Here is a 144,179-nt window from a genome sequence, read left to right as displayed (position 1 = left end):
AGGTAAAGAGTACAGAACATGTAATACCTTCCTGTACTGTAGGGGGCGCTACCAGACACCAGTCAGTGCATACACTTCAGTAATACAGGTAAAGAGTACAGAACATGTAATACCTCCCTGTACTGTAGGGGGGCGCTACCAAACTCCGTCAGTGCATACACTTCAGTATTACAGGTACAGAGTACAGAACATGTAATACCTCCCTGTACTGTAGGGGGCGCTACCAGACACCAGTCAGTGCATACACTTCAGTAATACAGGTAAAGAGTACAGAACATGTAATACCTCCCCGTACTGTAGGGGGTGCTACCAGACTCCAGTCAGTGCATACACTTCAGTAATACAGGTAAAGAGTGCAGAACATGTAATACCTCCCTGTACTGTAGGGGGCGCTACCAGACACCAGTCAGTGCATACACTTCAGTAATACAGGTAAAGAGTACAGAACATGTAATACCTCCCTGTACTGTAGGGGCGCTACCAGACACCAGTCAGTGCATGCACTTCAGTAATACAGGTAAAGAGTACAGAACATGTAATACCTCCCTGTACTGTAGGTGGCGCTACCAGACACCAGTCAGTGCATACACTTCAGTAATACAGGTAAAGAGTACAGAACATGTAATACCTCCCTGTACTGTAGGGGGCGCTACCAGACTTCGTCAGTGCATACACTTCAGTATTACAGGTGTTTTACCAGTAAGATGCCCATTCTGATTGCTCACTTCTTCTGGCCATTGACACGTGTCACAGATCTGGACTGTCTGTGCATTGTATGTTGAGTCTGGTTTCAAGTTACAATGTCCAGAAAAGACCATTGTATGTTGAAACTATTGTATGTTGAGGCCATTGTAAGTTGAGGGATCACTGTATATTATTGGACTTGATGCATCTTCCCTGATCTATATGGAGGAGTCTTCAATGAGCACAACGGAGCATTACAATTTACTAAGAAATTATACTTGATAGGAAATCTATTGCTGTTATGAGGGGCGGCTGAGCCGCCATCTGTGTCCAATCTTATCGGCTAATGATGGGATCGGAGATGTATATTTAAAAGCAGAGCGGCCCCAAGTCCAAGCTCAATTATAGTTCTCATTTGTGGATCTACGACCTTGGTCCTCAGAGCCATTACGTGACCCGCTCAGTACTGTAAGCTGCAGGTATTAGTGGATAATAAGATGTATTCCATATATAAGGGCTCGAGGACAGTCAGAGCGAGCAGCACAGTCTTTTCTCTCTATTAGACCTAATGAGAACACCTTGTACCGGTCTATGGTATGCATGTCTATTATTATCCATACACAGAATGCTCCGGAAAATGTCTTTTCCTTCTCTTTGGTACTTCAGGCTCCTACTTATTCCTGATGTCTGTGATTATCTCTGTCCGTCTTGTTGCTGGTCATCCTCCTCTTTCTGTCTTTTATAGTATAACTGACTATTGCAATTGACTGGGTTTCGTATAGAACATTAACCAATACAATGGCCATAGTGGAGGCAACAATGGGGGTGGGTGGGGATGAAATGGCCTAAAGGGGTACTCTGCTGGAAAACATATATATTTTTTTTAAATCAACTAGTGCCAGAAAGTTATACAGATTTGTAAATTACTTCTATTCAAAAATCTTAATCCTTCCAGTACTTATCAGCTGCTGTATGCTCCACAGGAAGTTGTGTTGTTCTTTCCAGTCTGACCACAGGGCTCTCTGCTGCCACCTCTGTCCATGTCAGGAAGTGTTCATAACAGGAGCAAATCCCCATAGCAAACCTCTCCTACTCTGGATGGTTCCTGATGTGGACAGAGGTGTCAGCAGAGAGCACTGTGGTCAGAATGGAAAGAACTACACAACTTCCTGTGTATTATACAGCAGCTGATAAGTAATGGAATGATTACGATTTTTATATAGAAGTAATTTACAAATCTGTTTAACTTTCTGGCACCAGTTGATGTAAAAAAAAAAAAAAAAAAAAAGTTTTCCAGCGGAGTACCCCTTTAATAAAGTAATAGGAGTATTGGGGCATAAAAGGAAAAAAATATAGGGGGCTACCTGAGAAATTGCTGATAGGATAAAATGAAGTTATAGGTAGGGGAAAGTTAAATGCACAATACGAAAATATATAATGGCAGCTCTGAGCAGGTTTAATAAGCAAAGCATATAAGAGAAAGTCGTCAGGAGGCGATGGAACCCGTTGGGTTTCCTGCGTGAAGCTTATCCAGCACGTATTGTATAGACTCCGCCATCTGGTTCTTATCCCTCTTGTATCCTCACACCCTGATGTTTGTAACTACACATTATCATATTACCATTATTATTTTTGTGGTGCACTTGTTAGGAATTGTAATTGTTTGTAATGTTTGGATACATTATACATATATTTCTATAGGACCAGAGGTGGATTGCGTAGGATGACTTTTGGATGGGCCTCATTATGGAGGTGTTTTTGTATTTGTTTGAATATGTTTACTGTGCACCTATTTTGGGGGTTTTTCTTTTATATTTTGTTCATTGGTCTTATTTGAACACCAGGACTGCACCTACATTGGAATTCAGGTTGAGCCCCTTACCCTTTACTGTGGTATTTGTCTGGGCAAGTTTAACCCCTTAAGGACTCAGCGTTTTTCCGTTTTTGCATTTTCATTTTTTCCTTATCACCTTCTAAAAATCATAACGCTTTCAATTTTGCAACTAAAAATCCATATGATGGCTTAATTCTTGCGCCACCAATTCTACTTTGCAGTGACATCATTTTACCATAAAATCCACGGCAAAACGGAAAAAAAAATCATTGTGCGACAAAATTGAAGAAAAAATTTCATTTTGTAAATTTTGGGGGCTTTCGTTTCTACGCAGTGCATTTTTTGGTCAAATTGACCCCTTCTCTTTATTCTGTAGGTCCATACGGTTAAAATGATCCCCTACTTATATAGGTGATTTTGTCGCACTTCTGAAAAAAATCATAACTACATGCAGGAAAATGTATATGTTTAAAATTGTCATCTTCTGACCCCTATAACTTTTTTATTTTTCTGTGTACAGGGCGGTATGAGGACTAATTTTTTGCGCCGTGTTCTGAAGTTTTTATCGGTACCAATAATGTGTTGATCGGACTTTTTAATCGCTTTTTAATAATTTTTTTTTATATAAAAAGTGACCAAAAATACGCTATTTTGGACTTTGGAATTTTTTTGTGCATACGCCATTGACCGTGCAGTTTAATTAATGATTTATTTCTATAGTTTGGACAGTTACGCACGCGGCGATACCACATATGTTAATTTTTATTTACACAGTTTTTTTTTTTTTATGGGAAAAGGGGGGTGATTCAAACTTTTATTAGGGAAGGGGTTAAATGACCTTTGTTAACTTTTTTTTTTTCCACTTTTTTTTGCAGTGTTATAGCTCCCATAGGGACCTATAACACTGCACACACTGATCTCTTATACTGATCATTGTTATCCCATAGGGACCTATAACACTGCACACACTGATCTCTTATACTGATCATTGTTATCCCATAGGGAGCTATAACACTGCACACACTGATCTCTTATACTGATCATTGTTATCCCATAGGGACCTATAACACTGCACACACTGATCTCTTATACTGATCATTGTTATCCCATAGGGAGCTATAACACTGCACACACTGATCTCTTATACTGATCATTATTATCCCATAGGAGACTATAACACTGCACACACTGATCTCCTATACTGCTCATTGTTATCCCATAGGGACCTATAACACTGCACACACTGATCTCTTATACTGATCATTGTTATCCCATAGGGAGCTATAACACTGCACACACTGATCTCTTATACTGATCATTGTTATCCCATAGGGAGCTATAACACTGCACACACTGATCTCTTATACTGATCATTGTTATCCCATAGGGAGCTGTAACACTGCACACACTGATCTCTTATACTGATCATTATTGTCCCATAGGGAGCTATAACACTGCACACACTGATCTCTTATACTGATCATTATTATCCCATAGGAGACTATAACACTGCACACACTGATCTCTTATACTGATCATTGTTATCCCATAGGGACCTATAACACTGCACACACTGATCTCTTATACTGATCATTGTTATCCCATAGGGAGCTGTAACACTGCACACACTGATCTCTTATACTGATGATTATTGTCCCATAGGGACCTATAACACTGCACACACTGATCTCTTATACTGATCATTATTGTCCCATAGGGACCTATAGCACTGCACACACTGATCTCTTATACTGATCATTGTTATCCCATAGGGACCTATAACACTGCATACACTGATCTCTTTTACTGATCATTGTTATCCCATAGGGAGCTATAGCACTGTGCACACTGATCTCCTATGCTGATCCCTGCAAAGCCATAGCTTTGCACGGATCAGTCAGATAGGGGCTTGATTGCTCAAGCCTGTAGCTCAGGCTTGGTGCAATCATTCGACAATCAGACGCCGCGGAGTCAGGTAAGGAGACCTCCGCTTGCATCCCAGCTGATCGGAACATCTCGATTTTATTGCGATGTACCGATCAGCCCAACTGAGCTGCCGGTAGGAATTTACTTTTGTTTTCAGACGCGGCGGTCAACTTTGATCTCCGCATCTGAGGGCTTAACAGCGCGCAGCATAACGATCGGTGCCGCACGCTGTTATCCCAGGGTCCCGGCTATCGTAGCAGCCGGGACCGACCCAGTGTGATGCGGGGTCACGGAGTCCTTAAGAGGTTAAAGGGGTACTCCGCCCCTAGACATCTTATCCCCTATCCAAAGAATAGGGGATAAGATGTCTGATCGCGGGGGTCCCGTCGCTGGGGACCCCTGCGATCTTGGCTGCGGCACCCCAGACATGCGGTGCATGGAGCGAACTTCGCTCTGTGCCGGATGACTGGAGATGCGGGACTGATGCTAGTGACATCACGGCCATGCCCCCTCAATGCAAGTCTATGGGAGGGGGCGTGACAGTCGTCACGCCCCCTCTCGTAGACTTGCATTGAGGGTGTGTGGCTGTGACATCACGAGTGGGAGGGTGGCCGTGACGTCAAGAGCCTCCGGCGCTGTACCCGACGATCTAAACGAACGCTGGGTGCAGCGGGGGACCCCCGCAATCAGACCTCTCATCTCCTATTCTTTGGATAGTGGATAAGATGTCTAGGTAAGAGCCAGATTCGGCTCAAAACGCGTCGGTTACCTTCACATCATCATTTTATTCATTATGGATATCCTTGGTTTTTAAAGTATGGATTAAAAGTTAAGTTTTATTTAAGCAAAAGACCTCACTGGCATCAGCAGATAAAACAGTATAACAGGTAAGTGGTGCGGGTTGCTGCCCAGTATATCACCGGTTCATGCCCCTCCTAACCATACTAGATATATTACCATTACTTTATGTTGGCGAAGTGGGCGAACCAAAATTTTTAAAACCTCCTCTCAAGTCTAGGAAAAACCTTAGGGATTTAGACAATAAGGGGGGTATTTATCAAAGGATTGATGTGCTTTTTTTCCCGTAACTTTGGCGCAATACTTTGGCGCAGTGTCTTTTCGTGCCAAAGTTTGGTGCATTCTCCCCACTGTCATTTTTTAAACTTTCTCAAAATCACACGGTCCTGTGTGTGATTTTTTTACTTTTTTCAGTAATTCATCATTTGCGCCAATCGATCTTTGCGCCTCTAGGGTTTTTTTTTTTTTTTCACAATTCACCGCCAAGAAATTTTGCACATGGAAAACACACATAGCAATGTCAGAAAATGTAAATGTGTCAAAATACATTAAAAAAAAAAAGTTTGTGAAAGCTGCGACGCCTCCGGGGCTGCGCAATACTGTCCTGCGACATAGTTGTCTCTGAGGAACCTTCACCCTCCGTTGAGCCAGGATTGGACATGGCCGCACAGGGTCAGGAAAGGTAAGCACTAAAGCAGTGGTCTCCAACCTGCGGACCTCCAGATGTTGCAAAACTACAACTCCCAGCATGCCCGGACAGCCGTTGGCTGTCCGGGCATGCTGGGAATTGTAGTTTTGCAACATCTGGAGGTCCACAGGTTGAAGACCACTGCACTAAAGTAACCAAAAAAACACAAAAAAAAAAACGACTCAAGTTGAAAATAAAATCCATTTCACATGGCGCCTATAAACCCCATAAAAGAAAATAACTCATGTCGCTTGCTGATATACTGCAGGAGGGACCCCGAAATGGCTGCTCTACAGGGTAAAATACGCGTCCTCTGCGGTGGTACGTTCTGTGTAAAAGGTGCTGTGAATGGCTGATTTCAACATTTGCGCCAAAATTACTAACAATGTGGGTCAAATGATAAATTTGGTGCATGTCCACGAAAACCAAAGTGAAAAAAAAAAAAATGATAAAAAAAAAACTGTCAACAGGCAAAATTGATAAATACCCCCCCCCCCCCAAGTCTTTTAACCCCTTAAGGACCAGACCAATTTTATTTTTGCATTTTCGTTTTTTCCTCCTCGCCTTCTAAATATCATAACTCTCTTATATTTCCATCCACAGACCCATATGAGGGCTTGTTTTTTGCGTCACCAATTGTACTTTGTAATGACATCACTTATTTTACCATAAAATGTGCGGCACAACCAAACAAATATTATTTATATGGGAAAATTGAAAAGAAAACTGCAATTTAGCAAATTTTGGAAGGTTTTGTTTTCACGCTGTACACTTTCCGGTAAAAATGACATGTTTTCTTTATTCTGTGGGTCAATACGATTAAAATGATACCCATGTTATATGCTTTTCAATAATTGAACTGCTTAAAAAAATAAATCTCAAACCATTTTAACTAAATTTGTATGTTTGAAATTGCCCTATTTTGACCACCTATAACTTTCAAATTTTTCCGTATATGAGGCAATTTGAGGGCTCAATTTTTGCGCCATGATCTGTCGTTTTCATTAGTACCGATTTTGCTTAGGTTTTACTTTTTATACATTTTTTAGACAAAAAAGCAGCAATTTTGAACTTCTTTTATTTTTTTACATTTACGCCGTTCACCGTACGGGATACTTAACAATATATTTTAATAGTTCAGACTTTTACGCATGCGGCAATACCAAATATGTGTATTAATCATTTTTTCCACGTCTTTTGGGGGTAAAATGAGAAAAACGGACGTTTTACTTTTTTATTGGGGGAGGGGATTTTTCTAATTTTTTTTACTTTTTTATTTAAAATGTTTTTACTTTTCTTTTTACACTTTTTATGTCCTCATAGGGGACTATTCACAGCAATCATTTGATTGCTAATACTGTTCAGTGTTATGTATAGGACACAGCACTGATCAGTATTATTGGTCATCTTCTGCTCTGGTCTGCTCGATCTCAGATCAGAGCAGAAGACCCCGGGAAACGACCGGAGCCAGGTGAGGGCGATCTGATCATCCATTCAAAGTACCGCACTGCTGCAGATACCGTGATCTGTATTGATCATGGCATCTGAGGGGTTAATGGCGGACATCCTCGCGATCACGGATGTCCACCATTACCTGCGGGTCCCTGGCTGCTGATAGCAGCCGGGACCTGCTGGGCATGACGCGAGCACCGCTCCAGTGCTCGCGATCATGGTGGAGCGTAAATGTACGTCATGGTGCGCTAAGTACCACGTCACCATGATGTACATTTCCGTCCATTGTCGTTAAGGGGTTAAATCCCCTAAAAGTTCTGATCCAATTCCCAGCCACGTCTCCTCTTCATCACTCTCAGTTTTTGAGCCTGTAATGGAGGGTGAGGTTTCCAGGCTCCTCTCCTCCGCCCGCCCCACTACCTGCTCTAGTGACCCCATGCCTTCACACCTCATCCAGTCTCTCTCTCCTGCTATCAGCTGTCACCTAACTAAAATCTTTAACCTCTCCCTCTCTTCTGGGGTCTTTTCCTCCTCCTTCAAACACTCTATCATAACCCCACTATTGAAAAAACATCTCTGGACCCGTCCTGTGCAGCCAACTATCGACCCGTCTCAAATCTCCCCTTTATCTCCAAACTCCTGGAACGCTTGGTCTACTCCCGCCTTATCCACTGTCTCTCCGAGAACTCTCTTCTTGACCCCTTACAGTCTGGTTTCCGCTCCCTTCACTCCACAGAAACGGCCCTAACCAAAGTCACTAACGATCTTCTGACAGCCAAATCAAATGGCAATTTCTCTTTACTGATTCTCTTGAACCTCTCTGCGGCTTTTGACACTGTGGATCACCAACTCCTCCTCAGTAGTCTCCGCTCCATCGGTCTCAAGGACTCTGCTCTTGCCTGGTTTTCCTCCTATCTCTCTGCCCACTCCTTTAGCATCTCGTTTTCTGGCTCTACTTCTTCTCCTCTGCCCCTTGCTGTCGGGGTTCCCCAGGGATCGGTCCTGGGTCCTCTACTCTTTTCACTCTACACATCCCACATTAGAAAAACAATCAGTAGATTTGGTTTCCAGTACCACCTCTACGCTGATGACACCCAACTCTATACCTCTTCCTCCAACATCACCCCTGCACTCCTACAGAATACCAGAGACTGTCTCTCTGCTGTCTCAGACATCATGTCCTCTTTATATCTGAAACTAAATCTTTCGAAAACAGAACTTCTTGTCTTTTCTCCATCAACTGATACTGTACCTAACCCTGACATTTCCATCTCGGTATGTGGTACTACCATAACTCCCGGGCAGCACGCTCGCTGTCTTGGCGTTATATTTGACTCTGATCTGTCTTTCACTCCCCATATTCAGTCCCTTTCACGTTCTTGTCACCTGCATCTCAAAAACATTTCCAGAATCCCCCCGTTTCTCACTACAGAAACTGCTAAAACTCTCATTATTGCTCTGATTCACTCCCGCCTGGACTACTGTAACTCTTTACTAATAGGCCTTCCTTTCTCCAAACTCTCTCCTCTCCAGTTCATCCTTAATGCCGCAGCCAGACTCATCTCCTCTCCAGCCGCTACACCGACGCCTCCTCCCTGTGCCAGTCACTACACTGGTTACCAATTCAGTCCAGAATACAGTACAAAATCCTCAGTCTCACACACAAAGCTCTCCACAATGCTGCACCTCCCTACATCTCCTCTCTCATCTCTGTCTACCATCCTACATGTTCTCTCCGATCTGCTAATGACCTCACACTAACATCTTCTATAATCCGAACTTCTCACTCCCGTCTCCAAGACTTCACTCGTGCTGCACCGGTTCTCTGGAATGCTATCCCTCAATCCCTCAGACTCAACAACAACATCCATAGTTTCAAACATGGCATGAAAACACATCTCTTCAGACAGGCCTATAACAGTCTCTAATTGGCCTCAACATATCCCCAACATATCCTCAACATATCCCCAACATATCCCCAACATATCCCCAACATATCCCCAACATATCCCCAACATATCCCCAACATATCCCCAACATATCCCCAACATATCCCCAACATATCCCCAACATATCCCCAACATATCCCCAACATATCCCCAACATATCCCCAACATATCCCCAACATATCCCCAACATATCCTCAATATATCCCCAACATATCCCCAACATATCCCCAACATATCCCCAACATATCCCCAACATATCCTCTACATATCCCCAACATATCCCCAACATATCCTCAACATATCCCCAACATATCCTCAACATATCCCCAACACATCCCCAACATATCCTCAACATATCCCCAACATATCCCCAACATATCCTCAACATATCCCCAACATATCCCCAACATATTCTCAACATATCCTCAACATATCCAAACAAACATATGCCCAACATATCCTCAACATATCCCCAACATATCCTCAACATATCCCCAACATATTCCCAACATATCCTCAACATATCCTCAACATATCCAAACAAACATATCCCCAACATATCCCGAACATATCCCCAACATATCCCCAACATATCCCCAACATATCCCCAACATATCCCCAACATATCCCCAACATATCCCCAACATATCCTCAATATATCCTCATACCTCTTGTTTGAATAGTTATTGTGTAATATTATGTCTGATACTTGTCTTTGTTTGTCCCCCATAATTGTAAGCGCTGCGGAATCTGTAGGCGCTATATAAATAAAATTATTATTAAATCTTGTGATGTTCCTCTGGTTCTCAATCCATACAATTGTGCAAAACCGACTTTATATCATGATTTATTGTGCAATAAATCTTGTCCCAGTTTTTGTGCTTTATGTTAAATATTGATGCTGTTATTTTTTACTTTGATAATTAATCAACCTATGATTTGCGGATACAATAAATCACTGTATAAATATTTGGCTTTAGCTTGAGGAACCTTCTAAGCCAATGGTGCAATGAATGAGTTTCTCCTAGTTGTAGCCTTTGTCCACCCTGATAGGAAAACATTTGTGATTGATGTTTTGTTTATACAGGTATATTGTTACTTTTGTCTAATATCTTGCAATAATAAATAGAAAAAAAAAAAAGTACAGAAATGTCCAATCCTCCAAATAACGTACACGAAGCATGTTCCACTTCCTAGAATCTTTTCCACCTAATACACAATTTCTGATAAAGATGCCCTGGTGAATAGCTCAATCATTGCTGCAAATAAGCAGCACAGCATCCGGCCCAGCGACTTTCAATTTCCTTATCAGATGAAAGATAAATATTCGTAAGAATTCAATTGAACACACTCCAGCCTTTCAGGGTATATGAGAAATCTATGAAATAGTATGAAAAAGGTGATATTTTATATTTCCTATTAACACACACAACATATAGGAGCCCAAACCCCACTTTATTCTCTGAAAGTGAAACCAAACATCCGTAGAAGATTGTAATATAAAATAATGTATTGTTAGGAAAACAATAATCCAAGTCCCCCTCAAGTACCTATACATGCATCCACTAGGTGCAACTGATATACATACATCCTATAAACCCTATACACCCTATACATACACCCACTAGGTACAATTGATAAACATACATCCACTACACGCTATACATATACTCACTACACCCTATACATATACCCACTACACCCTATACACCCTGTACATACATCCACTACACCCTATACACCCCATACATACACCCACTAGGTACAATTGATAAACATACACCCACTACACCCTATACATATACCCACTACACCCTATACACCCTGTACATACATCCACTACACCCTATACACCCCATACATACACCCACTAGGTACAATTGATAAACATACATCCACTACACTCTATACATACACCCACTACACCCTATACACCCTATACATACATCCACTACACCCTATACATATATCCACTACACCCTATACATATACCCACTACACCCTATACACCCTATACATACACCCACTAGGTACAATTGATAAACATACACCCACTACACCCTATACATATTTTTTTTTAAAAAACAAGCAGCAATCTATCGTTTTTTCTTTTTTTTTCTTTTTTTTTTTTACGTTCACGCCATTCACCGTACAGGACTAATAACATTATATTTTACGGACCGCTCGCAAATCGCATCCCAAGTTACTCACCTGTCGCGGTCCCCGGCTGTCACTTCCTGGCGCGCGCGGCTCCGCTCCTTAGGGCGCGCGCGTGCCAGCTCTCTGAGATTTAAAGGGCCAGTGCACCAATGATTGGTGCCTGGCCCAATCAGCCTAATTAGCTTCCACCTGCTCCCTGGCTATATGAACTCACTTCCCCTGCACTTCCTCGCCGGATCTTGTTGCCTTGTGCCAGTGAAAGCGTTTCCTTGTGTGTTCCTAGCCTGTGTTCCAGATCTCCTGCCGTTGCCCCTGACTACGATCCTTGCTGCCTGCCCTGACCTTCTGCTACGTCCGACCTTGCTCTTGTCTACTCCCTTGTACCGCGCTTATCTCAGCAGTCAGAGAGGTTGAGCCGTTGCCGGTGGATACGACCTGGTTGCTACCGCCGCAGCAAGACCATCCCGCTTTGCGGCGGGCTCTGGTGAAAACCAGTAGCAACTTAGAACCGGTCCACCGACACGGTCCACGCCAATCCCTCTCTGACACAGAGGATCCACCCCCAGCTAGCCGAATCATAACAATAAGTGAGCTGTAGCATCCTGTTCACACTGGTGTGGTGCTGTGCGGCGTCTGTTGCTGCCGTGGCGCCGTGTCTGCAGGGAGGTGCGACCCATAGACTGGTTTGAGTATCATTGGGGTTGCTCTGCCAGTGGGTCGTTCCCCCCCGTGGGTACTGGTGTCGCGGCGGTGGTGGTCGTCGCCCAGTGCTACGCCATTTTATGCTAGGGACGTTAGGGACCCACTCTAAATAGGTGGCCTTGACGTGGCGAGTGGGCTTGTACTTTTTGATCAAAATGTATACTAACAACCTGTTAGTTTTTGAAATTATGCTGAGAAGCAATCAGATCATTGTGCAAAATTGTAGATGTGCGATCATATCTGTCTTCTACCTGAATTCACACTGTGTTTTCTATCCCCTCTTTTTTTTTTTTTGTTTGAACATGTGTCTGCACTCTTCCCCACCCCCTCAGCCCAACCCTATATAAGTAGTAGTTAGCTACACATGGGCCATTTCTTTCCTAGCAGCCTCCCAGTCTGACTTGGAGAGCATGGTAAGTGAGCTGTAGCACCCTGTTCACACTGGTGTGGTGCTGTGCGGCGTCCGTAGCGCCGTGTCTGCGGGGAGGTGCGACCCATGGACTGGTTTGAGTGGCATTGGGGCCGCTCTGCCAGTGGGTCGTTCCCCCTGTGGGCACTGGTGTCGCGGCGGTGGTGGTCGCCACCCAGTGCTACAAGATTTTATGCTAGGGACGTTAGGGACCCACTCTAAATAGGTGGCCTTGACGTGGCGAGTGGGCTTGTACTTTTTGATCAAAACGTATGTACTAACAACCTGTTTTTGAAATTATGCTGAGAAGCAATTAGATCATTGTACAAGATTGTAGATGTGTGACCATGTCTGTCTTCTACCTGAATTCCCATTATATTTTAATAGTTCGGACATTTACACACGCCGCGATACACCATTTGTTACATACTGCGCTCCGGCCACAGACACCGGCCGTGAGCGCAGCGTCCCCGACCGCCGGCGGGGACGGGATTCACATGGCGAGACGCACCCACATGCGAATCCAGGCCCGTCTCTTACCTCACTTCACTCCTTCAGCTGCTTCCTCTCAGCCCCGGCATGCACGTCTCCGTCCCTTAGGGAGTGCGCGTGCGTCGGAGCTTTGAAATTTAAAGGGCCAGTACGCCAATATCCAACACACCCTATACACCCTATACAAACACCATATACATACATCCACTAAACCCTATACACCCTGTACATACATCCACTACACCCTATACTCCCTATACATACATCCACTACCCCCTATACATATACTCACTACACCCTATACTCCCTGTACATACATCCACTATCCCCTATACATACACCCACTACACCCTATACATACATCCACTACACCCTATACACCCTGTACATACATCCACTACACCCTATATATACACCCACTACACCCTATACACCCTGTACATACATCCACTACACCCTATACAACCTATACATACATCCACTACACCGTATACTTCCTATACATACATCCACTACACCCTATACTCCCTGTACATACATCCACTACACCCTATACATATACTCACTACACCCTATAGACCATATACATACATCCACTACACCCTATACTCCCTGTACATACATCCACTACCCCCTATACATACATCCACTACACACTATACATATACTCACCACACCCTATACTCCCTGTACATACATCCACTACCCCCTATACATACACCCACTACACACTATACATATACTCACCACACCCTATACTCCCTGTACATACATCCACTACACCCTATATATACACCCACTACACCCTATACACCCTGTACATACATCCACTATACCCTATACACCCTATACATACATCCACTACACCCTATACTCCCTATACATACATCCACTACACACTATACATATACTCACCACACCCTATACTCCCTGTACATACATCCACTACCCCCTATACATACACCCACTACACACTATACATATACTCACCACACCCTATACTCCCTGTACATACATCCACTACACCCTATACATACACCCACTACACCCTATACATACACCCACTACACCATATGCACCCTATACATCCTGTACATACATCCACTACACCCTATACAACCTATATATACATCCACTACACCGTATACTTCCTATACATACATCCACTACACCCTATACTCCCTGTACATACATCCACTACACCCTATACATATACTCACTGCACCCTATAGACCATATACATACATCCACTACCCCCTATACATATACCCACTACACCTTATATACCCTGTACATACACCCACAACACCCTATACATATACCCACTACACCCTATACTCCCTGTACATACACCCACTACACCCTATACACCCTATACATATACATACATCCACTACCCCCTATACATATACCCACTTCACCCTATACTCCCTGTACATACACCCACTACACCCTATACATATACACACTACACCCTAAACACCCTATACATACATCCACTACCCCCTATACATATACCCACTTCACCCTATACTCCCTGTACATACACCCACTACACCCTATACTCTCTATACTCCCTGTACATACATCCACTACCCCCTATACATATACCCACTACACCCTATACTCCCTGTACATACATCCACTACACCCTATACTCTCTATACTCCCTGTACATACATCCACTACACCCTATACATATACCCACTACACCCTATACATACACCCACTGCACCCTATACATATACCCACTACACCCTATACACCCTGTACATACATCCACTACACCCTATAAATACACCCACTACACCCTATACATACATCCACTACACCCTATATATACACCCACTACACCCCATACACCCTGTACATCCATCCATTATACCCTATACATACATCCACTACGCCTTATACACCCTGTACATACATCCACTACACCCTATATATACATCCACTATACCCTATACTCCCTGTACATACATCCACTGCCCCCTATACATACACCCACTACACACTATACATATACTCACCACACCCTATACTCCCTGTACATACATCCACTGCCCCCTGTACATACACCCACTACACACTATACATATACTCACCACACCCTATACTCCCTGTACATACATCCACTACACCCTATATATACACCCACTACACCCTATACACCCTGTACATACATCCACTATACCCTATACACCCTATACATACATCCACTACACCCTATACATATACCCACTACACCCTATACACCCTGTACATACACCCACAACACCCTATACATACACCCACTACACCCTATACACCCTGTACATACATCCACTACACCCTATACAACCTATACATACATCCACTACACCGTATACTTCCTATACATACATCCACTACACCGTATACTCCCTGTACATACATCCACTACACCCTATACATATACTCACTGCACCCTATAGACCATATACATACATCCACTACCCCCTATACATATACCCACTACACCTTATACACCCTGTACATACACCCACAACACCCTATACATATACCCACTACACCCTATACACACACCCTATACATACACCCACTACACCCTATACACCCTATACATATACCCACTACACCCTATACTCCCTGTACATACACCCACTACACCCTATACACCCTATACATATACATACATCCACTACCCCCTATACATATACCCACTTCACCCTATACTCCCTGTACATACACCCACTACACCCTATAGACCAGGGGTTAAGTACTGGGAAAAAAGTGTGGGAACTCACCCAAGATTTCCACTTAAAAGGGTACTCCGCCCCTAGACATCTTATCCCCTATCCAAAGGATAGGGAATAAGATGTCTGATTGCAGTGGTCCCACTGCTGGGGACCACCGCGTTCTCCCTGCTGCACCTGGTTTTTGTTTAGAGCGTTGGGTGCAGCGCTGGAGGCTCATGATGTCACGGTCACAGCCCCTCAATGCAAGTCTACACGCCGTCACGCCCACTCCCATAGACTTACATTGAGGGGGCATGGCCGTGATGTCACAAGCTTCTGCCCCCCATCGCCAGTCATTCTGCATGGAGCGAAGTTCACTCCGTGCACCGGATGTCTGGGGTGCCACAGCCAAGATCGCTGGGGTCCCCAGCGGCGGGACCCCCGGGATAAGATATCTAGGGGCGGAGTACCCCTTTAAGGGCTGGACCTGCAGAACTCCTGCTAATGGGAACTGTGTTACTGCTGTGGAAAAAGTGCAGGAACTCAGTTCCCATGAGTTCCTGCAGGTCTTGAGCCCTGCTATAGACCCTATACATACATCCACTACACCCTATACATATACCCACTACACCCTATAGACCCTGTACATACATCCAATACATCCTATAGACCCTGTACATACATAAACTACACCCTATAGACCCTGTACATACATCCAATACATCCTATAGACCCTGTACATACATAAACTACACCCTATAGACCTTGTACATACATCCACTACACCCTATACACCCTATACATACACCCACTACACCCTATACACCCTATACATACATCCACTACACCATATACATATACCCACAACACCCTATAGACCCTGTACATACATCCAATACATCCTATAGACCCTGTACATACATAAACTACACCCTATAGACCATGTACATACATAAACTACACCCTATAGACCCTATACATACATCCACTACACCCTATACACCCTATACATACACCCACTACACCCTATACACCTTATATATATACCCACTACACCCTATAGACCCTGTACATACATCCAATACATCCTATAGACCCTGTACATACATAAACTACACCCTATACATACATCCACTACACCCTATGCACCCTATACATATACCCACTACACCCTATACATACACCCACTACACCCTATACACCCTATACATACACCCACTACACCCTATACACCTTATACATACACCCACTACACCCTATACTCCCTATTTATACATCCAATACTCCCTATACATATACCCACTATACCCTATACATATACCCACTACACCCTATAGACCCTGTACATACATCCACTACACCCTATACATACATCCACTACCCCCTATACATACACCCACTACACACTATACATATACTCACCACACCCTATACTCCCTGTACATACATCCACTACACCCTATATATACACCCACTACACCCTATACACCCTGTACATACATCCACTATACCCTATACATACATCCACTACGCCCTATACACCCTGTACATACATCCACTACACCCTATATATACACCCACTACACCCTATACACCCTGTACATACATCCACTACACCCTATACACCCTATACATACATCCACTACACCCTATATATACACCCACTACACCCTATACACCCTGTACATACATCCATTACACCCTACACTCCCTATACATACATCCACTACACACTATACATATACTCACCACACCCTATACTCCCTGTACATACACCCACTACACACTATACATATACTCACCACACCCTATACTCCCTGTACATACGTACACTATACCCTATACATACATCCCCTACGCCCTATACACCCTGTACATACATCCACTACACCCTATATATACATCCACTACACCCTATATATACACCCACTACACCCTATACACCCTGTACATACATACACTATACCCTATACATACATCCCCTACACCCTATACACCCTGTACATACATCCACTACACCCTATACACCCTATACATACATCCACTACACACTATACATATACTCACCACACCCTATACTCCCTGTACATACATCCACTACACCCTATACATATACCCACCACACCCTATACATACACCCACTACACCCTATACATATACCCACTACACCCTATACTCCCTGTACATACATCCACTACACCCTATAAATACACCCACTACACCCTATACATACATCCACTACACCCTATATATACACCCACTATACCCTATACACCCTGTACATACATCCATTATACCCTATACATACATCCACTACGCCCTATACACCCTGTACATACATCCACTACACCCTATATATACACCCACTACACCCTATACACCCTGTACATACATCCACTATACCCTATACACCCTATACATACGTCCACTACACACTATTTATATACTCACCACACCCTATACTCCCTGTACATACATCCACTGCCCCCTATACATACACCCACTACACACATACTCACCACACCCTATACTCCCTGTACATACATCCACTACACCCTATATATACACCCACTACACCCTATACACCCTGTACATACATCCACTATACCCTATACACCCTATACATACATCCACTACCCCCTATACATATACCCACTACACCCTATACTCCCTGTACATGCACCCTATACATATACCCACTACACCCTATACACCCTGTACATACATCCACTACACCCTATACAACCTATACATACATCCACTACACCGTATACTTCCTATACATACATCCACTACACCGTATACTCCCTGTACATACATCCACTACCCCCTATACATATACCCACTACACCTTATACACCCTGTACATACACCCACAACACCCTATACACCCTATACATATACATACATCCACTACCCCCTATACATATACCCACTTCACCCTATACTCCCTGTACATACACCCACTACACCCTATACATATACACACTACACCCTAAACACCCTATACATACATCCACTACCCCCTATACATATACCCACTTCACCCTATACTCCCTGTACATACACCCACTACACCCTATAGACCAGGGGTTAAGTCCTAGAAAAAAGGTGTGGGAACTCACCCAAGATTTCCACTTAAAAGGGTACTCCGCCCCTAGACATCTTATCCCCTATCCAAAGGATAGGGAATAAGATGTCTGATTGCAGTGGTCCCACTGCTGGGGACCACCGCGTTCTCCCTGCTGCACCAGGTTTTTGTTTAGAGCGTTGGGTGCAGCGCTGGAGGCTCATGATGTCACGGTCACAGCCCCTCAATGCAAGTCTACACGCCGTCACGCCCACTCCCATAGACTTACATTGAGGGGGCATGGCCGTGATGTCACAAGCTTCTGCCCCCCATCGCCAGTCATTCTGCATGGAGCGAAGTTCACTCCGTGCACCGGATGTCTGGGGTGCCACAGCCAAGATCGCTGGGGTCCCCAGCGGCGGGACCCCCGGGATAAGATATCTAGGGGCGGAGTACCCCTTTAAGGGCTGGACCTGCAGAACTCCTGCTAATGGGAACTGTGTTACTGCTGTGGAAAAAGTGCAGGAACTCAGTTCCCATGAGTTCCTGCAGGTCTTGAGCCCTGCTATAGACCCTATACAATCATCCACTACGCCCTATACATATACCCACTACACCCTATAGACCCTGTACATACATCCTATAGACCCTGTACATACATCCACTACACCCTATAGACCTTGTACATACATCCACTACACCCTATACACCCTATACATACACCCACTACACCCTATATATACATCCACTACACCCTATACTCCCTATGCATACATCCACAACACCCTATACTCCCTATGCATACATCCACTACACCCTATACACCCTATACATACACCCACTACACCCTATACACCCTATACATACATCCACTACACCATATACATATACCCACTACACCCTATAGACCCTGTACATACATTCAATACATCCTATGGACCCTGTACATACATAAACTACACCCTATAGACCATGTACATACATAAACTACACCCTATAGACCCTATACATACATCCACTACACCCTATACACCCACTACACCCTATACACCTTATACATATACCCACTACACCCTATAGACCCTGTACATACATCCAATACATCCTATAGACCCTGTACATACATCCAATACATCCTATAGACCCTGTACATACATAAACTACACCCTATACATACATCCACTACACCCTATACATATACCCACTACACCCTATACATACACCCACTACACCCTATACACCCTATACATACACCCACTACACCCTATACTCCCTATATATACATCCAATACTCCCTATACATATACCCACTACACCCTATACATATACCCACTACACCCTATAGACCCTGTATATACATCCACTACACTCTATACATACACCCACTACCCCCTATACATACACCCACTACACACTATACATATACTCACCACACCCTATACTCCCTGTACATACATCCACTACACCCTATATATACACCCACTACACCCTATACACCCTGTACATACATCCACTATACCCTATACATACATCCACTACGCCCTATACACCTTGTACATACATCCACTACACCCTATATATACACCCACTACACCCTATACACCCTGTACATACATCCACTATACCCTATACATACATCCACTACGCCCTATACACCTTGTACATACATCCACTACACCCTATATATACACCCACTACACCCTATACACCCTGTACATACATCCACTATACCCTATACATACATCCATTACACCCTACACTCCCTATACATACATCCACTACACACTATACATATACTCACCACACCCTATACTCCCTGTACATACATCCACTATACCCTATACATACATCCACTACACCCTATACACCCTGTACATACATCCACTACACCCTATATATACATCCACTATACCCTATACACCCTATACATACATCCACTACACCCTACACTCCCTGTACATACATCCATTACACCGTATACTCCCTGTACATACATCCACTACCCCCTATACATATACACACTACATCCTATAGACCCTATACCGGTGCTTCTCAAATAGTGGGGCGCGAGGCTCCGTAAAGGGGGGCCCGACTCACTCGCAAGCGGCGTCCCACACGGTGTTGGTTGCCTAGTCTCATTTCAAGACTCATAGGATATTATCAGAGAATAATGTGGTATATGCCTTGCACTTACCTATTTTAGCTGATGTGGCATGACTGGGGTTTTTTATCCATCCTGATGGCCATTCCATCCCTGAAATGATTTCCTAATGCTGTCTACACTTGCCATTATTCCTCTGACTGCAGAGAGTGGGGGTGGAGTCTGATCACTGCACCTGGTCATCTAATTAGCCTGCTGGAGCTGGAGTTCAGCCAGGTGAAATGATTAGACTCCTAAGTGAGTTGGGGTCAGTTCACATTATGTGCTGTATTGATGCACCTTCTTATTCAAAGGGCTTCTTTTTTTTTTTTTAAAGAAAATTTGGCTTTAGGAGAAAGGGATTTTACCAATTTTTATAGCCGAATGGATTAATGAAGATTTGTTCACACATTTATTATTTTTTTTTATATTTTTAAACATTTTACTGCATTCTGGCTGTTTTGTTGGGATCTTTTTATTTACCATGATTTGCACAACTGCAGTAAAATAGCCCCCTGAAAAACTGCTGCAGCAGTATACAGACCAAGCTGAAGGGGAGGTGTATACCTACTATATATATCATGATCCCATAGAGATAGCAGCAGTACACAGATCAAGCTGAAGTAGAGGTAGTATACCTACTATATATCATGATCCCATAGAGATAGCAGCAGCAGTATACAGATAGAGCTGGAAGGGAGGTAAATGCCTACTATATATCCTGATTCCATAGACATATGGGGTAGCGGGATGTGATGAGGGCAGATGTTGTTACCCTAGGGGCAGATGGCATTAACCCCTTGTATTTGTGACACCAGGGCATGGTTTAGCCTATAACCACCCGATGGTATACCGCTGGATCCTGGGCTAGGCACAGGGGCAATAAAGACTCCGATTCCAAATTACGGACAATGGTAGCTTTACTGAGGGTAGACAGATGGTAAAGTCTATACAGTTCAGCCAGGGCCCAAGGAGGTGACCAGTGACACAGAGACATTGAGGGGTTGCAGGGACTTGTAGTAGGACTGGACAAATGAATGCAGACCACACTGACTTGACAGATGACAGGGACTGACTTGACTTGACTCATAAAGCTGTGACTTTATCTTACTTGACTTGATGGCGGCTGCAGGACTGGACTTTGAGGTCTCCAACACTCTGGACACACACACTAGACAAGACTGCACTGGACCTCAGCAGAAGAGAGAGAAGCTACATCCAGGGCTTATATGGGGGAGACTAGCAGGGAGCCCATAGGTCACTCTTGGGGTCACCTGGTCACTGGTACCTACTGGGTAACAATCACATGACATATCACATGGTATAACTCTTAAAGATACAACACACTTTATAATACAATACACTGCAGAACATATGTACAGGGGGTCAACAGGTAAAGGGGCCCTGGAGACACTGAAGGAGGCTGCCTGACAGGACAGCAAGGGTACGGGGCAACATCTCCCGTATTGGGCCACCACAGATAGCAGCAGCAGTATACAGATAGATCTGGAGGGGAGATGTATAACTGCTATATATCCTGATCTCAAATAGATAGCAGCAGTATACAGATATAGTGGAAGGGGAGGTGTATAACTACTATATATCCTGAACTCAGAGATAGCAGCAGTATACAGATAGAGCTGGAGGAGAGGTGTATAACTACTATATATCCTGATCCTATAGAGATGACAGCAGTATACAGATAGTGCTGGAGGGGGTATATAACCTAATCCCTTAGAGATAGCAGCAGCATTGTACAGATAATGCTGGGAGGGGTCTGTAAACTCCCATGCTCAATTTAAAACGTGATGATGTCATCTTGTAGTTTACAGGAAGTCAGCTGACCCAAGACTTAAGTTCCTTTTGACACATCAATCCATGTTATTCCAGGGTCATAGGGGTGATCATATGACTCAGTTACAGTAATGAAACACATACATGGAGCTGTGCTGGAATCAAACAAATAGTGCTGTATGACTAGTGATAGTGAGTGTGCATGATATGGGGAAGAAAAGAGTGCTTCTTCATACCACACATTAAACTGCATAACAATTATACAAAAAGCAGAACTGTGTTTAAAAAGTCTTTCTATATCAGTGTTTTCCACACAATGTGTCTCGAACTTCTGCAAAACTATAACTTCCAGCATATCCAGACAACCAACAGCTGTCCGGGCATGCTGAGAGTTATAGTTTTGTAACAGCTGGAGGCACCCTGTTTGGGAAACACTGCTCTATACATTACCTAATACATCTGTGGAACCAATACAAATGCTCTTGCCCTCATATTGTCACAGTGTGTCAATGGAGAATAACATATTGTATTGTTCTTGGAGGGAAAAGATGCAAACTGTGACGGGAAAGGGTTAAAGAGAAATTACATCATAAATAACTAAAGCAAATCACTACAAACAGCTGAACTTCTTATCTTCCTGTTTAAAGTGTAATATACATTAACATCACTTTATACAGAAATTGATTTATAAACAAACAAAAATCTTCTAAACAATATAATAAAAACAAAATCTTATTAATTGTAATCAGCGTCCGAGCTCTGCGGGGAACGACTCGTCTGCCTCCAAGATGGATGAAGTCCAAAACCCTTCTGTGTTCAGAATACAAACGAGCCGCGACGGAGGAAGTTATTACCCGTACAGTGGGGACCTCCCACACAATCTACATTCACCGCATCGCAAAGTGACGGTCATGGTCACTGAGCCGTGTCCCATCAATGGTGGGAATTAGCCGGTGACGGCGCTCGGCTTAGATATGGTGTCACCAATGATTCATTGGACCCAGCTCTGGTAATTAGAGGGAGCGATACATTAATCCGAAATCAATGTCTCCACTTTAGAAAACAACTCGGAGACTTCAGCCCTGGTGTGCGAATCCTTCGTCACATGAAATGACTGAATATCGGAGGCGATGTCCAGATATTCTGTATCATTAATGAACTGACAGAATCAATAGAAAACCATGCGTGTCATTTTACTACCACCAGAACCCAACATCTATGGCCGGACAATATATCATAGAAGAAATTGATGGAGCACACACCAACCGTTTCTCACCACACAGGTGTTTCTTCCGGTGTCCTAGGATCAATAGAAAACAATCCGTGTCCTTTTACTACCACCAGATCCCAACATCTATGGCCGGACAATATATCATAGAAGAAATTGATGGAGCACTCACCAACCATTTCTCACCATACTGGTGTTTCTTCCAGCCTCTGAGGATCAATAGAAAACAATGCGTGTCATTTTACTACCACCAGAACCCAACATCTATGGCCGGACAATATATCAAAGAAGAAATCGATGGAACACTCACCGACCATTTCTCACCACACTGGTGTTTCTTCCGTCCTCAGCAGATCAATAGAAAACAATGTGGGTCATTTTACTACAGTAAGAACCCAATATCTATGATCGGACAATATATAATAGAAGAAATTGATGTAGCACTCACCAACCGTTTCTCACCATACAGGTGTTTCTTCCGGCCTCCGAGGATCAATGGAAAACATTGCATGTCATTTTACTACCACAAGAACCCAACATCTAGGGCTGGACAATATATAATAGAAGAAATTGATGGAGCACTCACCGACCGTTTCTTACCACACAGGTGTTTCTTCTGGCCTCTGCGGATGAATGGAAAACAATGCGTTTCCTTTTACTACCACCAGAACCCAACATCTATGGCCGGACAATATATCATAGAAGAAATTGAGGGAGCACTCACCAGGTGCTTCTTCCGGCCTCTGCAATTCCCTGCAGAATGATCTCTTTCCCACCCAGTGGTCGCTTCACACATTGAAGCAGGCAGACTCCTTTCATAACCTGACTAGTGATGTAATGTCTTGGGACGCACTGCAACCTGGGAAAACCTGAGACAACACTCATTTTGCATTCTGTTAAAAATGAACATTGGGGCAAAGATCACATAAGAATTGTGAGACCGGCGATGAAACACAGGTACAGACACTATATTATGAATTACACTAACTTTACAGCCCCTGTAGCACAGTAAAAAAAAAAAATAATAATAATAATAATTAAACAATAGTATTATACGGTGAGTGCTTCATCAATTTCATCTTTGATATATTGTTTTTGTATATATTGCTATGTCACTACTGTTGGACATCCCTATATTACCGACACACCAATTCTCGGCTCTCTATCTAAAGCTCAGGGCCGATCTGTGCCTGGTGATACACCTTACCTTTATTCGCCAACATTTATGGCCGCTTATGACTCCACAAAACCTCTAATGCTATACAAAGGCTTAATATTGCAATGAAAATCTTTGGGGACCCGGTATACCTCTTTATTTTTCAGACCTCAGGGATCCAATCGGTCAATACATGGAATGTCTGAGCCACCATAAAGTCTAATACACAAAGTTCTGCAGAATTTTGGTAGCACAACTATCCAATTGTAGTCACAAATACAATATAAATAAATAATTGTAGTAATGTGCATCTCTGTGGACTTCACCTATCACTTGATGCATAATTACAAAATCGAAGATATCTAGCATTAACATCGAGGTTTACTTAGTTTTTCTCCTTGCACTGTGGATGTTATGTATGTATTATAGTGTATGTATTATAAGTTTTGTTACATTGTGTTTGTCTATAGTTGTGACTTAGAGAACATTCAGATCACATTTTAGCAGTAATCAATGTTGAAATCCAAAGAAGGCCAAAGGGTTCACTTACCTGTTCTCCCTGCTCTGTGGATGTTTACTGAATGTGCTAAACAATTACATTTTCTGTTTATTATTGGTTAAATTACATTGGGGGAAATTTATCAAGACTGGCATATGCATGTGCTGGTGTAAGGAGAAGCGGTGCCTCTCTAACCCAATCCGGATTTACTAAGTGGCGTACAAGGCTGCCTGTGTGAAAGTCTCAGTAATCTATGCCGGCATATATTTTTACTAAAAAAAAGAAATAAATGTAGTAAATTGTAGCCAATTAGGTACAGGGGAAGGTCACGCCTCCTTTTTGCTATGCTGTGGCCCTTTACCCACCCAGTTGGTGAGCGTGGCGCAGAACACACTGCTTGACTTGTGCAGCCTTGATAGTTCTTCCTCGTTGTGTTTATCTATAATTGTGATTTAAAGAACAGTAAATGCAGAATTGCAGGGAATTCCAAAGAGTTCAATTACTTTTGTGCAACTGTAGCCCCAGCCTTATAACCAGGCCCGTCGCTAAAGGACAGGCAAACCAAGCAATTGCTTAGGGCCCCGAGCTGGCTGGGGGCCCCCCGAGCACAGCCAGTGCTTGCCCGTCCTGTAGCGATTAACAATCCTGCTCTTGAAGTTTGTACTCCGGGCCCCAGGCACCCAAACAAGAGGGCCCCCGAATGTCTGACATGTTTTTAAAATAAACTAATTTGCAGCTTTGGAGTTCTCACCTCACCAAATTCACCACAATCACGTTTCCCCCACACCCGCACTTGGTATCTTCCCTCAGCCCGGACTCTTCTCTCAGCCTTCAGCTGTCTGAGCAGGAGGAGGAGGGGGAGGAGGGAGGGGAGCACAGAGCTGTGAGGAAAGGAGATCGCAGAGGCTGTACAACATGGGGCCTGACTATAGTAGGTGTCCCTGCATGTATTTGTGTATAAGCATGTGTGTGTGTGGATATATATTATATTATATATATATATATATATATATATATATATATATATATATATATATATATATATATATATGTATGTGTGTGTGTGCATATGTGTATGTCTATGTACTGGGCCTGTGTGTGTTACTACTGGGGATGACTATATGCAAAGTGCATGTGTGTATCTATACCAGAGTTTCCCAACCAGGGTGCCTCCAGTTGTTGCAAAACTACAACTCCCAGCATGCCAAGACAGCCAAAGGCTGTCTGGGCATGCTGGGAGTTGTAGTTTTGCAAGCTCTGTAGGCATCCTGGTTGGGAAACACTGATCTATTCTATCTGTGTGTGTATGAAGCATGTACAGTATGTATTGTGTACAGTATGTGTGTGTGTATGATGCATGTACAGTATGTAATGTGTACAGTATGTGTGTGTATGATGCATGTACAGTATGTAATGTGTACAGTATGTGTGTATGATGCATGTACAGTATGTAATGTGTACAGTATGTGTGTGTATGATGCATGTACAGTATGTAATGTGTACAGTATGTGAGTGTATGATGCATGTACAGTATGTAATGTGTACAGTATGTGAGTGTATGATGCATGTACACTATGTAATGTGTACAGTATGAGTGTATGATGCATGTACAGTATGTAATGTGTACAGTATGTGAGTGTATGATGCATGTACAGTATGTAATGTGTACAGTATGTGAGTGTATGATGCATGTACAGTATGTAATGTGTAGTGTGTATGATGCATGTACATTATGTACTGTGTACAGTGTGTGTGTGTATGATGCATGTACAGTATGTAATGTGTACAGTATGTGTGTATGATGCATGTACAGTATGTAATGCGTACAGTGTGTGTGTGTATGATGTATGTAATGTGTACAGTGTGTGTGATGCATGTACAGTATTTAATGTGTACAGTATGTGTGTATGATGCATGTACAGTATGTAATGTGTACAGTATGTGTGTTGTGTGTATGATGCATGTACAGTATGTAATGTGTACAAAATGTGAGTGTATGATACATGTACAGTATGTAGTGTACAGTGTGTGTGTATGATGCATGTACAGTATGTAATGTGTACAGTATGTTGTGTGTGTATGATGCATGTACAGTATGTAATGTGTACAAGTGTGTGTGTGTATGATTCATGTACAGTATGTACTGTGTACAGTGTGTGTGTATGATGCATGTACAGTATGTAATGTGTACTGTGTACAGTGTATATATATGATGCATGTACAGTATGTAATGTGTACAGTATGTGTGTATGATGCATGTACAGTATGTAATGTGTACATTGTGTGTATGAAGCATGTATAGTATGTAATGTGTACAGTGTGTGTGTATGATGCATGTACAGTATGTAATGTGTACTGTGTACAGTGTATGTATATGATGCATGTACAGTATGTAATGTGTACAGTATGTTGTGTGTGTATGATGCATGTACAGTATGTAATGTGTACAAGTGTGTGTGTATGATTCATGTACAGTATGTACTGTGTACAGTGTATGTATATGATGCATGTACAGTATGTAATGTGTACAGTATGTGTGTATGATGCATGTACAGTATGTAATGTGTACAGTGTGTGTATGAAGCATGTATAGTATGTAATGTGTACAGTGTGTGTGTATGAAGCATGTACAGTATGTAATGTGTACAGTGTGTGTGTATGATGCATGTACAGTATGTAATGTGTACAGTGTGTGTATGATGCATGTACACTATGTAATGTGTACAATATTTATGTGTATGAAGCATGCATGTATAGTATGTAATGTGTACAGTATGTGTGTGTATGAAGCATGCATGTACAGTATGTAATGTGTACAGTATCTGTGTGTATGAAGCATGTATAATATGTAATGTGTACAGTATGTGTGTATGATGCATGTACAGTATGTAATGTGTACAGTATGTGAGTGTATGATGCATGTACAGTATGTAGTGTACAGTGTGTGTATGATGCATGTTCAGTATGTAATGTGAACAGTATGTGTGTGTATGATGCATGTACAGTATGTAATGTGTACAGTGTGTGTATGATGCATGTACAGTATGTAATGTGTACAGTGTGTGTGTATGATGCATGTACAGTATGCAATGTGTACAGTGTGTGTGTGTATATATGAAGCATGTACAGTATGTAATGCGTACAGTGTGTGTATGTATGATGCATGTACAGTATGTAATGTGTACAGTGTGTATGATGCAGGTACAGTATGTAATGTGTACAATGTGTGTGTATGAAGCATGTACAGTATGTAATGTGTACAGTGTGTGTGTGTATAATGCATGTACAGTATGTAATGTGTACAGTATGTGTGTATGATGCATGTACAGTATGTAATGTGTACAGTATGTGTGTGTATGATGCATGTACAGTATGTAATGTGTACAGTATGTGTGTGTGTGTATGAAGCATGTACAATATGTAATGTGTACAGTATGTGTGTGTATGATGCGTGTACAGTATGTAATGTGTACAGTGTGTGTGTGTGTATATGATGCATGTACAGTGTGTAATGTGTAAAGTGTGTGTGTGTGTGATGCATGTACAGTATGTAAGGTGTACAGTGTGTGTATGATGTATGTAATGTGTACAGTGTGTGTGTGTATGATGCATGTACAGTATGTAATGTGTACAGTATGTGTGTATGATGCATTTACGGTATGTAATGTGTACAGTGTGTGTGTGTGTGTGATGCATGTACAGTATGTAATGTGTACAGTATGTTGTGTGTGTATGAAGCATAAATGCACGGTATGTAATGTATACAGTATGTGTGTATGATGCATGTACAGTATGTAATGCGTACAGTGTATGTGTATGATGCATTTACAGTATGTAATGTGTACAGTGTGTGTATTATGCATGTACGGTATGTAATGTGTACAGTATGTTGTGTGTGTATGAAGCATGCATGCACAGTATGTAATGCGTACAGTGTGTGTGTATGAAGCATGTATAGTATGTAATGTGTACAGTGTGTGTATGTGTATAAAGCATGTATAGTACGTAATGTGTACAGTGTGTGTATTATGCATGTACAGTATGTAATGTGTACAGTATGTGTGTATGATGTATGTAGAGTATGTAATGTGTACAGTGTGTGTGTGTGTGATGCATGTACAGTATTTAATGTGTACAGTATGTGTGTATGATGCATGTACAGTATGTAATGTGTACAGTATGTGTGTTGTGTGTATGATGCATGTACAGTATGTAATGTGTACAAAATGTGAGTGTATGATGCATGTACAGTATGTAGTGTACAGTGTGTGTATGATGAATGTACAGTATGTAATGTGTACAGTATGTTGTGTGTGTATGATGCATGTGCAGTATGTAATGTGTACAAGTGTGTGCGTGTATGATGCATGTACAGTATGTAATGTGTACAGTGTGTGTGTATGAAGCATGTATAGTATGTAATGTGTACAGTGTGTGTATGAAGCATGTATAGTATGTAATGTGTACAGTGTGTGTATGATGCATGTACAGTATGTAATGTGTACAGTGTGTGTGTGATGCATGTACAGTATGTAGTGTGTACAGTATGTGTGTATGAAGCATGCATGTACAGAATGTAATGTGTACAGTATCTGTGTGTATGATGCATGTACAGTATAATGTGTACAGTATGTGAGTGTATGATGCATGTACAGTATGTAGTGTACAGTGTGTGTATGATGCATGTACAGTATGTAATGTGAACAGTATGTTGTGTGTATGAAGCATGTACAGTATGTAAAGTGTACAGTATGCGTGTGTATGATGCATGTTCAGTATGTAATGTGAACAGTGTGTGTGTATGATGCATGTACAGTATGTAATGTGTACAGTGTGTGTATGATGCATGTACAGTATGTAATGTGTACAGTGTGTGTGTATGATGCATGTACAGTATGCAATGTGTACAGTGTGTGTGTATATGAAGCACGTACAGTATGTAATGCGTACAGTGTGTGTATGTATGATGCATGTACAGTATGTAATGTGTACAGTGTGTATGATGCAGGTACAGTATGTAATGTGTACAGTATGTGTGTATGATGCATGTACAGTATGTAATGTGTACAGTATGTGTATATGATGCATGTACAGTATGTAATGTGCACAGTATGTGTGTGTGTGATGCATGTACAGTATGTAATGTGTACAGTATGTTGTGTGTGTATGAAGCATGTACAATATGTAATGTGTACAGTATGTGTGTGTATGATGCGTGTACAGTATGTAATGTGTACAGTGTGTGTGTGTGTGTGTATATATGATGCATGTACAGTATGTAATGTGTACAGTGTGTGTGTGTGTGTGTGTGTGTGATGCATGTACAGTATGTAAGGTGTACAGTGTGTGTATGATGTATGTAATGTGTACAGTGTGTGTGTGTGTGTGTATGATACATGTACAGTATGTAATGTGTACAGTATGTGTGTATGATGCATTTACAGTATGTAATGTGTACAGTGTGTGTGTATGATGCATGTACGATATGTAATGTGTACAGTATGTTGTGTGTGTATGAAGCATGCATGCACAGTATGTAATGTGTACAGTATGTGTGTGTATGATGCATGTACAGTATGTAATGTGTGCAGTATGTGTGTGTGTGATGTATGTACAGTATGTAATGTGTACAGTATGTGTGTGTGTATGATGCATGTACAATATGTAATGTGTACAGTATGTGTATGATGCATGTACAGTATGTAATGTGTACAGTGTGTGTGTGTATGAAGCATGCATGTACAGTATGTAATGTGTACAGTGTGGTGTGTGTGTATGAAGCATGCATGTGCAGCATGTAATGTGTACAGTATCTGTGTGTATGAAGCATGTACAGTATGTAATGTGTACAGTATCTGTGTGTATGAAGCATGCATGTACAGTATGTAATGTGTACAGTATATCTGTGTGTATGAAGCATGCGTGTACAGTATGTAATGTGTACAGTGTGTTGTGTGTGTATATAATGCATGCAGTGGCAGATCGGGGGGGGGGGGGAACGAAGGGCAATTGCACCATTCAGTGCGTGCCCCCATTGGAAAGCAACGCGGAGCAGCGAACAGGACATGCGCTGGCCAGCATGATAAGTGAACAGCGGCACATCAGCTTCAGTGCTCTGACCACCGCTCCTCCAGTCCCGGGACCTACTGCTATGTTGGTTGGACAAAAGGAGCAGTGGTCAGAACACTGAAGTAGGGCAGTAAACAGGCATACAGCCTCCAGCCATACACTGTATGGCTGGAGGCTGTATGTCTGTGGGGGAACATACTACACCTAATGTGGGGGGACTATACTGCACCTAATGTGGGGGCCTCGTATAGACGTTCGCTCACGTCGCGCTCCCAGCATTCAAGTGCCGGCGTTACTACGTCCTGATGCCGGCCCTAGAGCGTGACGTGCGTGAACATCAAGGGGGGGGGGGGGGGCTTCCATGTCCATTTTGCTTGGGGCCCCCAAATTCCTTCAAACGGCCCTGCTTATAACTGTAAGATGTGAGTGGAATGACATCCAGGACTGATGGCACCATGTACGCTATAGTAACGTGATATATCTGCATCTAGAGCTCTAGTGCGTTGCGCTTTCGCATCAGACACATTTTATCAGGCAGCTTCATGAAATTGATGCAGAAAATTGAAGAAAAAAAAACAACCTGGGAATATAAACAAGTGACTGGAATCTTACTTTGGATGATCAGGTCAAAATGTTACAAAATAGCATTTCTTACAGTATGATACAAACAGCAAAACTGTCCTCTCTGTGAATATTACTGTATAGTACTGTATAAATGTATGAATATTACTGAATAATACTGTATTAATGTATGAATATTACTGAATAGTACTGTATGAATATTACTGAATAATACTGTATAAATGTATGAATATTACTGAATAATACTGTATAAATGTATGAATATTACTGTATAGTACTGTATAAATGTATGAATATTACTGAATAATACTGTATAAATGTATGAATATTACTGAATAATACTGTATAAATGTATGAATATTACTGTATAGTACTGTATAAATGAATGAATATTACTGTATAGTACTGTATAAATGTATGAATATTACTGAATAATACTGTATTAATGTATGAATACTACTGAATAATACTGTATTAATGTATGAATATTACTGTATAGTACTGTATGAATATTACTGAATAATACTGTATAAATGTATGAATATTACTGAATAATACTGTAAATGTATGAATATTACTGTATAGTACTGTATAAATGTATGAATATTACTGAATAATACTGTATAAATGTATGAATATTACTGAATAATACTGTATAAATGTATGAATATTACTGTATAGTACTGTATAAATGAATGAATATTACTGTATAGTACTGTATAAATGTATGAATATTACTGAATAATACTGTATTAATGTATGAATACTACTGAATAATACTGTATTAATGTATGAATATTACTGAATAATACTGTATAAATGTATGAATATGACTGAATAGTACTGTATTAATGTATGAATATTACTGAATAGTACTGTATTAATGTATGAATATTACTGAATAATACTGTATTAATGTATGAATATTATTGAATAGTACTTTATAAATGTATGAATATTACTGAATAGTACTGTATAAATGTATGAATATTACTGAATAATACTGTATAAATGTATGAATATTACTGAATAATACTGTATTAATGTATGAATATTACTGAATAATACTGTATAAATGTATGAATATTACTGTATAGTACTGTATAAATGTATGAATATTACTGAATAATACTGTTTAAATGTATGATTACTGTATAGTACTGTATAAATGTATGAATATTACTGAATAATACTGTATAAATGTATGAATATTACTGTATTGTACTGTATAAATGTATGAATATTATTGAATAGTACTGTATAAATGTATGAATATTACTGAATAGTACTGTATTAATGTATGAATATTACTGTATAGTACTGTATAAATGTATGAATATTACTGAATAATACTGTATAAATGTATGAATATTACTGAATAATACTGTATTAATGTATGAATATTACTGAATAATACTGTATAAATGTATGAATATTACTGTATAGTACTGTATAAATGTATGAATATTACTGAATAATACTGTTTAAATGTATGATTACTGTATAAATGTATGAATATTACTGAATAATACTGTATAAATGTATGAATATTACTGTATAGTACTGTATAAATGTATGAATATTACTGTATAGTACTGTATAAATGTATGAATATTACTGAATAATACTGTATAAATGTATGAATATTACTGAATAATACTGTATAAATGTGTGAATATTACTGTATAGTTCTGTATTACTGTAGGAATATTACTGAATAGTACTGTATTACTGTAGGAATATTACTGAATAGTACTGTATTAATGTGTGATTGAACATTACTGTATACGGACATCAAATATATAACCAGTGATTGGGGGATGAGTTTATTATATCCATGGCGTCAGTCTGCCCTGCGGGATGATGCCCTGTTCAGCACTGATTGTTTTTATACTGGTGCCCCTCCCAAAAAAAGTCACATACATTGGCCAAATTATACATCTATACAGTTGCCTAAGTTACAGTGATAACATTGCTACCATCAATGCATACTGCAAAAATAATGCATCGTACAATGTCTAAGGCTGCATGCACACCACGTTTTTGCTATACAGTTCCCTTATACGGTTTAAAGTAAAAAAAAATAAAAAAACACGCACGGAACTGTATAGAAAACCGTATGTATTGACTCAATATTGTAAACCGTATGTAAAGCGCATCATCCGATTTAGGCTGCATTCACACCATATTTTTGCAGTACAGTTCCCGTATCAGATTTTTGATGAAAAACGGATTCCTCAAAACCGGACTAAACTGTATCAAAACGTGTGTACAAATTTCAACCCATTTACGGTTTGAAAAATGATGTCCGGTTGCATCCGTTTTTTAAGAAAAAAAATGTATACGTTTTTAACTTTTCACTCCATTTTGAATAAAGTTTCACTTGTTTGATTGAAATTCCAAGAAACTAAACTGTGCAAAGTCAAAAACCGTACGGTGAAAACCGAATTGAACCGTACGCACATTTTTTTTACATTTACACCATTCACCGTACAGGATCATTAACATTATATTTTGATAGTCCAGATATTTACGCACGCGATGATCCTAAATATGTATATAAAAAAATTACGCTTTTGGGGGGTAAAATGGGAAAAACAAACAATTTTTATTTTTATTGGGGGAGGAGATTTTTTATTTTTTATTACTTTTTATTTTTACAATTTTCAACTTTTTTAATTACACTTTTTATGTCCCCATAGGGAACTATCTATAGCAATCTTTTGATTGCTAATACTGTTCAGTGCTATGTATAGGACATAGCACTGATCAGTATTATCGGCTATCTCCTGCTCTGGTCTGCTCGATCTCAGACCAGAGCAGTAGACGCCGGGAGACGGACAGAGCCAGGTGAGGGGACCTCCGGCTGCCATTACAGATGATCGGATCCCTGCGGCAGCGCTGCAGGCAATCTGATCATCTATTTTATTATGTGCATTGCCGCAGATGCCGTGATCTATACTGATCAAGGCTTCTGAGAGGTTAATGGTGAACATCCGCACAATCGCGGATGTCGGTCATTACCGGCGGGTCCCCGGCTGCTGATAGCAGCCGGAACCTGCCGTGTATGACGCGAGCACAGCTCCAAAGCTCGCGGCCATACACAGGACATAAATGTATGTCCCAGTGCAAGAAGTACCACCAAACCAGGACATTAATTTGCGTCCGTGGTCGTTAAGAGGTTAAACCAACTGGTGCCAGAAAGATTTGTAAATGACTTCTTTAAAAAAATATATATAAATCCTTCCGGTACTTATCAGCTGCTGTATGCTCCACAGGAAGTTGTGTAGTTCTTTCCAGTCTGACCACAGTGCTCTCTGCTGACACCTCTGTCCATGGCAGGAACTGTCCAGAGCAGCAAATCCCCATAGCAAACCTCTTCTGCTTTGGACAGTTCCTGACATGGACAGAAGTGTCAGCAGAGAGCACTGTGGTCAGACTGGAAATAACTACACAACTTCCTGTGGAGCATACAGCAGCTGATAAGTACTGGAAGGGTTAAGATTTTTAAATAGAAGCAATTTACAAATTATATTATTACAGCCATTATTTTATTCTGTCACCATTTAGTACCTGCCCTCTCTAAAGCCAAGGGACAGGGAGGAAGTGGAGGGACAAGAAAAGGTCACATGTTTTCACAAATTTTGGTGGTTTCAGAAATGGGGCAGATAGGTGAGCGGTTCTATACACTTCTGCAGTATTTTTATTCATTTTACCGTATTTATGGGCACCCCTAAGCCATGACTGTGGCCCACCAAAGTGTATGGCAGGGCAGGAAGCAGATTTAACCCCTCCTTGTGCCACCACATGCCTTCAAATGGGCCTGAAGTAGCTTCACCCCCCCCCCCCCCGCCCCCCAATAGCTGGGTATAGGGTACAGGTATGTGAGGATTGGAAGGGATATCCATAGACATGACAAGTGTATAACCATCTATTGTTATCCTTGTTATACTGTATAAGGCAGTCTTTCCCAACCATGGTGCCTTCAGCTGCAGTTTTGCAACAGCTGGAGGCACCCTGGTTGGGAAACAATGGTATAAGGACTTTATATACATCTATAGACCATTCTTTAGGTTACTGCCTATATCTGTAGCTGCTTTTTGCTGGAGTAAGTGTGAGGTCACTTTTCTCCCTCTCACACATCAGCCACGCCACCCATTGAAGCACAGCCGAGCTCCCTTCCATGCAATAGACCAGTGTTTTCTAACCAGGGTGCCTCCAGCTGTTGAAAAACTGCAATTCCCTGCAGAATAATCTCCTACCCACCCAGCTTTCACTCCGCACATTGAATCAGGCAGACTCCTTTTATAACCTGACTAGTGATGTAATGTCTTGGGACGCACTGCAACCTGGGAAAACCTGAGACGACACTCATTTTGTATGCTGTTAAAAGTAAACCTTGGGACTAAAATCACATAAGAATTGTGAGACCACCAGTGTTTTCCAACCAGTGTGCCTCCAGGTATTGCAAAACTACAACTCCCAGCATGCCCAGACAGCCGAAGGCTGTCTGGGCATGCGGGGGGTTGTAGTTTTGCAACAGCTGGAGGCACCGTGGTTGGGAAACACTGGTGGTCTCACAATTCTTATGTGACTTTATATACATCTATAGACCTTTCTTTAGGTTAGTACCTACATCCGAGCAGCTGTTTGTTGCTGGTGCCTTTTCTCTTCCCGTACATATTCCTTTAGATTCTGGCGTCACGTACGGGATCTGTGCGGGGAATTCTCTGCATTCATTGCTATTTCGATAGCATTTTATTTTAATGAGTGTAATGGAAGCTTCAGCTGCTCTCCCCCCCATCACTGTCACACTGTGCCGGTCCCCGCCTCGGCTCTGCTATTCTAGCGGCCGGCCGACAGTCCACAAGTAATTAAAAAGCCTAATTAATCTTGATTAATGCACAAAACAAGGGAAAGGCTAAAAATGTGCGAGTCCTGTGATTAATGACAAACAAAAGCCAAGTCCTTCCCCGATGTGCGGCTGCAGAAGTGACCGGCGCGGACCGTAATTAGAGGCTGTGCACACTCCTCCATCATGATCTGTGTTCTAATGGATAATGGAACGAGACCCGGTGAGGTGATCGCCCGCGCTGATCGCTCTCCACATATTGGTCCTTATTTATTAAGTACTTTTCTGTAAAACTCAACGAAAATTGTTGCAAGCGATCGGATACACCAAATAAACGTGCAGGGATGTAAATGTACATGGTCCCAATGGACGGGAGAGGTCTTACAGTAGGGTCACATCAAATATTTTGGGCTGCGAAGCGTGAAGTACACTGCATATTTTTCTATGAGCAGACATACATGGCTACCCGCGGCAGCCCGATGCGCGCAGTGAGGTTTGGAGGCAGTCCTGCCCATCACAGTAACATCGGCTCGCTGGGCCCACCTCCAAACCTCACTGCGCGCACCGGACTGCCGCTGGTAACCTGTGTTTCTTCTCATTGGGGAATACAGTGGTCCCTCAACATATGATGGTAATCCATTCCAAACGGACCATCGTTTGTTGAAACCATCGTATGTTGAGGGATCCGTGCAATGTAAAGTATAGGACAGTGGTCTACAACCTGCGGACCTCCGTTGGCTGTCCGGGCATGCTGGGTGTTGTAGTTTTGCAACATCTGGAGGTCCGCAGGTTGAAGACCACTGTTAGAGGAAGTTGTACTCACCTGTCCCCGCCGCTCCGGACCGCCACCGCTCGTCACTGCTGTCCGGGATGTCGCCATCCATCGCTGTCGCCGCGTCCCCTGGGGTGTCCCCGACGCTCCGGCAAAGCCTCTGCTTCCCCGGAATCCTCGCTCTCCGTCGCCGCCATCACGTCGCTACGCACGCCGCTCCTATTGGATGACTGGACAGCGTGCGCAGCGACGTGAGGATGACGATGGAGAGCGCCGACGATGCAGGGGATCCCGAAGAGGACGCACCGAAGCCCCGAGGACAGGTAAGTGATCGTCAGCGGACCACACGGGGCACCGTAAACGGCTATCCGGGGGCAGCTGAAGCAGTCTGCGCTGCAGGATAGACGTTTATGCGATGGCCCCGACATACAAAAGCATCGTATGTTGATGCTGCCTTCACCATGTGATGGTCTCTGAGAGTGATCGTATGCTGAAATGATCGTATGTCGGGGCCATCGTAGGTCGGGGGGTCACTGTATGAAGCGCACACTACTTGCCTGTACCAACTAGTGCGGTTGACATTGATGACATCTACCTTTTATTTTTCCGGTGGAAAACAAATGTTTTCTACTCAACTGGTGTCAGAAAGTTCTACAGATTTGTAAATTACTTCTATTTAAAAAAATCTTAATCCTTCCAGTACTTATTGGCTGCTGAATACTACAGAGGAAATTATTTTCTTTTTGGAACACACAGCTCTCTGCTGACATCATGGGCACAGTGCTCTCTGCTGACATCTCTGTTTATTTTTAAGAACTGTCCAGAGTAGGAAAAAATCCCCATAGCAAACATATGCTGCTCTGGACAGTTCCTAAAATGGGCATAGATGTCAGCAGAGAGCACTGTGCTCGTGATGTCAGCAGAGAGCACTGTGTTCCAAAAAGAAAGGAATTTCCTCTGTCGTTTTCAGCAGCTAATAAGTACTGGAAGGATTAAGATTTTTTAATAGAAGTAATTTACAAATCTGTTTAACTTTCTGGCACCAGTTGATGAAAAAAAAAAAAAAAAAAAAAAATTCTCCACCGGAGTGTCCCTTTAACCTTTCCAGTACTTATCAGCTGCTGTATGCTCCACAGGAAGTTGTGTAGTTCTTTCCAGTCTGACCACAATGCTCTCTGCTGACACCTCTGTCCATGTCGGGAACTGTCCAGAGCAAGATAGTTTTGCTATGGGAGATGTTCTTGTACTCTGGACAGTTCCTGACATGGACAGAGGTGTCAGCAGAGAGCACTGTGGTCAGACTGGAAATAACTAAACAACTTCCTGCGGAGCATACATCAGCTGATAAGTACTGGAAGGGTTAAGATTTTTATATAGAAGTAATTTAAAAATCTGTAGAACTTTCTGGCACCAGTAGATTTCATGTTTTTTTTTTTTTTTGTTTCCCTCTGAAGTACCCCTTTAAGAGGAAAAAATAATAATTTCAAAAATAAAAAAATTGCAGTGTCCTTAAGATTTCTGTTCCCCTTCATTTTTAAGATCTCTATTTGCTGTCAGTAAATAGAAATGTTCCTTGAATACCTTTAAAGTAGTGTTTTCCAAACAGTGTGCTTCCAGCTGTTGCAAAACTACAACTCCCAGCATGCCCGGACAGCCGTTGGCTGTCCGGGAATGCTGGGAGTTGTAGTTTTGCAACAGCTGGAGACACACTGTTTGGAAAACACTGCTTTAAAGGCTACAAAGCCTCAGGACTGATACATTTACTAAAGAAAGCTGCGATACAATGTAACGGTTCATGTGCTAAATAAGACTGCCTGTAAATGGTGACCGTTTCCTTTACCCAACAGCAAGCAGAGATCTTGAAATAGGAAAATACATGAAATGCAAAGAATGTTAGAACACTTGTAAAGTTTATCCTTCCAATATATATATATATATATATATATATATATATATATATATATATATATATATACACATATATTTTTTTAATTTTTCTAATTTTTTTTATTTATTTATTTATTTATTTATTTTTTTGGTCAAATTATGTAATTTTAATTTTTTAAAAAAAATCTTTTGATTATTTTACAGGCAAACCCGATGCCCGTCCGTGCCTTTCCATGGATTTCAGTTTATCACATACTTGGCAAATAGCAATTTAGCACGGGGAGAGCGGTAACACGTCTCCGCAGCATCATTAGCAGCCATTACGGGCGCCGGGTGCTGAGCATCGCACTCTTCTGCCTTTGTTCAGCTAAATTTTGACAGGGAAATATTGAAATGTGTAGGAGGGAAATTACAGACATTTTTTTTCCCCCTGTCCTCAGGTGTCCTCCGCTGCTGCGCTTATTTTTTATTTAATTTTTAAAAAATGTGTTTTTGCCAAATCCTCATTATGTTGCTAATTATAATGTCTGGGGTGATGACTTCTGGACAATGTCTGGGGTGATGACTTGAGGCCAAGTGCCTGAGGCTACTACCACCATTGGGATGATGATAAAAACATTCAAAAATGTATCAAAAAAGTTACACATTTTAATATATATATATATATATATATATATATATATATATATATATATATATATATTTATAATAAATTGGGTTGTAATTAAATGGATAACAAATAGAAACTGTTGTCTAAACTGACATATGCCTGAGCAGATTTTGTGGGGATCAATATTAACTTTTTATCCTTTATTTTATTTATTAACTAACTAATTTTTGTTTATCACACATTTGAGAGAGGTGATAGGTAGTCAGCAAATGAAAAAAATCGTTTTCCTCAAATAAAAAAATGCAATAATAATAATAATAATAATTATAATAATAATAATAAGGGGTGTGGTCTCAGAAAAGTGGTTGGCAAGAGGTGGTGCTTCAATTGCATAACATTTTCAATGCTAAATAAATCCCCAAAAAAACACCTGCCTTGACTAAACCAACTGAAAGGTGGTGCAGATTAAGAGTACATGAGTGGTGAGTTAAAACTAGAAAGTTTTTAAATATCCTTGTAACTATTTTTTTTGGAAAAAAATAAACAAAAAAACGCATAAACTGAATGATGAAGCACAGCTGAGCTCCCTTCCAGGCTGTGCTGTAAACAGTAGTCCAATATTTTCTGAACAAGGTGCCTCCAGCTGCAGCAAAACTATAATTCTATGCAGAATAATCTTCCCCCACCCAGTGATCGCTCCATTTATTGAAGCAAGACAGGCTCCCTCTGATCACCTGACTAGTGATGTAATGTCTCGGGACGCACTGCAACATGGGAAAATCTGAGATGGCAGTCATTTTATATGCTGTTAAAATAAACATCGGGACAGAAATCAAAGAAGAATTACGAGAACACCATGAAACACAGGTACAGACACTATATTATGAACTACACTGACTGTACAGCCCCTGTAACATAGTCAAATAAAAAATAAAAAATCCTGGAATACCCTTTTAAACCATTCATGTGTGTGAGTGTTGTTGAAAAAGTGCAGGAACTCCATTCCTATGCATTCCTGCAGGACTTGTACTACATCGTGCAGACCATGTGATAAATCTGGTGCTGATGACATTTCTTACTTCAGTACTCCACTTTGTATGGTCCCTTTTTGTGTGACTTTTAAACCCGTGCGACAAAATGTGTGACTTTTTAAGAATGCCGTCCAATGCCAGTTTCGTAAGTCAAGGCTGGTGTAGAGTTTCACCTCAGCCAAACTAAAAAGTTGCACATCATAGATTCCTGACCACTGCACAATATCAATTGAAATCACAACTTAGTATGTTCTTTTTTAATAACTTGAAAATTCACAAAACTTTGGCGCAAAAAAGGAAAAAAAAAAACACTGTACCAAAGCAAAGCACCTAAAAACAGGGGTAAATGATTAATAAATTCCCTCCCCATGTCACCATGCAGATGTGATAACTAAGCTTCTCGGTGAACAAAACATTGACATTTTGGGTCCATGGCCAGGAAACTCTCCAGATAGAGAACCTGTCATCAGTCCTCAAAAAAATGGGAACAAACAAAAACCCAGAAATTGTGATAAGGTCAGGATTGGGCCCAGAAGATGATATCAGCATGATGGGGGGAACTACAGAAAACATGAAGAAGATAAAGGGTCAACACTGGGAATATTGGGTCTTTACATAAACTTGATAGATTTGTCAATAAAATGGTAAAAACGTATGAAATGGATCTAATTGTCCTTCAGTAACCATAGAAACATCTAAAATATCTGAAATCACGGAAGCAGTGAACTGTGAGAACCAAAGTTTGTGTCAGTCTCAGAACTTTTGGCCACAGCTGAACATTTCTCTTTTCTAGCAAAACAAATTTTTAGATTTCCTCTTCTCGGGCAAATTCTTCTAAATTCCGGCCAAACCTTTGACAAACAAGCAGCAGACGCATGAAGCATTTTCCGCCATTTATTTTTCACAAGATTGAGTCTCCACTTCTTAATTACGAAGAGGATTCATCTTTTTATTTCAGATCTCGCTGTTCTGTTTACGTTTGACAATCTCATTTATTTTACTTTTATCTTATTTGCTGATGAGATTTTCTTCGAGATTTGGAACAAAAAAATCTTAATTATTCTATCTACAAAAAAAAAAAAAAGAAAAAAGAAACAGATCTGTTTACGGAAAGCGTCTTCCTCCAGCCTGAACTTCTCATTAGACAAAATCAAAACGAACGTGAAACCCATAAAGATCACCATCGGCAGATTAGGAGAAATTCGAGAGCAATTACTGTACAAGAGAAATGTCAGTCAATCTGACAGAGGAAGTGGAGAAGCATTCGGATAAATCACCTCTCAATGAAGATGTAACATTCAGCTCCTGTTAATAATATACAAAATGCTCGATAAGCCAATTACCCAATATAGTGATATGGCGGCACAGCTGTCAATTCAGATTGATCATATCCAGTAGAGATGAGCGAACCTATCAAAAGTTTGATTTTCCAGGCTCGCCAAACTTTCGAGAAATGATTGTTTCTGATCGAACTGGTTTATCACGAACCGGCAATGAAATAAGCCCTAAGCACACGTATAACACTATAACAGCTCTAAAGTCCTGAACAACACTAAAGTAGTTTTAGAGTGTTTTAAAGGTTCACTTTTTGTGACATGCTGTAACCCATAGTAACTAACAGCTTGTTTAATGCGCTGGTGGATTTGTTAGGTTTATTCACATTAAAATAAAGCTACATCAAGTATCCCTGGTTATTGGTGGAGGCCAGCCGGTGTTATAATGCTCTCTGAGGTATGGGAAGACAAAGTGGCTTTTTCCAAGTGTGCCAAAAATGATCCCTTAGCAACAGAATTGGTGTTCCAAAATAGTGAAGAAGAAATAGCTTTTTTAATGAAACGCAGTGAAAAGCATTTTTTTTTTTTTTTTTAGGGATCATGAGTTGTGCACATGTAGGCCTGGTTAGAAGTAGTAGCAGCAAATTTAGCAAGGGCTGGCTGAAGGTAAAAGCATAAAGGGGAAGGCTTAGAGAGTTCTATAGTAGGCAGAGTACAGTAGGAGAAAGCAAATTGATAAGATAGTAGTATCCAGAATACAGCAGGAGGTTTGAAAATGTAGGTTTTTCAAAATATGTAAGGCCTGGTGGAAAGTAGCAGCAAAGGGTGAGGCCGGACTAATGGGACAGTAGCCAGAGGACAACAGGAGGTTTAAAAATCTAGGCTTTTCAAATTTTGCACTGCATGCACTGTGCTGCACTTCAACAACTGCATGGAGTGGCCTACCATCTGTGCCACAGTGGGGGCTAGTGGTAAATGTATCAAGCAGGCAGTGGTGAGAAAGTGTTAGCTGTAGCCACCAGACAGTTGGCATTGGTGGACAGGGGATACTTGTGGCCAGTCTTTGTGATGCCTCTCCATGTGCTTAAGTAGAGGCCTAATTCCTAAAGACAGAGATGAGGACCAACATTTTCACCGCACCATGTAACTGTAGATGATAAGAAATCCACTGACAGCTGGCTCACCATCATATTTGGTCAGAGTCTTCTCCCTTCTCAAATGAGTCAACCAGTCCACAGGGGTCGTACTATACTGTGAAATCACACAACCCCTGGCTGGCAGTGAGATCTTTGGATGGCTGATGCAGCTGCTACTACTACCACCAGACACCTGGCTGCTGCTACCTGTACTGGTGCTGGTACTGCCACTAACATTCTTCTGGCAGAGGACATGGCAAGTGTCTTTTGTCCTCTACCCCGTCCAACAATTCCTTTACCAGACATATTTTCTGAGGTTACTTTGATCTTTTGGGGGTGATTTTTAACTCATCTACTAGTCAACTTTAACTTTCAACGCTTGGAACTGAGTTGTAAGTGTTTTAAGGGGCTAATGCACGTTGAATGTAGGCACTTTTTATTGCACTGTAAGCTTACAACCGGTAGATATACTGTGTGTGCTTAATCCCCGTAAATGTAAGTAAGACGCTTTGGATGACTATGCTGCATTCACAGCGATTTAAATACGTATGGCTACCATACATGTCAGCCCACAGCTTTGCTCAACTGTACAGATATTTGTATGTGCCTGAAAAAAGGCTGGCTGGGATTTGTAGTGCACAATGAGACTTCTGCAGGAATGGAGAGGAGACCCCTGAGATGATCCCACAGATCGAGCCCATGCTCACTTTGTTGTGGAATTGTATAGCCTTGGAGCCAATTGACACATAAACCAGCAAATCATCGTATAACCCAGGGTTATCATACAATGTATATGCTGCAAGGAATGCTGGTCAGCCTGATGTCATTTCATTGCCCCTGGTCTTCCTGTATTTTCTGGGTGCCAAAATGTCATGTATTCCTCATTCCTTATGTAAATGATTTAGCACATTTCCCAGCTTGCGCACGCTGAACCGAGATATGTTTAAAAGTTCTGTGCTACGGCCACCACAATATTTGGGTCCAATCGCAGGTTCGAAGGACTCTTCTCTAGTATCCAGAAATAAAGATCAAGGCACAGGAACAACATGTTTTTAAGATTTTAAATTGAATGCACTAGAAAGGGTTCTGTGCCTAGAGAATGAAGGTAAATTAATGATAAATTCTGACCAATATCTTGTTTTGTCACTAACTTTCGGAGGGTGCAGATGGAAATGAGTAACATATGATTGTGCATTTCTATTTATATGGCTCCATTTAGCCGGGCAGATGGCTGCCTGACACAAGTGCCGTTCAAGTAAAACGCCGCCAGTTATAGGAAAGTTCTACAGAGTCCAATTATTGTGCAGGCAAAGATGTCCGAATCAGTCATGTGACCCTTCACTTTAATCACTCTCAACCACTCACCCCTTACATGCAGAGATGTATGGCCAACAAATAACAACTTTAATTGCCCCACAATCCCAGTCATGAGTTTTTTTGTTTTGTTTTACATGGGGCAGAAAAAAAGCCCTAACACTCATTAAAGGGGTACTCCCCCCCTGGACAGTTTCTGTTCAGAACGCTGGGTTCGGGTGGCCGAGGCCGTGATGCCACTCCACATCCCTCCATTCATGTCTATGGGAGGGGGGCGTGATGGCTGTGGTTGCTTGTCATGCCCCCTCCCATTGACATTAAGGGGGGGGGGTGTGGCGTGATGTCATGACCACTGCAGTCTGAACCCAGCGTTCTGATCAAAGTCTCTATACACTTGCTACAAATCTCTGTGGTGATCACATTTATTCAGCTGAGAAGTTGAGATGGAATAAAACACTCCCTTTTATTGGTTCTCATTTCCTATTGGTCCCTCGAAATGGGCATAAGAATTCCGGAAAAAAATAAATAAAATAAAATGTTTAACCCCATAATGACAATGGATGTAAATGTACGTCATGGTGACGTTGGTACTTAGCGCACCATGACGTACATTTACGTGCCGCCATGATCTCGAACACCGGAGCGGTGCTCGCATCATGCCCGGCAGGTTCCGCCTGCTATCAGCAGCCAGGGACCCATCGGTAATGGCGGACATCCGCGATCGGGCGGATGTCTGCCGTTAACCCCTCAGATGCCATGATCAATACAGATCACGGCATCTGCGGCAGTGCAATACTTTGAATGGATAATCAGATCACCCGCCGCGCTGCCGCGGGGATCCGATCATCCTGCATGGCGGCTGGAGGTCCCCTCACCTGGCTCCAGCCGTCTCCCGGTTTCTTCTGCTCTGGTCTGAGATCGAACAGACCAGAGCAGAAGATCACCGATAATACTGAGCAGTGCTGTGTCCTATACATTTCACTGAACAGTATTAGCAATCAAATGATTGTTATGAATAGTCCCCTATGGGGACATAAAAAGTGTTAAAAGAAAGTTAAAAAAAAGTAAAATAAAAAGTTTAAAAAAAATGTGAAAAATCCCCTCTCCTAATAAAAAAGTTAAACGTCCATTTTTTCCCATCTTATCCCCAAAAAAGCGTAAAAAATAAAATAAAAATGTATGCACATATTTAGTATTGCCACGTGTGTAAAAGTCTGAACTATTAATATATATTGTTAATTATCCCATATGGTGAACGACGTAAATGTAAAAAAATAAAAAAAAAAGGCCAAAATTGCTGCTTTTTTGTCATATTTTATAAAAAAAAAATTATAAAAAAATTATAAAAAGTAAAACCTAAGCAAAAGTGATACTGATAAAAACTACAGATCATGGCACAAAAAATGAGCCCTCATATCGCCCCACATACAGAAAAATGTGAAAGTTATAGGTGGTCAAAATAGGGCAATTTCAAACATACAAATTTTGTTAAAATGGTTTGAGATTTTTTTTAAGCGGTACAATTATAGAAAAGCATATAACATGGGTATCATTTTAATCCTATTGACCCACAGAATAAAGAAAACATGTCACTTTTACCGGAAAGTGTACAGCGTGAAAACAATACCTTCCAAAATTTGAAAAATTGCGGTTTTCTTTTCAATTTTCCCACATAAATAATATTTGTTTGGTTACGCCGTACATTTTGTACATTTTGCGCTGTACACAAAGTACAATTGGTGATGCAAAAAACAAGCCCTCATATGGGTCTGTTGATGGAAATATTAGAGAGTTATGATTTTTAGAAGGCAAGGAGGAAAAAAACGAAAATGCAAAAATAAAATTGGTCTGGTTCTTAAGGCCAAAATGGGCCTGGTCCTTAAGGGGTTAAGTTGTCTAACTGGTTCTGTGCATCATAATGCCAGGAATGTGCTAGAGAAGTATTATGTGAGCCCGTCTGACAGTAGATTTTGTGTAGTAGAGCGAGTTTTCTGTACAGGCTCTCCAGAACATCAGCAACTGGGCAAGGAGTGTGGTTGTGAGGCTATACTGAGCAGAAGAATCGCCGTCACTGAGCAGAAGGATCCTTTTCACTGAGCAGAAGGATCCTTTTCCCTGAGCAGAAGGATCCCCTCCATTGAGCAGAAGGATCCTTTTCCCTGAGCAGAAGGATCCCCTCCACTGAGCAGAAGGATCTCCTTGATTGAGCAGAAAGATCCCCTTTACTGAGCAGAAGTATCCCCTCCACTGAGCAGAAGGATCCTCTCCACTGAGCAGATGGATCTCCTTCACTGAGCAGAATGGTCATTTTCACTCAGCAGAAGTATCCTCTCCACTGAGCAGAAGGATCCTCTCCACTGAGCAGAAGGATCCCTCCACTGAGCAGAAGGATCCCTCCACTGAACAGATGTTTACATCATTTTTTAATGAACAAACTGTTTTACAGTGTCTATAATTCTAAGTTCAGCACTTATTTACGATAACACAACTGGTTGTTTGGATTCATTATTATTTTTGGACAATATAGGGGATCTCATTGGGGATGATCTCTGGCATATATACAGTGTGAGAAAGTGAAAGGTATGGTGGTTGATGGGCGCAATGTGTCACCAAGGATCCTGGCTTTGGTGAAGTAAGAGCCGGTATTTTTCAGTGTCTGTGCTGCGATGCAGTCTGAGACTTAGACTCTAATATGGCTTTAAAGCTAATACGGGACGACTCTTACTGGGAATGACCAAGTGCAGGGTGGGGGGTCATTCCCCACAATCCAGGACGGCTTTTGTTGGCCATAAAGCTAGGCTGCCTGACCAGCTGAGGGGAATTTCCCATTTGCAGCTCACAGTGTAAGGGAAAGCTGTGTGTGGAGCTCTTCCCTCTGTTTGCTCCAAGTATGGAAGCTGCTGAACAGCCTAGCACGATCTCAGGTGTGAACAAACAGCAAGGAAATACAGGTGGACTTTGTTATATTTTTATTTTGTTCCACGATAACCCCTTAAATATACGTCCTTGGCCGGCTACCGCGATATAACGCGGGGTCACACGGTGACCCAGCGTCATATCGGGTTGGTCCTGGCATGTATCTGAAGCCGGGACCCAGGGCTAATAGCACGCGGCAGCTATCGCGGTGCTGCGCACTATTAACCCTTTAGATGCGGCGTTCAAAGTTGAACACCGTGTCTAAAACGAAAGTGAAAGCTGCCCGGCTGCACAGTGGGTCAAAAAGTCCGATCAAAAGTTACAAAATGGCGTTTTTTCTTCAATTTCGTTGCACAATAATTATTTTTCCGTTTCGCTGTTGATTTTTGGGTAACATGACTGATGTCACTGCAAAGTAGAATTGATGGCGCAAAAAATAAGCCTTCATATGGATTTTTAGGTGCAAAATTGAAAGGGTATGATTTTTAAAAGGTGAGGAGGAAAAGCGAAAGTGCAAAAACCGAAAAACCCTGCGTCCTTAAGGGGTTAAAGACTGTTTTGCTGTATGCTTAAGTGTGAATAAAACACTGGACTTTGATTAAAAAACTATGTCTCCTTACCTCAATACTGCAACCGCACCTATCGGCAATAGCAAGTCATCACAACAGTAACCTGTGGGTGCCATGTTATGCTTTATTTTATGGTATCTCCTGGTTGTAGCTTCATAGAAGAAGGATCCGTCTCAAGCAGCTACATGCTGGGATGTGCATAATGGTTAGCGTTAAAGTTCTGTCCAGAGCAAACAATCCCTTCACATCTCAGCTCTGCTTCATCGTTGTTTCATGTCATAACACAGCAGCAAATCTCTCCCCTGGGGACGGAACGCGATGGATAAAGCCCCTTAAAGCCACATTAATTAGGGGCGAGACTCTTTAATATAAAGCAGATGCTAATGAAGTGATCTTCTTCAGATTAGACATCACTAATATCTATTATCCCCGAGACGCTTCATTATCACATTATAAGAGAAGGGATCTTCCTAAAGGTTCTAAATCCTGTGGTTTATGAAACGTCATCTACTCCCGATATAAGCTGCTGTAAATATAAGATGTGTCCAATAATATGTTTATGGGATGTAAACTGCAAAACTCTGGCAAAAGGTTTGGATCGACCAGTAGGTCAGTAATAGCCAAAAACCTCTGTATAATACCGTCTTAGAGCCCTAAAAACCTTGTGTAACACTGTTAGGTCACCTGAGATGTATCTATGGGCTTTTGGGCTGTTTAAAAAGTGGTACTCTACCCCTAGAATTCTTATCCCCTATCCAAAGGATAGGGGATAAGATGTCTGATCGCGGGAGGCCCTGCAGCTGGTTTAGAATGCTGGGTGTGGTCGTGACTTCATAGCCACGCCCCCTCGGGATGTCACACCACACCCACTCAGTGCAAGTCCACCACGCCCCCTCCCATAGACTTGCATTGAGGGGGGTGATGTGACTTCACGAGGGGGTTGGCCGTGATGTCACAACCCCGTTGCTCACTCCAAGCATTCAGAACACCCTGGGGCAGCGGAGTATCCCCCTTTAAGGCAAAGTTAATGTCAAAGTTACATGTATGGCTGTGGTTAAATACTTGGTGCCTGGTGGTAAATAAGAGCTTGTTTAACCCCTTAAGGACTCCTTTCCCCTACAGAGCCATATGAGGCTTGTTTATTGTGTGACCAATTGTACTTTGTAATGACACCTTTCATTTGACCATAAAATGCACCGCAAAACAAAAAAATATTATTTGTGGGGAAAATTTAAAGGGGTACTCCGGTGGAAAACTTTTTTTCTTTAAATCAACTGGTGCCAGAAAGTTGAACAGATTTGTAAATTACTTCTATTAAAACATCTCAATCCTTCCAGTACTTATTAGCTGCTGAATACTACAGAGGTAATTATTTTCTTTTTGGAACACAGAGCTCTCTGCTGAATCATGACCATAGTGCTCTCTGCTGACATCTCTGTCCATTTTAGGAAATGTCCAGAGCAGCATATGTTTGCTATGGGGATTTTCTACTACTTTGGATAGTTCTTAAAATGGACAGAGATGTCAGCAGAGAGCACTGTGGTCATGATTCATCAGAGAGCTCTGTGTTCCAAAAAGAAAATAATTTCCTCTGTAGTATTCAGCAGCTAATAAGTACTGGAAGGATTGAGATTTTTTGATAGAAGTGATTTACAAATCTATTTAACTTTCTGGCACCAGTTGATTTAAAAAAAAAAGTTTTCCACCGGAGTATTGTCCTCTTCTTACCTCTATAACTTTTTTATTTTTTTCTATACAGGGCTGTATGTACGGTAATTTTTTGCGCATTGATCTGTAGTTTATATTGTTACTAGTTTTGATGTTCTTTGTTTTTTTTCCTCTTTTTATAATTTTTTTTTTGCTGATATAAGATGTGATTAAAAATCTATATTTTTGGACTTTGGTATTTTTTACGTTTACACCATTCACCGTACAGGATAATTAACATAACATTTTAATTAGACATTTCCGCACGCGGCAATACCAAGTTAGTTGATTGATATTTATTTTTATTTTTTTTTAATGGGGGGAATTTTATTTTTTTATTCGGTGAGGGGCTAATACATTTTAACTTTTTGTTTTCTTTTTTACACTTTTTCTGTTCCCGTAGGGCACTGTCTATAGCGATCTTTAGATTGCAGATACTGATCAGTGCTATGCACAAGCATAGCACTGATCTGTGTTATCGGCGTTCTACTTTTCTGGGACTTTTCTTCACCAAGTCCTAGGTGCCCAGGGCATACCTGTACGCCCTGTGTCATCTAGAGGTTAAAAACACACTGCACTAAAATTAAAAAAGAATTCTAAGAATTATCCATTGTTGACGGTAGACGTTTGCCAGGGTTTATGCGCACACAAAGGTATTGTAAGAAGTAATGTGTTTTTCCAATTGGTCCCATTTTGAGAAGTTGCAACAGAATTTGTGTCCTAGAAAGTGTACAAAAGTGACACAAAACCCCATATGTACTGCTTGTTCACAGCAGTCAGTGTGCAGGAAAAAAAAAAAAAAAAAGATTTTGTACTGAAATAACAGATGCAGAACGCTGAGAGAGCTTTTTGCAAAGCATTATGGGCTTATGAGGTCATGTGATTCTTCCTCTTCCTTTTAGCAGGTTCATCCTTCCAGTAATTATAAGCTGCTGTATGATCCACAGAAAGTTATTTTTTTTATTTTATTTCCTTTCTGCCTGACCACAGTGCTCTCTGCTGACACCTCTGTCCATGTTAGCAGAGAGCACTGTGGTCAGGCAGAAAGAAAATTAAAAAAGAAAAGAACTTCCTGTGGATCATACAGCAGCTGATAAGTACTGGAAGGGTAAAGATTTATTAATAGAATTAATTTACAAATCTGTTTAACTTTCCGGCACCAGTTGATTTAAAAAAATATATATATTTTCTAGTGGAGTTCCCCTTTAACCACCTGAGGCTCAAGTTCGCCCCAAACCAAACTTTTAGCAAACATCCAACAGAACCCGTATTCTACAGGTTTTCTTCCCTCATCTCTACTTAAAGGCTAAATAGATTGGAAACAAATAGAGATGAGGGAAGTTTTTAAAAGCTTGGTTTTGCTGTTTCTCCGAACTCCCAAAAAGTATGGATAACCCTGTCTAAGAACCATACAGCCCTGTATAACACTGTACGGTCACCTAGGATGTAGCTATTCTTTTTGGATTTCTTTTCTGTCACAACCACAGACACAACCGCAGACACCTCTGTCCATCTCAGGAACTGTCCAGAGCGGGAAAAATCCCCATAGCAAACATATGCTGCTCTGGACAGTTCCTAAAATGGACAGAGGTGTCAGCAGAGAGTATTGTGGTTGTGACAGAAAAGAAATCCCAAGAGAAAAGAATGTTCCCTGTAGTATACAGCTGCTAATAAGTACTGGAAGGATAAAAATTTTTTAATGGAAGTAATTTACAAATCTGTTTAACTTTCTGGCACCTAATCCTGACCATGTACATGCCATTTATCTGTCACCATCATCTATAGTTATTATAAAAATCCCTCTTTTCATTAGCTCACAGTGTTAGAAATCCTCTCAGGGGAAGAGGATGTGGCCCTATCTTGTGGTGGTGGGAGGTGATTGGTGTGTGGTGGTGGTGGGGGTGTGTTCCTCCTTGTGGTGGTGGGAGGTGATTGGTGTGTGATGGAAGGGGCATGTCTCTCCCTTGTGGTGGTAGGAGGTGATTGGTGTGTGGTGGTGGGGGGGGGTTCCTCCTTGTGGTAGTGGGAGGTGATTGGTGTGTGATGGAAGGGGCATGTCTCTCACTTGTGGTGGTAGGAGGTGATTGGTGTGTGGTGGTGGGGGGGGTGTTCCTCCTTGTGGTGGTGGGAGGTGATTGGTGTGTGATGGAAGGGGCATGTCTCTCCCTTGTGGTGGTTGGAAGTGATTGGTTTGTCTGCTTATTCAGCCTTGTCCATGAATCATCTCTTGTCTGTGACTCATGAACAAGCCTGATGCTGCTGCATAGGTATATGGACCCCTAGTGGTGCCTAGGCAGACAGCTGAGGAAAGCTCCCATGCCAAAACGCGTCCTTGTACTACACTATGGCATAATAAATCTTCTCTGCATCACTGGTGAGTGCTGGGTACCATCTTTCTTCTACCTGTGGCTTTACCCAACCTCGTGCACCACTGCAGATTCCACAGAAGTGCCAACATTGGAGTGTAAGGTAGACATTGTGCTTTTTATACTGTGATTTTCTTTTTTACAAGCATAAGCCAAACATACTTGTATTATAGGAATATTTGATAGATGCTGTGACCTCCTATGTTTGCTGCTTTCAAGTAAATGAGAAGTGAGAAGAGTGAACCCCACCCAGCAGTAGACATGTTCGCTATCACTGAGGCTATATTTACAGTTTACTCCTATATCATCCGGATTCTGCCAGGAGCTTTTTATCGAATGGAGAAACCACATAATCCTTAATCATAATCACATAATCTTCTGTGATCACTAATGAGATATCGCTCGGCAGAATTAATAGCTGGTGGCTGCTCCTATTCCCAACATTCATCATGTTTTATAAATATTTCATCATTTCTAATTACATTTATGTGCTTTGCAATTACCATTTAACATGGCCAATGTGACAAAAAGTTTCAAAAATACTCAGCCTTGATTTTATAGCGCCCCAGTGATGTCATCCGATCATCAGAACTATTGTAGAAAAGGGACCTCACTTAGTTTCTGCCTAGGACGGAAAAATACCCTACCATGAATAGTCTGGTCATGCCATCTAAACCTTCCCCGGCCATACCCATATGTCCCACCCATGAATGGTCTGGTTATACCTTCTAAACCTTCCCCAGCCATATACATATGTCCCACCCATGAATAGCCTGGTTATACCTTCTAAACCTTCCCCAGCCATATACATATGTCCCACCCATGAATGGTCTGGTTATACCTTCTAAACCTTCCCCAGCCATATACATATGTCCCACCCATGAATAGCCTGGTTATACATTCTAAACCTTCCCCAGCCATACCCATATGTCCCACCCATGAATAGCCTGGTTATACCTTCTAAACCTTCCCCAGCCATATACATATATCCCACCCATGACTAGTCTGGTTATACCTTCTAAACCTTCCCCAGCCATATACATATATCCCACCCATGAATAGTCTGGTTATACCTTCTAAACCTTCCCCAGCCATACCCATATGTCCCAACCATGAATAGTCTGGTTATACATTCTAAACCTTCCCCAGCCATATACATATGTCCCAACCATGAATAGTCTGGTTATACATTCTAAACCTTCCCCAGCCATATACATATATCCCACCCATGAATAGTCTGGTTATACCTTCTAAACCTTCCCTGGCCATACCCATATATCCCACCCATGAATGGTCTGGTTATACCTTCTAAACCTTCCCCAGCCATATACATATATCCCACCCATGAATAGCCAGGTTATACCTTCTAAACCTTCCCCAGCCATATACATATATCCCACCCATGAATGGACTGGTTATACCTTCTAAACCTTCCCCGGCCATACCCATATGTCCCAAACATGAATAGTCTGGTTATATCTTCCTGGGTCACCACCCAAAATTCCACCAATTAATTGTCCAGTTATATCTCCTAAACCTTTCCAGGTCACACTGAAAAGTCCCACCCATAAATAGTCTTTTTCTATCTTGTAAACCTTCCCTGGCCACACTGACAAGTCTCACCCCTGAATACAGTAGTTTGGTTATACCGTCATGAGCCTCATGGCCACACCCACAAGTCCTACCCAGTGAGTAGAGTGAGTGTATTTGAATACCTTCCTACTATTTTTATGCCATACCGTCCTCATCCTGAGCGCAAGTGTGTTTTTTGTCTTTTCAATTTTCTACATACTAAGCTGGCATCAGATTTTGGGGTTCCACATTGCCCACTCTTCTACTCTACTCCCAACAAGAGGATGAAATCAAGGGCTACGTAACCTCTCTGCTTTACCTTATTGCTGCCTGCCGGGCTTGGGGTGTCTACCAAGGGTCTTCTCATGGCCGCCCATGTACACCAGGGGAGTCCTGCTTTTTGCCTTACTGTGTGGTAATTTATTGGATGAGCGCTGTCTACTTTTGTAACTTATTTCTCCCATGAAGAATCTAGTTATACTTTCCCTGGCCACACCCATAATCCCCACCCATAAATAGTCTGGTTAAGGCTTCCCAGCCTTCTCTGGCCTCACCCCCAAGTCTCACTCATGAATAATCTGTTTATACCTTCTATGGCTACACCCACAAGTTATAACCAACCATAAACAGTTTGGTTATACCTTCTAAGCCCTCCCTTGCCATGTTTGTAACTCTCACCCACAAATAGTCTGGCTATTCATTCTAAGCCTTCTGTGGACACACCCACAAGCCCAACCCATTTAAAGTCTGGTTAAACCTTCTTCACCTTCTCTGGCCAAGGCGACAAGTATAAAAACCCCGACAATGCAGTGAGGGGTAAACATCAGAGAAAAAAATGACCCGCTAGATTTTATGCAGCATATATTTTGTATAGGGAACAGAAGATATGGAAATGGTATAAAATCCATAGAGGACAATGGGAGGAGCTTTTTTTTTGTCTAATGTTGGCTTTCCCATTCATTATTATTAGAGATGAGCGAACTTTTCAAAAATTTGATTCGGCCGATTCGCCGAATTTTCCGAAAAAGTTTGTTTTGATCCGAATTTGTTCGCGGCGAATCGATATTAAAAAAGGCTATTTCTAGCCTACATACAGCCTCTATAGGGGTATAGAACACTTTGCTGTGTCCTAAAACGCATATGGAGTGTGCTGGGGTAGTGAAATAATACTGTTATTCAGAACAGAATGCAGATTGCTCTTAGAATTACTGCCGCTCAGCAGCACAATGACAGAGCCTGGTGGTGGCATCAGTGTCAGGAGACCATATAGTGACTGAATGACATAGCATGGAGGTGTTGGCAGCATGAGGACACCATATAGTGGGTGAATGGCACAGCGTGGAGGTGTTGGCAGCATGAGGAGACCATGTAGTGGCTGAATGGCACAGCGTGGAGTTGGCTGTAGTACACTACACACCAGGGCTTCACAATCCCCCCCCCCCCAAAAACAACACAATATAACAAATGTTTGACAAAGATTTCTCATAGGTAGCACCCGCTATCCAAAAATGTTAAATTCCCAGACCCAGGCCCCACCTCTGCGGCATCAGGAACCCATTTATTGTCTGAAGGACATAGCCTGGAGTTGGCTGATGCACCAGTACACACAGGGCTTCACAATCCGCCCCAAAATCAACAAAATTGTATAATTAAATAAAAAATTAAAAATTATACCTTTGTGCAAGAACAAGCGCATATCCAACATTTCAGAAGACTCCATAAGGCAGGATGGTGGACCACCCAAAGACTTTCTTCTCAAAAATAATGAACCACAACATTTTTGAATTATTTAAAAAAAAAAAATAATTCCTAGACCCAGGCCCCACCTCTGCTGCATCAGTAACCCATAGATTGCCTAAAAGACACAGCCTGGAGTTGGCTGATGCACGAGTACACACCCGGGCTTCACAATCCACCCCAAAAAACAGCTAAATTTTTTTAAATTGTCTGACAAAATACCTTTGTGTAAAAACAAGCGCATATACAACAGTTCAGAAGACTCTATAATGCAGGACGGTGGACCACGCAAAGACATTCTTCTCAAAAATGATAAACCACACAATTTGTGAATTTTTAAAAAAAAATTGAAATTCAAAAACCATGGCCCCACCTCTGCTGCTTCAGTAACCCATATACAGACTGGACACAGACTGGAGTTGACTGATGCATGAGTACACACTCGTCACCCGGGATTCACAAATACCTTTGTGTAAAAACAAGCGCATTATTTTTGAGAAGAAAGTCTTTGGGTGGTCCACCGTCCTGCATTATAGAGTCTTCTGAAATGTTGTATACATTTCAGAAGACTCTATAATGCAGGATGGTGGACCACCCAAAGACTTTCTTCTCAAAAATAATAAACCACACAATGTTTTACATTTGGTTAAAAAAATTATTACTTATTTGTGTAAGCGCATCTGTTTCAAAAAGATCAAATCACCAAAGGATTTTTTTCGCCAAAAATGATTAAGCAGAGTTAACCCCTCTCCATATTTTTTATTTTCATAAAAAATCACACGCACCAAACGTTCCGTTGTGTAACGGTTAGCATTCTGCAAAATTTTTTAAACTGATAAAATTAACAGTACATTTAACAATAACACTACCCAAGAGTGTTTAATTACCCCATACATTGCACCAGGAACAGTCAGGAGTAGGCCTCAGTACCCAAGAGGCTTTAATAACCCCTTACCTTGCCCGATCAATTGCGAGATCGAGCAATAACAGGTGTGTTATGGCCTCAAATGTCCTGGGCCGCACTAGCGCTCCACTGAACGGATTAGCGTGTCTCTATTTTTCAAGGACAGGTGCGTGTTACACGCTGAAACCAGTTCGTGATAGGGATTACAATTATTTACCCTTAAAACATGGATTTACCAGTAAGTGAGGGTCATAAGCTGGCGTTTATTAAGTCCCTGCCCTTTGTACACACCACCCGTCACTATAAGACATTGGATTAGTTAGTGAGTTGGTTAGTGAGGTCCTCGGATCGGCCCAGGCGGGTAGGAGAAGGCCCTGGCAGAGCGCCAATAATTTAACAATCATTGTTGAAATTTGCATTAAGCATGTATTTAGCTACTGCTAAACATCCAAAAATTTAAGGCCAGAGGCACCAGGGAGGCATGTAGTTCCTGAAAGACACAGAATGAGTCTGGAGCAGTCATTCGCAGTACACAAGAGGGTTTCATAACCCCTTACATTTAAAGATCAATGTTTACATTTGCATTAAGCATGTATTTAGCTACTGCTAAACTTCAATAAATTGTAGGCCCAAGGCCAGAAGCATCAGTTTCCCCCATATTAGGAGCATAGTTGTCCCCCAGATTAGGCAGCATAGATGTCCCCCAGATTAGGCAGCATAGATGTCCCCCAGATTAGGAGCATAATTGTCCCCCAGATTAGGCAGCATAATTGTCCCCCAGATTAGGAGCATAATTGTCCCCCAGATTAGGCAGCATAGATGTCCCCCAGATTAGGCAGCATAGATGTCCCCCAGATTAGGAGCATAGTTGTCCCCCAGATTAGGCAGCATAGATGTCCTCCAGATTAGGCAGCATAGATGTCTCCCAGATTAGGCAGCATAGATGTCCCCCAGATTAGGCAGCATAGATGTCCCCCAAATCAGGAGCATAATTGACCCCCAGATTAGGCAGCATAGATGTCCCCCAGATTAGGAGCATACTTGTCCCCCAGATAAGGCAGCATAGATGTTCCCCAGATTAGGCAGCATAGATGTCCCCCAGATTAGGAGCATAATTGTCCCCCAGATTAGGCAGCATAGATGTCCCCCAGATTAGGAGCATACTTGTCCCCCAGATAAGGCAGCATAGATGTCCCCCAGATTAGGAGCATAGTTGTCCCCCAGATTAGGAGCATAGTTGTCCCCCAGATTAGGCAGCAAAGATGTCCCTCAGATTAGGAGCACAGTTGTCCCCCAGATTAGGCAGCATAGATGTCACACAGATTAAGAGCATACTTGTCCCCCAGATTAGGCAGCATAGATGTCCCCCAGATTAGGCAGCATAGTTGCCCCCCAATCAGCGCGGGCCGGTCAAGGCCAATCAAAGGGCCGTATGTGGCAAGCGAGCCGTACAATGCCCAGGTCTTCCCCAGAGAGTTTCATAACCAACCACAATAGAGAAAATTTTGTTGTAGGAGCATGGTCAATCTACTCAGACCCATCTGCCATTGGTAGCTGGAAATCCTGGCTGATCCATCCCTGATTCATCTTGACAAACGTCAATCTCTCCACATTTTTAGTGGACAGACGAGTTCGCCTTGGGGTGACTATGGCCTCGGCAGCACTAAACACCCGCTCTGATGGCAAACTACTGGCTGGGCAGGACAGCTTTTCCAGGGCAAACTCCGCTAGTTGCGGCCATAAATCGAGTTTGGCTGCCCAGAAGTCCAGTGGATCTTCAACGGTTGTTGGCACGGTCATGTCGAGGTATGCCACCACCTGCAGGTTCAGGTCCTGCTCCATGTCCACCTGCTGCTGATGAGTAGCTTCACTATGCGGCTGAAGGAAGCTACTCATCGGCGACTGTAGACTCAGGCTGCTGCTGATTGAGCCGGTACTGCTCCTGCCACCCCTCCACAGCAGCCATGGCAGTGGACGGTCAGCGCAGAGGGCCCCCCGAGTCAGACTTGCGAGTTGATGGACCATGTGGTCGATAGGCATCGGCCAACCGACTATGTCGAAGCTCTGTGTAGTAGGACAGTTTGTCCTCCCTCTCAGTGGGTGTAAAAAAGGCCCCCATTCTGGGCCGGTAGTGAGGGCCGGAGATACAGAAGTCTTCGCACTGGCAATTTTTTGACAAAATTCGGGGCTCACTACGCAAGCAACTCAGCATGCATTGTGCCATTTGTGACAGTGACTCGCTGGGACTACCTGCCTCCATCTCCACTGAATACTGCCACAGTGTGTCTGGGTCCTCTGTCTCGCCTCCCTCGTAATAACCCTCCAGCTCCTCTGGCTGCTCCTGCTCCTCCTCTCCTGTCCAATGACTAGAAACACCGGCCATCTCATCCACCGTAAACTGTGCTCTGCTCTGCCCCTCATCATCCTCCTCCTCCTCCAGTTCATCCCCCACATGACTCATGTAGCCTTCTGATGTAGGCGCAACGTCTCCATTGCCGTGACCAGCCATGTGTTCAATAATTTTTTGGAGTAAATGTAGGAGTGGAATTATGTCGTTCATGGCGTAATTCGAGTGAGTAACAAAAAATGTGGCTTCCTCAAAGGGCCTCAGCAAACGGCAGGTGTCACGTATGAGCTGCCACTTGTTCACATTGAAGTTACACAGGGGAGTACTCCTATCTGCTTGGATCATCAAAAAATCGGTGATGGCTTTTCTTTGTTCGTATAGTCTGTCCAACATATGGAGGGTGGAATTCCAACGTGTGGCAACGTCACAAATGAGACTATGTTGTGGGATACTGTTCTGACGCTGCAGCTCAAACAAAGTGTGCTTGGCGGGGTACGAGTGGCTGAAGTGCATGCACAGTTTCCTTGCCATTATCAGGATGTCTTGCAAATGGGGTGAAGACTTGATGAACTTCTTGACAACCAGATTCAACACGTGTGCCATGCAGGGCGAATGGTTCACACTTCCTTGTCGCAGCGCGGCCACAATTTTCTTCCCATTGTCGGTCACCATGGTTCCCATTTCCAGATTTCGTGGAGTAAGCCATACTCTGATTTCTTCACGAATGAACTTTAGCAGTTCCTCCCCTGTGTGACTCCGTTCGCCAAGGCAAACCATGTGAAGGACGGCTTGACACCTCTGTGCCCTACACACATGGTACGATGAAGGGCCACCGAGATTTGGACGTGCAGTGGAGGCCGAGGACACGGGGGAGGAGGCGCACAATGTAAAAGGACCAACTGCCTGGGAGCGAGAGCGTGGAGGAGGAAGCGGTGTGACCTGTCCAAGTTGCTGTTGTGGCTGTGCAGGAACAACATTTACCCAGTGGGCCGTAAAAGACATGTATTGTCCCTGACCACAGTTGCAGCTCCATACGTCGGCGCTGCCGTGCACTTTTGAACACACCGACAGGCTCAAGGACTGGCCCACCTTCTCTTGTACAAACTTATGCAGGGCTGGTACTGCCTTCTTCGCAAAGAAATGACGGCTTGGGACTCTCCACCTCGGCTCGGCACAAGCTATCAATTCCCTGAAAGCTGCAGAGTCCACCAGTTGGAAAGGGAGGGACTGCAACACCAGCAACTTGGAGATGAGCACATTCAAATTCTGCACCATTGGATGAGTGGGCGCATACTGTTGTCTCTTGGACATGGCTTCGCCTATCGATTGTTGGCGGAATGGCTGACTAAAAGAGGAAGAAGCAGGAGCGCCAGAAGGAGGGTTTGACACACAGCTCCCTTCGGCTGAGGTGGTGGAGCCTTGGCTGGATGACGGAGGGAATGGATGGCCACTGGGTGATGCAGCAGGCTGGACCACTACATCGGGGCCACGGTTATCCCAGGCCGCTTTATGGTGGCAAATCATGTGTTGGCGCAGGGCCGTGGTGCCGAGATTGGGACCCTGGCCACGCTTTACTTTCTGCCGACAGATTTTGCATGTGGCTACGCTAAGGTCCTACAGATTCTTTATGAAGAACAACCACACCGCAGAGTAGCTGATTTTCCCACCCGCAGTCCGCACTATTTGACTGCTATAGGCGCCATCTCCAGGAACCCCTGTTCCACTACCTCCCTGAATGGTAGCTTGCCGCGAAGCAGGTGGTCTCCCCCTGGCACGTTTGGCTCCTAAATTTCCACTACTGCCACCACCACGCTGATTGCCAACCGTGCTACCGCCTTGCTGCCTCATAGACAAAGAGCAAATCTCTTCTCCTGATGATGATGAAGCCCCGGCTTCTGCACCCGGCTCCCAATTGCGATCGGCTTCATCATCATCAAAAGATGTGTGCACGTCACTGATGTCCTCCTCGTGTTCCACAACAGTGTCTGCCTCAGGACCCTGAACAATTGAAACACCGCCTCCCACGTCACTCTCCGCATCACTACTTGGCCGCCTTGCGGAGCAAGGGACGCATGTCTCCTCACATTCTTGGCTGCCCATTAGCTGCTGACTGTCCTCTATTACATTACTACTAAATAGTGGAGTTGAACCCACAGCATGAGATACTTCTTTGGGAGAGGGAACAGCATAGGACAAAGGCAATGGGATTTCGGGGACTGCTCCCGGGCCATGCCAACTAAGGGTTGTCTCTGAGGAACCCACCGACTCTTGACTGGGGTTGTCAGATGTCGCTTGTGATGATGGGGATGAGCGTGTAAACCAATTGACGAGGAGAGATGGGTCGACGACACGACCGCTGGGTGTTAACGGGAGCTCAGGCCTATTGCTGCAACTCCTGCTGCCACTCGCCCCAAGTCTGCTGCCAACTCTGCCTGACGTATGTAGGCCTCTGCCCCTTCTCTGTGCACGTCCTGGCACTTCCCTGCCTGACATACTTAGTGCGCCTATGAGGGTATAGAACAGCAGCAGGCGATTACTTACGGCTGTCCTTTCAAAGTACATTGGCCCTAGACAGAATAACAGTTAGTAAATAGTACACTCCTTTGTTGTATGTATGCCCTTTGCAATGATGAGCGCACTGGTATGCGTATTTCTACGCAGAAAAAACACTATTTTTTGTTTAATACACCAGCACGTGTATACTAATGTGTGGAATAGCACTGAATTTAGCACAGAGACAGAATAACAGGTAGTAAATAGTACACTACTTGGTTCTATGTATGCCCTTTGCAATGATGAGTGCACTGTTAAGCGTATTTATACGCAGAAAAACATTTTTGTTTTATTTTGGTTTTATACACCAGCAGGTGTATACTGTGTGGAATAGCACTGAATTTAGCACAGAGACAGAAAAACAGGTAGTAAATAGTAGACTACTTTGTTGTATGTAGGCCCTTTGCAATGATGAGGGCACTGTTAAGCGTATTAATACGCAGAAAAAACTTTTTCTTTAATACACCGGCAGGTGAATAACGTGTGGTATAACACTGAATTTAGCACAGAGACAGAAAAAAAGGTAGTATATGGTACGCTATTTGGTTGTATGTAGGGACCCCCATGATCTTGCACGCAGCACTCCGTTAGAATCAGTCCCAGGAGCATGTTTGCTCCGGGTTTGATAACTGGCGATCACGGGGACGAAGCATGTGACATCATGGCTCCGCCCCCTCAATGCAAGCCTATGGGAGGGAGCGTGACAGCGGCAGGACCCCCGCGATCAGGCATCTTATCCCCTATCATTTGGATAGGGAATAAGATGTCTTAGCACCAGAGTACCCCTTTAACAGGAGTTTCTCTGCTCCTCTTTTGACGGTGCCGGGCAGGAAGAGGAGGGGCACGTCGGCAAATGTCTTCTAGCAGATGCTGCTAGTGACTGATGTGCCGCACTCTGTCTGATCCCAGCAGCCATTGCTGTTTTAAAATGCCAGTGTGCCCTCCAGTTAGAGCTCCCTTTGCAGGCAGTCCCTGATGGCCAGTCCAGTCCACAGCCAGTGCAGGGCTGGGGTGGGCTGGCCAGGACTTGGGCTACAGTAATTAGGAAAAAAAGATCAATATGATGGGAGGAGGTCCCCTCTCTTGCCAGAGCCCTCAGGCACTGTCCGATTGCCCGGCCAATCAGTCTGCCTCTGCATGTACCCACAGGCACACTGTAATGTCTTATATATATAGCATTGCTAATAATTAAGTAAATGTATAAATAACGTATGAAATAAAGAAACAGTGAGTGATCTCTGATCTGAGTCTCCGCTCCACGACTTCTCATTGAGGGCGCTGTCTGAGAAATGAGTCAGATGTGCGACCATTTCTTCCCGTTTCTTCTCATTAGCCCTGCGGCTCTTCTCTGTATCTCCACAACTCTTAAGGATTTATTTTCATTCAAAAACAAAAAAAAAAGTGGTTATGAAAAAAATTGAAAAAGTTCTGTATTTAATGGATTAGCTGCGCTGATTATTTACGCGCTCGTCGTCCTCCTGGTGTTACGGTTCTGTTATCTGTTAATGTCCCAATTACTTGCACATTCATGCAAAGAACAAAGCGGCTTCATGGAGACTTTGAATCTAATATGTGCGGGAGGAAAGTTTACAGATCTGGCGTCCGCGCTAATGTTGTACAGCGGCTTCATGTCATGTTCCCTATTAGGAGGCAGACACCGGGAAGAGGACGAAAGACGTTTATCGGTCACCCTTGAATCCTCATTTGGAATCCCATTCACCGACCCTTTGTGTCTCGTAATGATGCACTCCGCAGGGAATGTCTTCTCCAATGACTTTTTGTCTGGTTGGAAACAAAAAAGATACCAAAGGGTCGAGGAACGTCTTTATTATGATTCTTACTGAAGATCAGTGCCGAACATGTGCCAGGAGAATCACTGAAGGAGTCATAATAGAGAGGCAACCAATAATAGGTCAGATAACAGGAGTAATGAGCAGCGGTAGCAGAATGTTTCATATCTGATGAGGAGCCCTATAGGCTGAATTCCACATGGCCCAACAGAATGCCCAGGTGCCTGTGCTGTAGTCTTTAGTATAAGTCACATGACAAGGCAATGTTGCTAAGCCGATGTTTCCTGTGACCCAACCACAATATTTTGTCAAAGAAGCTGCTCCTATATGTAAATTGTAGAAATGAGACATCTGGACACAATGAAACAACTTTAAGAAAAAAAATTTATGCGCAATTTTAACAAAATACAGATCCTTTGATGCAACTTGGAATGTCATAGTTTTTTATTCAGATAAATGGGTATTTTGTCACTGTCCCTGTCATGTATGGGCAAGGATATAGTGCTATCTAGCTCTACCCAGAACCCCTGTCCCTGCCTATTGCATAGTCACCCTAAACGGCTACTCCACAACTTGAAGACAAACCCTACTCTGAATAAGTGCAGGGTCGTCAGAGGTCAAAATAATAAAGCACAGCAATACAGTAAGGGTCAGGGAAAACAGTCAGAACACAATAGGCATTCACACCCTAAATGCAATACTACCAGATAGATAAACTAACAGAAAGGATAGTCAGATAATCAAGGTCAGTAAGCAAAGAGGACAGCAAAAGTGCATAATCAAGTATTAAAGGGTTAAAGGGGGTACTCTGCTGAAAAAAACTTATCACCTATCCAAGGGGCATAAGACAGGGAACCCCAGTCATCCATGTACAGAGCGAACTCAGATCTGTGCCGGATTACTGGCGACTAGAGATGAGCAAATGTTTGAAAAATTTGATTTGGCCGATTTGCCGAATTTTCCGAAAAAAAGGTGTTCAGTCTGAATTTATTTGAGGTGTATCACTATTAAAAATGGCTATTTCTGGGCTACATAGAGCCTCAATCGGGGTGTATAACATTTTGCCTTGTCTTAACACTCTTAATCAGTATGACATGCAGATTATAGGCATCGCTATTAGAATCACTGCCGCAGAGCGTCTGAATGTGGCAGCAGGGCGACCATATGGTGTCACAATTGAAGAGATTAAATAGATTTTTTTTATGTCATTTTTATTTCATTTAATTTGAATGCCTCCCAGCGCCATTGCTTGGATTCTTGTGGTAATTCCACAGGTAACATGACGACAACCATAGGGCCTCAATATTGAAAAGATTACAGCCAGAAAGAGAAAATTGGAGTCACTAAATCATAAAAAAAAAAAATATATATATATATATATATATATATATATATATATATATATATATATATATATATATATATATATATATATATATATATATATATATATATATTGGTATGCATTAAAAACACTGAATAAGTTATGAGAGAGAACAGCGTCAACAACAAAAAATCCAGCGACTTCACCGGCACATTTGCCAAACATGTGGTGGTAGTAGTGGGTATATTAATCACAAAAGTACTTATAAACGTGTATAGATAGCAGCAAATTGTACACAATGTAAACTACAATCATTTACAGTACAAGATGAAGTAAAGTGTCATCAAGAATTGTATCACAACACACTGCATCAGTGCATGGAATAGCAACATGAAGATACCCACAAGAAAAGTGCAAGGCAGAGACCTGGATGGCGTCACTCCACTGTGTCAGTACTAACTGACTTCACCAGTTATTAAAACCCTATATATGTATGTTTTGTGTTTTTGGCTAATATTGAAAAGATTACATAAATGTTTTTCTTTTTTTATTTAAATAGAAGATGTTGAATAGATTCACAAGTTTAATGTGCCAGCAGCATGAGGAGATCACAGTGACAAAGCCTGGTAATTGGAATGAGCAAACTTTAAATCCTTTTTTGAGGACCCATTGGAAGGCAAGTCTGCCAGCAGCCGCGGTAATTCCAGCTCAAATAGTGTATAATTTCTGCAGTGTAAACTATGGCAAAGCTCCCCGTTGTATCTTAAAATCGAGTTGGTGGTCCGCCGTGAGGCCAGCTATCACCTGTTCCAGCCCCTGCCTCTCAGCCACCTACCCCCCCCCCCCCCCCCCCGACTATGAAAATGGGAATGTTTCATTGAATCAGTTATGGTTCATTGTTATCACACCAACCTGTTTCATTGGATTATTGTGGGGATTCCATAGGTAATATGTGACGACGACCATAGAGCCTTAGTCTTGAAAAGATTACATCTATTTTTTTAATTTAAAATTTTGATTAGACTCACAAGTTTAATGTCCCAGGTGCCCTAAGCGTTTACTTTGAAGTGATACTGTACGACCACAAAACCCAATCTAACAAGGAGTCACATGGCTGCACAATGACAAAGCTTAGAGGTGGCAGCAGCCCGACGAGACCATAGGGCCTCACAATAGAAAAGATTAAAGATATATTTTGTAAAATTTTAATTGAAAATTTAAAATAGATTAAAATTTTAAAAGTTTAATTTAAGGTGCCAACAGCATAAGGAGACCATATGGTGGCAGAATTAAACACCCTGGAATTGGCGGCAGCAAGAAGAGACCATAAAGTGGCAGAATGACCCAGCCTGGACGTGGCAACAACCTGACAAGACCATAGGGCCTCAAAATTGAAAATATTAAAGATATTTTGGAAAATATTAATTGAAGATTTAAAATAGATTAAGATAAAGTTTCATTTAATGTGCCAGCAGCATGAGGAGACCACATGGCCACGGTGTGTTTGGGTCCTCTTTCTCGTCTTCTTCATCACCCTGTAGCTCCACAACCTGCTCCTCCTCTCCTGTCAGATGACTATAAAAACCAGCCATTTCGCAAAACCTGTGCTCCACTGTTCCCCTCCCCCTCCTCCTCCAGTTCAGCCCCCACAGGGCTCATGTGGCCATGAGATGTAGGCACCGCGTCTCCAGTGCCCTGACCAGCCATCGTTTACAACACGTGTGTTAGTAAATTAAGCAGTTGAATGACGTCATTCATTCTGCAACCCTAGCGACTGACTAATAATGTGGCTTCCTCAAAGGGCTTGAGCAAATGGCAGGTGTCACGTATGAGCTGCCATTGGTTGACATTGAAGTTACAAAGGGGAGTCCCCCTATCCACTTGGATCATCAAAAAATCGGTGATGGCTTTTCTCTGTTCGTATAGTCGGGCCAACATATGGAGGGTGGAATTCCAACGTGTGGCAACGTCACAAATCAGACTATGTTGGGGCATACCGTTCTGACCCTGCAGCTCAAGGAGGCTGTGCTTGGCGGTGTACGAGTGGCTGAAGTGCATGCAAACTTTTCTTCCCATTGTTAGGATGTCTTGCAAATGGGGGGAACACATCAGGAACCGCTTGACAACCAGATTGAACATGTGTGCCATGCAGGGCACATGGCTCAGGATTCCTTGAAACAGCACAGACAAGATGTTCTTCCAGTTGTCAGTCACCATGGTTCCGATTTCCAGTTTTCATGGAGTAAGCCATGCTCCGATTTCTTTACGAATGACTTTTAGCAGTTCCTCCCCTGTGTGACTCTTTTCGTCAAGGCAAACCATGTGAAGAACAGCGTGATACCGCCGTGCCCTGCACACATGGTATGCTGGAGGGCCACTGAGGCAATGGAGGCTGAGGAGTCAGTGGAGGATGAGGAGGCGGAGTTGCACACTGTCACAGGATAAACGGCCTGAGAGCGTGGAGGAGGAAGCAACGTGACCTGTCCAAGTTTATGTTGTGGCTGTGCAGGAACCACATTAACCCAGTGGGCCATAAAGGACATGTATTGTCTCTGACCGTAGTTACAGCTCCACACGTCGGCGCTGCCGTGCACTTTGGTATGCCGTGCACTTTGGTACACTTTGGTAGAGTGGAGGGGGGGGGTTTATACAAGTACCCAGTGACGAAGGTGGGTGAAAGAAGGAAAACTTGGCATCAGATGTGTGGCACCAGGCAGGTGGCAAGATCAGAAAAGTAGTTGAGATAGGTAGGCAAAATAAAACAGTCTCTTTTGGCACACCAAGGTGTTAGTGTGCACAAGTAAGTATTGAGGATATGTATTAGCTAAAACTTAACTTTTCTTAGGATAAAATATATGGACCCAAATTTTTTTTTAAATCTAACAAAAGGAAACGTGTGCAAAAAACACCATGTGGCCACCTACACCACCAAGTATTAATGCAATGCAAAGACCTCTAAAAGGTGGAAGGGAACAAAGTATGGTCCATTGTAACAGGTGGGGGTAAAAACTTCCCCTGTAAGGCCCTACTATCACATTATTAATTCCCTTCTTGGCAAGTGTTACTCACCCTAAAAAGGGCGGCCCAACACAGGAACCTCTCCCTATTTCCCCCTACAAACAATGCCATTTCACAGGGTTTTTAGTTGGAAAGAGGGATTGGTTCCGGTGTGGGGCCACCCTTTTTAGGACGAGTAACACTAAGCACAATGAGAGAGCCTGGATGTGGCAGGCAGCATCAGCATGAGAGCCATGCCAACTGAGGGTTGAGTCTGAGGAGCCCACCGACTGTTGACTGGGGATGTCGGACGTCGCTTGTGATGAAGTGGATGACCGAGTGAACCAATCAATCACGGCTGCTGGGTTGCTGGTCTAGACACAACAGCTAGCTGACAACGGGAGCTCAGGCCTCTCGCTGCGACTCAGGCTGCCACACACCCCTACTCTGCTGCAACCTCTGCCTAATGAATTTAGGCCTCTGACACTTCTCTGCCTGACATACTTATACAGCAGCTGAGTGCGTATATGTTACACTTTTGAGGAGGACAATGCGCTCCACTACGCTCAAAACTGTATTAGACTACAGAAACAAGGGTGTAGCTTTGTCTGGCCTTTTACAGTAACTAGGCCCAAATTAGTTTTTCAGGAAAAAAAACGTACACCAAGTAGGTGTACCTATACTTTACACTTATGAGAGCTGGACAATACGCTCAGATTAAAACTGTATAAGGCTCAGTTTAAAACTGTATAAGGCTACAGAAAAAAGGGTGTTGCTTTGGCTGGCCTTTCACAGTAACTAGGCCAAAATTTGTTTTTTAGGAAAAAAATAAATAAATGGACACCACCTATGTACGCACAGGTTACATTTATGAGAGGGCAATAAGCTCCACTATGCAGCCTGTATTAGGCACTGCAATCAGGTGACTATGGCTTTTCTTGCTCACCCTAACTGGCTCCTGCTAGCTTTACAGTTGTTGTACACCCCACTGCAGCAGTACAGAATTGCTGTGTAGTAGAGTCCAGTACAGTATTATTAGGCACTTTTAGTGCTCAGCCTAACTGGCCCCTTTTAAAGTGGTAGTCCAGTGGTGAAAAACTTATCCCCTTTCCTAAGGATAGAGGATAAGTTTCAGATTGCGGGGGGTTCGACCGCTGGGGCCTCCCGCGATCTCCTGTACGGGGCCCTGGCTCGCTGGCCAGATTGCGCGTGCTTACCACCGCCGAAGGCAGCGCTCCGGCTCTGCCATAGAGTTGTATTGAGGGGGCGTGTCAGCCACCGCTTTGTGCGGTGGTCAACACTACCCTTTCCTGCGGGCTGTCGGGGCCCCGTACAGGAGATCACAGGGGGCCCAGCCGTCACACCAAATATGATTTGCACTAGTGTGACAATGAGCAAAAAAGCTTGCCAGCTGAGTTCTCCTTTTAAGCAGTGGTCCCCAACCAGGGTGCCTCCAGCTGTTGCAAAACACACGGACTGATATATTTCAGCCCTTTGTATACTGTAGTAGTTATTTGCTTGATGGAACTTAAGTTTTATACTGGAGTACCCCTTTTAACCAGCAGTTCCCTCTCAACCAGGGTGCCTCCAGCTGTTGCAAGACACACGGACTGATATTTGAGCCCTAAAAAGGGCTTTTTTGGGTGCTGTCCTTAAAGCAGATGTTAGAATAGTGCTTTGGGAGTAAACTGGACCCTGAATAAACCACCTAGCAGCAACCTAGCTATCACTTTCCCTATACAGCCGGAGCAGCTTCTCTGACCCTCCACTTCCTAAGCCTGCAGCATGCCGAATGAGGGTAAAATGGCGTCCGTGCAAGAAGTAGGAGGGTCTGGAACGGAGGGACTGCTGCTGATTGGCTATAATGTGTCTCCTGACTCTGACTCACAGGGTCAAAGTTTACCGGAATGTTAAAGTATAGGGGACGGATCGAACTTCACATATGTTCGCCCGGCGAGGCGAACGCTGACATGCTAAATTCGCCGGGAACTGTTCGCCAGCGAACAATTCGCTACATCTCTAATCATGAAGTGCAAGCCCGCTAGCCACGTCACGTCCACCTGTAAGTAGTGGGTCTCTAACGTCCCTAGCATAAAATGGTACAGCACTGGACGGCGACCACCACCACCGCAACACCAGTGTTCAGCGCTATGCCAGTGTTAGGTTTGGGATCCACTCTTAATAGGTGGCCTTGACGTGGCGAGTGGGCTTGTACTTTTTGATCAAAATTTATAATAACAACCTGTTAGTTTTTTTTAAATTATGCTTAAAAGCAAATAGATCAAATTACAAATAGTGGATGTGCGGCTGTGTTTCTCTATTTGTGTTGTGGAGAAATATATATTTTTTTTTTTACACTTTATAAAACTCCAGTGTTTTCAATTAAAGGGGTATTCTGGGATTTTTTTTTTTTTTTTTCTTGACTGTGCTACAGGGACTGCACAGTTAGAGTAGTTTATAATATAGTGTCTGTACCTGTGTTTAATGGCTGGTCTCACAATTATTATGCATGCAAAGTGAGTGTTGTCTCGGTCCTTTCACAGGTTGCATTGCGGCCTGAGACAATGCATCTTGCTTCAATGGGTGGAGTGACCACTGGACGGGAGGGAGAACATTCTCCAAAAGGGCTACAGGGAATTTTAGTTCCAAGCACAGTACAGCATGGAAGGGAGCCTAGATGTTGTTACGCCGAGCGCTCCGGGTCCCTGCTCCTCCCCAGAGCGCTCGCGGCGTTCCCCTCTCTGCAGCTCCCCGGTCAGACCCGCTGACCGGGAGCGCTGCACTGACACTGCCGAGGGGGATGCGATTTGCATAGCGGGACGCGCCCGCTCGCGGATCGCATCCCAATCCACTTACTTGTCCCGGTCCCCGGCTGTCACGTCCTGGCGCGCATGGCTCCGCTCCTTAGGACGCCCGCGCGCCAGCTCTCTAAGATTTAAAAGGGCCAGTGCACCAATGATTGGTGCCTGGCCCAATCAGTCTAATTAGCTTCCACCTGCTCCACGTCCATATAACCTCACTTCCTCTTCCCTGCTTTGCCGGATCTTGTTGCCATTGTGCCTTGAGAAAGCGTTTCCAGTGTTTGCCATACCAGTGTTTTCCGACCTTCTGCTATCACCATTGACTACGAACCTTGCCGCCTGCCCTGACCTTCTGCTACGTCTGACCTCGCCTCTGTCTAGTCCTTCTGTCCCACGTCTTCTCAGCAGTCAGCGAGGTTGAGCCATTGCCGGTGGATACGACCTGGTTGCTACCGCCGCAGCAAGACCATCCCGCTTTGTGGCGGGCTCTGGTGAATACCAGTAGCAACCCTAGAACCGGTCCACAGACACGGTCCACGCCAATCCCTCGCTGACACAGAGGATCCACATCCAGCCTGCCGAATCCTAACAGATGTGCTGCAATGGGTAAGGCAACTGATGTGTGGGAGGGAGCTAAGTCAACTGCCAACCAGAAACAAGGGATCTTGGTAATTGTAGTTAGAGGGAGGGAACAGAAACAGAAAATAGGCAGTTCACACAAACAAGCCAGCAACGTGATGGGGGACACAGTAAATAATTTCTCAGAAACTCTTACACATATATACATTTCTACATGATGCAAAACCTTTTCCTCTCAGCCACAAAGCAACTTTCTTAGGATTGAAGCTGGAACTATCGTACCAGGACACGACCCATGAACTTGTTCTTCATTGCAGAGTAAACCAACAGTGGTCGGGTCCTCTTCCTCCAGTACAGATGGGGGAGTGGAGTGTTATCCTTCGCTGCTCCTCTTTTAGGCCATATATTCTGACTCTATAATTTAGCTAAGGCTTGTGAGACAGTCACTTGTCTGTTTTAGACCAGCACATAAAGGCACTGTTTAACTTGACTGCAGTGTTTCCCAACTGTGGTGCCTCCAGCTGTTGCAAAACTACAACTCTCAGCATGCCTGGGAGTTGTAGTTTTGCAACAGCTGAAGGCACCCTGGTTGGAAAACACTGATATAAAGTATGCATGGAGTGTGTGTCAACCCCAAGCTCCATGTAACTGGGAGATTAAGGGCCCCAGTGTGGAGACCGGGGGAGGGGGCGGGGGGACCAAAGGTAAGACAGACCCCCTGTGATAAAACACATATCCCTTATCCTGTGAACCATGATGTCTGATCGGGGGGGGCGGGGGGGGGGGTGTCCCGTGATCTTGGCTGCGGCACCCCAGACATCAGGTGCACAGAGCGAACTTCATTCCGTGCCAGATGACTGGCGATGAGGGGCAGAGGCTTGAAACGTCACTCCCTGCTCATGACACCATGGCCACACCCCCTCAATGCAAGTCTATGGGAGGGGGCATGAAGGCCGTCACAACCCCTCCCATAGACTTTGAGGGGGCATTGAGGGGGCAGGGCCTGATGTTGCTAGGGGGCATGACCGTGACGCCATGAGCCTCAGGAGCTATATATATATATATTTCCCTATCGTCTGACCAGCAGCACAATGACGGGGTGTGTATCTCCGCCCCTGTGAGCTGCAGGACCCAGGAATTTGTCGTGAAAAAAAAACTAATTATAGAAACGCCCCCTGGGGCATAAAACCCCCCTACAATGAGCCCCCCTTTGAGTTTCTTTTGTCCTGTGAGCAGGACCTAGGTTCACAGACTCAGTCTGTGCTTTTTTGCTATGCTATTCTCCTTATTGTTTTTCTTTCCTTAGCTAAGGAAAAGGGGAATATCGCTATATGTTATATTCTAATATACTTTTTTCTTTGCCTTAGGTCCGCGCTTACCTCGACAGCCTGCTCCGTAGCGTTTCCTGCTACGGATGGAGTCTCCCAGTTCCCGGCGGCGTTCAGCACGGGGACCACGTGTTTTTTTTTACAGGTTGCCTTACACGCCGGCCTGTTCTAGGGCGCGCTTACTCTGCAGAGAGGCGGAGTCTGCGGTCACATGACCGCTCCTGCAGAAATTTTTTAAATTCTTTAATTTTATTATTTCACTTGGGTAACCTCTTCTAGTTCCAGTAGAAGCTAACTGGATGATTTTTTCCCTATTATGTTGGAGTTATCTGGAGTTTGGTTTAAACTCCCAGAAGTGGGTGTTCCTTCTCTAGGAAGGCGGTATAAAAGCATTGGAGTAGCCTCAGTTCAGTCTCTTTGGAGTCTGTAGCTTGCTCTGACACTAATGCTTATTGCTTTGTGCTGTCAGTCGCTTCTGAAACTATTTGTACAGGTTCTTTTGTGGTTATCTATTTCCTACTAATGAAAAAAAAAAAAAAATTCTTAAATAATCTCTCTTTTATTGATGTCTTCAAGAGAGTCTAGCGGGTCTCGTCCCCATAAATCTTTAGATAAAACACGTCAATTATCCTGTAAAAAATGCAACATACCACTACCGGATGATAGTGAATACACCACTTGTGGTTCTTGTCGACCTCTTCCCGCACTTCCTCCAGCTGGTGAACCAGATATCAGGGACACCTATGTCTGGGTCAAGGACTTTGTAGCAGGTTCCATAAAGGACCTGAAATTCCCAGAAAACACTCCCGGTGGAAGTGGATGACGGCGAAGACTGTGGCCGATTCCTCTGATGAGGATACCTCTAAATTTTTCATTCCGCCAGAGAAAACACAAAAATTTATAAAGTTTGTACAGGCGGATTCTCACCCTAAACCTAAGGAGGATGCCCCTTCTACCTCCAGAGTTTTTAGATCCTTTCAGGGGGACGATGTTCTGTCGGCACTTATGTCTGCAGAGTGGGAGAAACCGGACAGAGCTCCGGTAATCTCAAAAAGATATAAAATAATGTTTCCCCTTGACCAGTCCCAGTGTAAGATCTGGGTTGACCCCCTTAAGGTGGACATGGCTATTGCCAAAATGTCCAAGAGGACAGTTCTTCCTGCTGAGGATGGATCTGATCTGAGAGATCCTTTAGACCGTAAAATGGAGATCGCCTTTAAGCGCACCTACATAGCAGGAGCTAGCCAGAGTTCGGTGGCTGTTGCCTCTAACAATGTGGCGGTTGCCCCAAGAGGCTGGCTTAATAGCCTCCAGGAAGACATTTCCTCTGGAATTCCTAGGGAGGATTTGCTCTCCTCCTTTGGAAAGATTAATCTAGCTATAGATTTTCTCTGTGACTCATCTTCTCAGCAACTAAAACTCGGGGCAAAGACTATGGGGCTTTCCACAGCTGGCAGAAGAGCCCTTTGGCTTCGCCCTTGGCCAGGAGACAGCTACTCTAAAACGCAGCTTTGTAACATGTTGTTTACCCCTGGAAAACTGTTTGGGTCTGAGTTAGACACTCTAATGGAAGAACTGTCTGATAGGAAGGGAAAATCCTTGCCTCTTACGCCTAATGCTTCCAAGAGATACACTAGGAAGTATTCTCCTCTTAAGGGGGGGTAGGCTGAATAGATATTCTAGCCGTGGTAGGGGGTCTAGGACCTCTAGGAGAGGCAATCAGGGTAAGAGCGCTTCTGACCAAAAGAAGCAATCCTTTTGACGGGGTTGATACTCCAGTGGGTGGCCGCCTTGCTTTACTTTTTATGGTTTGGACACAAAGGATCAAGGATCCTTGGGTGCTGGAGATAATAAAAAACGGTTATTCTCTCCCCTTAATTGTTCTGCCCTCAGAAAAGATTTCCGCTATTCTTCAAGAACCGAAGCAAGTACAATTGGAAAGCTCTATTCTAGAATTAATTTCTTTGGCCGCACTGGAGCCTGTTCCCCCCTCGGAGCAAGGCCGGGGCGTATACTCCCCGGTTTTCCTTGTACTCAAGCCTTCAGGGAAACATCGTCTTATAATAGACTTAAGGTACTTGAACTGTCACTTTCAAAAAAGAAAGTTCAAAATGGAGACTTATAAGGTCAGTCAGACCTCTTGTATCCAGAGGGGAATACATGGCATCTTTGGACCTGAAAGATGCTTATTTCCATATTCCAATGCATCAGGAATCATGGAAATTCATAAGGATTGCTGTCAGAATCCGAGGGGTTCTGTCCCATCTTCAATTCAAAGTCCTCCCATTCGGGATCACCTCTGCTCCATTTTTGTTCACCAAGGTGGTGTCCTCCATGATGACGGTTCTAAGGTTGTCAGGGATAAGAGTTATCCCATACCTAGACGAATGGCTTCAAATAGCCAAGTCAGAATTGACTCTTCTGGACCATGTTCAGATTACCTTAGAGTTGCTCCAGAGCTTGGGTTGGTTAGTCAACTGGGACAAATCAGATTTGATCCTGACCACGTCCAAACAATTTCTCGGTTTCATCATAGATTCTGTAGAGATGAAACCGTACCTCTCTGCACCCAGGAAGGATCGAATCCTAAGAGGATATCGCTTCCTAAGAACACCTTGCAGGGTCTCCCTCAGAACCCTAATGAGTTTTCTAGGTCTATTGTCATCAGCAGCGGAAGCAGTTCCCTGGGCTCTGTGGCACATCAGACCCTTACAGTCAGAAGTTCTACGCATCTGGAACCCGACAATTTCAGGTTTGGACTCCCTACATATTCTTTCAACCACTATCAGACAGTCCCTCCTTTGGTGGGCCGACCTGAAAGACGGTCTGTCTCTAGAAGATCCAGTTTGGACAATTGTTACCACAGATGCCTCGGGCACAGGGTGGGGAGCCCACATGATGGATGTCACGGTCTAAGGAACATGGAGCGCAGAGGAGATGGACCTAGCCTCCAACACCAAGGAGCTGAGAGCCATATTATATGCCCTCAGGAAATTCGAACATCACCTTTCCGGAGCTGCGGTTTGGATTCAATCGGACAATATGGCCTCGGTGTTCTACATCAACAAGCAGGGAGGTATCAGATCCCGCACACTTCTCCAGGAAGGGATGGAAATCTTCAATTGGGCGGAAACAAGGGTAACAAGGTTGTCCGCAGTCCATATCAGAGGAGTCCAGAATACTTTGGCGGATCGCCTGAGCCATCTGAGCACAGTTCCAGGGGAATGGTCCCTCTGTCCACTAATGTTTCAGCAGATTTGACAACTCTGGGGTCTTCCGGACATTGACTTGATGGCGACCAAATACAACAGGAAGCTTCCTCGCTTCTGCTCCCTTTACATGGAGGATCACCCTTGGGCAGTGGATGTCGATCCCATGGAACTTCAGACTGGCGTACATTTTTCGGCCGACTTCCATGATACCCAGGGTATTAATGAAAGTCAAACAGGATCAGGCTTCAATAATAGCAATAATTTCATTCTGGCCGAAAAGATCCTGGTTCTCCCTCCTCATGATGCTGAGTCAGGGAACATTCTGGAGACTCCCTCTGAGGCACAATCTGGTAGCCCAGGGCAACCAACTCTGCCACAACTTAACATCTCTCAAACTGACAGCTTGGAGGTTGATAGGTCCATATTAAAAGCCAAGGGTTTTTCGGACCGCATATTGGACACGCTGTCCCACTCAAGGAGTGTGGCTACCAATAAAACATATGCCAGAAAAAAGAGAGTTTTTTACGGTCGGTGTGCTGCTAGGCAGCTCGACTCTTCTTCTCCTTCAATACCGCAAATTCTTGAATTTCTTCAAGATGGATTCGACAAGGGCCTGTCACCCAACACCCGGAAGGTTCAAATAACCGCTATGTCAGCCTTTTTGGGGAAAAAGCTCTTTCACATTCCAGAGGTTGGAAGCTTTATTAAAGCAGTCTCTAGACTGCCCCCAAGATTTGTTAGGCCTGTTGCTACCTGGGACTTGGGTCTAGTCCTTAAACATATATGTTTTTCTCCTTTCAAGCCTTTACAGGATGTGAACATCAAGTTCCTCTCCATGAAAGTCAGCTTCCTTCTTGCAATTACCACTGCTAAGAAACTTGGAGAACTTCAAGTTTTCTCCTCAGCTGAGCCCTACACTACATTTCTACCGGATAGAGTCCTTTTAAGGTACTTACCTGATTTTTCTCATAAAGTGTCTTCTTTTTCTAACAGAAATCAGTTGATTCCATTACCAAAATATATTCCTGATTCTTCCGCTGGGGAAGAAGACCATCTTAAAAATTTGGACTTGGTCAGGGCTCTAAGCCCACGTTGGCCCATTGGATATGTGAATGCATCAAGAGTGCTTATTGTGTTGCTGATTTGGAACCTCCAAAGTTCACAGCTCACTCTACCAGGGCCTTAGCTACCTCTAGGGCTGAGCGAGGCTCAGTTCCCTTGGAAAATATTTGTCAGAGTGCCTCTTGGAGCACTCCATCTACCTTCTTTTAACATTACAAGATGGATTGTTCATCTTCTGTTGATTTTTCCTTTACAAGGTCTATTATTAATTCTGTCAATATTTGATCCCACCCTTCTTTCGGGTACTATGTAAATCCCCATCATTGTGCTGCTGGTCCGACGATAGGGAACGGTAAATTTAAGTAGTTAATTTTTTTTCCCTTAGTCTGACAGCAGCACAAGGCACCCTCCCTGATTATAATCTGTTGTTTTCTGTACTATATAATAAACTCAAAGGGGGCTCATTGTTTATGCCTCAGGGGGCGTTTCTCTAATTTGTTTTTTTCATAAAAAATTCCTGGGTCCTGCAGCTCACAGGGGCGGAGATAAACACCCCGTCATTGTGCTGCTGTCAGACTAAGGGAAAACAAATTAACTACTTAAATTTACTAATATAACCTTGTTTTTGCTGCTTTTGCTGAACTTTTCTATTTTTTTCTGCTGTTTATTTCAAGTGCACGAAAGTTCCAAAGTTTCTCCAGAGTCTTTATGTTGGAGTAAAAAGGAGTTACCCCAGAAACGCTGTATGGTGCTCATCAAGGCTGCACATCGCTGCATGTTGTAGAAGTTCTAGAAATTTCATCTTGGCGAAAACTTGCGGATCGATAAATCTTAGAAAAGAAACAAACATACTGGAAGTTAGAAAACTTTTTATTTTTTATTTTTTACTACAACCTTGATACATTTATTTATTGATAGTAACTTCAGTGATGAGAGAAAACAGGAGAACAAGAGCCGAAGAGGAGACGAGAGGAGTTGCACCTTATTATCTCTACTGCAGATATCAGTGGTGAACCAGACCCATCCATAATAATAATAATAATAATAATAATAATACTACTACTAATAAAATGATGGATGATGAATGATGATAATGATAATAATACTAATACTACTACTCATAATAATAATTACAATAATAATTAATACTACTAATAATAATATAATAAAATATTATTATTAATTATTATTATTAATAAAATATTATATTATATTATTATTATTATTATTAATAATAATATAATCAAGCTCTCTCTCTCTCATATATATATCTCTCAATGGAGGAGGAGATTTATCATTATTTGTCTATTGTAGACTCAGTTCTATCCATTTACACTTCTTGTCTAGTATACACTCTTGCTCAGAATTTACTAAGGCTATGCATGTCCTTTGACAAATCTTGAGCAAATATAGAAACTCCCCCCCCCCCCCCCCTCGCTCTACCGTACACTCCTTCCCTACCTCACAGGAAAAGTGGACGTAGGGATTTTGTTCTATTGCTTTGAGGTCGAATTCCATTGAGGTTTTTTTGTCCATCATAAAACCGCCAGAAAAACTGTCACAGCTTTTTCCTGTGTTTTGTCAGTTTTTCTTGCATTTTTTTTCTTATGTTTTTGCTAAACTTTTTGATGTTTTTTTTTCTTCGAAATTGGATACGTGAATGCGGAGGACTATGCCAGATTTTGTGTATTGCCATGATGAACAACATTTTTTTTTTTTTTTTTTTTTATGTCAATAAAAGGGTTAACGAGGGCTGTGGGGGAGTGTTTTTTTAAATAACATTTTTTTTTTCAATGTGTTGTGTTTTTTTTATAATTGAATTTTCAGGATTTGTAGTTGAAGGTGTCTTGTAGACGGAATCCATTACTAAGCCGGGCTTAGCGTTAGCCCCCAAACCAGCTAGCGTTAACCGCCAATTATTACCCCGGTACCCACCGCCACAGGGTTACAGGAAAAGTCAGTACCAACAGGCCCGGAGTGTCAAAAATGGCACTCCTGGGCCTAGGGGGTAACAGGCTGGCGTTATGTAGGCTGAGGAGGGCCAGTAACAATGGTCCTCGCCTACCCTGGTAACGTCAGGCTGTTGCTGCTTGGTTGGTATCTAAATACAAGACCAAGAAGAGGAAATATATGGTCCTTCATATATTTCCTATATACAAGAATATACCTATTATAGTAGGTATATTCTTGTATATAGGAGCAGTATTATAGTAGTTATATTCTTGTATATAGGAGCAGTATTATAGTAGTTATATTCTTGTATATAGGAGAAGTATTATAGTAGTTATATTCTTGTATATAGGAGAAGTATTATAGTAGTTACATTCTTGTATATAGGAGAAGTATTATAGTAGTTACATTCTTGTATATAGGAGAAGTATTATAGTAGTTATATTCTTGTATATAGGAGCAATATTATAGTAGTTATATTCTTATACATAGGTGGCAGTATTATAGTAGTTATAATCTTGTATATAGGAGCAGTATTATAGTAGTTATATTCTTGTATAAAGGAGGCAGTATTATAGTAGTTATATTCTTGTATATTGGAGCAGTATTACAGTAGTTGTATTCTTGTATATATGTGCAGTGTTATAGTAGTTATATTCTTATATATAGGAGCAGTATTATAGTAGTTATGTTCTTGTATATAGGGAGCAGTATTATAGTAGTTATATTCTTGTATATAGGGGGCAGTATTATAGTAGTTATATTATTGTATATTAGGAGCAGTATTATAGGGAAAATTTGTACTTACCGTAATTTTGCTTTCCATGAGTCTGAAGGCAGCACAGAAGGGTTAATAGCTCCTTTCAGTTTATCCCAGGACTGCCCACCTAACAAACAATTAAGAGAATTAACAAGCCGCAGTCCAAGCCTGACTATAAATATCCATCAGAACCTCATCCACTTGTGTTATTGAATAGACTCAGTTCTGATGCATAAAGATGACCTATAGTAGGGAGGGTTTGTATGTGCTGCCTTCAGACTCATGGAAAGCAAAATTACGGTAAGTACAAATTTTCCCTTTCCATTTCGTCTTCAGGCAGCACAGAAGGGAGCTGTATAGCAACATAAGGGGGGGGGGATACTTAATTGAACACGGCATAGAGCACCGACATGCCAGAGGCTGGACCCCCGCTTTGGTTGTCTTGAGTGTAGATTGAGCTATGATGGAATCTGGTGGCTCAACTCCTGTGAACTCACTGGCATTCAGAATCGTAGACTTAAGCCATTCCACCAAGGTAGCTTTAGACACCTTTCTTCCCTTTACCACACCGGCAACTGTACAAACAGATTCTCTTCCACCCTGAATGTCTTTGTTCTATTGTGGTAGCAGATTAGTGCTGTAGACCCATCCAGATGGTGAAGAACTCTTCCTCCTCAACAGTGGATCCAGTAAGAACTTCAGCAAGCTAATTCCCTGATGATGTCATCTCAGATGACACCTTCAGCAGGACTCCCGCTGGTACAAATCTTATAAAGGGATCTCATGAGGAGAGCGCTTGTATTTTATCCCAACCTGTGTGAGAATGTTATCGCAATCAGGAAAGAACTTGTAGGACAATCACTTTAGGTCGACTTACTCGGGAGAGGCTTAGACACCACCACCGGAGGAAGACCCATGACTGGTCTGAGGAAGACCCATGACAGGTCTGAGGAAGACCCATGACAGGTCTGAGGAAGACCCACGACAGGTCTGACCTGCCTTAGTGCTTTGAAGAATCAAGTGATGACTGGATGACTGCCAATCTGCTAACTGAGGCTCCATGTCTCAATAAATTCCTTCACAATGTATTCGCTCACAGGCTTTTTTCAAATCCATTTTGGAGGAAATGCAAAACAACTGCAAATGGAACCTCTTTTCGATCCTCCTCCAGAACGTGAACTTTCTCTAGAGTGTCGAGTACAGCGCCTTTAAGGATTCTCTTTTGGCTGAAAAGATGAGTAGATATCACCTCCTCCAATGAGCCCATCATATGGAATCCATCCTTCTCAAACCCCACACAGTCAAAGGCAACAGCTCCGGCTGTGGATGAAGGCCCCATTCTGTGTCAGCAGGTCCCTGTGGGGAGGAAATTTCCTTCAACTGTAACAGGAGGGAAAACAAACCCCATCTTGGCCTGTATGGGGCTATTAGGATCATGTCTGGCTTGTCCATCAGGATCTTCTTTATGACTGGAGGCTGAAATAGATAGATGTAGAGGCCTCTCTATGATAATGTCAGTGCATCCAAGATGTCTGGTTGGTTTCTGCAATTCAGAGAAGCAAATTTAGCAACTTTCCAGTTTTCTATGGTAGCCCTAATGTCGTATTCAGGTAGACCTCTCCTGCTGACTATTTGGCAGAGGTATACTTCAGTGAGGGACCTCTGCTTGAACATAAAATAGTTCTGCTCGGATGATCCGCCTGGATATTCAGAGTGCCTGCTGGGACCGCTGGGATACTGGGCACTGGGTTAAAGAGTAGCCAAAATACCCAAGTTCACTGGCCCCATCTTCCTCAGGTTGGCTGACATCTGATATTCGTCATGTGTCCAGCTCCTCTGGACTCAAAGATCCAACATGTAAGCTCCTTAATCTGATTCAGAGGCATCTGTTGTGAGCAGGACCACATCTGTAGGTCAAAAGCTACAACCTATTGGGAGATTTTCTTTTGGAAAGCCACAATCTGAGACTCCTGCATGTGCGACTGCCTGCCAAAGTGGGGAGGAAAAATATTGGAGATTCCTGTCCAGACAGACTGAACTTTCTCCTGAAAATCTCTCAGACTGTTTGTAGAATGTGACTTCTTCAGTGAAAAAACCAGCCGGAGTCAGGTGCCCGGGTACGGCACCACATGGATCCCCTGAAGATGAAGAACAGCTACTACCACAATGGCTCTACCACCCTGGGAGTATATACTAATGGCAGGGTCCAGAATAGTGAAGCACTCCTTTTCCTGACTGTATGACCACTCTGATATTCCGCTGAGGATGGATGTATGGGCACATGTAGATAGGTGTCCATAACACATGCCACCCTTCCTCAGGCTGACAGGAATCCAGAAAGTCTTGCACCAACCATGATTGTCCTTCTGACAACAAACTGATTTGGTTTGGTAGTCTTCTCCCTGGTTCCTTTATCCTGAGCCCTTTTGCAGAACATTGTCTCTTGGAGAAGAAGTTTCGCCCTTTAGAGCAGCAGGACTAAGATGGTTTCCATTTGGCAGCTTGTGGAAAGGCCAAGCTCTTCCTTTCCTTGGAGGAACTCTAGGATCCTCATATACTGCTGACCCATGAGACAACCGGGCTGATTCTCAGATGAGATTCTAAACACATCTAAGGGAAATCACATAGGACGTCTTATACAGACCTGAGTGATGACACTTGGGAGACAATTCTTCTCCAGGTACCTTGTCCTCAATGTCTCTGCTCAGCCGGACTACTCACGGTGGCAGAGTTGGATATCTGAGGACACCAGTGACTTTACATAGTTAAGTAACAGCAGAGTCTGTCTTACCTGGATTCTCCCAATGTTTGGACTCTGACTTGAGCCTGGAGTCCATCTCATGTACCTGTCTGGCTTTGTCCACTCTTGTGTCTACTCAAGAGAAAAAATGTCTGCAAAGCCTTGTACATGAAAAACATCAGTATATAGTGAGCAGGGCCTCACTACTGACAGGAATATATAGAAAACATCAGTATATAGTGAGCAGGGTCTAACTACTGACAGGAATATATAGAAAACATCAGTATACAGTATCACTTACTGACAGGATTATATATCTATCAGTATACAACATCACTTACTGACAGGATTGTATATTAGTATAATGTGAGCATACAGCATCACTTACTGACAGGATTGTATATTAGTATAATGTGAGCATACAGCATCACTTACTGACAGGATTGTATATCAGTATACAGTATAATGTGAGCATACAGCATCACTTACTGACAGGATTGTATATCAGTATACAGTATAATGTGAGCATACAGCATCACTTACTGACAGGATTGAATATCAGTATACAGTATAATGTGAGCATACAGCATCACTTACTGACAGGATTATATATCAGTATACAGTATAATGTGAGCATACAGCATCACTACTGACAGGATTATATATCAGTATACAGCATTATGTGAGCATACAGCATCACTTACTGACAGGATTATATATCAGTATACAGTATAATGTGAGCATACAGCATCACTTACTGACAGGATACAGCATTATGTGAGCATACATCATCACTTACTGACAGGGTTATATATCAGTATACAGTATAATGTGAGCATACAGCATCACTTACTGACAGGATTGTATATCAGTATACAGTATAATGTGAGCATACAGCATCAATACTGACAGGATTGAATATCAGTATACAGTATAATGTGAGCATACAGCATCACTTACTGACAGGATTATATATCAGTATACAGTATAATGTGAGTATACAGCATCACTCACTGACAGGATTATATATCAGTATACAGCATCACTTACTGACAGGATTATATATCAGTATACAGTATAATGTGAGCATACAGCATCACTACTGACAGGATTATATATCAGTATACAGCATTATGTGAGCATACAGCATCACTTACTGACTTACTAACCCGCATAGTCACCAATACACATAATCTCATATGACCGCACAGAATACTGCATGATAGTGTATTAGTGCGCGCAGCATTACACACTATACCAGCAATAACATGGCAGGATTTACAATATGAGTGATATGGGGAGTAATCATCATCACCACGTACACTGTATAAATAGTGAGAACCATCACCACAATATACATAGTATATATTAAGTGTTACCGTGAGCGTACAGCGTCACACACTTATCCTGCCATAGAGTATTACAGTGAGAGACTCTGCACTAACTCTGCACTAACTCTGCACCAACTCTGCACACTGCTGCTGGGGGAGGCTAAGCCTAATTACACAGCCCGCACAGCTGAATCCCTCTGTTGCCAGCACCTGATACCTGGAGAGAAACAGCATAAGGCTGGGTCCACACTACGTTTTGTCCCATACGGGAGCGCATACGGCAGGAGGGAGCTAAAAGCTCGCGCTCCCGTATGTAACCGTATGCGCTCCCGTATGTCATTCATTTCAATGAGCCGACCGGAGTGAAACGTTCGGTCCGGTCGGCTCATTTTTGCGCCGTATGCGCTTTTACAACCGGACCTAAAACCGTGGTCCCGTATGGGACAAAACGTAGTGTGAACCCACCCTTAGATAGGGAGACTAGCAATATACAACACTGCAACAGCCTAGTATATACACATAACAGACCAGCAATATACAACACTGCAATAGTCTAGTATATACACATAACAGACCAGCAATATACAACACTGCAATAGTCTAGTATATACACATAACAGACCAGCAATATACAACACTGCAATAGCCTAGTATATGCACATAACAGACCAGCAATATACAACACTGCAATAGTCTAGTATATACACATAACAGACCAGCAATATACAACACTGCAATAGCCTAGTATATGCACATAACAGACCAGCAATATACAACACTGCAATAGTCTAGTATATACACATAACAGACCAGCAATATACAACACTGCAATAGCCTAGTATATACACATAACAGACCAGCAATATACAACACTGCAATAGCCTAGTATATGCACATAACAGACCAGCAATATACAACACTGCAATAGTCTAGTATATACACATAACAGACCAGCAATATACAACACTGCAATAGCCTAGTATATACACATAACAGACCAGCAATATACAACACTGCAATAGCCTAGTATATGCACATAACAGACCAGCAATATACAACACTGCAATAGCCTAGTATATGCACATAACAGACCAGCAATATACAACACTGCAATAGCCTAGTATATGCACATAACAGACCAGCAATATACAACACTGCAATAGCCTAGTATATACACATAACAGACCAGCAATATACAACACTGCAATAGCCTAGTATATGCACATAACAGACCAGCAATATACAACACTGCAATAGCCTAGTATATGCACATAACAGACCAGCAATATACAACACTGCAATAGCCTAGTATATGCACATAACAGATCAGCAATATACAACACAGCAATAGCCTAGTATATACACATAACAGACCAGCAATATACAACACTGCAATAGCCTAGTATATGCACATAACAGACCAGCAATATACAACACTGCAATAGCCTAGTATATGCACATAACAGACCAGCAATATACAACACTGCAATAGCCTAGTATATGCACATAACAGACCAGCAATATACAACACAGCAATAGCCTAGTATATGCACATAACAGACCAGCAATATACAACACAGCAATAGCCTAGTATATGCACATAACAGACCAGCAATATACAACACTGCAATCGCCTAGTATATGCACATAACAGACCAGCAATATACAACACTGCAATAGTCTAGTATATGCACATAGCAACAGACCAGCAATATGCAACACTGCAATAGCCTAGTATATGCACATAGCAACAGAACAGCAATATGCAACACTGCAATAGCCTAGTATATGCACATAACAACAGACCAGCAATATACAACACTGCAATAGCCTAGTATATGCACATAACAGACCAGCAATATACAACACTGCAATAGCCTAGTATATACACATAGCAACAGACCAGCAATATACAACACTGCAATAGCCTAGTATATGCACATAACAGACCAGCAATATACAACACTGCAATAGCCTAGTATATGCACATAACAGACCAGCAATATACAACACTGCAATAGCCTAGTATATGCACATAACAGACTAGCAATATACAACACAGCAATAGCCTAGTATATGCACATAGCAACAAACAAAGATTGACTATGAATATTATGGCCTCCATGTACATTAATACAGATACCAGCTGGCAGACAGCCCTCCAGAAGTAACCCCAGCATACGCAATGTGCCCCCATATACCTTATAGAACACGCGATCCGGCTGCCCAGCACTGCAGGTGCGGGCGCCATGATCGGCGCTCTGATGTAGGGCTTCCCCTGGAACTCCCATCCTGCACCGGCGGCCGAATGACGCATCTCCACACCGGAATCTAATGGCCGCCTCCACCGGAGCTCCCTGCCGCAGCACCGCGCTGCCACATAGCGCATGGACGCGCTAGCAAGTGAAATCAATCACCGGGAGCCCCAGGACCGCAGGGAATCCTATGCTGCACTGTAAACATGTCAGCTCTCCAGGGGGACGGCCTAGCCAGGCTCACCCAGCACCAGCAAACAGAGGGGGGGGGGGGGGGGGGGGGGGTTTAGGGGGGATGGATTGCAACCCTGCAGTGGCCGAATTTAACTGCATTTAAGGCCATACTTGCTCAGTCATGCAGAGGGGTCCAACGAGCCAGTACCCCCAAGTCTGGCAACCGCGCAGGTTTACCGAGACTGCGCTCAGGGGGCCAGGGCTTCCCAATGGCCCCATCTAAGAGAATAGGAAGGAAAAAGACAGATATTAGTTGGTGGGCTTGGAAGGTATATACACCTTACACCTGTCCAGTAATAGCAGGTATATACACCTGACACCTGTCCAGTAATAGCAGGTATATACACCTGACACCTGTCCAGTAATAGCAGGTATATACACCTGACACCTGTCCAGTAATAGCAGCTATATACACCTGACACCTGTCCAGTAATAGCAGGTATATACACCTTACACCTGTCCAGTAATAGCAGGTATATACACCTGACACCTGTCCAGTAATAGCAGGTATATACACCTGACACCTGTCCAGTAATAGCAGGTATATACACCTGACACCTGTCCAGCAATAGCAGGTATATACACCTTACACCTGTCCAGTAATAGCAGCTATATACACCTGACACCTGTCCAGTAATAGCAGGTATATACACCTTACACCTGTCCAGTAATAGCAGGTATATACACCTTACACCTGTCCAGTAATAGCAGGTATATACACCTTACACCTGTCCAGTAATAGCAGCTATATACACCTTACACCTGTCCAGTAATAGCAGGTATATACACCTGACACCTGTCCAGTAATAGCAGGTATATACACCTGACACCTGTCCAGTAATAGCAGGTATATACACCTGACACCTGTCCAGTAATAGCAGGTATATACACCTGACACCTGTCCAGTAATAGCAGCTATATACTCCTGACACCTGTCCAGTAATAGCAGGTATATACACCTTACACCTGTCCAGTAATAGCAGGTATATACACCTGACACCTGTCCAGTAATAGCAGGTATATACACCTGACACCTGTCCAGTAATAGCAGGTATATACACCTGACACCTGTCCAGCAATAGCAGGTATATACACCTTACACCTGTCCAGTAATAGCAGCTATATACACCTGACACCTGTCCAGTAATAGCAGGTATATACACCTTACACCTGTCCAGTAATAGCAGGTATATACACCTTACACCTGTCCAGTAATAGCAGGTATATACACCTTACACCTGTCCAGTAATAGCAGCTATATACACCTTACACCTGTCCAGTAATAGCAGGTATATACACCTTACACCTGTCCAGTAATAGCAGGTATATACACCTGTCCAGTAATAGCAGGTATATACACCTGACACCTGTCCAGTAATAGCAGGTATATACACCTGACACCTGTCCAGTAATAGCAGGTACATACACCTGACACCTGTCCCAAAACTGAAGGACAGAAAAAAAAAACACAAGTGGATGAGGTTCTGATGGATATTTATAGCCAGGTTTGGCCTGAGGCTTGTTAATTCTCTTAATTGTTTGCTAGGTGGGCGGTCCTAGGATGAACTGAAAGGAGCTATTAACCCTTCTGTGCTGCCTGAAGACGAAATGGAAAGTAGTTATATTCTTGTATATAGGAGCAGTATTATAGTAGTTATATTCTTGTATATAGGAGGCAGTATTATAGTAATTATATTCTTGTATATAGGAGCAGTATTATAGTAGTTATATTCTTGTATATAGGAGCAGTGTTATAGTAGTTATATTCTTGTATATAGGAGCAGTATTATAGTAGTTATATTCTTGTATATAGGAGGCAGTATTATAGTAGTTATATTCTTATATAGAGGAGCAGTATTATAGTAGTTATATTCTTGTATATAGGAGCAGTATTATAGTAGTTATATTCTTGTATATAGGAGCAGTATTATAGTAGTTATATTCTTGTATATAGGAGGCCGTATTATAGTAGTTATATTCTTGTATATAGGAGCAGTATTATAATAGTTATATTCTTGTATATAGGAGCAGTATTATAGTAGTTATATTCTTGTATCTAGGAGCAGTATTATAGTAGTTATATTCTTGTATATAGGGGCTGTATTATAGTAGATATATTCTTGTATATAGGAGCAGTATTATAGTAGTTATATTCTTATATAGAGGAGCAGTATTATAGTAGTTATATTCTTGTATATAGGAGCAGTATTATAGTAGTTATATTCTTGTATATAGGAGCAGTATTATAGTAGTTATATTCTTGTATATAGGGGCAGTATTATAGTAGTTATGTTCTTGTATATAGGGGCAGTATTATAGTAGTTATGTTCTTGTATATAGGGAGCAGTATTATAGTAGTTATATTCTTGTATATAGGAGCAGTATTATAGTAGTTATATTCTTGTATATAGGGTCAGTATTATAGTAGTTATATTCTTGTATATAGGAGCAGTATTATAGTAGTTATATTCTTGTATATATGAGGCAGTATTATAGTAGTTATATTCTTGTATATAGGAGCAGTATTATAGTAGTTATATTCTTGTATATAGGGAACAGTATTATAGTTGTTATATTCTTGTATTTAGGAGCAGTATTATAGATAGGTTTTTCCTTTTCCTTGATGCTGTCCCTGGTCTGCTCATCAGGGGGTGATAGTGAGCACATGATTTTCTTTTATGGCAGTAAGAATTTTATCAGAATATTTCTTTAATACAGTAAATATCTAGGTGTGTAATATTACTGCAGTCACTTACCTGTCTCTTTACCTGTGATATATGTGATATTTTGTATACAATTTTGTACATAGAGAAGTATTCGGGTTCAGGGTCTCCTCCGTCACCATTAGAATTCTTCCATTTATGAATGCTGTGACACAATGTTATATAGATGATTTTGCTGAGAGCTAAATATAATAAGCACGTTCTGCTTTAGTGGAGGCCGCGTTCTCAGGACTTAGCTACAAGCGCAGGAGGCTGAGACTCTAAAGAAAATTTATGAATGGATTAATGAATTGTTCTTGTTTTAGACTGACATATCTTAACATTATAACATAGCATATTGTAACAACTCATAACCTCGCTCTTTAACCCCTTAAGGACCGGGGGGGGGGGGTTTCTGTTTTTGCATTTTCGTTTTTTGCTCCTTGCCTTTAAAAAATCATAACTCTTTCAATTTAGCACCTAAAAATCCATATGATGGCTTATTTTTTGCGCCACCAATTCTACTTTGTAATGACGTCAGTCATTTTGCCCAAAAATCTACGGTGAAACAGAAAAAAAAATCATTGTGCAACAAAATTGAAAAAAAAAAAACGTCGTTTTGTAATTTTTGGGGGCTTACGTTTCTACGTAGTAAATTTTTTCGGTAAAAATGACACCTTATCTTTATTCTGTAGGTCCATACGATTAAAATGATACCCTACTTATATAGGTTTGATTTTGTCGAAAAAATCATAACTACATGCAGGAAAATTAATGCGTTTAAAATTGTCATCTTCTGACCCCTATAACTTTTTTATTTTTTTCGTGTATGGGGCGGTATGAGGGCTCCTTTTTTGAGCCGTGATCTGAAGTTTTTAACGGTACCATTTTTGCATTGATAGGACTTATTGATCGCTTTTTATTCATTTTTAAATGATATAAAAAGTGACCAAAAATGCACTATTTTGGACTTTGGAATTTTTTGCGCACACGCCATTGACCGAGCGGTTTAATTAATGATATATTTTTATAATTCGGACATTTCCACACGCGGTGATACCATATATGTTTATTTTTATTTTTATTTACACAGTTTTTTTTTTTTATGGGAAAAGGGGGGTGATTCAAACTTTTAATAGGGGGGGTGTTAAATGATCTTTATTCACTTTTTTTTCACTTTTTTTTTGCAGTGTTATAGGTCCCATAGGGACCTATAACACTGCACACACTGATCTCTTATACTGATCATTGTTATCCCATAGGGACCTATAACACTGCACACACTGATCTTCATCATTGATCACTGGTTTCTTATAGGAAACCAGTGATCGACGATTCTGCCACATGACTGCTCATGCCTGGATCTCAGGCTCCGAGCAGTCATTCGGCGATCGGACAACGAGGAGGCAGGTAGGGGCCCTCCTGCTGTCCTGTAAGCTGTTCGGGATGCCGCGATTTCGCCGCGGCTATCCTGAACAGCCCACTGAGTTAACCGGCAGCACTTTTGGTTTTAAAGGGTTAATAGCGCGTGGCGCTGCGATCGGCGCTGCGCTCTATTAGCGGCGGGTCCCGGCTTCACTATGATGCCGGGCCCGCCGTGATATGACGTGGGGTTACCGTGTAACCTCGTGTTATATCAGGAGAGCAGGACCAAGGACGTACCGGTACGTCCTTGGTCCTTAAGGGGTTAAAGGGGTACTCCACAGGCCAGGATTCAGAAGTAAATGTTCTGAAGGCTGTTTTTGCGCTGTGGGGGGTCGGCCACACCCCTCATGACATCACGGTTATGCCCTCTCAATGTAGTTCTATGAGGGGGGGCGTGATGGCCGTCATGCCCCCTTCCATAGACTTGCATTGAGGGGGCATGGCCGCGATGTCACGAGGGGCGTGGCTGACCACCGCAGGTAAAAAAAAACATTCGGAACACCAGCAGAATAGTGAGTAAAACTCTGGAGTATAATACAGGATGTAACTCAGGATCAGTACAGGATAAGTAATGTAATGTATGTACTCAGTGACCTCACCAGCAGAATAGTGAGTACAGCTCTGGAGTATAATACAGAATATTACTCAGGATCAGTATAGGATAAGTAATGTAATGTATGTACACAGAGACCCCACCAGCAGAATAGTGAGCACAGCTCCGGAGTATAATACAGGATATAACTCAGGATCAGTACAGGATAAGTAATGTAATGTATGTACACAGTGACCTCACCAGCAGAATAGTGAGTACATCTCTGGAGTCTGGCCACTAGAGAGAGCATCTTCCTGTTTGGGTTTGCTGGGAGCGTTTGGTGTGCTCGGCTCGTCTTGGATCCATCTGTTTCCCAGGAGTGACTTTCCTTTCCCCAGAAGGAGAGTTCAATTCCTGGTATGGGCGAGGAGCAGAGAGCCCCAACACCTGCCTCCCGAAACAGGTCCGCAGAGGTCAGGGGGAGCCAGCGACCAGTTGCAGAGGGACCAGCATTGGGAACTGCACCAGAGGTCTGCGGGTTAAGGTGCTTTACCAGGAGATGCAGCGATGTATCTCCAGCACCTCCTGAGCCCATGGAGACAAAGAGTAGCTGCAAGTCTGCTCCAACAAGCAGCAAAGCTACAAAAGGTACTACAGGTACTGTGAAGACAAGCCTTGATAATATGGACTGTGATACTCCTCCTGGAGCAAAGCTAAATGCCCATGGAGGTGTGAAGTAGAGGTGTGCCAAGAGCCTGGGAGCCTGAAACCACCAATGGGTTCCGGGTGGCGGAAATACTTCATGGGTATGAGGAAGCAAGGAGCAGCTTGTATAGGCTCCAGGAGGAGGTACAGGAGGCAAAAGCCTTGATGGAAACTGCATCCAACGCCAGAAACCTGAGCTGTCAGCCAAGATTAAACAGCTAAAAGCCAGCATCAGCAATCAGATGAAAATAAAAAGGTTTATTTTGGAGAACAGCGGGCCATTTAAAGAAAAGCTTCAGAATGAAGATCGCTTTGTAGAAATGGAGACAGAAGCAAAGAAAGCTGAGGGGACTTCAGCCACGGGTGGAGGAGGAAGGAGACATTGCAAAGGCCGATAATGTTGAGCCGAATCCTCCCGGGGGTCTGCAACATCTCACCCCATACAGTGGGCTCCCTGCAGGGCAAGTGGCAATGTCATCTGGCCGCGGCTCTGGCGATTCGGGGGATGAGAGCAGCACCAGTCACCAGGGAGGGGCGCTGATGGCCCAGATCCAGCTCCTGGAGTCCCCAGGTTGCCTCCAGGACTTCACATTTGGAAATGAGTTACCAGAGGAGGCACCTGGGGGAAGGAAAAAGAAGAAGCTAAAGAAGACCAAGATCCAGGAGCAGGTAACATTTGTATATACCCCCCTCCCTGAGCCCCCCGGACTGGCCGCAGGGTCAGCTCACTGTGTGAACCCCATTTCTCAGCCCAGCCTGAGTTCTGCTGTGGAGTGCAGGAGAATGGGGAGAGCATGGAGTCTAATGTGGCGGTGAGCTCCGTCGCTGTTTGTAGTAACAGTGGTGGAGCAGACAATGTATCGGCTGTGAGGTCGGGCAGAGATATTGGCAGGAAACTCCAGTACTGATGAGGTGGAGGGCACCAGTAAAATCAGGGCTGGGGCTGCTGATGAACAGGCTAGGCAGGCTTCCTGGTCCTTGTAAAAGGGACCGGTGACCTGTCCTGTGGCGGTGGCTCCAGCCCTGGTACCCAATGATGCTGATGGTACAATATCTTCACCAGAACGCACCAGTGCAGCCAGTATGAATGAGAAGGTTAATGTTGGAGTGAATGAAAGAGTGGATATGTTGGAAAATTAATCTCTTGATAAAAATCTGTCTGGGGCTTTGAATGGTGGTTTGGGCTGTAGCACGGGTGGAGGTATGGGGGGCACATCAGCTAAAACAGGTAATAATGGTTTGAGTATTGATTATGTGGAGAAGGGTGGTGAAGGGGCACAGATTAGTGGTGGGGATGTAGGGCCTGGTCCAGTAGCACCCTCAGCGGCGGCAGCACAGGTATGCAGCTACGCAAATGTTGCCACTGGGGGGCACCTTCCTCGTTTTCTGGCTCTGGGGAGAGCAATTTGCAGCAGCGTCTCTTGGGGGCCTTAAGGAGAGGGGAGAGAACCATCAATGTAGAGGGTAGGAAGGTTGATCTATCCTTTTGGATAGAGAGACATGCTCTTTCGGCCTTCCGAGAAGAAATAGGGGGGGGGGGGGAATACTGTGTGGTCCCTCCCGACAGCCGGGCCAGGTGGTCTCTGGAGGAATGTGGTCCGGCTGAGGTGGAGAGGCAGTGATACATGCCGGGACCGGGACCCGTGGCTAATAGCGCGCGGCATTGATCGCTGTGCCGCGCGCTATTAACCCTTTAGACACAGCGTTCCAAATCGCGGCATCACGAACAGCTTACAGGACAGCAGGAGGGTCCCTACCTGCCTCCACGCTGTCCGATCGCCGAATGACTGCTCAGTGCCTGAGATCCAGGCATTAGCAGTCAAGCAGCAGAATTATCGATCACTGGTTTCTTATGAGAAACCAGTGATCAATGTGAAAGATCAGTGTGTGCAGTGTTATAGGTCCCTATGGGATAACAATGATCAGTGTAAGAGATCAGTGTGTGCAGTGTTATAGTCTCCTATGGGATAATAATGATTAGTATAAGAGATCAGTGTGTGCAGTGTTATAGGTCCCTATGGGATAACAATGATCAGTATAAGAGATCAGTGTGTGCAGTGTTATAGGTCCCTATGGGATAACAATGAACAGTATAAGAAATCAGTGTGTGCAGTGTTATAGGTCCCTATGGGATAAAAATGATCAGTGTGTGCAGTGTTATAGTCTCCTATGGGACCTATGACACTGCAAAAAAAAAGTGGGGAAAAAAAGTGAATAAATATAATTTAACCCATTCTCTATTAAAAGTTTGAATCACCCCCCTTTTCGCATAAAAAAAAACATAGTGTAAATAAAAATAAACATATATGGTATTGCCGCGTGCGGAAATGTCCGAATTATAAAAATATATTGTTAATTAAACCGCACGGTCAATGGCGTGCGCGCCAAAAAATTCCAAATTCCAAAATAGTGCATTTTTGGTCAATAAGCCCTATAAATGCAAAAATGGTACCGTTAGAAACTTCAGATCACGTCGCAAAAAATGAGCCCTCATACCGCCCCATACACGGAAAGATAAAAAAGTTATAGGGGTCAGAAATGACAATTTTAAACGTATAAATTTTCCTGCATGGAGTTATGATTTTTTCCAGAAGTACGACAAAATCAAACCTATATAAGTAGGGGATAATTTTAACTCTATGGACCTACAGAATAAATAGCAGGTGTCATTTTTACCGAAAAATGTACTACGTAGAAACAGAAGCCCCCAAAAGTTACAAAATGGCGGGGTTTTTTCAATTTTGTCTCACAATGATTTTTTTTTTTCCGTTTCACTGTAGATTTTTGGGCACAATGACTGACATCATTACAAAGTAGAATTGGTGGCGCAAAAAAGAAGCAATCATATGGATTTTTAGGTGCAAAATTGAAAGAGTTATGATTTTTTAAAGGCAAGGAGCAAAAAACGAAAATGCAAAAACGGAAAAATTCCCGGTCCTTAAGGGGTTAAGGCAACTGACATCTACGCCTTGATACATCCTTATGGTACCCCTGAGTTTGATATCAGCTTTGTTTGGCCAGAGGGGCTTGAGCTCTTCTGGTCGAAATAGGAGCTGGTAAAGAACGAGCCCGGCTGGCAAGACTTTGCCATTCAGGAGGTGTCTCGCCAAAACAATGTCAAGAAAGTGACAGTTTTAACCCGTAACTAATCACTCTCTTGTATTGACATCATGACGTGGCTAGGTCGGTATGGAAAGGTGGTGGGGATCCCAAAAAAGAACAGGGATTAATATGGCATCTGGTCAGGGGCCTGGACATTCAGGAAACACTGTTCCCCATATACCATATGCAACCTTCCTCGGAAGGGATCATATCCAGATCTTCTACCAGGGTCAGCCGAAACTCTGTCACAGATGTGGTGACCCCACACATTTTAGTGCCAGTTGCACTGTGCAGAAGTGCACTCTGTGTGGGGAAATAGGCCATCTCGCTGCATCTTGTGCGGAGATTAGGTGTCACCTGTGTGGTGAGTTAGGTCACCCATTCAGTCGCTGCCCTCGTTCCTTTGTCAACATGGTTGTTGCCCCGGTGGGAGTAAGCCATGAGGTGGATTCTGCTGGGGGGATGGCTGGCGGGGATGAAGGGGTGCAGGGGTCAGGGAAGAAAAGTAAGCAGAAGACGCCTGCCAAACTAAGGTCTCAAGAAGCATCAAAGGGATAGGGAGATTCGGGAGTCACAGGAGCATCAGCAAACTGAGGTGTCTTCTGATCCTGTCCCTGCGACCAGTCTTACTGCTAAGGCCCTGGGGGATAGTGAACTGGATGACGGGATTGGGAGGATCCACAAAGAGGAGGATGCCTCTCTGTCCTCCCATGGTGAGAGCATGGATGAGGACAGTGGGGGATGGGCAGAAACAAAGCGGGGTACTAGGAGGTATAAGAAAAAGGGAGATTTAAGATCATCTCCCACTCGCCAGATGCCAAAGGAATGTACAACTGACCCCCCTCTGATTGGTCTCTCCTACAGTTCCGAGCACTCCGCGACATTTCCTATTCGGAAGATGAGGCTAGGGGTGAGGTTCTGGATGTTGCAGTGGGGCCCACATGAGACGCTGAGTCCTCTCTCCCTGGAGAACCTACGTCTTTGGGGGGGAGGGGGGGGGGGGACTGGCCCTGAGTCAGGGGACGAGGAAAATGTAAAATAAGGGAAAATGGACACATCCATCTCACAAAAAAAAAGGGAAAACCATCATCTGATGAGGAGGGTGGTGGGGTGGATGGGAAGGATGGTGGGAAAAAGAAAGCTGTTTAACTCAATCACCCTTGATGACGACACCCTCTCCGTTGACTCTGGCATCCATTAACGTTGCCAGCATTAAGTCAGATACGGATCAATTCGTGGTATATGATGTTTTTGCCCATATTAATGCTGATATTTTATTTTTGCAGGAGACCAGGCTTACAGACATGTAATCTATATAAAAGGCTAAAAGAGAGTGGAGGAATGGGCCCTTCTACTGGTCTCTTACGACAGAGCCGTATAGCAGAGTGGCGGTCCTTTTTACCACAGTGGTAGAATGCCGACGGGTTATCGAGTTAGAAATGGGGAGGTGCCTGATCTTAGATGTCCTCATGAAGGGACAAGAACTTCACCTTATTAACGTCTACGGCCCACAGTCTAAGTGGGACCGGACGTGTCTCTTTATGAGGATCAAGCCCTATCTTTTTACAAGTCGGCAGGTGGTCTTTGGAGGGGACTTTAATGCTGTCACGAGGCCCCAAGATAGGGGAGGTTCCTATGATAGCATCGCCCTTAATAGCATAGCAAGTGAGGCTCGCCTGGTGGATGTCCACATCCGGCACACCCTAGGCCACGCGGGATTCACCTATCATAGGGGTAGTTGTAGGTCTAGGATAGACAGTTTTTTTTTTTAAAGGAGGAAGCCATCTCTTTAGCAGTGTCTGTTGTTGAGGTGGAGTTCTCCGATCACTGTTTAATTTTGTTTTCTCTGAATGGTCAGAGGCTATTGGAAGCTCAATTTGTATTTCTTGGAAGAAGCGGAGATAAGACAGTCCTTTGAGGATTTCCTTCAGAGTCAGGTACCATTGCTGGGCCTTTGTAGCAGTGGGTTGCAAGATTCTTCCGCCAGCTCTCAGGCCTCAGAAGCCTAAACAGGTACCGTTTGTACCAGGGCCTGAGGAAGAAACTTGAGCACCTTGTCTCGACTGGAGGTAGCCGAGAGGATATCTCCAGAGTGAAGACCTTGCTGATGAAGTGTCAGTATGATAGGAATGCATCTTTGGTTTTTGAGAGGGATTACGGGAAGTACCGCTCGCCCGACCCTTACAGAAACTGCAAGATGTCAGTGAATAGTAAAATAGTCTCAGGACTGATTGATAGTACGGGATCCATGACAAGGTCCAGATCAGGGATCCTGGAGGTCGTCAGATCCTTCTACTCACACCTCTTGGGAAGGAAGGATCTAGATCGAGATAAGGTGTCAGCTTTCTTGGCTGAAACTGTCCCTGAACAAGGAGTAGACCCCTCTCTTGACGTTTTGACAGAAATGATCCGGGAAGAGGAAGTCAGGATGGCTATTGATGGGCTTGCCCTCAAGAAGTCACCCGGTCCGGATGGCTTAACATCTGAGTTCTACAAGACCTTTAAGGACACTTTGGTTCCCCTGTTGACCAAGGTATTTAATGAGTGTCTATCCTCGGACACTCTGCCGAAGTCAATGAGAAGGTCAGCGCTGATCATCCTGTCAAAAGGTAAAGACCCATCCCTCATTGAGAATTGGCGTCCCATAGCGCTTCTCAATGTGGACAGAAAGATTCTGGCAAAAGTGCTGTTTAATCGGCTGGTGGAGTTTGCACCCCGAATCCTTTCGGGGGCTCAGCATTGCTCTGTTCCGGGCCGCAGTACATTTAGTGCTGTGCTCAGTGTCCGAGAGGTTGTTGACCAGGGTAGGGCTGGCCACTGGAAGGGGTACTTGCTGTCCTTGGATCAGGCAAAAGCATTTGAAAGGGTTAAAGGGGTATTCCAGCCGTCACACCCCCTCCCATAGACATGAATGGAGTGGGCGTGGTGTGATGTCACGTCCCCAGTCCTGGAAACCCAGGTACACAATGACCTCCTCAGCAGAATAGTGAGTACAGCTCTGGAGTATACTACAGGATATAACTCAGGATCAGTACAGGATAAGTAATGTAATGTATATACACAGTGACCTCCTCAACAGAATAGTGAGTACAGCTCTGGGGTATACTACAGGATATAACTCAGGATCAGTACAGAATAAGTAATGTAATGTATGTACACAGTGACCTCACCAGCAGAATAGTGAGTACAGCTCTGGGGTATAATACAGGATATAACTCAGGATCAGTACAGAATAAGTAATGTAATGTATGTACACAGTGACCTCACCAGCAGAATAGTGAGTACAGCTCTGGGGTATAATACAGGATATAACTCAGGATCAGTACAGGATAAGTAATGTAATGTATGTACACAGTGACCTCACCAGCAGAATAGTAAGTGCAGCTCTGGAGTAAAACACATTGCTTTTGTGCAAATTGCACTTAAATTACCAAAAAAAAAAAAAGTAAAATAAAATGAATGTAATTTATTGTCTCTTTCACGATTCATAACAGATCAACAGCAAAAAAAAAAAGTAAAGAAAGAGAAATATTTATGAATCTCACTGAACTGTTGCAGTAACAATCCATCTTGGACGCGGTCCAGCTTAATAGCAGCATTTCACAGTACAGCGACGCATTTCATAATAATTGTAGTCAATATGTATTTTGGGAAACATTTATGTCTGAGTAAAGCGACCTTTAAATTTGTGTGATCTTCATAGCTGGATACTAGAGAAATGTCTCTCGCCCTGAAGACAGAGGCGGACAGCGGTTTCCCTTTATGTTTTTATGTTTTTTTGTTTTTTTTTTTGTTTTTTTTTTAGCAGTCATGAATCTCGGCCTGGTAGGATGTGAAGTTGGGAAAGATTATCGGCAAAACCCTTTAAATGCTGTAATAATAATAATGTGTTATTGTCAAAGCTCCACGGCGCACAATGGATTTTTCCAATCTCAGCCAAGTATTGATGAAACAATAAAACATGGACTTTACTATCAATGGAAAGTTATATCCAGATGACTGCTTTACTGGGGGGACCGGCTGTGACAGCGGGGGGCAAAGGTCTATAATAAATCTGACATTCAATCGCAGCATGGGAAAATTTAAAGTAAACCACTATGGGGGCAGCCATATTGGAGATTGAGCTCTAAATCATTGGATATAAAATATATTCCTGGAGGCTAAACATCATTGTAGGCCCCTGAGGCTTCTCGCTTTATGCCGAAAAGGCCAGTGACCGGGTGGAGTGGGGGTCCCTGGAGGGGTGTAGAAAATACGGACATTCTAGCTCTTAAAGGTGCACAGTGAAAAAAATGTTTAACTGGTGTCAGAGCGTTAGACAGATTTCTAAATTATTTCTGTTTAAAATTCTTAACCCTTCCAGTACTTAACAGCTGCTGAATGCTCCTGAGGAAGTTATTTTCTTTTTACATTTCCTTTCTGACTGACCACAGTTCTCTCTGCTGACACTCTTTTTTATTATAAAAGTACAAAACTTTACAAAACATAAAACAAGTTCATTTCACTGTAACAAAATTAACAAAACTGAACATAAAAACAAACTATCCGTCTCAAAATAACAACTTAAACCTTCCTAACCGGCCAGCCCAGATAAACCAAAAATAAATGAATAAATAAATCATTACCTACTATAGTCCAACACACACACACATACCTAATGAACATAAATAAAGCTTTCCACGCTGGGATCAAAAACTAAAAATATCCAAACTAGGAAACATTACCACACTGCTCCTCCCCCCAATAACAAAACAAAAATATGGCTAGCTGCCGTAACAAAAATAATCCAACTTGGATAACAAAATATATACACATATATATATATATATATATATATATATATATATATATACAAATACACTTTTATTTTTTTCCTTTTTTCTTTTTTTTCTCTATACATATATATATATATATATATATATATATATATATATATACATACATACATACACATACACACACACACATATATATATATATGTATACACATACATACACATATACACATACATACACATATACATACACACACACACATATATATACATATATATATATATATTATATATATATATATATATATATATATATACATACACATATACATACACACCCACCCTTTTTTTTTTTTTTTTTTTTATATGTTTTTTTTTTAACTTCCCCTACCCCCACCACACACACACACATACATATACCCACAAACAAAAACTAATCCACACTGGGACACAAACATAAACACAAACATAAATATAGTGTACTCTTAACACTATACTATAATAACTGAAAACTGGTCTGACTGCCTTTCTCTCCCAAATAATTATGACATTGTACAAATAAAATAAAAAATATTACAAAAAAAAAAAAATAAGGTGTATACATAAAACTATACAGATTATACATAACAAACAACTCAATAACACAGAAAAACAACCTATACTAAACTATCCCATCACCCACCACCCCCTCTGAGTCCATAGGTCACAGTTTTTGTCCACAACTGACCCATACCAGACCCCCAAAATAGTACCCACTGCAACAGTCCAGTCCTGGGTACAGACCACCACCACCCCCCGAAAACCCCCCACCCAACCTAAAATACACCCCTACCCACCTAATGTAAACAGAACAATATATATACAAAACAATATTTACATACTCTACAACAAGCAATATTAACAGTACAATACACCAAAACCACAAGGCTCAAGTTTGGTTGCCTGCAAGCCCTTTACAATCTTTTCCATAGAAAACAAAACAAAAGGCTAAGGTGACATGCATAGCCCCCCACCAGGAAGAAGGATGGCAATCCTGATAAAATTAATTTTAAATTCCTCTCCCTATCAACCTCTAACCCTATCACTATCCCTTCATGAAACTGACCCTATACTCACCCTAAGATATATACACTATCCCTGGCCAAAATAAGGTACTTCACCTTAAGGGCCTAGTACCTAGGGCACATCAAAAGAAAAACCTCTCCATAGGAGAGAAGCCCTACTGGTACCAAGACTGCCATACTCCAAAGACCTGATCTTCCCAAGGTCACCGGTGATATTCCTACAGACCTCCACCTCGGAGAGGATTTTCTGTTGGGTCGACACTAAACACCGTGCACTCCACGTGTAGTACCTAACCACTAAGCTAACTAAGAATAAAGTGCCCCGGTCTCGGCCACCCAGGGACCTGAATGCCCCATAAGCCCACTCCGGATAGGTAAGGCCGGCAAGTTGACTCCAGCCGATGGAAGCGCCCACCCGGTTGTAAACCCCTATATTAAAGGGACAATGAAGCAGGAAGTGGTCCATGCTTTCCAGCGTGTCCCCGCACTCTTCTCGGGGACATCCCCGGTCATCAGAGTTCCTACACTTCAGGTTGTCCCTTACATATAGCTTCCCCTGAAAGCAGCGCCAGGCCAAGTTCCAAAACTTCTGGGGGATCCTTTTCATGTTCAAAAGATACAACCCCACCCTCAGATCCCGACCTGGGCAGTCCCTGAGCGCCAGAGGCTTCTGAAAGTGGGTCAACAGAACCCGTTTGTCAAGGAACTGCCTTGACTGGGTCCTGATCTCCCACACTCCCAGACCCCACCGACGTATCGCCTTCAGAGTCGGGGTAGCGTAAGCCGGAAGATATCCATGGGGCGTACGGAGGTCCTTCACTTGCCCTCCTGTCTCCCATTCCTGGAAGAAAGGCCGAAACCATTCCCTGCAGGAGAGTACCCACGGAGGAGCCCTCTCTGACCAGAGGTTTGCGATGTTGGCTTTCAAGAAGGTGTTCGTAAAGAACACCACAGGGTTTACCATAGATAAACCCCCTAGTCTCCTCGTGCGGTACGTAACCTCCCTCTTGACTAGGTTCATCCTGTTCCCCCATAACAGTTGGAAAAACAGGCTGTAGATCCTAGTATAGTAAGCCTCTGGCAAGATACATACGCTGCCCAGATAGATAAACAAGGGGAGCAGGTACGATTTGATCAGGTGTACCCTTTCCCTGAGGGTCATAGACCAACCCTTCCACTGGTTCACCTTCTGAGTGGCATCCTGGAGCTTACCATCCCAGTTTTTGGTGGGATAATCATCCTGGCCGAATGTGATGACTAAGACTTTTGCTGATTCTTGGGGCCCTGGAAGGGTGTCCGGGAGATCAAACGTGGGATCCCCCCCTCCCAGCCAGAGACTCTCACACTTATCCCGGTTGATCTTAGACCCGGATGCCTCCGAGTAGCGTTCCACCTCCGACATCACCACATCGACCTCCTCTCTCGAGGAGACGAAAATAGTGACATCATCAGCGTACGCCACCACTCTCTGGGTGACAGCCGGCTCCGCCAGACTCATCCCGACTCCCGCCAACGGCCCACAATCTACCCTCCGGACGAAGGGATCGATTGCGAACACGTATAAAAGCGGGCTCAAAGGACAACCCTGACGGACTCCGGACCCCACCTCAAAAGAGCGGCCAGACCACCCGTTCACAAGCGGGAAACTCTCTGCCCCTGCATACAAGATCTTAAGCCAATTAACAAAAGTAGTTGGTAAGCCATATCTCAGGAGGACGGACCAGAGGTACTCGTGGTTCACCCGATCAAATGCTTTGGCCTGATCCAAGGACAGCAAGTACCCGTTCCAGAGACCTGCACTACTCCGCTCCACTGCCTCCCTGACACTAAGGACAGCACTTAAGGTGCTTCGGCCTGGAACAGAGCAGTGCTGAGCCCCCGAAAGGAGCCGGGGTGCAAACTTCACCAGCCAATTAAACAATATCTTGGCCAGAAGCTTCCTGTCCGTATTGAGAAGTGCTATGGGCCTCCAATTCTCAACACGGCTAGGATCTTTACCCTTTGACAGAAGAATCAGGGCTGACCTCCTCATTGACTTCGGCAGAGTGCCCGAGGAGAGACACTCATTAAATAACTCAGTCAAGAGGGGAGCTAAAGACTCCTTAAAGGTCCTGTACCACTCAGATGTTAAGCCATCCGGGCCTGGCGACTTCTTGGGGGCGAGCCCCTCGATCGCCAGTCTCACTTCCTCTTCCCCTATTTCTTCTGCCAAAACATCAAGAGAGGGGTCTACCCCTGGCTCAGGAATGGTTTCAGTCAGGAAAACCGACATCCTGTCTCGATCTAGATCCTTCCTCCCCAAGAGGTGCGAGTAGAAGGATCTGACGACCTCCAAGATCCCTGATCTGGACCGATTCAGAGATCCTGTACTATCAATCAGTCCTGAAATGACTTTACTACTCACTGACATCTTGCAGTTCCTGTAAGGGTCGGGCGAGCGGTACTTCCCGAAATCCCTCTCAAAAACCAAAGATGCGTGCCTATCGTACTGACACCTCATCAGCAAGGACTTCACTCTGGAGATATCCTCTCGGCTACCTCCAGTCGAGACAAGAAGCTCGAGTTTCCTCCTCAGACCCTGATACAGGCGATACCTGTTCAGGGACCTGAGGCTCGAGAGCTGGCGGAAGAACCCCGCAACCCGCTTCTTGAATATCTCCCACCACTCCAGCTTATTACTACAGAGGCCCAGTAAAGGTACCTGACTCTGAAGAAAATCCTCAAAGGACTGTCTCACCTCTGCTTCCTCCAGGAGGGACGAATTCAGCTTCCAATAACCTTTACCCATCCGGGGGGTCTCTGAAACATTCAGGGAAAACAAAATCATACAGTGATCGGAGAACTCCACCTCAACCACGGACACTGCGGAAGAGACGGCTTCCTCCTTTAAATAAAACCTATCTATCCTAGACCTGCGACTACCTTGATGATAGGTGAAACCCGCGTGGCCCGAGGGGCTCCGGATGTGGGCGTCCTCTAGGCGAGCTTCTCTAGCTATGCTAATCAGTGCCACACTATCGCAAGTCAGCGGACCATTGGAGCCTCTCCGATCTTGGGACCTCGTGACATTATTGAAGTCCCCTCCAAAGATCACTTGCCGACTCGTAAAAAGAAAGGGCTTAATCCTCATAAAGAGATCTTTACGGCCCCGCTTAGTTTGCGGGGCGTAGATGTTAATGAGCCGAAGCTCTTGTCCCTTCATGAAGACATCTAAGATCAGGCACCTCCCCATTTCTAATTCAATAACCCGTCGGCATTCAACAGGAGCGGTAAAAAGGACCGCCACCCCACTATACGGCTCAGCCGCAAGAGACCAGTGGGAGGGACCACGCCTCCACTCTCTTCTGGCTCTTACCAGAGAGGCTAGATCTGGCAACCTGGTCTCCTGTAAAAATAAAATGTCAGCTTCAACGCGGCCGAGAAAATCAAAGGCTGCGAATCTAGCCGTATCTGACTTTATGCTGGCACAGTTAATAGATGCCAGCGTCAATGGGGTGAGTGCCGCCATACAGGGTGATTAAATTAGACGGCCACACCCTTTACTTTTTCTTTCCCTTCTTTTTAGCCCCCTCATCCCCCGAAGAAGATGAGAGGGCAGGACCACTCTTAGTTCTTTTTTTTGATTCAGTTTGGTCCATTTGATCCCCATCTACGTCCGGCCCCGGTCTAGCCCTGCCCTCCAAGGAAGGAGCCTCAATAGGACAGGGCCCAGTTCCCCCTGGAGGCTCCTTCTTCCTAGGCACCTGGCCCTCACCTTCCCCCTTCAAGGAGGGGGAGGAGATGGTATCGAGGACGAGGTACCGGTTTGACAGGTCAATCAGAGGGGGGGCAATCAAGCTTCCGTTTTGGACCTGGCCCGTAGTACAGGGAACAGAGGGCTCTGACCTCTTCTTTCTCCCTTTTCTTTTGCCCTTGTCTTTCTTTTTAGGCCTCTCTCCACTCTCCTCATCCACACTTTCATAGTGGGAGGAATCGGAAGTGTCGGCCATATTGCCCTCCTCTTTGCGCAGCATCCTGACCTCCTCATCCAGCACGTCCTCCTCCTGGGCTTCAGCGGTTACAGGGCCAGCTTCAGGAGCAGGGTCCGGAGCTACCCCCGCCACCTGGGCACTCTCCAGCTCCCTACTCCTCCTCCGATTTTCCTCCCGCCTTAGTTTGGCGGGGCCCTTTTTCCTCCTCACTAGCCCTGTTGCGCCCCCATCCCTGCCCGTGCCCTCCCCAGCCGAGGCAACTTCACAGCTCTCCTCAGCCGGAGCGGCCGCTGCACGGGCGAAGGCGCTAGGACAACGGCTGAAAGGGTGCCCGAGGACACCACACAGGTGGCACCGGATCTGCCTACAGGATGCGGCCAGATGACCCACCCCACCACACAAAGCGCAGACCTGCACAGTACAGGCTGCGCTAAAGTGGGTGGGGCTGCCACACCTGTGACAGACCTTAGGCTGCCCCTGGTAGAAGACCTGGATCCTATCACGTCCAAGGAAGGCGGCTGACGGAATGTGGGCAACTGTACTCCCTGAACGCTTGAGTTTGACGGAAAACGTCCAGGCCCCGGACCAGATCCCGTGCTCATCAAAGTTTTTCTTGGGCATGTCCGTCACATCCCCATACCGTCCGAGCCAGGTCATGATGTCATAACAAGAAAGCGACTCGTTACGGGTCAAAACGGTCACTTTCTTGACAGAGTTCTGACGGGAAATCGCCTTTACGGCGAAATCCCGCCAGCCGGGCTCGTTCTTCGCCACTTCGTAGTTCGACCAGAAGAGTTCAAGACCCTCCGGCCGAACGAAACTGACGTCAAACTCAGACGAACCATAGGGGTGAATCAGGGCAAAGATGTCGCTCGCCCTGAATTCCATCTGAAGGAGGAGCTCAACCACTTTTGCGCGAGGTGGGCACGCATCCTCGCCCCTCCAAATCAGACGGACCACATTCCTACGGTTATTGTCCTGCCCGGATGTCGGGAGGGACCAGACCACCTCCCCATTCCTCTCTCGAAAAGCCCCCAAACCGTGCCTCTCTATCCAGAAAGACAGGTCGACCTCACCCCTTCCCTCTACCTGGATCGACCTGTCACCCCTGCGTAGAGCCTCCAGGAGGCGCTGTTGCAAGAGGCCTCCAGAGCCGGACGGAGACGGGGACCCCCCTGAACCCCCGGCAGCGACATTGGCATAGCTCCTAGGAGCAGTCACTACCGGGGGGGCAGCCGGACCAGACCCAGAACCAAACCCAGAACCACTAATAACACCATTCACACCACTCCTCTCATCATCTTTCTTCCCATTCATATCACTACTACTCCCACCATCATTCACTCCACTGACTCTCCCACATACACTCCTCTCATCCACAACACTTCCACACTCAGCATTCTCACATCCAGCACTCTTATCCTGACTAACATTTTCTGGGCTGGCTGGGACTTGTAGTGTTGCAGGTTTTATTACATTCTTTTTTTCTGGCTTAGCTGCCGGGGTCGATGCTGATAGTTCCTGCTCCATAGCTGAAGTCACTTCCGGAGTCTGGGGCTGCCCCTCCGGGCGCACCCCAGCTCCTCCCACAGTGCCAGCACCTACTTTTCCCAACCACACGGGTTCTGTGGATGATGCCGGCGCCCGGACACTCCCCCCCCTCACAGAGGAGTGCCCCGCAGCGCCCACAGAATACACAGTACTCGGAGGACCGCCCCCCAAGCACACAGACCTACCACTCTCCTCCACCGGCACCCGGACACTCCCCCCCCCTCACAGGGGAGTGCCCCGCAGTGCCGGTAATGCCCATAGCACTCGGGGAACCGCCCCCCGAGCACACGGCAGCATAGCTTGCCTCGCCACTGCCCACCATCAGCCCATCCTGCCCCTCCCTACCGGCAAGATGGGTGGGCTTCACATCTATTGCGCCCTCTGCCTTTTCTGACGCCATGCTGTACCCCCCATGCTGGCTCCGTTCCACCACAGAAACGGGGTCTGGCAGTCTGGGGGGCCCAGCAGCCTGAACCAGCTTTGCAGCTGGCCCAGACTGCTGGAAGGGAACAAACACATATTGTACTGTTTCCTGAATCTTTTGTTTCTTAGCTTTTCGCTTCACCACCACATCCTCACACTGATCTTCTCCAAAGGTAAAATTCTGGAGGTGGGCTGGGGACTCCTGCATTATGATCGCCCTCAACAATCCCCCAGCCTCACTTTCCACATCCTCCTCACTATCGCTTGCTGGTAGTGCCACCTGTGCTGGCTCAATGTAGCTGTCCTGTGTTTTGGTGTCATAGGGAGTAGCCACAGGAACAGCATCCATCTCCACAACTTGTGCACTTTCTTCCACCTTCTCCTCCTCCTTTACAGCTTCACCACCATCCTCGCTATCTTCACCGCCACTACTCTCCCCAACATCCACCTCCACCTTACCTGGGGATTTCGTGGCGGCAAAACGGCTGTCGTTCTCAAGCTTTTCCTTAAAGAGACCGCTCCCCTCCAAGATCTCTGCTCTCCTCTCCTCCAGCTGCACAATCTCAGCTTTCAGTGCTGCGATCTTTTTCCTTAACTCTGGCCTGTTCTTTTTTGGTGCAGTGTTCACCAGATTCTGAGCGCCTCGCAGATCTTCTCTGGCCAACTTCAGATCCTTGCCGCACCGATCATACTCAGCAAACCTCGCGGCCAGGCGGGAGCAGTAGTTGGCACTGGACTCCTTGGGCCCTCGCTCTACCCACAACTCCACACTTCTCCTCCTCGCCTTTTGTCCACCAGATCTCTGGCTGGTACCTGTTGCCGGGGGAGCAGAGCCTGCATTGCTGCAGACTCTGCCAGATCTTCTACCCCGGGCCGGAATGGCTGTTGCTGTTTGCTCTCCACCCCCCGCCAGCCTTGAAGAACGGGAGGTGGAGGCCAGGGACGCCATGCAGGGAGGCTCTCCCGAGGAGGCTGCCACACTCCTGGGGAGGCTGATGAAACACCTGCTCTGGTCTGCTGGAAGTCTCTGGAGCACACAAAGAGACACACCCGAATGAGCTGCACACCAAACTGCTCAGGACTACAGGAAGTGCTCTCTGCTGACACCTCTGTCCGTGTCAGGAACTGTCCAGAGCAGGAGAAAATCCCCATAGCAAACCTCTCCTGCTCTGGACAGTTCCTGACATGGACAGAGGAGTCAGCAGAGAGCACTGTGGTCAGAATGGAAAGTACTGCACAACTTCCTGTGGAGCATACAGCAGCTGATAAGTACTGGAAGGGTAAAGATTTTTATATAGAAGTCATTTACAAATCTGTTTAACTTTCTGGTACCAGTTGATAAAAAAAAAATATATGTTTTTACCGGAGTACCCCTTTAAATTGTATCCCCTATCAAAAGGATAGGGGATAAGATGTCTGATCGCTGACGCCCCCTGTGATCTTCCGCAGTATCCAGCGTTCTAAATAAATGCTGGGCTATTACGGCAGTGGTTGTGATGTCTCGGCCACGCCCCTTGTGACATCACACCACACCCTCTCCATTCATGCATACCCCCTCCCATAGACATGAATGGAGGGGGCGTGGCATGACATCATAAAGGGTGTGGCCGTGACTTCACGATCACGGCCTCTGTCTCAGAGCGTTCTGAATAAAATCAGGTACCCCTTTAAACAAATGCAGTTTTATTCCATGTTAGTAGAAGGTACATGAATCCCACCTGTACAGACCCCCCCCCCCCCCCCCCGTACACTTCACAGATCTTCTCTGACAGATCACTGCAGCTCCTGCACTACACAAACCTTCCGGATAAACATTTTCCAGGTTTAGCTACTTTTAGCAACTCCATCGAGCCCATTTGTAATAAAAATATATATATATATATATATATATAATTTTAATTTCTCATCCACTGCCCCTCCCCCATTGAGCGCTGTGATGTCACCTTGACGCCATCCTGCACATCCTGGTCTCTATCTGAGTCTTCACCGCGCCCTGGATGTAGCAGCTAAGACGACCGTCATTCCCACAGCCAGACACTGATATTTATTATGGTGGCGCCACTGAGTGTCACATCCTGATGTCCGGCTGACCTAAAAACCAAAGGCAACAGCTACGCAGTATATACAGTTATATACACAAATGTGGTATATACAGTCTCATACACAGTATATAGCTATATACCAATAAATGCAATGTATATAGTTATATAGACTTACACAGTATATACAATCACATACACAGCAAATACAGTCACATACACAATTGTTGTATATACCGTCACATACACAGTATATACCATCACATATACAGTATATACAGTCACATACACAGTATATACCATCACATATACAGTATATACCATCACATACACAGCAAATACAGTCACATACACAGTATATACCGTTACATAAACAGTATATACAGTCACATACACAGTATATACTGTCACATACACAGTATATACAGTCACATACACAGTATATACAGTCACATACACAGTATATACCGTTACATAAACAGTATATACAGTCACATACACAGTATATACAGTCACATACACAGTATATACAGTCACATACACAGTATATACCGTTACATAAACAGTATATACAGTCACATACACAGTATATACAGTCACATACACAGTATATACCGTTACATAAACAGTATATACAGTCACATACACAGTATATACAGTCACATACACAGTATATACAGTCACATACACAGTATATACCGTTACATAAACAGTATATACAGTCACATACACAGTATATACTGTCACATACACAGTATATACAGTCACATACACAGTATATACAGTCACATACACAGTATATACAGTCACATACACAGTATATACCGTTACATAAACAGTATATACAGTCACATACACAGTATATACTGTCACATACACAGTATATACAGTCACATACACAGTATATACCATCACATATACAGTACATACAGTCACATATACAGTATATACAGTCACATACACAGTATATACCATCACATATACAGTATATACCATCACATACACAGTATATACCATCACATACACAGTATATACAGTCACATACACAGTATATACCATCACATATACAGTATATACCATCACATACACAGTATATACCATCACATACACAGTATATACCATCACATATACAGTATATACCATCACATACACAGTATATACCATCACATACACAGTATATACAGTCACATACACAGTATATACCATCACATATAAAGTATATACTGTCCTATTCACATATGTAAAAGGTAAAAGCTAAATTCAATGATAGAATGTATATGAGACCTACAGGGGAGTTCTCCTCTTGGGCAGGAATTCTCTTCTATAGAATCTGTCAGTCTTTCCATTGAATGGGGAGAAGAATAATGTAACTTTGTGAGGTGAACGGTGTTTTAGTAAAATGTTCACCTGAAATAAAAGAGGCTAATGGTTCCCTCCGTGTTCTGTCCCAGTCTATGAGCAGATAATGGTCGGGGAAGGTCCATCACAGGAGCTATTACTGGCACTTAATGCCCTTTACTAAGGAAATGACCTTTACCTCTCCGAGCGTCTGCTGGGAAACACCCGCCATACTGGAAAGAAAACATTCTGCGGTTTTCTATTGTTACAACCTTTAAACTTTCAGAAGAAATAAAACCTTAACCAGGCGAAGAATTGTCTGCGGCAACTGGACTGAGATATGTGATATGTAACTGTGCTATGTGATATATGATATGTGATATGTGACTGTGCTATGTGCTATGTGAAATGTGATAAATGACTGTGCTATGTGATATTTGACTGTGAAATGTGATATGTAATATGCGATATGTGATATATGATATGTGACTGTGCTATGTGCGATGTGATATGTGACTGGACTGAGATATGTGATATGTGACTGTGAAATGTGATATGTGACTAGACTGCACTATATAATATGTGATATATGACTGTGAAATGTGATATGTGACTGTGCTATGTGCGATGTGATATGTGACTAGACTGCACTATGTGATATGTGATATGTGACTGTGCTATGTGATATGTGATATATGATATGTGACTGGACTGCACTATGTGATATGTGACTGTACTGAGATAAGTGATATATGATATGGGACTGGACTGAGATATGTGACTGTGCTATGTGATATGTGATATATGATATGTGACTGGACTGAGATATGTGATATATGATATGTGACTGGACTGAGATATGTGATATATGATATGTGACTGGACTGAGATATGTGATATGTGACTGTGCTATGTGATATATGATATGTGACTGGACTGAGATATGTGATATATGATATGTGACTGGACTGTGACATGTGATATATGATATGTGACTGGACTGAGATATGTGATATGTGACTGTGCTATGTGATATATGATATGTGACTGGACTGAGATATGTGATATATGATATGTGACTGGACTGTGACATGTGATATATGATATGTGACTGGACTGAGATATGTGATATGTGACTGGACTGTGCTATGTGATATATGACTAGCCTGCACTATATGATATGTGATATATGACTGAAATATGATATGTGATATTTGATATGTGACTGGACTGCACTATACAATATGTAATTTGTGACTGGACTGCACTATGTGATATATGAGTGGACTGTGCTATGTGATATGTGACTGGACTAAGATATGTGATATGTGACTGTGCTATGTGATATATGATATGGGACTGGACTGAGATATGTGATATGTGACTGTGCTATGTGACATGTGATATATGATATGTGACTGGACTGAGATATGTGATATGTGACTGTGCTATGTGACATGTGATATATGATATGTGACTGGACTGAGATATGTGATATGTGACTGTGCTATGTGACATGTGATATATGATATGTGACTGGACTGAGATATGTGATATGTGACTGTTCTATGTGACATGTGATATATGATATGTGACTGGACTGAGATATGTGATATGTGACTGAACTGCGCTATGTGATATGTAACTGGATTTTACTATGTTATATGTGACTGGACTGAGATATGTGATATGTGACATGTGATATATGATATGTGACTGGACTGAGATATGTGATATGTGACTGGACTGCGCTATCTGATATGTGACTGGACTGTACAATGTGATATGTGACTGGACTGTGCCATGTGATATGTGACTGGACTGTGCCATGTGATATGTGACTGGACTGTGCCATGTGATATGTGACTGGACTGTGCCATGTGATATGTGACTGGACTGTACTATGTGGTATGTGACTGTACTGTACTATGTGATATGTGACTGGACTGTACTATGTGATATGTGACTGGACTATGCCATGTGATATGTGACTGGACTGCGCTATCTGATATGTGACTGGACTGTACTATGTGATATGTGACTGGACTGTGCCATGTGATATGTGACTGGACTGTGCCATGTGATATGTGACTGGACTGTACTATGTGATATGTGACTGTACTGTGCCATGTGATATGTGACTGTACTGTACTATGTGATATGTGACTGGACTGTGCCATGTGATATGTGACTGGACTGTGCCATGTGATATGTGACTGGACTGTACTATCTGATATGTGACTGGACTGCGCTATGTGATATGTGACTGGACTTTACCATGTGATATGTGACTGGACTGTATCATGTGATATGTGACAGGACTGTACCATGTGATATGTGACTGGACTGTACCATATGATATGTGACTGGACTGTGCTATGTGATATGTGACTGGACTGTGCCATGTGATATGTGACTGGACTGTGCCATGTGATATGTGACTGGACTGTGCCATGTGATATGTGACTGGACTGTGCCATGTGATATGTGACTGGACTGTGCCATGTGATATGTGACTGGACTGTGCCATGTGATATGTGACTGGACTGTGCCATGTGATATGGGACTGGACTGTGCCATGTGATATGTGTCTGGACTGTACTATCTGATATGTGACTGGACTGTGCCATGTGATATGTGACTGTACTGTACTATGTGATATGTGACTGGACTGTGCCATGTGATATGTGACTGGACTGTGCCATGTGATATGTGACTGGACTGTACGATGTGATATGTGACTGGACTGCGCTATGTGATATGTGACTGGACTTTACCATGTAATATGTGACTGGACTGTACCATTTGATATGTGACAGGACTGTACCATGTGATATGAGACTGGACTGTACCATATGATATGTGACTGGACTGTGCCATGTGATATGTGACTGGACTGTGCCATGTGATATGTGACTGGACTGTGCCATGTGATATGTGACTGGACTGCGCTATGTGATATGTGACTGGAGTGTGCCATGTGATATGTGACTGGAGTGTGCCATGTGATATGTGACTGGACTGTACTATGTGATATGTGACTGGACTGTGCCATGTGATATGTGACTGGACTGTGACATGTGATATGTGACTGGACTGTGCCATGTGATATGTGACTGGACTGTGCCATGTGATATGTGACTGGACTGTACTATGTGATATGTGACTGGACTGTGCCATGTGATATGTGACTGGACTGTGCCATGTGATATGTGACTGTACTGTACTATGTGATATGTGACTGGACTGTACTATGTGATATGTGACTGGACTGTGCCATGTGATATGTGACTGGACTGTGCCATGTGATATGTGACTGGACTGTGCCATGTGATATGTGACTGGACTGTGCCATGTGATATGTGACTGGACTGTACTATGTGATATGTGACTGGACTGTGCCATGTGATATGTGACTGGACTGTACCATGTGATATGTGACTGGACTGTACTATGTGATATGTGACTGGACTGTACTATGTGATATGTGACTGGACTGTACTATGTGATATGTGACTGGACTGTACTATGTGATATGTGACTGGACTGTACTATGTGATATGTGACTGGACTGTACCATGTGATATGTGTCTGGACTGTGCCATGTGATATGTGACTGTACTGTACTATGTAATATGTGACTGGACTGTGCCATGTGATATGTGACTGTACTGTACTATGTGATATGTGACTGGACTGTACTATGTGATATGTGACTGGACTGTACCATGTGATATGAGTCTGGACTGTGCCATGTGATATGTGACTGGACTGTGCTATGTGATATGTGACTGGACTGTGCCATGTGATATGTGACTGGACTGTACTATGTGATATGTGACTGGACTGTACTATGTGATATGTGACTGGACTGTACTATGTGATATGTGACTGGACTGTACTATGTGATATGTGACTGGACTGTACTATGTGATATGTGACTGGACTGTACTATGTGATATGTGACTGGACTGTGCCATGTGATATGTGACCGGACTGTGCCATGTGATATGTGACCGGACTGTACCATGTGATATGTGTCTGGACTGTACTATGTGATATGTGACTGGACTGTACCATGTGATATGGGACTGGACTGTACTATGTGATATGTGACTGGACTGTACCATGTGATATGGGACTGGACTGTGCCATGTGATATGTGACTGGACTGTGCCATGTGATATGTGACTGTACTGTACTATGTGATATGTGACTGGACTGTACTATGTGATATGTGACTGGACTGTACTATGTGATATGTGACTGTACTGTACTATGTGATATGTGACTGGACTGTGCCATGTGATATGTGACTGGACTGTACAGTGTAATAGGGAGAGCTGTATATATCATGAAGAGCTGTATACGATATGGAGATCTGTATATATCATGAAGAGCTGTATACGATATGGAGAGCTGTATATATCATGAAGAGCTGTATACGATATGGAGAGCTGTATATATCATGAAGAGTTGTATACGATATGGAGAGCTGTATATATCATGAAGAGCTGTATACGATATGGAGATCTGTATATATCATGAAGAGCTGTATACGATATGGAGAGCTGTATATATCATGAAGAGCTGTATACGATAGGGAGAGCTGTATATATCATGAAGAGCTGTATACGATATGGAGAGCTGTATATATCATGAAGAGCTGTATACGATATGGAGAGCTGTATATATCATGAAGAGCTGTATACGATAGGGAGAGCTGTATATATCATAAAGAGCTGTATACGATATGGAGAGCTGTATATATCATGAAGAGCTGTATACGATATGGAGAGCTGTATATATCATGAAGAGCTGTATACGATATGGAGAGCTGTATATATCATGAAGAGCTGTATACGACATGGAGATCTGTATATATCATGAAGAGCTGTATACGATATGGAGAGCTGTTTATATCATGAAGAGCTGTATACGATATGGAGAGCTGTATATATTGTGAAGAGCTGTATACGATATGGAGAGCTCTATATATCATGAAGAGCTGTATACGATATGGAGAGCTCTATATATCATGAAGAGCTGTATACGATATGGAGAGCTGTATATTTCATGAAGAGCTGTTTCCGATATGGAGAGCTGTATATATCATGAAGATCTGTATACGATATGGAGAGCTCTATATATTATGTAGAGCTGTATACGATATGGAGAGCTGTATATATCATGAAGAGCTGTATACGACATGGAGAGAGCTGTATATATCATGAAGAGCTGTATACGATATGGAGAGCTGTATATATCATGAAGAGCTGTATACGATATGGAGAGCTGTATATATCATGAAGAGCTGTATACGATATGGAGAGCTGTATATATCATGAAGAGCTGTATACGATATGGAGAGCTGTATATATCATGAAGAGCTGTTTCCGATATGGAGAGCTGTATATATCATGAAGATCTGTATACGATATGGAGAGCTCTATATATTATGTAGAGCTGTATACGATATGGAGAGCTGTATATATTATGAAGAGCTGTATACGATAGGGAGAGCTCTAAATATCATGTAGAGCTGTATACGATATGGAGAGCTCTATATATCATGAAGAGCTGTATACGATATGGAGAGCTGTATATATTATGAAGAGCTGTATACGATATGGAGAGCTGTATATATCATGAAGAGCTGTATACGATATGGAGAGCTCTATATATCATGAAGAGCTGTATACCATATGGAGAGCTCTATATATCATGAAGAGCTGTATACGATATGGAGAGCTGTATATATCATGAAGAGCTGTATACGATATGGAGAGCTGTATATATCATGAAGAGCTGTATACGATAGGGAGAGCTGTATATATCATGAAGAGCTGTATACGATAGGGAGAGCTGTATATATCATGAAGAGCTGTATACGATATGGAGAGCTGTATATATCATGAAGAGCTGTATACGATATGGAGAGCTGTATATATCATGAAGAGCTGTATACGATATGGAGAGCTGTATATATCATGAAGAGCTGTATACGATATGGAGAGCTGTATATATCATGAAGAGCTGTATACGATATGGAGAGCTGTATATATTATGAAGAGCTGTATACGATATGGAGAGCTGTATATATTAAGAAGAGCTGTATACGATATGGAGAGCTGTATATATCATGAAGAGCTGTATACGATATGGAGAGCTGTATATATCATGAAGAGCTGTATACGATATGGAGAGCTGTATATATCATGAAGAGCTGTATACGATATGGAGAGCTGTATATATCATGAAGAGCTGTATACGATATGGAGAGCTCTATATATTATGAAGAGCTGTATACGATATGGAGAGCTGTATATATCATGAAGAGCTGTATACGATATGGAGAGCTGTATATATCATGAAGAGCTGTATACGATATGGAGAGCTGTATATATCATGAAGAGCTGTATACGATATGGAGAGCTGTATATATCATGAAGAGCTGTATACGATATGGAGAGCTGTATATATCATGAAGAGCTGTATATGATATGGAGAGCTGTATATATCATGAAGAGCTGTATACGATATGGAGAGCTGTATATATCATGAAGAGCTGTATACGATATGGAGAGCTGTATATATCATGAAGAGCTGTATACGATATGAAGAGCTGTATATATCATGAAGAGCTGTATACGATATGGAGAGCTGTATATATCATGAAGAGTTGTATACGATATGGAGAGCTGTATATATCATGAAGAGCTGTATACGATATGGAGAGCTGTATATATCATGAAGAGCTGTATACGATATGAAGAGCTGTATATATCATGAAGAGCTGTATACGATATGGAGAGCTGTATATATCATGAAGAGCTGTATACGATATGGAGAGCTGTATATATCATGAAGAGCTGTATACGATATGGAGAGCTCTATATATTATGAAGAGCTGTATACGATATGGAGAGCTGTATATATCATGAAGAGCTGTATACGATATGGAGAGCTGTATATATCACGAAGAGCTGTATACGATATGGAGAGCTGTATATATCATGAAGAGCTGTATACGATATGGAGAGCTGTATATATCATGAAGAGCTGTATATGATATGGAGAGCTGTATATATCATGAAGAGCTGTATACGATATGGAGAGCTGTATATATCATGAAGAGCTGTATACGATATGGAGAGCTGTATATATCATGAAGAGCTGTATATGATATGGAGAGCTGTATATATCATGAAGAGCTGTATACGATATGGAGAGCTGTATATATCATGAAGAGCTGTATACGATAGGGAGAGCTGTATATATCATGAAGAGCTGTATACGATATGGAGAGCTGTATATATCATGAAGAGCTGTATATGATATGGAGAGCTGTATATATCATGAAGAGCTGTATACGATATGGAGAGCTGTATATATCATGAAGAGCTGTATACGATATGGAGAGCTGTATATATCATGAAGAGCTGTATACGATATGGAGAGCTGTATATATCATGAAGAGCTGTATACGATATGGAGAGAGCTGTATATATCATGAAGAGCTGTATACGATATGGAGAGCTCTATATATTATGAAGAGCTGTATACGATATAAAGAGAGCTGTATATATCATGAAGAGCTGTATACGATATGGAGAGAGCTGTATATATCATGAAGAGCTGTATACGATATGGAGAGCTGTATATATCATGAAGAGCTGTATACGATAGGGAGAGCTGTATATATCATGAAGAGCTGTATACGATATGGAGAGCTGTATATATCATGAAGAGCTGTATACGATATGGAGAGAGCTGTATATATCATGAAGAGCTGTATACGATATGGAGAGCTCTATATATTATGAAGAGCTGTATACGATATGGAGAGCTGTATATATCATGAAGAGCTGTATACGATATGGAGAGCTGTATATATTATGAAGAGCTGTATACGATATGGAGAGCTGTATATATCATGAAGAGCTGTATACGATATGGAGAGCTGTATATATCATGAAGAGCTGTATACGATATGGAGAGCTGTATATATCATGAAGAGCTGTATACGATATGGAGAGCTGTATATATCATGAAGAGCTGTATACGATATGGAGAGCTGTATATATCATGAAGAGCTGTATACGATATGGAGAGAGCTGTATATATCATGAAGAGCTGTATACGATATGGAGAGCTGTATATATCATGAAGAGCTGTATACGATATGGAGAGCTGTATATATCATGAAGAGCTGTATACGATATGGAGAGCTGTATATATCATGAAGAGCTGTATACGATATGGAGAGCTGTATATATCATGAAGAGCTGTATACGATATGGAGAGCTGTATATATCATGAAGAGCTGTATACGATATGGAGAGCTGTATATATCATGAAGAGCTGTATACGATATGGAGAGCTGTATATATCATGAAGAGCTGTATACGATATGGAGAGCTGTATATATTATGAAGAGCTGTATACGATATGGAGAGCTGTATATATTAAGAAGAGCTGTATACGATATGGAGAGCTGTATATATCATGAAGAGCTGTATACGATATGGAGAGCTGTATATATCATGAAGAGCTGTATACGATATGGAGAGCTGTATATATCATGAAGAGCTGTATATGATATGGAGAGCTGTATATATCATGAAGAGCTGTATACGATATGGAGAGCTGTATATATCATGAAGAGCTGTATACGATATGGAGAGAGCTGTATATATCATGAAGAGCTGTATACGATATGGAGAGAGCTGTATATATCATGAAGAGCTGTATACGATATGGAGAGCTGTATATATCATGAAGAGCTGTATACGATATGGAGAGCTGTATATATCATGAAGAGCTGTATACGATATGGAGAGCTGTATATATCATGAAGAGCTGTATACGATATGGAGAGAGCTGTATATATCATGAAGAGCTGTATACGATATGGAGAGCTCTATATATTATGAAGAGCTGTATACGATATGGAGAGCTGTATATATCATGAAGAGCTGTATACGATATGGAGAGCTGTATATATTATGAAGAGCTGTATACGATATGGAGAGCTGTATATATCATAAAGAGCTGTATACGATATGGAGAGCTGTATATATCATAAAGAGCTGTATACGATATGGAGAGCTGTATATATCATGAAGAGCTGTATACGATATGGAGAGCTGTATATATCATGAAGAGCTGTATACGATATGGAGAGCTGTATATATCATGAAGAGCTGTATACGATATGGAGAGCTGTATATATCATGAAGAGCTGTATACGATATGGAGAGAGCTGTATATATCATGAAGAGCTGTATACGATATGGAGAGCTGTATATATCATGAAGAGCTGTATACGATATGGAGAGCTGTATATATCATGAAGAGCTGTATACGATATGGAGAGCTGTATATATCATGAAGAGCTGTATATATCATGAAGAGCTGTATACGATATGGAGAGAGCTGTATATATCATGAAGAGCTGTATACGATATGGAGAGCTGTATATATCATGAAGAGCTGTATACGATATGGAGAGCTGTATATATCATGAAGAGCTGTATATATCATGAAGAGCTGTATACGATATGGAGAGAGCTGTATATATCATGAAGAGCTGTATACGATATGGAGAGCTGTATATATCATGAAGAGCTGTATACGATATGGAGAGCTGTATATATCATGAAGAGCTGTATACGATATGGAGAGCTGTATATATTGTGGAGAGGGAAATTCTTCGCTTTTACTGCTAAACATTTCGCTGTAAAATAACGAAATGAAGTTGTGACTGTATCAGGACACATGAGGCTGCGGAGATGTACAGAAGCCATATTTATTACAGCAAAGGCATCATTACCGCAGATTCCGAGCAGAACCTCGCTGTTACATGGCAGGATACTGGGGAAACAAGAATAAATAAAATGAGATATAAATAAACCCTCGCCAGGATAATACCGGGTTGGATCCAATATAAATTACACTGATTGAACCGCCTGCAATTAACTAATTTGTGTCGTATCATGAAAGGGTATTTAGATGGCAGATAGAGGTGGCAGCCTGAAGCGTGAATGTATATTACCGCACTCTCCAGACTCAACAACAAGAATATCAGTCATCTCATCATCAATGCAAATCAGGGACACTTTGCATAAACTGTTTTAACCAATTCAAATAAATATCCCAGACGTCTGTAACGCGAGCCGCAGCGAAGAAGGAAACTGCACACAAAGCAGACGCCACCCAGTGTGAACACTGCACGAAAAAGAATATTCAAATACGGCTAAGCAGTCTTGGGGTACAACGCTTTACAATAGTTCTAATCAGAGATCAATGCACTTAAAAAAAAAAAAAAATTGGTTCCGCTGCTTTTGCCAAGACCCAATAAAAAGTTCAGAATACACTATGGGGGGGGGGGGGGGGTATTTATCAATTTTGCCTGTTGACCGTTTCTTTTTACCCTTTTTTTTTTCACTTTGGTTTTCGTGGACATTCACCATATTTATCATTTGGCGCACGTTGTTAGTAATTTTAGCGCAAATGTTGAAATCAGATGTTCACAGCACCTTTTACACAGAATGTACCGCCACAGAGGACGCGTATTTTACCCTGTAGAGCAGCCATTTCGGGGTCCCCCCTGCAGTATATCAGCAAGAGACGGGAGTTATTTTCTTTTGTGGGGTTTATAGCCGCCATGTGAAATGGATTTTATATTTTTTTTGGTTACTTTAGTGCAGTGGTCTTCAACCTGCGGACCTCCAGATGTTGCAAAACTACAATTCCCAGCATGCCCAGACAGCCGTTGGCTGTCCGGGCATGCTGGGAGTTGTAGTTTTGCAACATCTGGAGGTCCGCAGGTTGGAGACCACTGCTTTAGTGCTTTACCTTTCCTGACCCTGTGCGGCCATGTCCAATGCTGGCTCAACGAAGGGTGAAGGTCCCTCAGAGACAACTATGTCGCAGGATAGTATTGCGCAGCCCCGGAGGCGTCGCTGCTTTCACCAAAAAAAATTTTTTTAATGTATTTTGACGCCTTTACATTTTCTGACATTGGTAAGTGTGTTTTCAATGTGCAAAATTTCTTAGCGGGGATTTGCGCCAAAAAAAGAGGGGATTTGCGCAAAAATTGCACCAAAGATCTATTGGAGCAAATGATAAATTACTGACTAAAGTTAAAATCACACACAGGACCGTGTGATTTTGAGAAAGTTGTAAAAATGACAGTGGAGAAGATGCACCAAGCTTTGGCGCAAAAAGACACTGCACCAAAGTATTGCGCCAAAGTTGTGTGAAAAAAAACACATAAATCCTTTGATAAATACCCCCCTACATCTTTTTTAAAAAAAACTTTTTATTAGTTTTATTACAGTCCGGAGCCAGGTGCATTGTGCCAGAGAATTTTTACCCAGCCTTGCCAAACAAGCCGATGATGCCATTCACAGTATTGCCTTGCTGCAAATTGCCAACAGCTATGGGGTTTTCCACCTAGAAGCAGAAAGCTTGCTGCTTTGACAGGAGACCCTGAAGAGGTAAGCATGGTTATTTATGTACAGGGAAAAGACCAGTACTGATTTAGGAAAAAAGAGAGAAATAAGATGTTTGTTTATTTATTTATTTATTTATTTATTATTTACCTGGAAGAACCAGGTACCTTAGGCCTGAAGCATCAAATAATTAAGCTTTGAGACTAGTAACAGCTGACATTAGGTTGGCAATGGCCAAAACTAATGGCCCTTGCCACACTGGTAATGCCAGACTGCTACTGGCTTGGTAGTTATTAAAATAAAAACATACCAAGTCTCCTTATTAACTCTTTAATTAACCCCTTAAGGACTCAGGGTTTTTCCGTTTTTGCACTTTCGTTTTTTCCTCCTTACCTTTTAAAAATCATAACCCTTTCAATTTTCCACCTAAAAATCCATATTATGGCTTATTTTTTGCGTCGACAATTCTACTTTGCAGTGACATTAGTCATTTTACCCAAAAACGCACGGGGAAACGGAAAAAAAATCATTGTGCGACAAAATCGAAAAAAAAAAACGCCATTTTGTAACTTTTGGGGGCTTCCGTTTCTACGCAGTGCATATTTCGGTAAAAATTACACCTTATCATTATTCTGTAGGTCCATACGGTTAAAATGATACCCTACTTATATAGGTTTGATTTTGTCGCACTTCTGGAAAAAATCATAACTACATGCAGGAAAATTTATACGTTTAAAAATGTCACCTTCTGACCCCTATAACTTTTTTATTTTTCCACGTACAGGGAGGTGTGAGGACTCATTTTTTGCACCGTGATCTGAAGTTTTTATTGGTGTGATTTTTGTTTTGATCTGACTTTTTGATCACTTTTTATTCATTTTTTAATGTTATAAAAAGTTACCAAAATACGCTTTTTTGGAGTTTGGAATTTTTTTGCCCGTACACCATTGACCATACGGCTTAATTAATGATATATTTTTATAGTTCAGACATTTACGCACGCGGCGATACCACATATGTTTATTTTTTTTTTTTTTACACTGTTTTATTTTTTTTATGGGAAAAGGGGGGTGATTCAAACTTTTATTAGGGAAGGGGTTAAATGACCTTTATTAACACTTTTTTTTACTTACTACTATAATACTGCCTCCTATGTATAAGAATATAACTACTATAATACTGCTCCTATATACAAGAATATAACTACTATAATACTGCTCCTATATACAAGAATATAACTACTATAATACTACACCTATATACAAGAATATAACTACTATAATACTGCTCCATATACAAGAATATAACTACTATAATACTGCTCCCATATACAAGAATATAACTACTATAATACTACTCCTATATACAAGAAAATAACTACTATAATACTGCTCCTATATACAAGAATATAACTACTATAATACTGCCTCCTATGTATAAGAATATAACTACTATAATACTGCTCCTATATACCAGAATATAACTACTATAATACTGCTCCTATATACAAGAATATAACTACTATAATACTGCTCCTATATACAAGAATATAACTACCATAATACTGCTCCTATATACAAGAATATAACTACTATAATACTGCTCCTATATACAAGAATATATCTACTATAATACTGCTCCTATATACAAGAATATAACTACTATAATACTGCTCCTATATACAAGGATATAACTACTATAATACTGCTCCTATATACAAGAATATAACTACTATAATACTGCTCCTATATACAAGAATATAACTACTATAATACTGCCTCCTATATACAAGAATATAACTACTATAATACTGCTCCTATATACAAGAATATAACTACTATAATACTGCTCCTATATACAAGAATATAACTACTATAATACTGCCTGCTATCCTATGACCATATTACAATTATAGCACAGTAGTGTTCCCGTCTTCCTGTTAGAGTTCCCTGACTGATATCTCTACAGGTTTACATTTGGGGTTAGTTACAGGTGACAGAGGACGTGATATTTTTGACGAAAGGACATATAGATAAGTGAGTGGCGGTATATAGAATGATATTACCTCCCTCAGTACCATTGAATAGAGGGGAGCCCTGAAACATTTTTCCCTTTTTGCTTTATAGAGTATTCCCATCCTCATACGTGTCGCTAGCATTATAGGGGACGCGCCATAAACACGTAAAGTGAAACATGAGCGGCTGAAACTGAGGAACTGCGCCTGCCGCCTCGTATCAGGCATCCTCTAAAGTTTCACACTTAGTGTAAGGAACGTAAGGAGATCACAATCCTCCTGAGCTTTCTTCTGCCATCAAATTCATGTTTATATGTTTTTGTAATAGAGCAATTCCAAGAAGTGCGGAGAGATGGGAATTCATGAGATTTGCTTGGAAATATTTGCATCCAGCCCTGGGAATAGCATTGAAAGTAATGAGTGCGGCACCATGTGTTTACTACGTGGAGAACGTAACCCGCACTGCTCAGTCGTGTGTCACTGATTAATTCTGACCCAAGCCTATGTCTAACACAGCTAACAGCCCGTGTCTTATTTAAAGATTATTTATGCATTTGCATAATCCGGTTATTTGCCAGGGAAGGGATGGAAAAATAAACAAGAAACTTGTAAATTAATTGAGTAAAAGTCTTCAACAATTAAAAATAGAGCGTCAGGATGTAAGCTCGCAAACAGGGAAAAAAAGGCCTTTGAAATGGATTTACTTTACTAAAAACATTTATAGAATACTTAATGCTGCGGCTTCAGAACTCGCTTATCCCAGGGAACACTCCTTTTATTACGTTCTGTCCTGCAATCCATCAATAACATTGTGGGAAATGGTATTTGGGCCTTTATTATACGTAAAAAGTTTAATTCTGTTCATCAGTTTGTTTTACTCTTAAATAAATAATGTTTTAATAGACTGAATTTTTTTAACCTCTTCAGGACGTGGGGCGTATGCACACACCCTGCATCCCGAGTCCTTAAGGAGGTGGGGCCTATGCATATGCCCGTGGGAATTTCGGTCCCCGTCGCTAGCCGGTTGGGGACCCGACCGGGATGCCTGCTGGAATCATTCAGCAGGCATCCCGGCACATCGCCGAGGGGGGTCCTGAGACCACCCCCATGTCGGTGATCACAGAAAATCGCATGTCAATTCAGACATGCAATTTTCTGCTATTCCGGGCTGATTGGGTCTCTGGTGACCCGATCACCCAGAAAATTGGGATGATCGGAGCTGTCAGTGACAGCCCCGATCATCCTGAGGGATAGGCGCGAGGTTGCAGTGCTGCAATCCCCTCCTATCCCCTGCCATTGGTATGAACTGAATTCTGACCAATGGCAGCGCAGGACAATGGGTTGCCATGGCAACCCCCCGTTTCTGCCCACCCCTGGATGTTGGGCAGAATGGGGGGAGAAGATGGAGTCCTTTACCTGAGGACCAGATTCGATGGGGCCCGGCGATCATCAGAGACATCAGCGGAGATCACGGCGCAGGTAGGAAAACGACGGTGGGGGGAGGAAGGGGGCAGTAAGCGATATTTACTGCTGCCCTTCCTAGTGGGTGCCAAACTGCAACTCCCAGCATGCCCAGACAGCCAAAGGCTGTCTGGGCATGCTGGGAGTTGTAGTTTTGCAACGTCTGGAGGTCACAGTTTGGAGACCACTGTTACAGTGGTGCCCAAATGGTAGCCCTCCAGATGTTGCCAAACTACAACTCTCAGCATGTTTAGACTGCCCAGGCATGCTGGGAGTTGTAGTTCTGTAACATCTGTCCCTTCAGATTTTGCAATTTTCATGACATTTTTGAAAATTGCTGCTCTACTTTGAAGCCCTCTAATTTTTTCAAAAAGTTCAAATATGTCCATTTTATGATGCCAACATAAAGTGGTCATATTGTGCTTATGAGTAAAAATAAAATTCATTTGGAATATCCATTTTCCTTACAAGCAGAGAGCTTCTAAATTAGAAAAATGCTCCATTTTCCAAATTTTCATGACATTTTGGGATTTTTCACCAAAAAAGGATGCAAGTAACGAAGAAAATTTACCACCAAAATAAAGTAGAATATGTCACGAAAAAACAATCTCAGAATCAGAATATTCGGTAAAAGCATTTTAGAGTTATTAATGCATAAAGTGACGGTGGTCAGAATTGCGAAAAAGGGCTCAGTCCTTAAGGTGAATAATGGCTGCGTCCTTAAGGGGTTAAAGCCTTTCGTGTATATTAAAAAAAAAAAAAAAAAAAAAAAAATATATATATATATATATATATATATATATATATATATATATATATATTTTTTTTTTTTTTATTCATATAGCAGTTCTTACACTGACCACTAGATGTCACCAGAATTAACCTAATTGACAAACCATGAACATTTTACGGCTGCTGTAAAGAGTTTGCCTTATTATAAAGGGTGGAAGTGCATGGCCTTATGTAATGTAAAAGCTGCTGATTTTCCGCAACAGAAAAAAAAAATAAAAAATCTTCTGCATTGAGATTTATGGGGAAAATAATTATATTTCTGACATAAGAACTGACATGCTGCAGATATCCGAATCACAGTTCGACTTTTTTTTAATTTTTTTTTTTATGTGTGTGTGCAGATTTATTCAGCAATGTGTGCATGGGAATTGTCATATTGTATCCTCATTTTTACACTGTAACACACTGTTTCCCAACCGGGGTGCCCCCGGCTGTTGCAAAACTACAACTCCCAGCATGCTGAGAGTTGTAGTTGCAACAGCTGGAGGCACCCTGGTTGGGAAACACTGCTGTAAATGTTCACACTAAAACCAAATACATTTCATTATACACAGATATTGGGGTTGTCTGGTTTTATGCAATCGCCCTATTTATATTCTAAATTAACATTTCTACTATTTTGTGCCAATGGTTTATGTTTTATTTCTTCACCATTTTTAATATACCGTAATTTTCCTGCCAGTATATGGAAATATCTCATTTATATTCAAATGCAGCAATCCCATATCCATAGATAGTTCTAATGTCAGCTAAAATGGATACATTTGTAATAGTCTAGAACCAGTGTTTCCCAACCTGTGTGCCTCCTGCAGTTGCAAAAATACAACTTCAAGCATGTTTGGGCAGCCGCATGCTGGTGGGAGTTGTTGTTCTGCAACAGCTTGACAATTATTCCCCCACCATGTTGCTCTCCAGGATCCTGTTCCCATAGCTCTCTATAAAACAGGCCTAGAAGCAGCAGCAGCAGCATAGAGAACACTAAAGAACAACACTAAGCAGTGTAAGCTGTAAATTCAAAACTGGGGGGAGATATAACACTTATTAGAGCTTTCAGCAGCTTCTATTTGTCTCTGCTTCTATCTCACCCTGCAGCTCTTTCCTTCCTCTTCCCTTCTCCGTAGAAATTGCAGCTTTTCAGGGTGAAGTATGAGCTTAGGAGAGAGGGGCAAAGAAAACAGCCTAAATTTTTTCTCTGGTAAGATATATACTACAGCATTTCTTATATTCACATCTATAATTAATTTAGGAAACATTTGTTAAAACACATAAGTTACCCTACTTTCTCTTGCTGTATTGAAAGATCAGACACAAACTATGCTGCTTGTTTATGCCCACCTCTTGAGTCATCTACCTTTAGGCAATGGAAGGTAAAGGATGGAAACGAATTACCATGTATTGGTGTGTTTTGGGTCCGATTTTGCAACTTCGGCAATCAGATTCATTTTTTTCATTCGGATCCCAGTCCGGATCTCATTCATAATTGTCCAAGTAAAGTATGTACAGGAGCAGGGACTATTATCAAAGAAAGGAGTCCCTGCTTCTGTACAGTACATTGAGTGGCTGGATTGAGGCATAGAACATTAGCGCTTACTTTCAAGCTGATCATTATAAAAGATATTTAACTAAACAGTTTGTTGGTTTAGTTTTTTTTGTGAAATTGGGACCAGATCAAATTTGTGCTGAATATTTTTGTGCGTTTCTCTAAAGACATTTTTAACCTCCCTGGCGGTATGATTCTGTCTGGAAATTTGTACCAAAAGCGGTACAATTTTTTGCACTGAATTTCACATCTCCCCCCGCCCATTTCACATCTCCCTTGTCACATTCCCCCTCCCCTTGTCACATTCCCCCTCCCCCTTGTCACATCCCCCCCTTCACATTCTCCCCCCTTCTTGTCACATTCTCCCCCCTTATCACATTCCCCCCTTGTCACATCCTCCCCCGTCACATTCCCCCCCTTGTCACACCCCCCCTGTCACTTTCCCCACCTTGTCACATTCCCCCCCTTTCACATTCCCCCCTCTGTCACATTCTCCCCCCCCCCCCCCCCCTTCTCACCTTGTCCTGCAGTATCATACACTGGGTTTTCCGGGCAGATTTCAAACCTAACGTATTTGCTGCAGAACAAGTCCTTTCCCCTTCAGCCAATCACAGGCTTTACACCACTGCGGCCTGTGATTGGCTGAAAAGGGAAAGGTCCTGTACAATGAATAGTGAAGAGAGCAGGGACCGGAGCGCACGGAGGGGAACAACATCTGCAGGGACCGGGATTAGGTGAGCAAAAGTTTTATTTTTTATTTTACTCCTTTTTCCTTTTACACTTAGCTCAGTGTTTTTCTAACAGGGTGCCTCCAGCTGTTGTGAAACTACTACTCCCAGCATGCCCGAACAGCCTTTGGCTGTTCAGGCATGCTGAGAGTTGTAGTTTTGCAACAGCTGGAGGCCCCCTGGTAGGGAAACACTGACTTTTAGTATTTTTCTTTACCTGCTCTGGCCGACCCCGCCACGGGAGCCGACCAGAGCAGATAATCGCATGTTTTCCCGGGGGCCGCATTGCTTTATCGCATTGCTTTTGCGATATATCGTGCAGCCCGGCCGACAACTCAGCAATTCTACCCCGAGCGTGACTCGGGGTTACCGATCTTGGCAGGGAAAATTAACCCCAAGTCACGCTCGGGAATACCGCTCAGGAGGTTAAGGAAAATAATCTTACAGACTGACTAACCAGGGGTCTGCGCTTCTACTGTTGACTTTTATAATCTAAGCAAGGGCGTAGCTATAGAGGTAGTAGTTGTGCTGGGGCCCTGGTACCTAAGAGGCACCTAAAGCAAATCTGCCCCATAAGAGACCAGTATTATAATTGGCATATAGGGGCCCTGTTGCAGATTTTGCATCGGGACCCAGAAGCTACAAACTACTTCTCTGTATCTAAGTATACAGTTCCACTCAGATAAGATTCATGCAAGAAATTCATGAAGTCCAGAACTTTTCTAGGGGCTGGTGATGAGATGCTTCTTAACATAATACACAAGTGTTTTGCATATTCATATGTTTACAATCTTTTTGCATTATTCATGAGCGTATAGGTCAAACAAATAAGGAAGCGTTCATACAGCGGTTTCTGCATGGCTGAGCTCGCTCACACAAGATAGATATCAGCGGAGCCCATAAGGTCATCCTTCTTACTCCTCAGGATCAAGTAAATATATCAGAGACGTTCAGCGGAGGACAAAACCCTCTTCACGAGGGCAAATCTCTTCTCAAACACTTTTTTTTCTAAGGTAATATTTGTTCCCGGGCAATAAAAGTCATGAAGATTTAGGAAGAACTTGGGTTATAGAAACATGTTGTATTTGGGGAGAGAGAATGTTGTATTCTTGTAAAGGTTATAAAGATTGTACAAAGGTATTAGCCGAGTCACCGGGCAGAGGGAATCAGTGGTCTGAGGATGACATATTGGGTGTAAGGGCTGGAAATAGAGCAAGGGATGGAATAAAAAGAAGGCGCTATCTAATAAATGTGCCCAGAGCTAAAAAACTGAGTAATAATGTGAGATGATGAGTAACAATGTAGAGAAGGAGATGATAAGTAACAATGTAGAGAAGGAGATAAGTAACAATATAGAGAAGGAGATGATAAGTAACAATGTAGAGAAGGAGGTAATAAGTAACAATGTAGAGAAGGAGATGATAAGTAACAATGTAGAGAAGGAGATGATAAGTAACAATGTAGAGAAGGAGATGATAAGTAACAATGTAGAGAAGGAGATGATAAGTAACAATGTAGAGAAGGAGATGATAAGTAACAATGTAGAGAAGGAGATGATAAGTAACAATGTAGAGAAGGAGATGATAAGTAACAATGTAGAGAAGGAGATGATAAGTAACAATGTAGAGAAGGAGATGATAAGTAACATTGTAGAGAAGGAGATGATGAGTAACAATGTAGAGAAGGAGATTATAAGTAACAATGTAGAGAAGGAGATAAGTAACAATGTAGAGAAGGAGGAGATAAGTAACAATGTAGAGAAGGGGATGATAAGTAACAATGTAGAGAAGGAAATTATAAGTAACAATGTAGAGAAGGAGGTAATAAGTAACAATGTAGAGAAGAAGGAGATAAGTAACAATGTAGAGAAGGAGGTAATAAGTAACAATGTAGAGAAGAAGGAGATAAGTAACAATGTAGAGAAGGAGGTAATAAGTAACAATGTAGAGAAGAAGGAGATAAGTAACAATGTAGAGAAGGAGATAAGTAACAATATAGAGAAGGAGATGATAAGTAACAATATAGAGAAGGAGGTGATAAGTAACAATGTAGAGAAGAAGGAGATAAGTAACAATGTAGAGAAGGAGATAAGTAACAATATAGAGAAGGAGATGATAAGTAACAATATAGAGAAGGAGGTGATCAGTAACAATGTAGAGAAGGAGATGATAAGTAACAATGTAGAGAAGGAGATGATCAGTAACAATGTAGAGAAGGAGATGATAAGTAACAATGTAGAGAAGAAGGAGATAAGTAACGATGTAGAGAAGGAGATAAGTAACAATATAGAGAAGAAGGAGATAAGTAACAATGTAGAGAAGGAGATGATAAGTAAAATAGATTATAAGTAACATTGTAGAGAAGGAGATGATAAGTAACATTGTAGAGAAGGAGATGATAAGTAACATTGTAGAGAAGGAGATGATAAGTGACAATGTAGAGAAGGAAATGATAAGTAACAATGTAGAGAAGGAGATGATAAGTAAAAGAGATGATAAGTAACATTGTAGAGAAGGAGATGATAAGTAAAAGAGATGATAAGTAACATTGTAGAGAAGGAGATGATAAGTAATAATGTAGAGAAGGAGATGATAAGTAAAAGAGATGATAATTAACATTTTAGAGAAGGAGATGATAAGTAACAATGTAGAGAAGGAGATAATAAGTAACTTTGTAAAGAAGGAGATAAGTAACTATGTAGACAATGAGATGAATAATATTGTAGGCAATGAGATGACAAGTAACAATGTAGATAATGGGATGACAAGTAACAATGTAGATAATGGGATGACAAGTAACAATGTAGATAATGGGATGACAAGTAACAATGTAGATAATGGGGCAATGAGAACTAACAGCACATACAATGAGCAAATGGGAAATAATGGAGACAGAGCGAAGATGTGTGTAACAATGCAAAACAATGACATGTTGACCAACAATGTAGACAATTTTTAGGGTAACAATATAGATAATGAATTGATAAGTAACAAATTAAACAATCAGCAGCAATTTTGATAATGCTGTGACAACATAATGAGATACTGGGTAACAATGCAAACAATTAGAAGAGTAACAATGTATACAATGAGATGACAAGTACAAATGCAGATAATGAGATGATGAGTAATAATGTATAAAATAAGAAGACAACCAACAAGGTAGACAATGAGAAGGGTAACAGTGTAGATAATGAGTAACAATGTGTATAATGAGAGGTGTAGCCATATATACAAATAGACAAGTAATATAGACAATGATATGAAAGCAAACGGTTAGGGTTGGCACCATCTACAAATAAAGGGGACTGCAGGTTCATATAAAAGAAGTTGGTGCGTCTTATACGGCGAATACCTGCGGCCATCAACGGCCGGGACCCGCGGCTAATACAGGACATCACTGATCGCAATGATGCCCTGTATTAACCCATCAGACGCGGCGACCAAAGCTGACCGCCACGTCTGAAGCGAAAATAACACTAACCCGGCTGTTCAGTCGGGCTGTTCGGGACCGCCGCGGTGAAATTGCAGCGTCCTGAACAGCTTACAGGACACCGGTAGGGAACTTACAGGTTGAAGATCACTGTTGAGTGCAGAATCTTTTTTCTAGATTTTGCACCTTTAAAATATGCCGGTGCGTCCTATAGGGCGAAAAATATGGTAATATTGTTCAGAAGGGGTCATACTAAAAACAAGACTAAAAATATAGCTGCAAGCAGCAATACAGGTGTCCAAGCTGCACAGCCAGGTTATAGCACACGACTGCTGTGACCCCTGGTGGTAGAGAAGCTGATCGTGGACATGTCTGCTAATTTTCGCCCTGCTCTGAACCTCAATTTCAAAGATAATTATGTTTGCAGAATATTGCGCAATCCAATATGGCCGCCAAGTATGGTAAGCAATTGTGGTACAGAAAGTGATGACAAGTATGTCTGCTAATTTTCGCACGGTTCTGACCAGTAATTTTAGAGAAAACAATGTATACAGAATAGTCCTTTAGTCTCTCTCTGTTTTTGACTCATATTGGGTAACAATTGCAGTGCCGTCACCCAACTTTCCAAAAACCTAGAATTACAAACAGGGGCTTCTAATGCAGACATTACATGAGGAGGATGTGTCAGTCCTCACTGTACTTTTTGTGTTCCATGTATGACTGTCTGGGCAGTGCTGGAAGACGCCATTTAACTCATTGTTCAGAAAGTTACTCTACAAAGTCAGCATGTTTGTCACTCTTCATTTCAGGTTTGTATTCTGTTCATGAAGCAGGCAGCTTAGGATGAACAATGAATGAAAGAAGGCAGTACTAGCCCTGTACAATTTTGTGCAAAAGAAGGTGGGCCAGTCCACAACCCCAACTTGTACAGGTCACGTCGCTTCCTCCTCCACGCTCTCAGCCCATTGGCCCTGTGACAATGTGCGACTCCTCCTCCTCCTCATCCTTCAACGTGTCCTCAGCCTCCACTGCACAGACAAGTCTCAGTGGCCCTTCAGCATACCATGTGTGCAGGGCACGGCGGTGTCACGCTGTTCTTCACATGGTTTGCCTTGACGAAAAGAGTCACACAGGGGAGGAACTGCTAAAAGTCATTCGTAAAGAAATCGGAGCACGGCTTACTCCACGAAAATTGAAAATGGGAACCATGGTGACCGGCAACGGGAAGAACACATTGGGAAGGGTGAGCCATGCGCCCTGCATGGCACAAGTGTTAAATCTGGTTGTCAAGCTGTTCCTGAAGTTCTCCCCCCATTTGCCAGACATCCAAACAATTGGAAGAAAACTGTGCATGCACTTCAGCCACTCGTACACCGCCAAGCACACCCTCCTTGAGCTGCAGCGTCAGAACGGTATCCCACAACATAGTCTGATTTGTGACCTTGCCACACGTTGGAATTCTACCCTCCATATGTTGGACCGACTGTACGAACAGAGAAAAGTCATCACCGATTTCTTGATGATCCAAGCAGATAGGAGTACTCCCCTGTGTAACTTCAAAGAGAACCGGTGGCAGCTCAACGTGACACCTGCCGTTTGCTAAGGCCCCTTGAGGAAGCCACATTATTAGTCAGTCACCAGGATTACAGGATGAACGACATCATTCCACTGCTTAATTTCCTACAACAAGTATTGGAAATGATGGCTGGTCAGGGCAATGGAGACGTTGCGCCTACATCTCATGGCCACATGAGCCCTGTGGGGGCTAAACTGGAGGAGGAGGAGGATGAGGGGCACAGTGGAGCACAGTTTAGGTTTCATGAGATGGGCACTGTTTCTAGTCATCTGACAGGAGAAGAGGAGCATGATCAACTAGAGGAGCTAGAGGGTTATGAGGAAGGCGAGACAGAGGACCCAGACACACCGTGGCAGTATGCAGTGGAAATGGAGGCAGGTAGTCCCTCCGAGTCACTTGCACAAATGGCACAATGCATGCTCAGATGCTTGCGTAGTGACCGCCGAATTGTCAACATACGGCAGCGGGATGACTTCAGGGTCTCCACCTTATTGGACCCTCGCTACCGGCACAAAATGGGGGCCTTTTTTACACCCACTGAGTGGGAGGACAAACTGACCTACTACAGAGAGATCCTACGTAGTCAGTTGGCTGATGCCTATCGGCGCCATCGTCCATACACTCGCAGGTCTGACTCAGGGGGCCCTCTGCACTCACCTTCCACTGCCATGACTGCTGGGGAGGGGAGGGGTGGCAGGAGCAGTACCAGCTCAATCAGCAGCAGCCTGAGTCTACAGTTGCTGATGAGTAGCTTCCTTTTGCCGCATAGTGAAGCAACTCATCAGCAGCAGGTAGACATGGAGCAGGACCTGAACCAGCAGGTGGTGGCATACCTTGACATGCCCATGCTAACACACCTTGAAGATCTGCTGGACTTCTGGGCAGCCAAACTTGATTTGTGGCCGCAAAAAGCAGAGTTTTCCCTTGAAAAGCTGTCCTTCCCGACCAGTAGTGTGCCATCAGAGCGGGTGTTTTGTGCGGCTGGGGCCATAGTCCTTCCAAGGAGAACTTGTCTGTCCACAAAAAATGTGGAGAGACTGACGTTTATGAAGATTAATCAGGCATGGATCAGCCAGGATTTCCACCTACCAATGGCAGATGCATCAGGGTAGATTGGCCAGGAAGCTACACCAACACTTCACAAATATGGATAGTGCCAAACAGATTAAAGGCACTGCTCACCAGTTACAAACATTCCAGCCACCTTCATCAGCGGGTACTGGTATTGCCACCCACCGCACCACTCTGTCACTGGGTCACTTTCAGGACTCCTGCTGCTGCTGCTGCTGCCACTACCAGGCTGTTTCATTCAGCCACTATATGGTCTCCTCATGCTTCAGCCACCTCCAGGATGTACCATTCAGACAATATATGGGCTCCTTATGCTTTCTCCACCTCCAGGCTGTGTCATTCAGACACAATATGGTATCCTCATGCTTCGGCCAATTCCAGGCTGTAACATTCAGACAATATATAGGCTCCTTATGCTTTCCCCACCTCCAGGCTGTGTCATTCAGCCAATATATGTTTTCTGATGCTGCTGTGACTGTCTTGGATATTACCTACAATTTGTTTTATGGTAGCACTAGCAAACATAGATGCTCAATAGAGATTTTAACATTGATCTTTTATTGTTAGGGGTTTTGAAGCCCTTTTATGTACGTATCCTGCTGCCTGATCCATGTTGTGTGTTTCAAGTTGGCTTACTTGGCTTACTGATGCTGCTGGGCTTGGGCCCCAAATTTTTGATGTTAGCAATAGCTTACTTACATACTTAATCGAGATTTTAACATTAATCTTTCAATGTTAGGGGTTATGAAACCCTTATGTGTACTATTCCTCCTGCCTGTTCCTGTCTGTGTAATTCAGCAACTACATGGTTTATTGATTCTGCTGGGCCTAGGACATTACCTATCTATGTTTATGGTAGGACTAGGTAGCATACATCTTCAATGGAAATTTCAAAATTCATCTTTTATTCTTAGAGATTGTGAGGCCCTATTGTCTCCTCATCTGCCACCAACTCTAGGCTGTGCCATTCAGCCCCTATATGGTCTCCTCCTACTGATGCCACCTACAGGCTCTGTCATTGTGCTGCCATGTGACATGTGACTCCTTGTTAGATTTGGTCCTTTGTACCGACACACCGGGGCCCGGGACACTAAAACTTGGGAGTTCAATTTCAAAACCCTCAATTTCAATTTAAAAATCTTAAATTTCTATTTAAAATTCCTAAATTTCAATGGTCTCCTCATGCTTCAGCCAACTCCCAGCTGTGCCATTTAGACACCATATGGTCTCCTCATGCTGCCACAACCTCCAGGCTGTGCCATTCAGACACTATATGGTCTCCTCATGCTTCAGCCAACTCCAGGCTGTGTCATTCAGGCAATATATTGTTTACTTAAGCTGGTGGGCCTGGGTCTGGGAACAAAAATATGGGTATGGTAGCACTAGCTACCCAAAATCTTTAAATTTAAATATCAGAATTAATTTTATAATCTTAGGGATTGTGAAGGCCTAGTGTCTACTCCTGCTGCAGCCAACTCCTGGCTCTGCCATTCAGCCACTATATGGTCTCCTCATGCTGCCAACACCTCCATGCTGTGTCATTCAGTCACTATATGGTCTCATCATGCTACCAACACCTCCATGCTGTTTCATACAGCCACTATATGGTCTCCTCGTGCTTCAGCTTCATCCAATCTGTGTCATTCAGCCACTATATGGTCTTCTCATGCTGCCAACACCTCCACACTGTGTCATTCAGCCACTATATGGTCTCCTCATGCTGCCAACACCTCCACGCTGTGCCATTCAGCCACTATAAGGTGTCCTCATGCTGCCAACACCTCCACGCTGTGCCATTCAGCCACTAAATGGTCTCCTCATGCTGCCATCACCTCCACGCTGTGTCATTCAGCCACTATATGGTCTCCTCATGCTGCCAACACCTCCACGCTGTGTCATTCAGTCACTAAATGGTCTCCTCATGCTGCCAACACCTCCACACTGTGTCATTCAGTCACTATATGGTCTCCTGACACTGATGCCACCACCAGGCTCTGTCATTGTGCTGCTGTGCGGCAGTGATTCTAAAAGCAATGCCTGTAATCTGCATGTTATTCTGAATAACAGTATTATTTCACTACCCCAGCACACTCCATATACATGTTAGAACACAGCAAAGTGTTCTACATCCCTATTAAGGCTCTACGTAGGCCAGAAATTGCCATTTTTAATATAGATCCGCTGCAAATAAATTCAGATCGAAATTAATTTTTCCGAACAATTCGGCAAATTGGCCGAATCAAATTTTCCAAAAATTTGCTCATCTCTAGTGGTGATCAATTGTGGTACAGAAAGTGTTGATGGACATTTTCACACTGTTACCAGTTATTTGGGAGAAGACTATATTTGCAAAATATTGCGCAATCCAATGTGGCGGCTGAACCATGTGATCAAATGTGGTACAGAGAGTCATGACAAACATGTGTGCTAATTTTTGCATGGTTCTGACCAGTAATTTTAGAGAAAACTATGTTTGTGGAATATTGCGCAATCCAATATGGCCGCCAAATCTGGTGATCATCTGTGATACAGAAAGTGATCACAAACGTGTGCTTCTTTTCACATTGTTCTGACCAGTAATTTCAGAGAAAACGATGTATGCAGAATATTGCGCAATCCAATATGGCCGCCAAATCTGGCTATCAACTGTGGTACAGGAATTTAATACTCTACTATTGTGCAATAAACTTAACATTTTGATGAACAGTGTATATATTTCACACATTTAACAAAATTGCATATCATTATTAATGCCATGCGAGCGGTGGCCATATTGAATATGCAAATGAACCATCTTTAACAACCCTGGTATAGGAGGTAACCATGAACATGTCTGCCAAATTATATGTTTTTCTAACAAACGGTTTTAGAGAAGACGATGTTTGTTAAATATTGCACAATTTTAACATGACGGCTAAACCATGTGATCAATAGACTTGTAATGAACAAGTAGTAAATGAGATTACAGTGTAATCAAATGTAACAATTCTTAAATCTTTATATTTAGTGATAAATGCAGAAATGCAGAGGTTTCAATATTGTGCAAAAAAGTTCCACACAAACCAATATGGCTGCCTGACCATGTGACCTATGATCTTTATGTTATAACAGATTATGCATAGTGCAGGGCTCTAGCTTTGGGTAAAATTTTATGAGTTTTGAAGTAATATTGAGGCAATTACAGGCTTACTACAGAAACAATTGTTAATATTTACATTATTCAATATGTCCGCAGAACCATATGGTTGAATGACGTCAAACGAACATGTATGAGTCTAGGTCACAGTGTAACCATACATGGCGATTTGTACATCTGTATCCTTAATAGTTTCAGAATGACATGGCTTTGCATATTGTCACACTTTGCGCTCCGGCCGCCTGCACTGTCCGCGAGCGCATTGTCCCTGTGTCCCTGGCTGCCGGTGGGGCTGAGATTCGCATTACGGGAAGCGCCCGCATGCCAATCCCAGCCCGTCACTCACCACGCTTTACTGCTGCCTCCTCCACTGTGTCTCAGCTCCGCGCGTGCCCCTGTCTCCTAGTTAGTGCGCGTGCTGGAGCTCTGAAATTTAAAGGGCCAGTGCGCCCATAATTTGTTGTACACCTGACACTACTTTCTAAAGTCCCTGCACCTCCCCCACTTCCCTGCTGGATCTTCAGTGCCCCTAGCCTGAGATTAAGCATTCCATATTGCCTGTTTGCCTTTCCCGTGTATCCAGACCTTCCCACTACATTATTTGACTTCGCACCTTTGCCGCCTGCCTTGACCTTCTGCTATGTCTGACTACACTACTGCCTTATCCTTCGGTACCTCGCCTTGCCCAGCTACCTGTGTGGTCGAGCCATGTCAGGGGTAGAGACCTGAGTGTTGCCTGCCGCAGCAAGCCCATCCTGCCTTGCGGTGGGCTCTGGTGAAGATCAGCGGCACCTTAGACTCCGCTCCCCGATACGGTCCAAGTCATCATCCACACAGGTTAGAGGATCCACATCCAGCTCTGTAACACATATAGTACAGAATAGTGTCACCTTAAACAAGATGACTGCCAGCTTATGTGACCTATGACCTTTATGGTACTCAACCATTGTGCAAAGAAACATACGTTTTTAATTACCAGTCTACATATTACACACTGTATTTAAAAAAATTGTGCATTAATATTAATGCTATCTAAATGTTATTGGCGAGCGGTGGTCATATTGATTATGCAATTTAACCAGCTTTAACAACCTTGGTACAGGAGGTGACCATGAACATGTCTGAAAATGATACGTTATTCTAAGAAACAGTTTCAGAGGAGGATTGAATAATATTGTGCAATTCAATATGGCGGCCACACCATGTGACCAAAAGTCTTATAATGAACAATTCTGACTCAGGGCAACAGTGTAATCACATATAGGGATTTATATATCTATAGCTTTGCGGTTCCAGAGAAGAAGATTTTTTAATATTGTGCAAAATCGCCATGAAAACCAAGATGGTGGCCTTACCATGTGACCTATAACCTTAATATTACATATGATTATGCACAGCTCATGGGTCTATCACTATGCAAAGTCACATTAGATTTTGAGATATAGGCATTTGAAATGTGTGGCGGAATGATGATAATAATAATAATAATAATAATAATAATAATAATAATAATAATCTGAGTAAAAACAATAAGTGTCCAGTGCAACTTCATTGCTTGGCCACCTAAATATAGAGTAGTACCAGTATACTGACAAAAGTCCTGAGAGTGTACAGGGGACCCTGGATGAGTTTGGGTCATATGAGCCGTGATCTTAACCTTTGCAGCTTTCACACTGATTGAAACTTTGTGGCTTCTTTTGCCCTTATGTATCAGATGAAAGTCATTATTGAATATACAGTAACATTTAGCTGATTCGTAGTCACATTAGATGAATATTACAGCTCTATTCCATCAAAGCGATGATTCAGCCCCTTATAACCAGCTCAGAAAGGGTTAATGCAACATTAAATGAAAATCTGATTAACTATTTGAGTCTCTTTCTCCATCAGGTTCCTGTGATCTAGTTTTTAGAAATGTGTTTACAACCCCCTAGTGCTGAGATGTGGAGTTTCCTGTGGATTTTTCTGTCACTTTTCCTTCACTCCTCTTATACTCTGCTCAAAAATATAAAGTGAACACTGCAATAACACATCCTAGATCTGAATGAATGAACTAATCATATGAAATACTTTCCTCTTCACACAAAAATTATCAATGGAAATCAAATGTATTAACCCATGGAGGTCTGGATATGGAGTCACACTCAAAATCACAGTGGAAAACCGCACTACAGGCCGATCCAACTTTATGTAATGTCCTTAATACAAGTCTCAATGAGGCTCAGTAGTGTGTGTGGCCTCCACGTGCCCCTATGACCTCCCTACAATGCCTGGGCATGCTCCTGATGAGGTGGAGGATGGTCTCCTGAGGGTTGTCCTCCCAGACCTGGACTAAAGCATCCGCCAACTCCTGGACAGTCTGTGGTGGATGGAGTGAGACGTCCCAGATATGCTCAATCAGATTCAGGGGAACGGGCAGCCAGTCCATAGCATCAATGCCTTCCTCTTGTAGGAACTGCTGACACACCCAAGCCACATGAGGTCTAGCATTGTCTTATATTAGGAGGAACCCAACCGCACCAGCATATGGTTTCACAAGAGGTCTGAGGATCTCATCTCGGTACCTAATGGCAGTCAGGCTACCTCTGGGAAGCACATGGAGGGCTGTGCGGCCCCCCAAAGAAATGCCACCCCACACCATTACTGACCCACCGCCAAACTGGTCATGCTGGAGGATGTTGCAGGCAGCAGAATGTTCTCCACGGCGTCCCCAGACTCTGTCACGTCTGTCACATGTGCTCAGTGTCAACCTGCTTTCATCTGTGAAGAGCACAGGGCGCAAGTGACAAATTTGCCAATCTTGGTGTTCTTTGGCAAATGCCAAACGTCCTGCACGGTGTTGGGCTGTAAGCACAACTCCCACCTGTGGACGTTGGGCCCTCATACCACCCTCATGGAGTCTGTTTCTGACCGTTTGGACACATGCACATTTGTGACCTGCTGGAGGTAATTTTGCAGGGCTCTGGCAGTGCTCCTCCTTGCACAGAGGCTGAGGTAGCGGTCCTGCTGCTGGGTTGTTGCCCTCCTACAGCCTCCTCCACGTCTCCTGATGTACTGTCCTGTCTCCTGATAGCGCCTCCATGCTCTGGACACTACGCTGACAGACACAGCAAACCTTCTTGCCACCGCTCGCATTGATGTGCCATCCTGGATGAGCTGCACTACCTGAGCCACTTATGTGGTTTGTAGACTCCGTCTCATGCTACCACTAGAGTGAAAGCACCGCCAGCATTCAAAAGTGACCAAAACATCAGCCAGGAAGCATAGGAACAGAGAAGTGGTCTGTGGTCACCACCTGCAGAACCACTCCTTTATTGGAGGTGTCTTGCTATCATTTCCACCTGTTGTCTGTTCCATGTGAAATTGATTGTCAATCAGTGTTGTTCCTGAGTGGACAGTGGGATCTCACACAAGTGTCAGTGACTTGGAGTTACATTGTGTTGTTTAAGAGTTTCCTTTATTTATTTATTTTATTTTTTGAGCAGTGTATTTCACCGACTGTAATAAAATCCTTTTCAGGTATTTATCATCTCTGAATGAGATTCAACAACCTGCAGTGTGAATTGTGCCTAAAACGTAGTCTGCACCTCCACATAATACACAGTGTAATATATTATATGTTATATACTCCTCTGCAGTCACCAGGTACAAATCTACTTGTTCTTCTATCAGTAACAAAATATAATTTACAATACATTTCTTACATTTGCTAAAGGAGAATTGTTCAGAAATTGTAACCATTTCCTGGTCCACAAGTTAATGGGAACCAATCATCAGATTTTACCCTATATAACGCTTGGCAAAGCGTTATATAGGGTAAAATCTTTATTTTCACTATTCCCGGGGGACACTCCTGCCCCCAGGAATGGTGAAGATATGAAGTTATAAACTAGTCACCGCCGCCACCGTAAGTAGTCACCTGGGCGGGGAGCTCTTCTCACTTACTCCTGTTCTTCTGCCGGGAGCGACGCCCCCTCCGCTCACTGAACAGACGAAGCATAGTGATGACGCGGCCCGTCAATCAAGCGGAGGGGGCGTCGCTCCCGGCCGAAGAACGGGAGTAGGTGAGAAGAGCTCCCCGCCCAGGTGACTACTTACGGCGGCGGCGGTGACTAGTTTATAACTTCATATCTTCACCATCCCTGGGGGCAGGAGCGTCCCCCGGGAATGGTGAAAATAAAGATTTTACCCTATATAACGCTTTGCCAAGGGTAAAATCTGATGATTGGTTCTCTTTAAGTATAATACATTTTATGTTATTTATTTATTTTCTTACCTTTCAACATATTTACTAGCCATTCACTGATATAACAGTTGCTAATATTTTTATTTACATTTTTATGTATTTAATTTACTAATTTATATATGAATATATTTAATAAGTAAAGCATTTTCATACAAAATTGTTTATATATTTACTTATTTATTTATTTATTTATTTAATGTCTTATCTTTTATCACATTTAATACCTATTCATTTATCTTACATCATCTGTTATTTTATTTACATTTGCATATATTTATTTTTCTTACTTTAATATGAATGCATTTAAAAAGTTATATATTTTCTTTCAAATTTATTTTTATTTATTGTATTATCTTTCATCAAATTAAGGAAAGACTGATGTATTCTCTTAAACCATTTCTTACTTTTAGCCTCAAAAAATGCATAAAATAATGCTTAATGTGGAAAAACGCAGCATACCCATCAATGTCTTACAGGTGGGGTCTAGTATTATTAGCTAAATTTGTCAAGTTTTACCTACTAAATGAGTCATTTAAGTCAGGGATAATCTGACCGAACTTTTGTAGCAGGATAAAAAGTCCCAAAATTTTGTGCAAAAAGTAAACCATAGAAAATTATGTTAATCAAATAAAGGAGCAAAAGAATCATTAAGCTGCAACAACAATAAGAAATCCCTCCTATTTCATTGTTTTGAAAACTTAATAAAACTTTACTTTAAATTAAAAAAAAGAAATCCCTCCTAAACAGTTTACATTGTTTTAAAACTCAATATATATACATATATATATATATATATATATATATATATATATATATATATATATATTCTTATTTCTTAATTATATAATTATTTCAGATGGGAAATTAAAAAGAAAACAGCATTTTTTTTCTAAAATGTTTAAGTCCCTATAGGGATTAGTTAATGCAATCTTTTGATTGCTAATACTGATCAGTGCTACACATAGGCAAAGCAAAGATTAGTGTATAATGTGATCTGCTTCTTTGGTCTGTCAGAAGGCTGACCAGACCACAAGATTGCAGCAGACAGCTGGGAGCAGATGAGAAGAGATCAGATCACCACTGTCACGATGCCGGCTGGCAGGTAGTGGACCCTCTGTGCCAGAGAGGGATTGGCGTGGACCGTGCTAGTGGACCGGTTCTAAGCCACTACTGGTTTTCACCAGAGCCCGCCGCAAAGCGGGATGGTCTTGCTGCGGCGGTAGTGACCAGGTCGTATCCACTAGCAACGGCTCACCTCTCTGGCTGCTGAAGATAGGCGCGGTACAAGGGAGTAGGCAGAAGCAAGGTCGGACGTAGCAGAAGGTCGGGGCAGGCAGCAAGGATCGTAGTCAGGGGCAACGGCAGAAGGTCTGGAAACACTGGCAAGGGACACACAAGGAACGCTTTCACTGGCACTAAGGCAACAAGATCCGGCAAGGGAGTGCAAGGGAAGTGAGGTAATATAGGGAGTGCACAGGTGATAACCCTAATTGGAACCACTGCGCCAATCAGCGGCGCAGTGGCCCTTTAAATCGCAGAGACCCGGCGCGCGCGCGCCCTAGGGAGCGGGGCCGCGCGCGCCGGGACAGAACAGACGGGGAGCGAGTCAGGTAGGGGAGCCGGGGTGCGCATCGCGAGCGGGCGCTACCCGCATCGCGAATCGCATCCCGGCTAGCAGCAGGATCGCAGCGCCCCGAGTCAGAGGACGTGACCGGAGCGCTGCAGCGGAGGAGGTGAAGCGAGCGCTCCGGGGAGGAGCGGGAACCCGGAGCGCTCGGCGTAACAGTACCCCCCCCCTTGGGTCTCCCCCTCTTCTTAGAGCCTGAGAACCTGAGGAGCAGACTTTTGTCAAGGATGTTGTCCTCAGGTTCCCAGGATCTCTCTTCAGGACCACAACCCTCCCAGTCTACTAAAAAAAAATTTTTCCCTCTGACCTTTTTGGCAGCCAAAATCTCCTTGACCGAGAAGACGTCCGAGGAGCCGGAAACAGGAGTGGGAGGAACAGATTTGGGAGAAAAACGGTTGAGGATGAGTGGTTTGAGAAGAGAGACGTGAAAGGCATTAGGGATACGAAGAGAAGGAGGAAGAAGAAGTTTATAAGAGACAGGATTAATTTGACACAAAATTTTGAAAGGACCAAGATAGCGTGGTCCCAACTTGTAGCTAGGGACACGGAAGCGGACATATTTAGCGGAGAGCCATACCTTGTCTCCAGGGGAAAAAACGGGGGGAGCTCTTCTTTTCTTATCCGCGAACCTCTTCATGCGTGAAGAAGCCTGTAAGAGAGAATTTTGGGTCTCTCTCCATATAATGGAAAGGTCACGAGAAATTTCATCCACAGCGGGCAGACCAGAGGGCAAGGGGGTAGGGAGGGGGGGAAGAGGGTGACGGCCGTACACCACGAAAAATGGGGATTTGGAGGAAGATTCAGAGACCCTGAAGTTATACGAGAATTCGGCCCATGGAAGGAGATCTGCCCAGTCATCCTGGCGGGAGGAAACAAAATGTCGCAAATAATCACCCAAGATCTGGTTAATTCTTTCTACTTGTCCATTGGACTGGGGATGATATGCAGAGGAAAAATTTAATTTAATCTTGAGTTGTTTACAGAGAGCTCTCCAGAATTTAGACACGAATTGGACCCCTCTATCCGAGACAATCTGCGTAGGCAACCCGTGAAGACGAAAAATGTGTACAAAAAATTGTTTAGCCAACTGAGGCGCAGAAGGAAGACCAGGAAGAGGAATGAAATGTGCCATTTTGGAGAATCGATCAACGACCACCCAAATAACAGTGTTGCCACGGGAAGGGGGTAAATCAGTAATAAAATCCATACCA

Source organism: Hyla sarda, chromosome 8 (assembly GCF_029499605.1).
Source record: "Hyla sarda isolate aHylSar1 chromosome 8, aHylSar1.hap1, whole genome shotgun sequence".
In the NCBI taxonomy this organism is placed as follows: domain Eukaryota; kingdom Metazoa; phylum Chordata; class Amphibia; order Anura; family Hylidae; genus Hyla; species Hyla sarda.
This window is presented reverse-complemented; position numbering follows the sequence as displayed.